Source organism: Tamandua tetradactyla, chromosome 11, assembly GCF_023851605.1.
Source record: "Tamandua tetradactyla isolate mTamTet1 chromosome 11, mTamTet1.pri, whole genome shotgun sequence".
NCBI classification, from domain to species: Eukaryota; Metazoa; Chordata; class Mammalia; order Pilosa; family Myrmecophagidae; genus Tamandua; species Tamandua tetradactyla.
The window spans coordinates 22,013,839-22,130,744 of record NC_135337.1 but is presented as its reverse complement, the minus strand read 5'-3'; the positions used below and the strand labels follow the sequence as shown (position 1 = coordinate 22,130,744).

Here is a 116,906-nt window from a genome sequence, read left to right as displayed (position 1 = left end):
CATTTATTGATCACCTCCTGCGTAGCAGTACAGGAGGGTCTGGCACTGCTTTCGGGAAAGGCGTGTATTTCTAGGATTTGCGTGTTCTTAGCGTTCACCCGACAAAACCATCACTGGCGCTTCCTGCGGACCGGAAGCAAAAAAAGAAAATGTCGCCGTCTAGACTCTTAATCATTGCTACCTAATGCAACGGAATTTAATGCCATCAGGGAAAATGGCGAAAGGGTAGGCACCAGGCGCCAGTGCATCCGAGAAGATCGCTGGGAGACGGTAGGGGTGGGCAGGAGAGGAGTCTCAACTTCCCAGCCAGCTCAGTCTGCAGGTCCAGCAGCTCAGGGTTTCTCCCTGAGCCCAGGGGGCGAAACTGGACCCTAGGTCAGCCACTCGGACCCCTTCGTAATTGCCTCCTCTTCCCGCCCCCCTCGCGCACGGCTCGCAACCGGCGCCCGCGGTCGGCTCCGCCCACTGCAGCGTGGGCCACGCCCCCGGCCCGCCGCGCGGTGTCCCCACTTTCCCGTCCCAGGGCTCGTTGCGCGGCCCGGGCCGGAAGTCGGCGAGTTCCCGGGTGTGTGTCTGTGGCTGTGTCTGTGAGCGGCTAGCGGCCCGGGACGAGCGCTGGCGAGTCCCGTCGGAGGCTTCATCACTGTCGCTGCCACCACCCTACGGAGCCATTTCTAGAGGGGAGCAGACCCGGCCCTTCGCCGGGCAGAGAAGATGTTGCCCCTGTCCATCAAGGACGATGAATACAAACCACCCAAGTTCAATCTGTTCGGCAAGATTTCGGGCTGGTTTAGGTGCGGGGTGCTGTTTGCGGGAAGGAGGTGTCCGACAGAGGGGGAGAAGGGCCGGACCTAAGGGTGGCCCGAGGTCCAGGGAGGGATGTCAGGGAGAACCCCCACCGCACCTCCGCCGTGAGGAGTGTGTGAATTGGGAGGGTCTCGAAAGCGGGACTCGGCTTCGGGCTTCTGGCACCCACGTGACTCTGCCGGCCCTTCCTCACCTTATGTCCTGCCTAGGTCTATCCTGTCGGACAAGACGTCCCGGAACCTGTTTTTCTTCCTGTGCCTGAATCTCTCTTTCGCTTTTGTGGAACTACTCTACGGCATCTGGAGCAACTGGTAATCAAAGGGGGAAATGGTTGGGGCGGAAGCAGGGGGTGGGGGAGACGGAGCACTGTTTGCAGTGCCACGTAGCTTTTCACCAGGAGGTGCGGATCTTACCTTTGCCACCACCTTTGCTGCTGAGTTGCTTTCTCATCACCGCACCAGTCTGTCAGGGCTACATCTCTTAAGATCGGGAACTCATCTCAGGCAGCGCCCCCGTTGTCAGACATGAGTAACAAACTCTTCCTCCTTGTAGCAGATGGGGAGAATGTGTCTCTACTCTCTTCTAAGCTTTGCCCACTTTCTTGGAATTGGGAAAAACCTGTTCCCTGCCTCGTTTCCTTATAAATTTGTGAGGGTGTGACACTGGATTTGACCCTTAAGATTCTAAGAGGGAATATCTGAGGTAGTCTACTTAGGTCTTGGAATGGGGAAGAGGATTATAAATGAGATATTTGAGGAAATTTGTGTGATTCTTTTATTTAATTTTAAAACAGTCCCATGATTTTGCTCTGGTCTATACTGCAGTGAAAAGTTCCGTATAGTTTTCTAGAAGTTTAAATCTCATGAGTTGTTGGTGTCATCTTTGGGTCTTTTTTTTTTTTTAATTGCTTTGGAAAGCAGTAAATCCATTATAACTATGAAAATGAAGTGCTATCATTCAGGTATTTGCTCTTGATAAATTTCAGGTCTTGTGAAGTTTTTCAGCTGACAATAAGATTATCACAGTCCTTTTAGGTATACTGTTTTGTCTTTAGATCGGATACTTATTTGAGAATTTGATGAAAACCATCCCACAAAATTTTACATAAAGTGTCAGGATATTTCTAGGTTCCTTGAAATAGATCCTGGACTCCCAATTAAGAACCCCTGCTGATTGTATTTTATTTTCTATTAATTTAATATACCTATTCTTTTAAGTTCCTTTGCAGAGGAAATTGCTGTCCTTGATCTTTATCTCTATTAAGATTGAACAATGGCATAAGTTAATATCACTGCTTCTGTAACTTAAATACTTTTATATGAAAAAGTGGACTTTTCAATCAACTACCAATTCAGTTTTATCAAACATCAGTAGTCAACAGATTATGAAGGTTACTGGTTAGTCACCTGTTGAGTATAAAAGACATGTTGAAATACAATAAAATCCTAATCTATATAATAACCATTTTGAATCATCTGGGAATCAGATGTATGTATCTGAAGGATGTGCTGCCATGGGTTGATTTTTTTAATCCTGTAATATTAATACTATTCCATGTATTGTACATGTTTAAAGCACTACCTGTAACTTATATTGTCTTTTATTTGAATAATCCTACTTTATTCTTGTTTATAAATTTATTTTCTTTTTCTTAAATTTTGCCATTATTTTGGTATGTATGCTGGCTGTATCATGACCATATTGGCATGTAATATATATTTTGCTACAGTTACTTTATATTTGCAAAACATTTTGTTGCATTACGGTCTTCCATTGCATAAATCACCATGTGAATGTCTTGTTCATATTTGAAGTGCCTAAACCATCTCCTTCATCGAAAATTATGTATTTGGTAATTCTTTTAATCTGTAGAGATCTAGTAAAGTAAATTCTAAAAGCATTGTTTTCTAAGCCGTTTGTCAAAATACAGCAGTACATAATGAAAACATCAGTGGTACGTGACTTGTTCTACTCTTAGGTAACTTGTTCTTCTGGCTTTATGTTCTATCTTCTTTTAGTTTATTCTCTTTCATTGTGTTGTTATATCTGCCAAGTTTGAAATCCAGGTCTAAACAATACATAGATCATTTAGCATGAATTTATCTTCTCATGGCCATGTATACTTACCTCCATATCCATAACCGCTTATTCCCCAAGATTAATTTTTATTAGTGGATATGGTATGTTTCCATTGATGCCGTGGCAGATTTAGAAATATGTTGGGCCTTTTCATAATATGGTTTGGTATCTCTTACTTAAACACAATTTTTAGTTCCCTTTATTGACTGTCCAGCAATTTCTTTTATATGTCTGGATTATCTGTTTCTGTAGGTTCAATTTTTTTAACTTTCTATTGTAACATATATGCACAACTCAAAACTTTTTAATTAAACCACTTTCGAAGTGTACCATTCAGTGGTATTAATTTTCTGAATAATTTTTCCAGATATTTTGCTGTCATCACCCGTTGCGCAAAACTGTTCATCACCACAAGCATAAATTCTGTACCCATTAAGCAATAATACCCCCTCCTTCTTATCTCCCATTCCCTGGCGACCTACTATCTGTCTCTATGAATTTGCTATTTCTAGGTATTTTTTTTTTTTTATTAATTAAAAAAAGAATTAACAAAACAATTAGAAATCATTCCAATCTACATGTACAATCAGTAATTCTTAATAACATCACATAGTTGCATATTCATCATTTCTTAGTACATTTGCATCGATTTAGAAAAAGAAATAAAAAGACAACAGAATAAGAATTAAAACAATAATAGAAAGAAAAAAAAACAAAAAAAACAAAAACAAAAAACCTATACCTCACATGCAGCTTCATTCAGTGTTTTAACATAATTGCATTACAATTGGGTAGTATTCTGCTGTCCATTTCTGAGTTTTTATATCCAGTCCCGTTGTACAGTCTGTATCCCTTCATCTCCAATTATCCCTTCTCTTTTTTTTTTTTTTTTAATTAACGGAAAAAAAGAAATTAACCCAACATTTAGAGATCATACCATTCTACACATGCAATCATTAATTCTTAACATCATCACATAGATGCATGATCATCATTTCTTAGTACATTTGCATTGGTTTAGAAGAACTAGCAACATAACCGAAAAAGATATAGAATGTTAATATAGGGAAAAAAATAAAAGTAATAATAGTAAAATCAAAACAAAACAAAACAAAACAAAACAAAAACCTATAGCTCAGATGCAGCTTCATTCAGTGTTTTAACATGATTACTTTACAATTAGGTATCATTGTGCTGTCCATTTTTGAGTTTTTGTATCTAGTCCTGTTGCACAGTCTGTATCCCTTCAGCTTCAATTACCCATTGTCTTACCCTGTTTCTAACTCCTGCTGAACTCTGTTACCAATGACATATTTCAAGTTTATTCTCGAATGTCCGTTCACATCAGTGGGACCATACAGTATTTGTCCTTTAGTTTTTGGCTGGATTCACTCAGCATAATATTCTCTAGGTCCATCCATGTTATTACATGGTTCATAAGTTTATCTTGTCTTAAAGCTGCATAATATTCCATCGTATGTATATACCACAGTTTGTTTAGCCACTCTTCTGTTGATGGAGATTTTGGCTGTTTCCATCTCTTTGCAATTGTAAATAATGCTGCTATAAACATTGGTGTGCAAATGTCCGTTTGTGTCTTTGCCCTTAAGTCCTTTGAGTAGATACCTAGCAATGGTATTGCTGGGTCGTATGGCAATTCCATATTCAGCTTTTTGAGGAACCGCCAAACTGCCTTCCACAGTGGTTGCACCCTTTGCATTCCCACCAACAGTGGATAAGTGTGCCTCTTTCTCCGCATCCTCTCCAGCACTTGTCATTTTCTGTTTTGTTGATAATGGCCATTCTGGTGGGTGTGAGATGATATCTCATTGTGGTTTTGATTTGCATTTCTCTAATGGCCAGGGACATTGAGCATCTCTTCATGTGCCTCTTGGCCATCCGTATTTCCTCTTCTGAGAGGTGTCTGTTCAAGTCTTTTTCCCATTTTGTAATTGGGTTGGCTGTCTTTTTGTTGTTGAGATGAACAATCTCTTTATAAATTCTGGATACTAGACCTTTATCTGATATATCATTTCCAAATATTGTCTCCCATTGTGAAGGCTGTCTTTCTACTTTCTTGATGAAGTTCTTTGATGCACAAAAGTGTTTAATTTTGAGGAGTTCCCATTTATTTATTTCCTTCTTCAGTGCTCTTGCTTTAGGTTTAAGGTCCATAAAACCGCCTCCAGTTGTAAGATCCATAAGATATCTCCCAACATTTTCCTCTAACTGTTTTATGGTCTTAGACCAAATGTTTAGATCTTTGATCCATTTTGAGTTAACTTTTGTATAGGGTGTGAGAGATGGGTCTTCTTTCATTCTTTTGCATATGGATATCCAGTTCTCTAGGCACCATTTATTGAAGAGACTGCTCTGTCCCAGGTGAGTTGGCTTGACTGCCTTATCAAAGATCAAATGTCCATAGATGAGAGGGTCTATATCTGAGCACTCTATTCGATTCCATTGGTCGATATAACTATCTTTATGCCAATACCATGCTGTTTTGACCACTGTGGCTTCATAATATGCCTTAAAGTCAGGCAGCGCGAGACCTCCCGCTTCGTTTTTTTTCCTCAAGATGTTTTTAGCAATTCGGGGCACCCTGCCCTTCCAGATAAATTTGCTTATTGGTTTTTCTATTTCTGAAAAATAAGTTGTTGGGATTTTGATTGGTATTGCATTGAATCTGTAAATCAATTTAGGTAGGATTGACATCTTAACTATATTTAGTCTTCCAATCCATGAACACGGTATGCCCTTCCATCTATTTAGGTCTTCTGTGATTTCTTTTAGCAGTTTTTTGTAGTTTTCTTTATATAGGTTTTTTGTCTCTTTAGTTAAATTTATTCCTAGGTATTTTATTCTTTTAGTTGCAATTGTAAATGGGATTCGTTTCTTGATTTCCCCCTCCGCTTGTTCATTACTAGTGTATAGAAATGCTACAGATTTTTGAATGTTGATCTTGTAACCTGCTACTTTGCTGTACTCATTTATTAGCTCTAGTAGTTTTGTTGTGGATTTTTCCGGGTTTTCGACGTATAGTATCATATCGTCTGCAAACAGTGATAGTTTTACTTCTTCCTTTCCAATTTTGATGCCTTGTATTTCTTTTTCTTGTCTAATTGCTCTGGCTAGAACCTCCAACACAATGTTGAATAATAGTGGTGATAGTGGACATCCTTGTCTTGTTCCTGATCTTAGGGGGAAAGTTTTCAATTTTTCCCCATTGAGGATGATATTAGCTGTGGGTTTTTCATATATTCCCTCTATCATTTTAAGGAAGTTCCCTTGTATTCCTATCTTTTGAAGTGTTTTCAACAGGAAAGGATGTTGAATCTTGTCGAATGCCTTCTCTGCATCAATTGAGATGATCATGTGATTTTTCTGCTTTGATTTGTTGATATGGTGTATTACATTAATTGATTTTCTTATGTTGAACCATCCTTGCATACCTGGGATGAATCCTACTTGGTCATGATGTATAATTCTTTTAATGTGTTGTTGGATACGATTTGCTAGAATTTTATTGAGGATTTTTGCATCTGTATTCATTAGAGAGATTGGTCTGTAGTTTTCTTTTTTTGTAATATCTTTGCCTGGTTTTGGTATGAGGGTGATGTTGGCTTCATAGAATGAATTAGGTAGTTTTCCCTCCGCTTCGATTTTTTTGAAGAGTTTGAAGAGAATTGGTACTAATTCTTTCTGGAACGTTTGGTAGAATTCACATGTGAAGCCATCTGGTCCTGGACTTTTCTTTTTAGGAAGCTTTTGAATGACTAATTCAATTTCTTTACTTGTGATTGGTTTGTTGAGGTCATCTATGTCTTCTTGAGTCAAAGTTGGTTGTTCATGTCTTTCCAGGAACCCGTCCATTTCCTCTAAATTGTTGTATTTATTAGCATAAAGTTGTTCATAGTATCCTGTTATTACCTCCTTTATTTCTGTGAGGTCAGTGGTTATGTCTCCTCTTCCATTTCTGATCTTATTTATTTGCATCCTCTCTCTTCTTCTTTTTGTCAATCTTGCTAAGGGCCCATCAATCTTATTGATTTTCTCATAGAACCAACTTCTGGCCTTATTGATTTTCTCTATTGTTTTCATGTTTTCAATTTCATTTATTTGTGCTCTAATCTTTGTTATTTCTTTCCTTTTGCTTGCTTTGGGGTTAGCTTGCTGTTCTTTCTCCAGTTCTTCCAAATGGATAGTTAATTCCTGAATTTTTGCCTTTTCTTCTTTTCTGATATAGGCATTTAGAGCAATAAATTTCCCTCTTAGCACTGCCTTTGCTGCGTCCCATAAGTTTTGATATGTTGTGTTTTCATTTTCATTCGCCTCGAGGTATTTGCTAATTTCTCTTGCAATTTCTTCTTTGACCCAGTCGTTGTTTAGGAGTGTGTTGTTGAGCCTCCACGTATTTGTGAATTTTCTGGCACTCTGCCTATTATTGATTTCCAACATCATTCCTTTATGGTCCGAGAAAGTGTTGTGTAAGATTTCAATCTTTTTAAATTTGTTAAGACTTGCTTTGTGACCCAGCATATGTTCTATCTTTGAGAATGATCCATGAGCACTTGAGAAAAAGGTGTATCCTGCTGTTGTGGGATGTAATGTCCTATAAATGTCTATTAAGTCTAGTTCATTTATAGTAATATTCAGATTCTCTATTTCTTTGTTGATCCTCTGTCTAGATGTTCTGTCCCTTGATGAGAGTGGTGAGTTGAAGTCTCCAACTATTATGGTATATGAGTCTATTTCCCTTTTCAGTGTTTGCAGTATATTCCTCACGTATTTTGGGGCATTCTGATTCGGTGCGTAAATATTTATGATTGTTATGTCTTCTTGTTTAATTGTTCCTTTTATTAGTATGTAGTGTCCTTCTTTGTCTCTTTTAACTGTTTTACATTTGAAGTCTAATTTGTTGGATATTAGTATAGCCACTCCTGCTCTTTTCTGGTTGTTATTTGCATGAAATATCTTTTCCCAACCTTTCACTTTCAACCTATGTTTATCTTTGGGTCTAAGATGTGTTTCCTGTAGACAGCATATAGAAGGATCCTGTTTTTTAATCCATTCTGCCAATCTATGTCTTTTGATTGGGGAATTCAGTCCATTGACATTTAGTGTTATTACTGTTTGGATAATATTTTCCTCTAACATTTTGCCTTTTGTATTATATATATCATATCTGATTTTCCTTCTTTCTACACTCTTTTCCATATCTCTCTCTTCTGTCTTTTTGTATCTGACTCTAGTGCTCCCTTTAGTATTTCTTGCAGAGCTGGTCTCTTGGTCACAAATTCTTTCAGTGACTTTTTGTCTGAGAATGTTTTAATTTCTCCCTCATTTTTGAAGGATAATTTTGCTGGATATAGGAGTCTTGGTTGGCAGTTTTTCTCTTTTAGTGTTTTAAATATATCATCCCACTGTCTTCTAGCTTCCATGGTTTCTGCTGAGAAATCTACACAAAGTCTTATTGGGTTTCCCTTGTATGTAATGGATTGTTTTTCTCTTGCTGCTTTCAAGATCTTCTCTTTCTCTTTGACCTCTGACATTCTAACTAGTAAGTGTCTTGGAGAACGCCTATTTGGGTCTAATCTCTCTGGGGTGCGCTGCACTTCTTGGATCTGTAATTTTAGGTCTTTCATAAGAGTTGGGAAATTTTCAGTGATAATTTCTTCCATTAGTTTTTCTCCTCCTTTTCCCTTCTCTTCTCCTTCTGGGACACCCACAACACGTATATTTGTGCGGTTCATATTGTCCTTGAGTTCCCTGATACCCTGTTCAAATTTTTCCATTCTTTTCCCTATAGTTTCTGTTTCTTTTTGGAATTCAGATGTTCCATCCTCCAAATCACTAATTCTATCTTCTGTCTCTTTAAATCTATCATTGTAGCTATCCATTATTTTTTCTATGTTTGCTACTTTATCCTTCACTTCCATAAGTTCTGCGATTTGTTTTTTCAGTTTTTCTATTTCTTCTTTATGTTCAGCCCATGTCCTCCCTCAATTTATCGATTTCATTTTTGAAGAGGTTTTCCATTTCTGTTCGTATATTCAGCATTAGTTGTCTCAGCTCTTGTGTCTCATTTGAGCTATTGGTTTGTTCCTTTGACTGAGCCATATTCTCAATCTTTTGAGCGTGGACAGTTATCTTCTGCTGCTGGCGTCTGGGCATTTATTCAGATTTCTCTTGGTGTTGGACCCAGCAAGGTTGTAATATTTTTCTGTGAAATCTCTGGGTTCTGTTTTTCTTATCCTGCCCAGTAGGTGGCGCTCGTGGCACACGTTTGTCTGCGGGTCCCACCAGTAAAAGGTGCTGTGGGACCTTAAACTTTGGAAAACTCTCGCCGTCCTGGGGGTTCGCTAGCCGAAGCGGCTTGAGCCGGCCCGGGGTCCGAACGCAGGGAGGGTGTCCGAACGCAGGGAGGGTTGCTGGTCGCCGCAGCCAGGGAAAGAGCCCGTCCGAATTTCCTAGTCGGCCCTGGGCAACAAGCGTGGCGGGAGGGCACCAGTGGCAGCGGCCCGCCCGAGAGAGTGCACGTTCCCCAGGAGTCACGGGGTCACCGTTCTCCGCGGCCTGGGGGTTTCCGATCCAATTCTCTCAGTTGGTCCGGGGGCTGCGCGTGGTGTGGGCGCCAGTCGCCTTGGTTTCAGGGGACCACCTCTCCAATTCTCCCAGCCGACCCGGGAAGGGGGAAGGGAGTAACTCCGGCCGCTTGCCACCCCGCCCGGTAAGGCCCGCGCGCCTCGGCAATCTCACCCGAGCTGCTTCTCTCAGCCAGCCAGCCGTTCCAGGATGGGGCACGCTGTCTTTTTTATCTCTGTTGTGGCTTTGGGCGCTTTCTGTATCGTTTCTACTCCCCTAGTAGGTGTCCTGGAGAAGAAACTAAGATCCGCGCGTCTTACTAAGCCGCCATCTTCCAGGAAGTCTATTTCTAGGTATTTTATATATGCAAGATTATATACTATTTGTCTTTTTGTGTCTTGCTTATTTCACTCAGCATAATGTCTTCAAGATTAATCCATGTTATAGCATTGTAACAAACCTTCATTCCTTTTTATGACTGAATAGTACTCTATTGTGTGTATGTGTTATATTTTGTTTTTCCATTTATCTGTTGATGGATCTTGGGTTACTTGTACCTGTTGACGACTCTGAATAATATTGCTGTGGACATTGGTGTGCATATTTGTTCTTTGGAATATATATGCTAAGAAGCGGGATTGCTAGGCCTTATGGTAATTCAATGTTTAGCTTTTTGAGGAATTGTCAAACTGATTTTCTACAATGGATTCCATTTTACAATGTTGTCAATAATGTATGAGAGTTCCCCTTTTTCTGCATACTTATCAACACTTGCTATTGTCTGCTTTTTTAATAGTAGCCATTCTAGTGGGTTTGAAGTGGTATCTCATTGTGGGTTTCATTTGCATTCCCCTGATGACCATTGATGTTGAGTATCTTTTCATGTGCATGTTGGCCATGTGTATATCTTTGGAAAAATGTCTTATTTGAATCTTTGCCCATTTTTCAGTTGGGCTATTTGTCTTTTTATTGTTGAGTTGTAGTAGTTCTTTACATGTTCTGGATAATAAATCCTTATCAGATATATGGTTAGCAATTGTTTTCTCTCATTTTGTAGGTTAATTTCCTTGATGTATGAAAATTTTTAATTTTGATGAAGTCCCACTTACCTGTTTTTTCTTTTTTTGCTTGTGCTTTTGGTGTCATATCTAAGAAACCATTACCAAATCAAAGGTTGTGAAGGTTTCCTCCCATGTTTTCTTCTAAAAGTTTTATAATTTTATGTCCTTTATCCATTTAGAGTTAGTTTTTTGTATGGTGTGAAGTACATATTAATGTACATGGCACCCATGTCAAAAATCAATTGGCTCTACAGAAAAAAAAAATCATTTGACTCTAGATATATGGGTTTATTTCTGAACTCTTGGTTCTTTTCCATTAATCTTATGCTAGTACCTCTGTTTTGATTACTGGCTCTATAGTAAGTTTCAAAATGAGAAGGTTGAGACCTCCAGCTTTGTTCTTCTTTTGCAATACTGGTTTGGTTATTGTGAGCCTGCTTAGTTTCCAGTATGAATACCACACAATGGGTTCAACTCAACAGCAGAAATTTATTGGTTCACAGTTTTGAGGTTAGGAGAAGTACAAAATTGAGGTGTCAGTAAGGTGATGCTTTCTCCTTGAAGACTGGCATTCTGGGACTGGCTCCCGACTATCCTCAGGTCCTTGGCTTTTGTGTCTTACAGCAATATACATGGCAAAGTCCTTTCCTGTTTCTTCCAGGCTCCATGGACTTACATCTTCTTTGCCTCCATGTGGCTTTCTTTTTATAAAGTCTCTAGTAATAGAATAAAGGCCTAGCCTCATTCATTTGGGCTACCCTTACCTAAAAATAACATTTTCAGAAGTTTCTCTTTACATTGGGTTTGCAATCACAGGACTGGATTAAGATTAAGTACATGTTTTGTTCTGGTGCACATAATTCAACCAGCCACTTCTTCCTTGCAATTCTATATGCATTTGAAGGTTGGCTTTTCTATCACTACAAAAAAGGCAGATGTGGAATATGAATAAGAAAATTGCATGTAATTTGTAGATTGCTCTTGGTAATACTGACATCTTAGCAATATTGTTTTCCTATCAATGAATTCAGGATGTCCTACCAGTTATTTAAGTCTTCTTTAATTTCTTTAAGCACTGTTTTATAGTTTTCACTATACAAGATCTTTACCTCCTTGGTTAAATTTATTCCTAGGTATTCTTTTAGATGCTTTTATGAATAAAATTGCTCTTTTTAAATTTCTACTTTTGGAATATTCTTTGCTGGTGTATAGAAACACTACTGTTTTTTGCATGTTAGTCTTGTAACCTACAACTTTGCTGAATTTGTTTATTAACTCTATTAGTTTTCTTGTGAATACTTTGGGATTTTCCACATTAAGGATCATGTCATCTATGAGTAGTTTTACTTCTTTCTTTGCAATTTGAATGCCTTTTATTTCTTTGTCTTGCCTAATTTCTCTGGCTAGAATTTCCAGTATAAGGTTGAATAGAAAAGGAGAAAGTGGGCATCCTTGTCTTGTTCCTGATCTTCAGGGGAAGCCTTTTGGCTTTTCACCATTGAGTATAATGGGTTTCCATATATGCCTTTCATCTTGTTGAAGAAGTTACCTTCTATTCCTATTTCTCTGAGTGTTTTCATCATGAAAGGTGCTGGATTTTATCAGATGCCTTCTCTGCATCAATTGAGATGATCATGTGATTTTTTTCTCCCTTTATTCTATTAAAGGTATATTTATACTGATTTTCTTATGTTGAATTACCTTGGCATTCCTGGGATAACTCCCACTTGGTCATGGCATATAATCTTTTTAATATACTGTTGCATTTTTTTTGACAGTATTTTGAGAAATTTTGCATTTGTACTTATAAAGGAAATTGGACTATAATTTTCTTTTTGCATATTTTCCATTTATTTAGTTATTGAGAAAGTAATCTTGATTAAATATTGAGTAAGAATGGAGTTTGTACCATCTAGGATTAAGTTTGTTTTCAAGTTACAGAAAATCCAAAAATAATGGTTACTTGAGAAAGATAAAACTTTATTTCTGAGATGGCTGTTAGAGTTCCATTCATCTCTGGTAGCAGAATGTCTGCACTGGAGAAAAAAAAGAAGCAAAGGTTTGCATAATGTCTTTTAACGTTGTCTGGATGCTAGCACACAACACTTTCACTTATATTTCAGAGGCTCAAAAGTGATCATATGGTTGTGCCTAGTTGGAAATGTGGTTGTTCCTAGTTGGAAATGTGGTCAATATTTCAGGCAATTGTCTTTTCAGGGTTCTTTAGGAAGTTAAGAAAAAGAGGGTGTATGTGAATTCCATGTTGATAGTGTAGACGCAGGGAGTGGAATTGGAGAGAGAGAGATAAGTTAGTCTAATGTCTTCAATAGATGGAAAACTGAGTCCCTGAGAGATTTTTATTACTGAATTAGCAGCAGAGCCTAGAGTACCTGTTTTTGTCTGTTTGTTTGTTTACTATAATACCATGTTTTTTTCTGCCTTAATATAGTTTTCTCTGTTTATTTTTATTCTGGTTTTTTTATGCTTATTATTCCAATGTCTGTTAAAAATTTTAGTTTCAATTATTATTATTTTTTTTACCAAAGCTAATAAAACTAATGTATTAATTAGTGCTCTCTAGAGAAACAGAATCAACAGGAAACACTCACAAATATAAAATTTATAAAAGTGTCTCCTGTGACTGTGGGAACGTAGAGTCCAAAATGTGGAGGGCAGGCTGTGAAGCTGATGATTCCAGTGGAGGGTCTGGGTGAACTCCACAGGAGAGGCTTGCCAGCTGAAGCAGGAACAGAGCCTGTCTCTTCTGAATCTTCCTTAAAATCCATCACTCATTGCAGAAGACACACCCCTTGACTGATTCCAAATGGAATCAACTGTGGATACAGCTGATGTGATGATGATTTAATTCTATGAAATATCCTCATTGCAACAGACAGGCCAGCACTTGCCCAACCACACAAACAGGTACCACCACTTGACCAAGTTGACAGGGGGTGGACTGTCATGGTCAGGTTCATGTGTCAACCTGAGTAATCTAATCACTGGAAGCCTTTTAAGGAGGATTCAGGAGAGACAGGCTCTTGTTCTTTCTTGTTGATTCTGTTTCTCTAGACAACCCTAACTAATACAACTTCATACCAGGAGAGGTTCTTAAGAAGCAGAATCTTAAAATGGATTTTTATGAATGGTTTTCTACTCTGACTGGACTCAAAGGCACTAAGGACTCTGATTCCTATAATCAAAATGACACTCCCAGTCCATGGGGTGAGTTGGCAAAAGAGATAGTCATGATATCACCATTCAGTTCTCCTGTTGCTTCGCTTGTATGAAGCCAGGCTCTGGGGAATAATGTTTTTGACACCTTTATGGAGTTTTGTGGAAATAAGAGGTTTAGAGGTGTTGGCTGTTGTTGTTAGATACACTGGATACATTAAGAAGTGAATAGAATGGGCTTAAGGCTTCAAACGAGAAGCTTAAACGCCATCTGACAGTTGTAGAAGTTTTTATGAGTATCCTGATGGAAAATCTTATTTCCTGTAATCGCAGACTTGAGATCTCTGAAAATCAGACTCAGAATCTTATTGTTAGAGTAGCAACTTGACAACATAAAATGAAATCTCATTGTTGCATGGTGTCTGCCGTTAAAGTGAGGGCATTGATTGGAAAGGAGTGGGGCCCTGAAAAATGGGATGGTGACATGGATTGATGCTGATGTTGGGGGTGAGGTTGAAACCCTAGGTCATGCTGAGTCTTCTCTCAATAACCCTGTAATAGTCTGCCCTGAGGACATAGCCACCTCACCTCCAGCCTGCCTTGAGGAGTTGGCCACCCAACCTACTCCTAAGGGATTAGCCCTAGAGTGATTAATCCTGTTTCACCAGATGAGAGTGCAAATGAATGCCCCGAAGTAGATGGCTTGGAAGATATTTGTAATTCTTTTCATGAACCACCCCCATCACCCCTCATTTCTTCCAGACCTATAACTAGACTAAAGTCCCTACAGGCCCCTAAAGGTGAGGTACAAAGTATCACACATGAAGGGGTATGTTATATTCCAAAAGAACTGTGTGAGTTTTCCAGTTTATATAGGTAGAAATTAGGGGAATATGTGTGGCAATGGATTTTAAGGGTGTGAGATAATGGTGGGAGGAATATAAGGCTGGATTAGGCTGAATTTATTGATATGGGCCCACTAAGCAGAGATTCTGCATTTAGTGTTATAGCTTGAGGGGTTAGAAAAGGTATTAACAGTTTGTTTGGATAGTTGGTTGAAACATGGATCAAAAGGTGGCCAACATTACCTGAGGCTGAAATGCCAGAACTGCTCTGGTATAATGTAGATGAGGGGATCCAGAGGTTAGAGAGATTGGAATGTTAGAGTGGATTTATCATGCAAAGCCTGCTCTTACACTGCAGAAATGTCTGGAGGATGCACCTTTTAACAGAATAGTGAGAGATAAATTTGTGAGACTAGCGCCATCATCCCTGAAGAGTTCTGTAGTTGTACTTCTCTGCAGTTCAGATATTACTGTAGGAACTGCTGTCACTGAGCTGGAATCCTTAAATGCAATGGGGATGACCAGATCCTGAGTTGGCAGAAGTCTGGTGGCAGCACTTAATCACCAAAGATAGGGTGGAAGTGGTTATTATAATAGACAGCAAACTCAAAGCAGGAGTCAGAATTATATGACTTGCAGAGATTTATGGCATTGGCTAGTAAATCATGGGGTACCTAGAAATAAAATAGAAGCACAGTCTACTTAATTCTTATTTAAGCTGTATAAACAAAAGAGATTCAGAGAGAGCCAGAGAAGAATGACACAGCCATGAGAAGCAGAGAGCCCACTAGCCAGCCACCTTTGGAGATCAAGAAGGAAACTGCCTCCTGGGGAGCTTCTCTATCAAGCTTCTCACAACTCCTCCAGATTTTTCCCCTTATCCATTTTAAAAAACTGTCCCATCATGTTTGGTATTTGCAAACTGCAGCAGCAGCACCCCAGTCCTGGTACCAAAATCTGGTGTAGTTTGCTAGCTGCCAGAATGCAATGTACCGGAGACAGAATGGCTTTTAGAAAGGAGAATTTAATAAGTTACTAGTTTACAGTTCTAAGGCTGAGAAAATGTCCCAATTAAAACAACTCTATAGAAATGTCCAATCTAAGACATCCAGGGAAAGATAACCTTGGTTCAAGAAGGCCGATGAAGTTCGGGGTTTCTCTCTCAAGTGGAAGGGCACATAGTGAACAGAGTCAGAGTTTCTCATCTGAAAAGGAACATGGTGAACATGGTCAGGGTTCCTCTCTCATCTGGAAGGTCACATGGTGAACACGGTGTCATCTGCTAGTTTCTTCTCCTGGCTTCCTGTTTCATGAAGCTCCGTGGGAGGCATTTTTCTTCTTCATCTCCAAATGTCGCTGGTTGATGGACTCTGCTTATTGTGGCTATGTCATTCTGCTGTGTCTCTCTGAATCTCTTTTTATTCTCCAAAATGTTTCTGCTTTTATACGACTCCAGAAACTTATCCCGACCCACCCAAATGGATAGAGACATGTCACCTAATCCAGTTTAACAACCACTCTTGATTAAATTACATCTCCAGGGAGATGATCTAATTACAGATTCAAACATACAATATTGAATAGGGATTATTCTGCCATTATGAAATGGGATTTTGATTAAAACATGGCTTTTCTAGGGTTCATATATCCTTTCAAACCAGCACAAACCATTTCCCCTTGGGATATAAAAGGGTAAATTTATATTAGCAAAGTAAATATTCATTCAAGAAAATGTTTTAGGCAATAGCAGACATTGATTTACTCTTACTTGTATAATATATGTCATAGTAGTTGTTTGTAAAGAAAATCCTCATTAAGGAAAATGTTTGCATTATCATATTTTTCTATCGAATTGAAACTTCTGTCTTGGCTGTCAACTTTTCCTTTCTCAAAAGGCAACATTACATACCAGTTTATGGTAATATCTTTTACTTTCTTCCAGTTTTATTTTCACCTTAAAAAATTAAGTGAAAGTTCCATTTTGCTGAGAAGTTTTTAAACTTAAGTGATTATAGTACTAGAATGTAGTGGAGTAATGTGTTATTTCATTTTAACTCTTACTAGTTTAACCTGCTTATAAATGGCAGATTGTTAAGGATTTTCTAATTCCACAATAATAAATTGATAGCTTTTCCTCCATTCCACCTCACAAAACCAACTGGCAAGAGGTTTGGGAATTATGCTGATCCCATATGTTTTTAAAAACTTTTTTATTATGTTTGCTTTTAAGCCTATATGAAAGTAGAGAGAATAGTCTACTGGATCTTATTTGCCCATCACCCAGCTTTAACATTTATCGAAACATGGTCTATTTTGTTTCATTTGTAATCCCTATTCCACTGTTGGATTGTTTTAAAATAGGTGCCACTTATACAATTTCTTCCATAAATATTTCAGCATGAATCCTTTTTTTAAAACATAATCCAATACCATTATCACATATAATAGCTAATAACTTATTAATAAAAGATATCCAGTTGGTAAGTGTTCAGGTTTCCTTCATTGTCTTATAAATTGTTTTTTACAGTTGGTTCTACAGATCAGAATCCAAACATGGTCCGTATATAGTGTTCACTTGATATTTTTTCTCAAGTTTCTGCTAGTCCATAGGTTTTCTTTCTTTTCACCTCCGATAGACTTTATATAAAATCCTCTGAAAAAGGTTTCTTTTGTCATATGTTGTTCTATTTACATTTATTAAATAGTGCTTCACTGTTCAAATTTCTCCCTTATATCCTATTTCCTTTTCTTTGTTCAAAAGTCTTTGGAAGCTAGTAACTTAAAAAAAATTTTAAATTTTAGAGAAACTGACACTTTAATGATGGGAGCCAAAATAAGTATACTTTTTTTAGCAACTGGTTTCTCATTATCATGATTTATTGAAGTTACATTTAATAGGTAAATCATATAACTTTAGATATTCTCTATACTACTTATATCTTATAAGGAAATGCATGCCATGTATTATTATAAAGATAATTCATAATCAGAAACATTTGCTACTACTGAAGATAAAAATAAAAGAGATTTACCTCATGATCACTATCTTTACATATGATAGGTGAGCAGAGAATTGGAAGTAAATGGTTCTTCACATGAGTTTATTGACAAAGTCTCAGCTAAGTAATTCTCAAAGCATCATATCAAGTTTAAGTGAAAAAGTCTTATATTGCAATGCTCTAAGAGTACCAAATGTTAGAGAATTTCCAAGATGACGGAGAAGGGCTCTCCAGAGCTTACTCTTCCAAAAGTGAACAACTGTCTGTACTGGGGCTTAAGATCCAGGGGAGCACTGTAATAGCATCTAGGGAAGAATGGAAGGAAGAGTCTCAGAAACTGCCATGAAGAACTGTGAATAGTTCCCTCTGCAGGGCTGTCAGTGAACATACCCCATTCTTGAGCTCTGGGCCACCTTGGCATTCTCTCCCTGGCTGACTGCTGTGAATGGAGAGACATGGAAGTTCACATCCCCAAGAACAGGGGGCACAGCCAAGCACTGATCTCAGCTTTTAATCGGGAAATTTGAATCACTAGGTCCTGGCTTTGAGCTTCTGTTTCAGCTCATCTCATATAGGGAAAGCAGCAACCCATTGTTTCAACCCTGGCCCCAAAAGGGGTAGAGATGTGAAGGTTTAAAGACACAGTGTCTCCTTAGGGTTGCAGGAAGCAGTTTGCTGAAGGATGCCATCTGTTGGGCAGGAAAGGAAAGCAGCTTTAGGGGGTTATCAGAAAGGCTTCTGGTGTCTTTCTTGACCCTTTGGGTTCTTTGGAGCTGGTCTACATCTTATTCATGGATCCCTGGCCCTGCTTTGACAGGTCCTCTCCAGGGTGACCCTTTTCCCAGAATTTGCCCATCAGGCAAAGACAGAGGCAACAAAAGGAATGTAAATAAAGCTATAGAGGCAAAATGAAAACAAACAGAACATACCAGGGTTCACAGAGAAAGAGAGGAAAGGAAAGTTTCTAGTGGTAGAAAAATTACACAAATTGTGCAGTCTTAAATTCTGTACTGTATATCTAGGACAAGAATTAGATGAAGAAGAGCTGTAAATATTGGATCAAACATAGCCAATTTTAATGGTCTATAATTTGAACCAAGTGTCAAAGAAGAGCCTTAATATAAAGTCAATCAACAATAAAAGCCGAAGCATGAGAGACAAACTGACCTTCAGAGTAAACTCATTAAGATAATCAGATGTGTATACTCAGCAAGAAATTACAAGCCATACTAAGAAATGGGAAGATGGGGCCCAGTCAAAGGAACAAATTAAAACTTAGAGGAGACACAGAATTTGAAACAGCTAATCAGCAATGTTCTGCCAAATCTCTTAAATGAATTAAAGGGGAATGAAGAAAAATATGGCTAAGGATATAAAGGATATTAAGAAAACACTGCATGAGCATAAAGAAAAATTTGGAAGTATAAGATGAAGCATAACAAATTATGGAAATGAAAGATGAGGTTAAAAATAATCTAGAGACATATCAGCATATTTGAGCAGGTGGAAGTAAGAATCAGCGAACTAGAAGAGACAGGACAATCGAAACAGAAAAAAGAATGGGGAAAATTAAGCAGGGTCTCAGGGATTCGAATGACAGCACTAAATGCACAAAAATAAGCATTGTGGGTATCCCAGAAGAGGAGAAGGGGAAAGGGGCAAAAAGAATATTTGAGAAAATAGGGGCTGAAAATTTCCAGACTTATGAAAGACATAAATACTCATGTCCAAGAAACTCAACATATTCTAAATAGAATAAATCCTAAGAGTCTTCACTGAGACACATATTAATCAAAATGTCAAATACAAAAAATAGAATCCTGAAAGTAGTACAAGAAAAATGAGTCATTACGTGTAAGTGAACTGCAGTAAAATTAAGTGCCAGTTTCTCAACAGAAACCATGCAGATAAGAAGGCAGTGTATGATATATTTAAGGTACTGAAAGAGAAAAAATGCCAGCCAAGTATTCTTTATCTGGTAAAACTGTTCTTCAAAAACGAGGGAGACTTTACAATATTCAAAAACAAACAGAAACTGAGTTCACCAACAAGAGACTTGCTCTACAAGAAATACTTAAGAGAGTTCTGCAGGCTGAAAGGAAAAAACAGGATAAAGACACTTGGAATAGATGGTAGAAATGAAGATTATCAGTTAAGGTAACTAAAAGGATAAAAAGAAATAAAAATAAGATATGACATATAAATACCAAATGATAAAATGGGTGAAGTAGGTACTGCCTTTAATTAGATTCCCCAGTCAAAAGACATAGAGTAGCAGAATGAATAAAAACGTATGACCCAACTGTATGTTGTTTACAAGAGACTAACCTTAGATCCAAAGACATGAATTGATTGATAGTAAAAAGTTGGCAAAAGGTATTATGTACAAATAGTAAACAAAAAAGAGCTGGGCTAGCTATACTAATATTTGATAAAGTAGAATTTAAGTGCAGAATTTTTTTAAGAGACAAGGACACTGTAAATAAAAAGGACAATCCACCAAGAAGAAATGATAATTATAAATATTTATGCACCTAATTATGGTGCCAAAAAATTCATGAGGAAAACACTGGTAAAACTGAAGGGAGAAATAGATGTCTCTACAATAATACTTGGAGACTTCAGTACACCCTCTCATCAATATGTAGAGCATCTAGACAGAGGATTAATAAGGAAACAGTATTTGAATAATTTGTTAAGTGAATGAGACCTAACAGATATATGTAGAACATTCTGTACCCCAGAACAGAGGGATATACAATCATCTTAAGTGTTTATGGATCATTCTTCAGTATAGACCACATGTTGGGTCACAAAACAAGTCTTGATAAATTTAGAAAGATGAAAAATTATACAAAGCACTTTCTCTGACCACAGTGGAATGAAGCTGGAAATCAGTAACAGGTGGAGAACTGGAAAATTCACAAATGCATACGGCTTAAGCAATCAGTAGGTCAAAGAAAAAATTACTAGAGAAATCAGTAAATTCCTTGAGATGAGTGAAAATTAGAATGTATCAGAACTGATGGGATTCAGCAAAGGCAGTGCTGAAATTGAAATTTATAGCCCTACATGCATATATTATAAAAGGAGAAGGAGCTAAAAATCAGAGTGCAAAATGTACACCTGGAAAAGCTGGAAAGAGAACAGCAAACTAATTCTTAAATGGCAGAAGGAAAGAAATTATAAAAATTATAGCAGGAATAAATGAAACCAAGAGCAATGAAAAACAATAGAATTGGCCTTGTCCCCTAAACCAGCATACATCAGTGCCCCACCCTGCTGATCCAAGCATCCAAACAGCCACATCGTCCCCACCACTGGGCACCCATGCATTTGGCACTGACTTCTTGACCCCAAAGGATCATCACACTGTTGTGCCCCACTCTGCATCCTGCATCCTCCTCCCCATCCATCCCACAAATGCAAAGCTTTAGACTATTGACAGAATTCAACTTCCAGAGCAAACCAATCAAGATATTTACATGACATGAAGACAATAGAAGACCACTAAGTATATTAAGATGTGGACAAATACAGCCTAGCCTAATTACCAAATTAAAACACCAGTAGAGACACAGACTTTGGAACAACTAATGAAAGATGTTCATGTAATTCTACTAAATAAAATAAATGGAGTGGCTAATGATGTAAAAGAAATCAAGAAGACACTAGAAGAGCATAAAGAGGAATTTACAAGAATAAATAGAAAAACAGCAGATATCACAGAGATTAAAGATGCTGTAAACCAAATAAAAATATATACTTGAGTCACACAACAGCAGATTTGAAGAGGCAGAAGAAAGAATAAATGAATTCGAGGAAAAAGACAACAGATTTTGAACACTCAAAACAGCAAATGGGAATAAAAGATGGAAAAATTTGAATTGAATCTCAGGGAAATGATGGACAAAATAAAGTACACAAATATAAGAATCACTGGTGGCCCAGGAGAAAAGAGTGAAGGGCTAGGGAGATTAGTTGAGAACATAATGGGGGGAAACGTCCCAACCCTTATAAGGACATAAATACTCAAATTAAAGAAGCTCAATGAACTCTAGATAAAATAAATCCAAATGTCCTTTCCCAAGACACATGCTAATCAATTTGTCAAATGTTGAAGAGACTCAGAAAGTCCTGAAAGTGGCAAGAGAAAAACAATCTACTACATGCAAGGGAAATCATGTAAGACTGAGTTCAGATTACTCAACTGGCACTATGGAGGTGAGAAAGCAGTGATATGATATATTGAAAATCCTGAAAGAGAAAGACTTCTACTCAAGAACTCTGTACCCAGCAAATTGTCCTTCAAAACTGAAGAAGAGATTAAAATTTTCACAGACAAACAAATCCTGAAAGAATTTATCAACAAGAGACCAGCCCTGCAAGAAATATGAAAGAGAGTTCTGCCAGTTGAAAAAAAAAAAGGAGAGGAAGGTCTGGAGGAGGGCACAGAATTGAAGAGTACCAGTAAGGGTAACTTAAAGAATAAAAAGAAAAATAGGAAAAATAATAAATAGATCTGACAAAATCCAAAGGATAAGATGATGGATTCAAGAAATGCCTTATAAGTAATAACTTTGAATGTTAACAGACTAAACTGACCAATTAAATTATACAGATTGGCAGAATTGATTGAGAAATAAGATCCAGCTATATGCTGTTTACAAGAGACTCATCTTAGAAGGGTACAAATAATAAAAGGATGGAAAAAGATATTCCACACCAGTTATGACAAAAAGAAAGCAAGAGTAGCTATACTAATATCAGACAAAATAGACTTTAAATGTAAAGACATCATAAGAGGTTAAAAAAAAAAAAAAGGACACTATATATTAATGAAAGGGAAAATTCACCAAGAAGAAATGACTTGTAAATGTTTATACTCCTAATCAAGGAGCTCCAAAGTACATGAGACAGACATTGGTAAACTGAATGGAGCAATAGATATTTCAGCAATAACAGCAGAAGACTTCAATACACCATTCTCCTCTATATATAGAACAACCAGACAGAAGATCAACAAGGAAATAAAGAAGTTAAACAACTTGATAAATGAATTAGACCTAACAGACACATATAGGTCATTATACCCCACAACACCAGGATATACATTCTTCTCTAGTGCTCATAGGACATTCTCCAGGATAGACCATATGCTGAGATATAAAACAGGTCTTTGTAAATGTAAAAACATTGAAAGTATTCAGAGCACTTTCTCTGATCACAACAGAATGAAGCTGAATATCAGTAACCAACAAAGAAAAGAACTTTCACATATTTGGAGATTAAATAACACACTCTTAAACAACCAGTGGGTTAAAGAAGAAATTGCTAGAGAAATCAGTAGCTATCTGGAGATGACTGAAATGAGAATGCAGCATATCAGAACTTATGGGATGCAGTAAAGGTTGTGCTGAGAGGGAAATTTATTGCCCTAAATGTTTATATTAAAAAACAGGACAGCAAAAATAGAGGACTTAACTGCTTAGCTGGAAGAACTTGAGAAAGAACAGCAAACTAACCCTAAAGCAATTAGAAAAAGAGAAATAACAAAGATTTAAGCAGAGTTAAATGAATAGGAAAAGAAAAGAACAATAGAAAGAGTCAATAAGACCAAAGTTTGGTTCTTTGAGAAAATCAGTAAAATCAATGGGCCACTAACAAGGCTGAGAAAGAAAAAGAGAGAGGATGCAAGTAAAGCAAAATCTACTAAATAAAATAAATGGTAGGTAGGTAGGTCTTGATTAGACCCTGATGAAATGAAAGAAATCATAAGACAATACTATGAACAACTATATACCAACAAACTAGACAACTTAGATGAAATGGACAAGTTCCTGGAAATGCACAAAAATACTACACTGACCCATGAAAAAATAGAAGATCTCAACAAATCAATCACAAATAAAGAGATTCAATCAGTCACCAAAAATCTTCTTACAAAGAAAAGCCCAGGGCCAGATGGCTTCACAGGGGAATTTTATCAAACATTCCAAAAAGAACTAACACAAATTTTACTCAAACTTTTCCAAAACATTGAAGAAAAAGGATAACTACCTAACTCATGAAGCTAATATTTTAATACTAAAACTGAGTAAAGATGCTATAAGAAAGGAAAACTATAGGCCAATCACTCTAATGAATAAGGGTGCAAAATTCTCAACAAATCAAATCCAACAACACATTAAATTATACACCGTGACCAAATGGGGTTTATGCCAAGAATGCAAGGATGGTTCAACATAAGAAAATCAATTATACACCATGACCAAGTGGGGTGTATACCAGGAACACAAGAATGGTTCAACACAAGAAAATCAATTAATGTAATACAGCACATCAACAAATCAAAAGGGAAAAATCACATCATCTTGATTGATGCATTGAAAAAGCATTTGACAAGATTCAACATCCTTTTCTGATAAAAAAACTTCAAAAGATAAGAATCAAAGGTAACTTTCTCAGTATGCCTTTATAAGGGCATATATGAAAAACCATAGCCAGAATCATACTCAATGGAGAGAGACTGAAAGCTTTCCCTCTAACATGGAGTATTAGACAGGGATGCCCTCTGTCTCCACTGTTATTTAACATTGTACTAGAAGTTCTAGCTAGAGCAATCAGGCAGGAAAAAGAAAAAAAAAAGCATAAAAATGATAGAATTAGCAAAACCAAATGTTGGTCTCGTGAAATCGATAAAATTGACAAACCAAGCTGGACTGACAAAAAAAGAGACGAAATGCAAATAAAATTTTTTAAAAATGAGAGGGGAGACATTACTGCTGAGTCCACAGAAATAAAAAGGGACACAAGAGGATACTATGAACAACTGTATGCCGAAATATTAGACAACTTTGATAAACTAAACAAATTCCTAGAAACACATGAACAGCATACACTAATTCTAGAAGAAATAGTAGATGTCAACAGAGCAGTGACAAATAAAAAGATTGAATCAGTCATAACGAACCTCTCAACAAAGAAGAACCCAGGACCAGATGGCTTCACATGTGAATTCTAGCAATCATTCCAAGAAAAGTTAATGCCAATCTTACTTAACCTCTTTCAAAAAATTGAAGAGGAGGGAACACTACCTAACTAATATCATGACCAGATAAAGATACTGCAAGAAAAGAAAATTGTAGACCAATTTCTCTAATGAATGCAGGTACAAAAATCCTCAACAACAGGCTTGCAAATTGAATCCATCTGTACATTAAAAGAGTTATGCACCATGATTAAGTGGGTTTTATCCCAGACATGCAAGCATGGTCAGCACAAAATCAATTAATATGATATACCACATTAACAGATCAAAGGGGAAAATCACATAGTCATCTTGATTGATATAGAAAAGGCACTTGACAAAACTTAGCATCCTTTCTTTTGTGTTGAATAATAGATACAGAAGGAAACTTCCTCAACATGATAAATGACATATATGAAAAACCCACAGCTAATATCATACTCATTGATAAAAGACTAGAAGCTTTCCCATTAAGATCAGGAATAAGACAAAGATGCCCACCGTTACCACTACTGGTAGACCTAGCAAGTACAATTAGTCAAGAAAAAGTAATAAAAGAAATCCAAATTGGAAAGAAAAAAATACAACTTTCACTCTTTGCAGGTGACATGATTTCTAAATAGCGATAGTCCTGAAATATCTTCAGCAGAGCTACTAAATCTAATAAAAAGTTCAGCAAAGTGGCAGGATATAAGATCAAAACACAAAAATTAGTAGTGTTTCTGTATCCTGGCATGAACAATCTCAGGAGGAAATCAAGAAAAAATGTAAAGGATTTATGTGCAGAAAACTATAAAACATTGCTAAAATAAATCAAAGAAGTCCTAAATAAACAGAAGGGCATTCTGTGTTCATGGACCTGTAGACTAAATATCATTTAAGATGTCAGTTTTACCCTAATGATGTACAAATTTTGCCCCAGAAAAGCCATGTTTTAATCCTGATTCGGTTTTGTGGAGACAACCATTTCTTTTAATCCTGATTCAGTACTCTAGGTTGGAAACTTTCTATTAGATTATCTCCATGGAGATGTGACACTCCCTATTGTGGGTGTGACCTATGATTAGAGGGAGATGTGACTCCATCCATTTCAGTTGGGTCTTGATTAGTTTACTGGAATCCTTTAAAAGAGGATACATTTTGGAGAAACCTGAGAAACAGGAGAAATGACAGAAGTCACAGACCCCGCAGAAACTTCACAGCATAGCTGACACTTGCAGACATGTGGGGAACAGAGTCACAGATGTTTAAAGATCCTTGGAGCCCAGCAGATGTTGCCATGAGATGTTAAGCAAGCCAGAACCTGGAGAGAGCCAAGAGAAGCCAAGAAATGAAAGCCAGCTCTGGAGAAGTAAAGTGAGGAACCTCTACAGGAACAGGCTGAAAGCAACGGAACCAAGGAGCAAGTGACCAGCAGATGCCAGCCATGTGACTACTCAGCACACGGAGGTGTTCTTGATCCATTGGGCTTTCCTGAGAGATGGTAACCTGTTGTTGGTGCCTTAGTATGCATGCTTTTTCTTACTTAGAACTGTAAACTTGTAACTTATTAAATTCCCCTTTTTAAAAGCCATTCCAGTTCTGGTATAGTGCATTCTGGCAGCTTGCAGACTAACACAGATTTAATGCAGTCTCAATCAGTATTCTAATAGCCTACTTTGCAGAGATGGAAAAAGCAAATTATCAGTTTTTTTTTCTTTGCATGGGCAGGCACTGGGAATCGAACCCGGGTGTCTGGCATGGCAGGTGAGAACTCTGCCACTGCGCCACCATTGCCCGCCCCAGTTATCAAACTTATACGGAAGGGTAAAGGGCCTTGAATAGACAAAAACATTTTGAAAAAGAAGAATGAAATTGGAGAACTCACATTCCTGATTTTAAAGTGGATTACAAAGCTAAATGTTCAAAACAGCAGGGTACTTGCATAAAGATAGATATATTGACCAGTGGAGTGTTCAGAAACAGATCCTCACCTCCGTGGCTAATTAATATTTGACATGGCTGCCAAGTCTACTCAACTGTAACAGAATAGTCTGTTCAATAAATGATGCTGGGAGAACTGGATACCCATATGCAAAAGAATGAAGGAAAACCCCTACCTTACACTATATAAAAATTAACTGAAGGGCGGCCACAGTGGCTCAGCAGGCAGAGTTCTCGCCTGCCATGCTGAAGAGCCAGGTTCGATTCCTGGTGCCTGCCCATGTTAAAAAAAAAACCTCAAAATGGATTAAAAACTTAAATATAAGAACCAGGACCATAAAACTTCTAGAAGAAAATGTAGGGAAATATCTTCAGGTTCTTGCAATAGACAGTGGTTTCTTAGACTTTATACCCAAATCACTAGCAATAAAAGAAAAAAATAGGTAGATGGGGCCTCCTCAAAATTATATACTTTTGTGCTTTAAATGATTTTGTCAAAAAGTGAAAATACAACCTTGGTCTTGAATAGGAATAAGTTTCCTGAATCTCCCCCAGTGGTAGCAGAACATTTGTTGTTATTGGTGCAAGTTTCTGCTCAAAAAGCTTTCCTGACCCTCCGTTAGTGGGTTTTAAAATTTTTGGTGGTTGTTCTAGTGTTTATAACAGATCTTTCACTTATCACTAATATTGTGACTTTGTGGCTGATGTGTGAACCTCACAATAGTACAGTTACATTTTCCTCCTTCCATTCTTGGTAATATTATTTTCGTTTGTTTTACTTTTATCTGTTATAAACCCCACAGCACATTGTTGCTATTTTTGCTTTATACCAAAAGTTAGTGAAGTTTTTCTATTAATAGCAGATGGTAAATATTTTAGGCTTTAAGTGCCATAAGATCTCCGTCACAATTGCACCCAACTGTTAGAGTATAAAGATAGCCATAGACGATATGTCAACAAATGAGCTTATCTATATTCTGATAAAATTTTATTTACAAAAACAGATGGTAGGCCTTATTTGGCCCAGGGACCATAGTTTGCTGACCTCTGCATTTAAGAGTTACCTACCTTCTTTTTTAATTGCGTTATTCAAATATAATTCACATACCATACAGTTCACCCATCTAAAGTGTACAATTCATTGGCCTTTAATGTATTCACAGAATTGTACAACCATCACAGCAATCATTTTAGAATGATTTATCATTAAAATCCATCATTTTAGAATAGTTGATCACCTCAAAAAGAAACCTTACACCTGTGCTCCTAACCTCTTAATTCCTCCATCCTTTGATCCACCTCAGTTCTAGATAGCACTAATTTACTGTCTGTCTCTATGGATTTGCCTGTTTTGGACATCTCATATAAATGGAATCAAGCATACAATATATGATCCTTTGTAACAGGTTTCCTTTGCTTAGTATAATGTTTCCAAGGTTCATCCATGTTGTTATCAGTATTTCATTTGTTTTTATTACTGAATAATACTCCAATAGTGTATGAGGGTTCAGGTTTCTATACATCCTTACCACTCAACTGTTATATAATAAGTGTTACCAGCACTTATTATCTGTTGCTTGGATTATAGCCATCCTAGTGTGAAGTGGTTCTCATTGTGGTTTAGATTTGTATTTCCCTGATGATTAATGATATCAAGCAGCTTTTCATATACTTATTAATGATTTGTATATCTTCTTTGGAGAATGGTCTATTCAAGTCCTATCCCACTTTTTAATTGGGTTATAAAAGTTCTTCATGTATTCTGGATTCAAGCCCATTGTCATATCTGACTGGCAAATATTTTCTCCCATTTTTGTGCATTATTGTTTTACTTTCTTCATAATGTCCTTTGAAACACAAGAGTTGTAATATTTTGATGATGTCCAGCTTATCTGTTTTTCACTTTTGTTGCTTATGCTTTTAGTGTCATATCTGAAACTATTGCCTACCTCAAAATTATGAATATTTACTCCTAGATATTCTTTTAAGGGTTTTATAATTTTAGCCCTTATATTTAGTTCTTTAGCCCATTTTCAGTTAATTTTTGTATACAACACAAGATAAGGGTTCAAAATCTTTTTTTGCATGTGGATGTCGAGTTGTCTCAACATCACTTGTTGAAAAGATTCCTTTCTCCCCACTGAGTTGTCTTGGAAACACTTTCAAAACTGAAGTGAGCACAATTGTGAGGGCTTATTTTTGGGTTCTTAATTCTGTTCCATTGATCTCTGTATTCATTCTTATGACGGTACCACACAGTTTTGATTTCTGTAGCTTTGTAATAAGTTTGAAATTGGAAAGTGTGAGTCTTCCAACTTTATTTCTTTTCCAAAATTGTCCATCAATTGTTGAGTGGCTAAACGAACTGGGGTGTATACATCTGATGGAATATTATGCAGCTGTAAGAAGGAATGAAGTCCTGATACATGCTACAATGTGGTTGAAACTTGAGGACAGTATATTGAGTGAAATAAGCTAGAAACAAAAGAACAAATACTGTATGGTCTCACTAGTATGACCTAGTTATAATGAGCAAACTCTGAGAGTTAAACTCGAGAGCATAGGTTATCAGAAGCTAGAAAGAGGGTAGAGATTGAGCAATTGATGCTTGTAGTACAAAATGTTTGGTAAGGTTGATTGTAAAGGTTTGGAAATATATAGCACAATACAATGTGATGGTAACACAGTGAGTAACAAAGTGTAAGTGTAGTTAAGTGTAAGTATAAGTAACAAAGCTGAGTGTGAGTATGGTTGAAAGCGGAAGGCTAGGGTTGCGGATGTCACCAGAAGGAGAGCTGAGAGGATAAAAACAGGGGCTATGTAACTTAGCAAAATCTAGAGTGGATGATGATGGTGGTTAATTTTATAAGTATAAGCAAGTTTTTACATGAACTGGAACAAAAGAAAAGAAAAGCAATGATTTTCAAAATATACTCCAACAAGCAGCTACAAAACAGATTCCATAGTTTGGTATGGGTTACCATTCTGTAGTTTTAGGTTTTTCCTTCTAGCTGCTCCAAAACACTAGAGGCTAAAAGAAATATCAATATAGTGATTCAGCAGTCATACGCATTTGTTAAACCCTGTCCTCTCTATTATAACTCCTCCTCCTCCTTTGAGCCCTCTCCCATTCTATAGAGCTCTTTTTGCTCTGCCCTTTCTCACTTTTTCATGTTGAAAGGGGTGTCAATAATATAGGATGGGGGATGGAATTAGTTGATATTCTTGGAGACCTGGCCTCTCTGGGTTTCAGGTCTTATCTAGAGTAGGATCCCTCTGGAAATATTGGGTTTCAGGAAAGTAAAACTAGTGCATGAAGCCTTTATAGAAGTGCTAGTGTTCTTTAAGTTATAGGCATGATGTTGATTGGATTTGTAAACTGTGGCAGTTAGCAATATCTGGCTGATACTTGCATAAGAGAAGCCTCCAGAATAGGTACTTGACTCTATTTGAACTCTCTTAGCCACTGATATTTTGTTTTGTTACATTTCTTTTCCCCCTTTTCCCCCTTTTGTTTTGGAAGGCATTATTGATCCCGTGGTGCCAGGGCCAGTCTCATCCTTGGGAGTCATGTCCTACGTAGGAAGTAGGGTGCTCTAGTTTGCTAGCTGCCGAAATGCAATGTACCAGAAACAGAATGGCTTTTAAAAAGGGGGATTTAATGAGCTGCCAGTCTACAGTTCTAAGGCTGAGAAAATGTCCCAATCAAACCAAGTCTATAGAAATGTCCAATCAACAGCATCCAGGGAAAGATACCTTGGTTCAAGAAGGCCAGTGAAGTTCAGGGTTTCTCTCTCAAGTGGAAGGGCACATGGCAAACACAGTCAGAGTTTCTCTCACATCTGGAAAGGCACGTGGTGAACACGGTCAGGGTTCCTCTCTCATCTAGAAGGGCACATGGTGAACACAGTGTCGTCTGCTAGCTTCTTCTCCTGGCTTCCTGTTCCATGAAGCACCTGGGAGGCATTTTCCTTCTTCATCTCCAAAGGTCACTGGCTGGTAGACTCTGCTTTTTGTGGCTACGTCATTCTGCTCTGCTCTCTTTGAATCTCTTTCTCCAAAATGTTTCCTCTTTTATAGGACACCAGAAACTTATCAAGACTCACCCAAATGGGTGGAGACATGTCGTCACCTATTCCAGCTTAACAACCACTCTTGATTGAGTTACATCTCCAGGGAGATGATCTAATTACAGATTCAAACATACGGTATTGAATAGGGATTATTCTGCCTTTACGAAATGGGATTTTGATTAAAACATGGCTTTTCTAGGGTCCATACATCCTTTCAAACCTGCACATTCCACCCTCTGGACCCTAAAAAAGACGTGTTTTCCCCATGTACAAGATACATTAATTTCATTACAATATCAGAAATCCTTAAACCATTTCAATAGCAATGCAAATGAAATACAAAGTTAGAAACAGTAAAACTCCTATCAAAGTTAGTTACAGGCATGGTCTATTCTAAGGCAAAATTCTTCTCTGGCTCTGGACCTTTGAAAACTCATAACAAGTTATTTGCTGCCAACATACAAAGGAGGAACAGTCATGGGATACATATACGCATTTCCATAGGGAGGAAGGAACACAGGGGTCACAGGACCCAAGCAGTTTCAAAAACCTGCAGGGCAAAGTCCATTAGATTTCAAAGTCTGAGGGTCATTCATCTTCAGGGCTACTGAAAGCATCAGCCCCACCCTTTCCAAGGGCCTACACAGAGGCCTACCTCTCTCTGAACACAACCTTGGGGAATACTGGGGAGACCGCATTTTTCTTAGCTCCACCCTCTCCAAGCATTGGGGCTGCACCCGGATTCTCTGCCATCTCAGGAGCACATGCTCAGTCCCTCCATGTGGTAGCAGCCAGGCTCTCCCCAAACCCCAAGGAATGTGCTTCACTCTCTCCAAGGCCTGAGGTGGCATGACTCTTCCACTGCAATGAGGTGAAAGGCCCACCCTATGCCTTTGGGGCAAACTCACCCTCTCCACAGGCTTGGGTGGGTCTGCTCTCCTGACCTAAGACTTCTTGACTTCAGACCTCAGCTTCCATGGTTTTACCTCTGAGGTTATTTATCTTCCAATGTGTCCCTTGTCTGTCCCTCTTAATCCTGACTGGCAGTGGTTCTCTTTATACAGATCCCGGAACACTCTCGTTGGCTTTCTAGGCAGTAACCTTGGATCATGCCCATCAGACATAAGGAGTTTCCACAGATCCTTCCTGGATGACTCCATGTCCAATCCTGGCTTTCTCAGAAATGGCTGATTGATTCCACATTTGGTTAAGTCCTCACACCGGGTACTATTTTTCTCTGTGGTCTCCGTTTCTGGAGGCCCAGGATTTTCCAGAACTTCAATTTCTGGTGTTTTTTTTTGTATCCAAGAGTTCAGTTCTCAGTTTATCTCTTTTCTGTCACATTTCACTATAGGCTGCAAGGAGAAACCAGGCTGTACTTTCCACATGTAATTTGAAGATTTCTTCTGCTAAATATCCAGGTTCATGGCTTTTAAGCTCTGCCTTCCAGCCAAAGCCACTAGTCAACTTTGCAAGATTATCTGCACTTTTAAAACAAGGCTCACTTTCCTTCCAGTCTGCAATAACACATACCTCATCTGTCTGAAGCCTGGTCAGAGGTATCTTTAGAGTCCACATTTTACCAACAGTCTCTTCAAAACATTCTAGGCCTTCTCTATCAAACTTCTCACAACTCCTCCAGATTCTTTCCCTTATCCATTCAAAAAGTGGTTCTACCATCTTGGTATTTGCAAACTGCAGCAGCACTCCACTCTCTGGTACCTCCTGAAAGTGGACAGCTGCAACCCCTTTCTGGGGTGTCCTTAAAGGACAGTGGTGAGGGGAAATCCTCCCAGTGGGCAGAACTTTGAGCAGTGCACCTGGTTGTTCATTTTGCTTGGAAGGAGAACTGGCCAGAGGTGCATTTGTATACTGACTCATGGACTGTTGCTAATGGTTTGGCTGGATGGTCAGGAACTTAGAAAGACCATAATTGGAAAATTGGTGACAAAGAGGTCTGGGGAAGAGGTATGTGGATAGACCTTTCTGAGTGGGCTAAAAACATGAAGATATTTGTGTCTCATGTGAATGCACACCAGCGGGTGACTTCAGCAGAGAAAGGTTTTAATAATCAAGTGGATAAGATGACCCATTCTGTGGATACCAGTCAGCCCCTTTCCCCAGCAACTCTTGTCATAGCCCAATGGGCTCATGAACAAAGTGGTCATCATGGTAGGGATGGAGGTTATGCATGGGCTCAGCAACATGGACTTCTACTCACCAAGGCTGACTTGGCTACAGCCATTGCTGAGTGCCCAATCTGCCAGCAGCAGAGACCCACACTCAGCCCCCAATATGGCAACATTCCCCAAGGTGACCAGCCAGCTACATGGTGGCAGATTGATTACATTGAACTATTCCCTTCATGGAAGGGGCAGCGATTTGTTCTAAGTGGAATAGACACATACTCTGGATATGAGTTTGGTTTCCCTGCATGCAGTGCTTCTGCCAAAACTACCATCTGTGGTCTTACAGAATGCCTTATCCATTGTCAAGGTATTCCACACAGCATTGCTTCTGACCAAGGAACACACTTCACAGAAAATGAAGTGTGGGAATGGGTACATGGTCAGGAATTCTCTGGTCTTACCATGTTCCCCATCATCCAGAAGCAGCTGGATTGATAAAATGGTAGTATGGCCTCTTGAAAACTCAATTACAGTGCCAATTAGGTGGCAATATCTTGAAGGGCTCGGGTAATGTTCTCCAGAAAGCTGTATATGCTCCAAATCAGTGTCCGCTGTATGGTGCTGTTTCTCCCATAGCCAGGATCCATGAGTCCAGGACCCAAGGGGTAGAAATGGGAGTGGTGTCGCTCACTATTACCCTTAATGATCCACTATGAAAATTTTTGCTTACTGTCCCTGCCACCCTGAGCTCTGCTGGTCTACAGGTTTTAGTTCCAAAAGGGAGAGTGCTTCCACCGGAAGAAACAACAATGATTCTATTGAACTGGAATCTGAGGCTGCCACCTGGTCACTTTGGGCTACTCATGCCCCTGGATCAACAAGCCAAGAAGGGGATTGCATCATTGTCTGGGGTGATTGACCCTGACTATCGGGGGAAACAGGACTGCAACTACACAATGGAGGTAAAGAAGAGTTTTCTTGGGATATAGGAGATACCCTATGGTGTCTTTTAGTACCACCATGCCCAGTGATTAAAATCAATGGAAAACTGCAACAACCCAATTCAGGCAGAACTACCAATGGCTTTGAAACTTCAGGAATGAAAGTTTGGGTCACCCCACCAGGCAAAGAACCACGGCCAGCTGAATTGCTTGCTGAGGGTAAAGGGAACATGGAATGGGTAGTAGAAGAAGGTAGTGATAAATATGAACTTCGACCACATGATCAGTTACAGAAACAAGGACTGTAATGCTGTTTTGTTCATGTTATGCTATTTCGGTTGTAAGATATCAAGTTTAAGAATGAATATTACCCAAGGATTTGCACCCTATTCTGGAGAGATTTCATGTGTTCCCAGTTATATGCAGGACAGTTGAGTATGGTTTAAGGTGATATGTATAGCTGCCAAGTTAACAAGGGGTGGACTGTCATGGTCAGGTTCATGTGTCAACTTGGCCAAATGGTACCTGTTTGTCTGGTTCAGCAAGTGCTGACATGTCTGTTGCAATGAGGACATTTCATAGAATTAAATCATGATCACGTCAACTGCATCCACAGCTGATTCCATTTGTAATCAGTCAAGGCATGTGTCTTCTGCAATGAGTGATGATGCTTAATCTAATCACTGGAAGCATTTCAAGGAGGATTCAGAAGAGACAGGCTCTCTTCCTGCTTCAGCCGGCGAGCCTCTCCTGTGGAGTTTGTCCAGACCTTCCATTGGAATTGTCAGCTTCACAGCCTGCCCTGTGGATTTTGGACTCTGCATTCCCACGGTTACATGAGACACCTTTATAAATTTTATATTTGCGAGTGTTTCCTGTTGATTCTGTTTCTCTAGAGCACCCTAACTAATACAAAGGGTAATGATTTTCCTTGCAGAGTAGGGCTTACAGAGAGTCCACATCTAACCAAGTAAAGAGATTTCCTGGAAGCAACTCTTAGGCATTCTTAGCTTCTCCACTACAGAAATGAGTTTTATAAGAGCAAGGCTCAGAATCAAGGCTTGGTCTATTTTCATGGGAGTCACTAATGTTTGAGATAGCACCAGGGGTTTCCAGAATGGGAAGGTTTAGTAGTTCCATGTTTTCACTCCAGTCCTTCAAGGGACTCAACCAGTACTTTTTAATTATCAGCCTACCATAATCTGGGATGTCTCCAGGTAATACATTAAACTGTATATGATTACAAGGCCTGGTTTCATTCCAGGCTTTATATGTGTGGGTTGTTTAAATGAGCTATCCAGACAGGTTAATTTAGATCGTGTGTTATTGAAAATTTAAGTTCTAGACACAATAAACCTCTCTGCCTTTGGTCTCAGACAGTATGTGAAGCACTATCATCTTTTGCCCTGTATTCTGATTTACCTTAGTACTTTAACTGTTACTAGGTAGCATGGCTGACTTTAAGAGCTGCAGAATTTCAGCTTTGAATCTTCAGTGTCACAACGGTACTCAAAGTTCCAGGGAAATACCAGTTTATTCACAAATAGCTCAGTGTCTCAGAATCTAGAAATGCACTTACAACTTCAGACTAAATGTGGCTGCTATAAAAGCTTACAATTTAGTCTCTAATTTTCTTATATGTGTTTTCTGAAACAGATTATAGCATATTTGTTCTTTTGTTTCTGGCTTATTTTTCATGATACATTGTCACCAAGGTTCATTCTGTTCATTGTGTTCCTCACGATGTCATTCCTTTTTGTAGCCACACAGTATTCCATCATGTAAGTGTATATTTATTTATTTATTTATTTATTTATTTATTTATTTATTTATTTATTTATATATTTCAGTTCGCCTTTCAGCTTCTCAGTCATTGTCCCCTTCAGTCTCCTCCATCCATTGGGCATTATGGATAATGTCCAAAATAAACAAACAGATATCTTACAGTGTCCTGACTTGGTTACACAGTTGGCAACACTCTCAATTTTAGACAATTTTCATTGGTTCCAAAGAAACAAAGAACCATAAGCACAGCCTCACCAAATATCAAATCAAAACCTCCCCTATTCTCTTGTCTCTCCCCACCCCCCAATTATTTACCCCTGGTATTGCTGTGGCACTGTTGCTGTTTTCTGTTAACTATAGGCCATAGCGTGGAATATTAGTTTTCCTTCATACCTCTCCATTTTGACTCTTTGCACAGTATTGCACCTTTGAAGGAATTCATGTGAGAAAATATTTATAATATTAAAGTTAATCAGTGAGATACATGGCACTATACATCCCCTTCCAATCATATTCACCTTCAATATGGCAGTGTTACTTATAATCCCACTAATTAGCTACCATCATGTCTATCTGTTCCCTTACATTTAAGTTCAACTTCATTGGGTAACCTTTTTCCTGTCTCTAGTTTTATGTGTACCTTATATTCTACAGTGTAAACCTTGGAGATTACCTTAACCAGAGCCAGAGCCATAATAATGAAAACATAGAGTATGTATGATTTGTTGTCTGACATACTTCAGTTAGCATTATGTCTTCAAGATTCATCCATGTTGTCACATGCTTCGGAACCTCATTTCTTCTTACTGCTGCATAATATTCCGTTGTATATATGTACCACATTTTGTTTATCCACTCCTCTGTTGATGGGCACTTAGATTGTTTCCATCTTTTGGCAAATGTGAATAGTGCCACTGTGAACATCAGTGTGCAATTGTCTGTTTGTATCACTGTGTTCAGCTTTTCTGGGTATATCGAATATTGGTACTGCTGGGTTGTAGAGCAACTTGATATTTAATTTTCTGAGCAGCCACCAAACTGTCTTCCTCAACAGCTGTACCATTATACATTACCACCAGCAATGAATAAGTGTTCCAATTTCTCCACATCCTCTCCAACATTTATAGTTTTCTGTTTGTTTAATAGCAGCTATTCTTATAAGTGTGAAGTGATATCTCATTGTAGTCTTGAGTTGCATTTCCCTTATAGCTAACGAAGATGAGCATCTCTTGTGCTTTTTAGCCATTTATGTTTACTCCTCTGAAAAATGTCTTTTCATATTCTTTGCTCATTTTATAATTGGGTTTTTTGGTTTTTTGTTGTTGAGTTGTTTAATTTCTTTATGGACACAGGATATCAAACCTTTATCTATGTGGTTTCCATATATTTTCTCCCAATGAGTTGGCTGCCTCTTCACTTTTTTGACAAAGTCCTTCAAGGCACAGAAGCTTTTTTGATTTTAAGGAATTCCCATTTATCAGTTTTTTCTTTTGTTGCTTGTGCTTTGGGTGTAAAGTTTAAGAAGCTACCTCCTAGTACTAGGTCTTGAAGATGTTTCTCTATATTTTCTTCTAGGAATTTTATGGTGCTGGCACTTACATTTAAATCTTTAATCATTTTGAATTAATTTTTGTATAGAGTGTAAGGTAGGGGCCCTCTTTTATTCTTTTGGCTATTAATACTCGTTCTTTCATGCCCATTTATTGAAAAGACTGTCATGTCACTGGATTTGGGACCCTAATCAAAGATCAACTGACCATAGATTTGGTGCTATCTCCATACTCTTGATTTGATTCCATTGGTCAATACTTCTGTCTTTGTGCCAGTACCATGATGTTTGGATCACTGTAGCTTTATAGTATGCTTTCAAGTCAGGAAGTATGTTGGAAGTTTTTAAATTACTAATTCAATCTCTTTTCTTGTGATAGATGTATTCAGATTATTATTTCTTTTTGAGTCAGTTTTGGTAGTTTGTGTGTTTCTAATAATTTAGTCATTTAATCTAAGTTGTCTATATAATTGCTTAGCTTACAGTTGTTAACAGTATTTCTGTATCATCCCTTTATTTCTGTAAAGGTAGTAGTAATATCCCTTTTTCATTCCTAATTTTAAATTTGAGACTTTTTTTCTTGGTCAGTCTAGGTAAAGATTGTCAATTTTGTTGATCTTTCCAAAGAACAGATTTTTGGATTTGTTGATTTTTTTTCTGATGATTTTCTGTTCTCAATCATGTTTTAACGGTGTTAAAAGTAAGAAACAATATCTTTTGAAATTATCCACATATTAATTATTTTAAGTACTCTTTATTTCTTAGTACAGCTCTAAGTTTCCATCTGGTATCATTCTTACTTAAAAGACTTCTAAATTAATTTATTTTAACTAATGTCTACTTGCAATGAATTCTTTCAGTGTTGGTTGTCTCAAAGTAGTCCTTATTTTGCTTTCATTTTTGAAAGATATTTTTGTTGGATGTAGAATTTTAGGTTGACTGCATATTTTCCTTACAGTACCTTAAACATGTGCATTGTATTCTGGTTTGAATAGTTTCTGATGAAAAATCTGTTGCCAGTCTTATCTTTATTTCTTTATATGCAGTTTTTCCTTTTTTTCTCACCATCTTCAAGGTTTTCTCTTTCTCTTTGGTATTCAGCAATTTGTGATATGTGTAAGGTTGTTTTCTCTCCTTGGGATTAATTAAGTTTCTTGGAACTGTGATTCATTAATTTTGGAAAATTCTCAAACATTTTCTCTTTAACTACTTTTTCTACCTCATTCTTCTCCACTTCTGAGATTCCAAGTACATGGGTTTTAGTCTGCTTGATGTCATCTGACAGATTTTGGATACTCTGTCCTTTTTTTTTTTTTTTTTTTTTTTTGTCTTTCTTCTTTGTTGTTAATTTTCTATTAAGTGGAAGGGAGCAGATTTCCTCAGGTAGCAAGTTTCTTGCTTTTCCATCAGGAATTGTAGATCTTTGTATCAGTGTGAGATCCTGGCCCCTAAGCTGTTTCAGTTCTGCTCCCATAGCAAATGGCTGTTTTTTTCTACCTCTCCCTTGGCGGCAGCTGACCTTTGCCAGTGAACAAGAGTGTTGGCAGATTATTCCTTACCCAACAGAATATAGCTTTTGCGTATACCCCTCTTTCAGCAGCATCTGAACTTTTTCTTGAGCTGTGAGTGGGAGGGTTTCTTTTTAGAAGTTAAAAAATTATGCTTAATATCTCTTTATATATCTTATTTTAATGTTTTTTTTTTTTTTTTTAGAAGAGAAGTTTCCAATAAGCAGAGGCTGAATCTTAAATTTTTAGAGAAGGATGCCTACTGTTGGGTTTGTATTTTAATATGCCATTGTGTTTGTTCTTTTCCAGCTTAGGCTTGATTTCCGACTCTTTTCACATGTTTTTTGATAGCACTGCCATTTTGGCTGGATTGGCAGCTTCTGTTATCTCAAAATGGAGAGATAATGATGCTTTCTCTTATGGGTAAGACTTTTAAAAACTTTTTATTGAGATATAAGATATACAGCAAATTATAGAAATCTTGATCTCAACGAATTTTCATAAATTTAACACACTTGTATAACTTGCACCCTTGAAGCCCCACCACCACCAGCACAATGCCTCCTAGTTCCTTCCCACTCACCTTCCCAAGGGTAACCACTTTTGTGAGTCCTTTCGAGTTCTGTCTGCATTTGAACATAATTGTAATCTATGGTGTGCACTTTTTTGGTTTCCCAAAAATTTTAGGTGAGACTGTTGTTATATGGGGGAATTTCTCATCTTTTAACATCATTTTGAGAGGAAGAAAAAGAAAAAAGTTTTAGTATGTGAAAATTTTCACATTTCTTTTTCTTCTTCTTTTCGTACTGTTTTGCTAAATTTGTACAATTAACCACATATTTGGGGGATGTTTTAATGCAGGGATTATATTGGATCATGTAGTCTCACTTCTGAGCTGAGTTTTCTTTTTACCATTTCCAGTGGGAGAAGAAATTGATTTTGTATTATTTGACTTAAGCTGCCTGAGTGGTTACTTTTATCAGCTCATAGAATATTTTTTTTCTTTATAATTATATTTGTGTGTAAGCAGAGCTCAGAACTAATATTCTCTTTCTCTCTCCTCCCATTCTTTCTTCCTCCTCTTCTCTTGCTTAATCATTTATTCTTTAATTTTCTCTTTTTCCCTCCCCTCTTTGTGAGTACTCTCTGCCATTTTCTCTCCTTTCTTCATCTTCTTTCTATTTTCTCTCGTTGTTCTCTTCCTCATACGATTCTCTTTCCTTCCTCCTCTGTTCTTTCTTTCCGGCTAGTTGAATCTGTGCTTATGATCTTTCTCTCTCCTTCTGCTCCCTTTCTCTCCTCCTCTTTCCCCTCTCTTCTTTTCCCTCTTTCTCTTCCTTTTCTCTCTCTGTCTCCCATTCCTCTCCCGCTCCACCGCACACACTTTTCTCTCTTATTTTTCCTTTTCCCTTGTTCTCTACATCTGCTGTTTACCAATGTATCTCCCAGGCTTTTCTCTGTGTCCTTCTCCGCTCTCTGAACCACTTCAGTTCTGTTTCTTTTTCCTCTTTCTTTCCCAGTCTCTCTTTCCTTCTCCTTCCATGAGTATTCCCTTTCCTATCTAGTGTGTTTTGTTTTCTTCCTTTCCTGTACACACCCTGCCGATTCTGTGCACTGTCTTGTGCCACTTGTTTTCTCCGTTACTCTTACTCCCTCACTGCCTGCTCTTTCTTTTCAGCTTTACTTTTGTTCTGCTAAAGATACATGCTCTCTTCAGATATTATTGAGGGCTCACTAGGAGTCAGATACTTTGATAGTTCTGATGATGAAAAGGTGAGTAAGATATAGCTCCTGCTTTGGAGGAACTTGTGGTCTGATGGGGAATCAGTTCTGTAAAAGCACTTTAATAACTATATTCTGTGACAAGTGCTAAGAGAGATATATGAAGTTCCATGGCAGGTTTAGTTGATTTTAATTATAACCAAATGGGATATGGTTATGTATAAAATTATAAAAAATGAGATATAATTATACCATTTTTATAATATAGAACAAGAGATTCTGCTTATCTATAAATCCAAACAGCTAATAAGCTCAGATAAGAATATTTTATACAGCACTGTATTGGTGACATTCAAATAATCTTGAATTGTTAATAATAAAAGATTTTTAAGTATATTTTTGAATCATTAGAAAAGATTATTTATAAAGGTATCTTTTTGTTTGTTGGAAAATTAGTATTCATATATGTTGTATGTCAGAAATCTAATGAGAATATCTTATTAAACAATCTTTCTGGATAAACAGTAGGCGACTTCAAAATTCTCCCTAGTTCCTTAATTCTTAGGATATATATTATTTCCCACTTAGAATACATTGTCACCTGCTACAAGGTGGCTTTTAGCAACCGTCGATATCATAGCAGGTTTTAATATTCAACTCTTGCTAGTTGGTATGAGAGTAATATTTCTGCTACAGTTTTGTTACTTATCCTGTCCTCTCCTTATACCAGCAACAGAGGGAATAGTAGGGGAAATCTGAGAGGCAGCAAAGACTTTTCAGTATTTCTTAATATAAAAATCAATTTTGTGTCTTGTTACACTCCCAATTTTGAAATAGCAAAGCCAACATGAAAGTAATATATATGTAATAGGTAGGCAGAGGCATACATATATGCTGGCATACTTGTATCTTATTTTGCTCTGGCTGAAAAATCCAAACACCAACCAACTTAATTAGACAGTACCGCTTACCACATACATGAATTACATGTTCCAGTTCTAAGACTCTTTCTGTTCATGTAAACATAATCATTTGTAAATGCAAGTATGTCTAGTTTCCTTTTAAACCTGTGACCAAGTTTAGCAAATATATTAAACATAATTAAATCACTTAAGTCCAACAGTTTATCAGATAATGTGGAGCACTTACTAAACTAGGTATTATGGACAGAAAGATGCCTGCAAGAAATCCTTTCCTTTGATCTTGAAATTTAGTAGAACTCAAGGGTGAAAGATTTTCAATCATGCATTAGTTATGGGACAAGAAGGGAGATTAAAAGAAAAGTTTTTCTATGTTTTAAACTCTAATCCTTCTAATTTTACTAGATAAATTCCCAAGCAGGCTTCTAATTATTTGAATTTAATAAACTTTTATCCAGAAAAAAAGAATGTATATGTTTTTACAAATAATATTTAAGTTATTTTCATGGTTAGAATGTAGAAGTATCCATTATTTCTGAATATAAATATATATATTTGCTATGTTGGAATATGCTTGAAAAGGCAAAGTCCAGCATAACTGGATAGTATGCATTTTAAAATTTGTTCTCTTTAAAAATATTTTCACAGTAAAGATTGTATTATCTAAAAGTTAACAGAGAACGCTAGAGAAAGTAGTATTTTTAATGCTCCTATTATATTGTTTAAGGACCAGAGTTATTACCAGCTATCAGCACCCTTTGAATAATGTTTGAATATATAAAAATGCAAAGTTAAAGTTGTTTTTAATGACTTTAGCTAAGCCAAATGTACTTTATAGAAAATAAAATCTTTCCCCAATGCTTCACACAGGTAGGAAGCAGAAAGCTTGAGAAGTCCATGGAGACAAAGACAGGTATTTTAAAAATAGCTTCTTTAGAATTATATGAAGCTAGAAATGATTTTAAAAATAGGTCATTAAAAAGTTTTTGCTACATTTATTAATCGTAGAAGAAAGAATGATAGAAATATAAATCTCATGTTGCCTCTGGGATAATTCAAGAACAATTTTATTTTCTTTCATATCAAAGCTTCACTTTCCAAAGATTTGAAAGCTGAAAGGTATACATCTGAAAGCATAAGGAGTTGTTAGAAAAGGAGGGATTAATAAGTTAAGAAAATTCCTTTTTCTAGCCCCTTTGTTTTACTTTTTATCCTTCAGTCCTTCCTTCTTTGCCCACTTGTCTGGCCCTGTTTTCCTTCTCCAGTTGCAACTTGAGATTTACATTTCTGTGACAGGTCTTTCTAAATTTATTTACTTCAAGGAGGTCTTTTGGTTGGCTTGTAGAAATTTATGTGCTTTATGGCATTCTACTGTTAACCATAATTCATAATAATTAAAAATCATTCTCATTTCTACAATATATGTAAAATGAAGTGTATTATACTATAAATACTGAAATTTCAGTGGCTGCTTATAACCATATAATATGGTTTAGAATTCCCGAACCTGTGTAAATTTATGGTTGATTTTTAAGAAATAACATAATAATTGAGTTGTTCACTTTGTTCCTTTTCAGGTATGTTAGAGCGGAAGTTCTGGCTGGCTTTGTTAATGGCCTATTTTTGATCTTCACTGCTTTTTTTATTTTCTCAGAAGGAGTTGAGGTATAGTAGATGATGATAAAGATAGTAAATTGCTTTTCTGTAATGAAAATATTTATTTATTGATATTTGTAATAGTGTTTTTTTCATTATCATTAAGTATCTAAATTTTTTAGGTATTTTGTAACCTTTTCCTTTATACACATGATTATCTTATCTAATCTAATAATAAATGGAAAAAAATTAAATAAATGTGAAGCTACTTGAAATTGAAAATAAGTAAATAAAAGTGCTTTACAAGCCATAAATATGATGTTGGCACTATGAAAAGTAATGGCACAATTTGGGTAGTGAGGTCATTTGGGCAGAGCTTTTAAAGAAAACAGAACCTGAGACTTTTGCTAAGGAATTTTAATATTTGGTAATTTTAAAAAGAGATTAAATAAATAAAAAGAAAATTTAAAGATTACTGAACTTAAAATGAAAGTACCATTTTAAGATATCAGAAAGGGATAGGTTTTGAACCTAATAATCATACTTCTAAATATTTATGTTTATCAAAAAATAACAGTTATTACCTTTTTTTGTAGTATATAACCACTGGATATGCAGTATATATATCCATATATATGTCCATAAACTGTTTGGGGAGATATTTTTGGAATTCTCTTAATTCTGAAAAATAACTAGAATTTAAAAAAAAATTTGTTGTTGCCAGTTGATAATCAGAAATTAAATCAATGCTATTTGTTTGTGTTATGGTTTCTAGAGAGCTCTAGCCCCTCCAGATGTACACCATGAGAGACTGTTACTTGTTTCAATTCTTGGATTTGTGGTAAACCTAATAGGAATATTTGTTTTCAAGCATGGAGGTCATGGACATTCTCATGGCTCTGGTATGATGATTAGACTCTTTGTTTCTTCATTTTCTACCGAATTTCTGCTATTATTATTCACTTTTGGAAATGATAATGTATTCTTGAGTCATCCTCCTCACTTCTCCATGCTCTTCCATCTCAGTCACTTCTTAGGACTACACATGTTATTGGTGGAGTGTGGATCCTTCCAGACCTCTGTAACTCATCTGTTCAGTATGATACCATTTATATAAAAAATCAAATATAAGAAAACCATAAAAAAAAAGTGTGTGTTAAAAAATTATAATAACTATAAAAAAAGTATGTATGTGTATGTATATAAAATTTACTTTCAATTTGTCTTTGAGATTCTTCCACTTGTTATATGTTGGTCTAACATGTTTTTTTATCTGCTACGTGAAATTACCATGTTTTATTTAGCCAGTCTTCTATAGATAGAGTTTCAGTTGTTCCAGTTTTTCACTAATCTACATAAAGCATATCCTTGTGAATACATGCAAGTGTTTTTTCCAGAGCTATGTTGTCCTGTACAATAGCTATTAGTCGTTAAATAGCCATTAGGCTATTTAAATTAAATTTTATTTAATTAAAATTGAAAATTCAGTTCCCAGGTTGTACCAGCGATATTTCAAGTGCTCAGTAACCATGTGGGACTACTATATTGGATAGCGCAGTTATAGAACATTTCCATAGTTACAGAAAGTTCTTTGGATTGCAGTATGTTAGAGTGTAAGGAGAATTGCTAGAACATAGGGTGTATAAAATTTTAGTTTCAAAAGACACTTTCAAATTGCCTTGTCATTCACATTTACCCTCAGCAAAAATAAACGCAGGTACTACTAATGTCCTCCCATCCACATTGTTACCTTAATATTATAAATTTAAAACAGTTTTGCTAATATTTTTATTGTAAAAGTCTCCTTTTATCTTGTAATTCTTTCGTTAGTATTGTTGTTGAACATTGAGGTTGAACATTTTTCTGTAAGTGTTTAGACCATTCAGATTTTTATTCTTCTTTGAATTACCTATTTATATTTTTTGTCTGCCTTTTACTGTCTAATTTTAACCCATTCATAATAGTTCTCTCTGCATTTTGTACATTAATGCTTTGTTGTATGCTTTTTATTGTCTTATTTTAATCTATTCATAATAGTTTTCTCTATATTTTGTATATTAATACTTTGTCTTATACTTTGCATAAAGCAAAGTCTGTGGCCTGTCTTTTTAATGTTTATTTTAATATTTTTTAGAATTTTGGTTTGGTGGGTTTTTTCCCCTTCCATTTTGGTCTTTCATCTATGTAGAATTTATTTTTGCAGTGGAATGAGAGAGGACTTAAAATTTCTTTTCCTCAGTATAAATAAGCAATTTTCTGTGCACCATTGAATAATTTGTCCTTTACCCCGCTGAACTAAAATGCCATTTTTGCCATGTATTAAATTGCTTTGTATATTGGGTATTGGGTCTGTTTATCTATGACTATTCCATTATCACACTGGAATGATGTTATTTGGTTTATATTTTAATGTTTGGTATGGTAGTCCTATCTATTTTTATTTTCAAAGTTGTCTGGGTCCAGATTGCTTTGTTTTTTGTTGTTTGTTAGTTTGTTTCTATGCTGTATAGTGGGGTCACATTTCATTCTTTTTCCATGTTAATGTCTTCATATTGCAGCACCATTTTGTTTAATTTTTTGTTTTGTTTTTGTTCGTTTGTTTGTTTGGGAGGTCATGGGCTGGAAATTGAACCTGGGTCTCCTGCATGGCAGGCAAGAACTCTAACTGAACTACCCTTGCATCCCCGGCTTGCTTTGTGTCTTTAAAAAAAAAATATATATATATATATATCAGCTTGTCGAGTTTAAGGAAAAATCTTTTTGGATTTTGATTGGGTGTGTATATATATGTATATGTTTTTTGTTGTTTTTTTTTTTTAGCATGGGCAGACAAACCAGGAATCGAACCTGGGTCTCCAGCATGGCAGGCAAGAACTCTGCCTGCTGAGCCATTGTGGTCCACCCTGTGTTTATATTTAATTACTGGAGAATTTGCCTCTTATTCAGATTACATTTTCTGATTTATGCTTTATTTCTTTATATCCTTTGTTAAGTTGTCAATTTTTTTTCATTTTTAATTTTGAAATATATTCAGACTTATAGGACAATTAAAAAATAATACAGGCGGGCCGCGGTGGCTCAGCGGGCAAAGTGCTTGCCTGCTATGCCGGAGGACCTCGGTTCGGTTCCCGGCCCCAGCCCATGTAAGAAACAAACAAACAAACAAAATACAATAAAACAAGAGAATGTTTAAAGATGTTTCCCTTTCTTCCTCCCTTCCTTCCTTCCTTCTCTCTGTCTTTCCTTCCCTTCCTCCCTCTTTAAAAAAAAAAAAAAAAAAAAAAAAAATAATACAAAACCAACACAGAAGTCCAAACTTACCCTTACTCCCCCAGATACCCAGATTTACCAGTTTTAATGTTTTACCAAATTTACTGTATTATTCTGTCTTGTATTCCAGTTTTTTTTTTTAAATGTCTCAATAATGTCCCTTTGAGCCTTTTCTATTCCTCTGCTAGGTCCCATCAGATCTTGTATTGCATTTAATGGTCATTGTTTAGTTAGTCTTTGTTTTTCTCTCTCTCTTTTTTTAATTGTGGGGTACAACCCAAACTTTCCTATCTTAGTCACTCCCAAGCATACCATTCAATGGGATTAATCACATTTATGGTATCGCAGTACCCTCAACACCTCCAGCGCTAAAACTTTCCCATCTCCCTAAACATCCATTATGCAGTGGGTGCATAAACCAATTTTCATTTGCTTTATTTTTAGGCAGTTGACAGTTCCTATTTTTTCATTTAGTTTATTTTTAGGTAATTGACAATTTCTATTTCTATTACAAATAGTAATAGAAATAGTTTGCTAGTATTGCATTGGAATGCAATGTACCAGAAACAGAATGACTTTTAAAAAGGGGAATTTAATAAGTTGCTAGTTTACAGTTTTAAATCCAAGAAAATGTCCCAATTAAAGCAAGTCTGTAGAAATGTCCAATCTAAGGCATACAGGGAAAGATACCTTGGTTCAAGAAGGCCGATGATGTCCAGGGTTTCTCTCAAATGGAAGGGCACATGGTACACATAGAGCTTCTCTCTCATCTGGAAAGGCACATGGTAAACACAGTCCGGGCTCCTCTCTCATCTGGAAGGGCACGTGGCAAACACGGTATCATCTACTAGCTTCTCTCTCCTGGATTCCTGTTTCATGAAGCTCCCCTGGAGGCATTTTCCTTCTTCATTTCCAAGGGTTGCTGGCTGATGGACCCTCTGCTTCTCATGACTATGTCATTCTGCTCTCTCCAAATCTGAATTGCTCTCATTCTCCAAAATGTTTCCTCTTATATAGGACTTCAGAAACTAATCAAGACCCACCCAAATGGATGGAGACACGTCTCTACCTAATCCAGTTTAACAACCACTCTTGATTAAATCACATCTCTGAGGAGATGATCTAATTACAGTTTCAAACATACACTACTGAATAGGCATTAGAAGAAGCGGCTGCCTTTACCAAATGGGATTAGGATTAAAACATGGCTTATCTAGGGTACATACATCATTTCAAACCAGCACACTAATTAAAAGTTAGAACTATTCTTTATTTCTTATCGCATACCTAGTCCTTCAGTAAGGTATTATTTAGAAATATTGGTAGTTTGTATCCTTGTCACAAATACATTAAAATCATTTGGAGTTACTTCAGCATCCTGATGTTGCTGTGGTGTGTTACCTGTGTGGTCCTGTTGCCAAGATGCCCGAAGAGACCCAGACCAAAGACCAGCCCATGGAGGAAGAGGATTTGGAGACATTCACCTTCCAGGTGGAGATCACCCAGCTGATGTCCTTGATCATCAACACTTTCTATTCTAACAAGAGATCTTTCAAAGGGAGCTTATTTCAAACTCGTTGGATGCTCTGGGCAAAATCTGACATGAGAGCTTGACCGACCCCAGCAAGCAAGACCGGATGCTCACCATCGTGGACACCGGCATCAGGATGACTAAGGCTGACCTGATCAATAACCTGGGCACCTTTGCCAAGTTGGGCACCAAGGCATTCATGGAGGCACTGCAGGTGGGTGCCAACATCTCCATGATTGGCCAGTTTGACATGGTTTCTATTCTGCCTACCTGGTGGCAGAGAAGGTGACGGTTATCACAAGCACAACGATGAGCAGTATGCCTGGGAGTCCATCAGTGGGAGGCTCCTTCATGGTTAGGACCAATGCAGATGAACCCATGGGTCATGGAACAAAGGTTATTCTTCATCCGACAGAAGACCAAACTGAGTACTTGGAGAAAAGAAGAATAAAGGAGATTGTGAAGAAACATTTTCAGTTTACTGGCTATCCAATTACTTTTTTTGTGGAGAAAGAACGTGGTAAAGAAATAAGTGATAATGAGGCCGAAGAAGAGGAAGAAAAAGAACAAAAGGAGTCTGAAGACAAGCCAGAATAGAGGATGTTGGTTCTGATGAAGAAGAAAAAGAAAAAGATGGTGACAAAAAAAAGAAAAACAAGATCAAGGAAAAATATATTGATCAAGAAGAACTTAGCCAAAACCAAACCCATCTGACCAGAAATCCTGATGGTATTACTAATGAAGAATATGGAAAATTCTATAAGAGCTTGACCAACAACTGGGAAGACCAGTTGGCAGTGAAGTATTTTCAGTTGAAGGACAGTTGGAATACAGAGCCCTTCTCTTTGTCCCTAGACAGGCTCCTTTTGACCTGTTTGAAAACAGAAAGAAAAAGGACATTAAGTTGTAGGTACACAGGGTTTTCATTATGGATAACTGTGAGACACTGATCCCTGAATAGATATTTCATTAGAAGAGTGGTGGACTCCAAGGATCTTCCTCTAAATGATCTTCCTCTAAATATTTCATGGTAATGTTGCAACAGAGTAAAATTTTGAAAGTTATCAGAAAGAATTTGGTCAAAAGTGCTTAAGCTCTTCACTGAACTGGCAGAATATAAAGAGAATTGCAAGAAGTTTTATGAGTAATTCTCTAAAAATATTAAGCTTGAAATACTTGAAGACTCAAAATCTGAAGAAGCCTTCCAAGCTGTTAAGATACTACACATCTGCTTCTGGTGACAAGATGATTTCTCTCAAGAACTACTGCACCAGAAGGAAGGAAAACCAAAAACATACCTATACATCACTGGTGAAGCAAGGACCAGGTTGCCAGCTCTGTTTTTGTGGAACGACTCCAGAAGCATGGCCTAGAAGTTTATGGTTGAGCCTATTGATGAGTACTGTGTCCAACAGCTGAAGGAATTTGAGGGGAAGACTTTAGTGTCTGTCACCAAAGAAGGTTTGAAACTCCCAGAAGATGAAGAAGAGAAAAAGAAACAGGAAGAAAAAAAAACAAGGTTTGAAAACCTCTGCAAAATCATGAAAGACATCTTGGAGAAAAAAAGTAAAAAAAGTGGTAGTGTCAAACCAATTAGTCACATCCCCATGCTGCATTGTTACAACCACATACAGCTGGATAGTAAATACAGAAAGAATCATGAAGGCTCAAGCCCTAAGGGACAACTCAACAATAGGTTACATGTTAGCAAAGAAACACCTGGTGATCAACCCTGACCATTCCATTATCGAAGCCTTAAAGCAGAAAGCAGAGGCTAGTAAGAATAAGTCTGAAGGATTTGGTCATCTTACTTTATGAAACTACACTCCTGTCTTCATCAGTCTGGAAGACACCCAAACACATGCCAACAGGATCTACAGGATGATCAAACTTAGCCTGGGTATTGTTGAAGACGACACTACTGCTGCTGATGGCAGTACTGTCAAAGTGTGATGCTGTGATACTTTAGGCACTAAAGTTCTTTTCTTGTTTCATGTTGACTTTAACTGATTGAGGTCAGCATTTGTTGTAAGATGTATGTAACCTAATGTTAGCTTTGTGGTCTCAAGTGTTTAGCTAGCAAGCAGATTCCTTAGTATACCAAATCTGTCACTGAAGTATGTGTTCTGAGGCATATACCTTGATGTTTAAAATAAGTTTTGAATTATTTGTTTCATCTTTGAGGATCTACTTTTTAAACCTTCCATCTTTTATAATTAACAACTCTGCATGTACTAAGCCTCTAGAAATTAGTATGTTAAAACAACTCAATGGGAGCAAATATCCATAGGGCTTGTTTTCCAAAGAAAAGTGTTGTTTGGAGTAGAACAATTCCAGGACTGCCTGTGCTGTTGCAAAGCAAGGGAAACACTCAGCCAGGTCTTCTGAGTGGAAATGTAGTGCCCAAATCCTGTTCTGCTTAAAATGATGGAAATACATACTGGCGAATAAAAAGAAAAGTTGTAAAAAAAAAAAAAAAAATCAATTGGTTAGCTTTTTTAAAAATGCCAATACCCATGCTTTATCTCAGAATATTTATATCAGAATCTCTGTGGAGAAGACCTAAGCTGTAGCATATTTTAAAGCTCTCGGGTTATTTTAATGTGCAGTCAAGGATGGGGAACCATTGCTTTAATGGGAAATGCTTCTAATGTTTGGTAAAACTGATATTTAATCTATTTCTGGTAAAAATTTTATCAAGGTGATTTTCCTTTTTATCCCTGCATCTATTGAAGTAATCATGGTTTTTCCTTCATAAATGTACTTAATTTAAAATTAATTGTATCATTAGACTTTCTAATGGAGAGCCATCCTTAAATATTAGGGCTTAAAACGTATTATTAATTTTTTAAAGCTTTATTAAGATACAGTTTACATCCCATAAAATTCACCTATTTTAAGTATACAGTGGTGGTTTTTAGTATATTCACCAAACTGTGTAATCATCATGACAGTCTAATTTTTTTTAACATTTTCAACACCTCAAAAAAGAACCCTAGACACATTAGCAGTCATTCCCCATTCCCCCTACCCCCACCCCAGTCCCAGGCAACCACTAATCTACTTTCTGTTTCTGTGGATTTGTGTCTTCTGATAGTTCACCATAAATAGCATCATACAATATATACACCGTTGTGACTGGCTTCTTTCGCTTAGCAAATGCTATCAGGGTTCATCCATGTTGTAGCGTGAATTGAAATTCATTCATTTTTAAAGGCTGAATAATATCAGTTTTTAATTATCCATTCATGAATTGATGGGCATTTGGGTTGTTTCTACATTCTGGCTGTTATAAGTAATGCTGGGAGCAGCATTTGTGAACGACGTTCTATGTGGACATACATTTTCAGTTCTTTTGGGAGTATACCTAGTAGTGTAATTGTAAGATCATGTGATAACTCTGAGCTTAACTATTTGAGGAATTGCCAGACAGTTTTCAAAAGCGGCTGCACTATTTTACATTCCCAGCAGCAGTGTATGATGTTTCCAATTTCTCCACATTCTTGCCACATTTGTTATTTTCTGTTTTTCTTTTTATTGTAGTTATCCCATTCGATGTAAAATGATTTCTCATTATGGTTTTGATTTGAATTTACTTGATGACTATTGACATTGAGAATCTTTTTCACATGCTTAGTCATCATTTGTCTATCTTCTTTTGGAGAAATTTCTTTTCAGATCTTTCACTCATTTTTTAATTGGGTTGTTTGCCTTCTTGTTTGTTGAATTGGAAGATTTCCAAATATATTCTGCGTGTAAGTCCCTTTTCAGATATATGACCACAAATCTTTTCTCCCATTCTGGAGGTTGTCTTTTCATTTTATTGATGGCGTTCTTTGACATACAAAATTTTAAATTTTGATGAAATCCAGTTTATCTAGCTTTTCTTTTGCTGCTTGTCCTTTGTTGTTATGTATAAAAAATCATTGCCAAATCCAAAGTCATGAATGCTTACACCTAGATTTTCTCCTAAGAGTTTTAGTATTTGCTTCTACGTTTAGATCTGTGATCCATTTTGAATTCATTTTTGTGTATGGTGTAAGGTAGGGGTCCAAATCATTCTCTTACATATAAATATCTACTTGGACCAGAAATGTTTTATGAAAAGATTATTTTTTTTCCCATTGAATTGTCTTGGCACAACTGTCAAATCGTATTGACCATAACCATGAGGGCTTTTTTTCTGGACCCTTAATTCTATTTCTTTGATCTAATGTCTGTACTTTTGTCAGTACCGCACAGTTTTACTTAACGTAGCTTTATAGTAAGTGAAAGTGTGAGTCCTCCAACAATCTTTTTCAAGATTGTTTTGACTATTCTGGGTTCCTTGCATTTTCATAGGAACTTTAGGAATGGCTTGGAATTTCTCCAAACAAGTCAGCTGGGATTTTGATAGGAATTGCATTGCATCTGAAGATCAGTTTGGGAGGTATTGCCATCTTGACAATGTTAAGTCTTCTTAATCATTAACTGCATTAATTTAGTTCTGTAATTTATTTCAACAATATTTTATAGTTTTCAGAATATTTAAATTTATTAATTTAATATTCTGTTTTTATTCTCTTTAATAAATAGAATTCATTTCTTAAATTTATTCTTAGATGTTTTATTCTTTTTGCTGTTGTTATAAGTGGGGTTGTTTTCTTAATTTCATTTTTGGATTGTTCATTGTTAGTGTATGGAAATGCAGCTTATTTTAAAATTATTCTAACGTCTTGCTGCATTTCTCCATTAAGTGTGATTTGAGCTGTGAGTTTTCATAATTGCCCTTTATTGGGTTGAGGAAGTTCCCTTCTATTCCTAAGGCTGGGTGTTTTTATTGTGAAGGCATATTAGATTTTTTCAAAGGTTTTGTTCTGTGTCTATTTGATATGATCACGTGGTTTTTATCCTTTATTCTATTAAATTATGTATTTCATTATTTTAGGGTGTTAAACAACCATGCATTTTTTTTTCCTTAGTTAGCTTGTCCATAAGCATGTTTAAACGAAGTACCCAAATAATCATTGTAAAGCCTGCATTTGCTTGTACAACAAGTTTCATAAACCAATTTAAAGTTAAGGCAAACAGAAAATCTGCAGATACAAATATCAGAGTTTCTTGAATTCTGAATGTTAAATGCTAATTTAACTACCGTTTGATTAGCTATCAAACTTGTGTACATTCTCAAAATATCAAGTAGAAAGTTATTAGAAATGTCAACTTTGCTATAGTAATGGTCTATGTTGCTAAACATTTTCAAGTTTTTGATTTCAAGAAAATATAAAGGTATAAATGTTTTTACAATTAACATGAAAATCTTATCTCTTATGATATAACATTTAAAATCTATTATATCTAATATTTGTGCTTTCTTTTGCTTTGAACAAAAGAAATGCAATAGCTTGGCATTGAGCATCCATTTGCATCCTTTCACTTTCTGTCTGTTGGTGTGCTTGGATCTAAGATAAGTCTCTCGTGAGCAGCATATAGATAGATCATATTATTTAATCCATTTTGTCAATTTGTGTCTTTTAATTACTGAGTTTAGTCCATTAACATTCAAAATTATTACTGTAAAAGCAGTTCTTGGGTCTAGCATCTTATCCTATGGTTTTTGTCGGATCTACATATTCTTTTCTATCTTTCACTTTTTACCCTTTAAGTTACCCTTGCTAATATTCTTCAGTTCTGTGCCCTCCTCCAGACCTTCCTCTCTAGTCTTTTTTCAGTTGACAGAGCTCCCTTTGATATTTCTTGTAGGACATGTCTCTTGTTGGCAAATTCTCACAGCCATTGTTTATCTGTGAAGATTTTAGTCTCTCCCTTAGTTGTGTAGGATAAAGAATTTGGCTGAAAGTCTTCTCGTTCAGAATCTTAAATATATGACGCACTGCCTTTTCACCTCTATGGTGCCTATATAAAACTGAGCTCAGTTTTATATAGTTTCCCTTGTATGTAATAAATCTCTTTTCTCTTGCTGCTTTCATCACTTTTTGCTTCTCTTTAAGATTTGACATTCTGATAAGTATATGTCTTGAGTGAGTCTATTTGGATTTGTTCTATTTGGATTCATGGGCTTGTTTGGTTTGGATTTTTATGTCTTTTATAAGGATTGGCAAGTTTTCCCCCATTAAATCTTCTACTAGCCTTCCTATCCCTTTACTCTTCTCTACTCCCTAAGAGATACCAATAATTCTTATATTTGTACGCTTCATGTTGTTTCTCATTTCCCTGAGATGAAAAAGTTGCTTTTTTTCCATCTTCCTTGCCTTTGTTCTTTTGAGCATTCAAGTTCATTTGTCGTGTCTTCTGATTTGGTTATTCTTTCTTCTGTCTCTTGAAATCCACTGAGTCTCTAATATGTTTTTAATTTGGTCTACAGTATCTATCATCTCTGTGATGTCTGATATTTTTCTATTTATTCTTTTAAATTCTTCTTTGTGGTCCTCTAGTGTCCTCTTGATATCCTTTGTATCATTATGAACAGCCTAAAATAGTTGTTCCAAATTCTGAGTCCTCTTGGATGATTTAATCTGGTCATTTGGTGGAGCCATATCTGCCTCTTCTTTATGCTCCCCCAATGTCTTCTTGATGTCTTTTACCTCATTCTGAATAAGCTTAGTCAGCCACTCCAAATTCTGTGTCCCCTTGGGTGATTTAATTTGGTCATTTGGCTGAGCCATACCTATCTGTTCCTTCATGTGCTTTATGATCTTTGTACATAGGGCATTTTAATGTCTTAATAAAGTTATTTGCAGATTTGTTTCCTTCCCTCATCTAAGGTTTTGTGTCAACTTGTATTAGCTTTGAAGGTCCCCTTTTGGATTTGGTTTGTCAGTCTTTCCACGTGAGACCAAGTCCCTCATCCCAGGAGGAAGTGGAATTCTGCTTAGGGCTATGTCTGAGAGATAGGCAGATAGATAATTTATCAGATTGGCGTTTCCTCTTCTCCCCAGCAGATGGTGCTCTTGAGCCCTCTCATCCCCTTAGGCCCACCTAACCCTGCCTGCAGGTGCTGGCTGAATCAAGTGAAAACCCAATGGGACTCCAGCCAGCTGACCTTGGCAGGCACCAAAATCCACCAATCCTGGGGTTGGGGGACAAGTGGAAGGCACTGCAGTGGAGTCTTCTCCTGTGTGACCAATGAATCTAGTGGCCTCTAGACTACCCAACAGGGTAATGCCAGATGCAGGACTGAATATTTCAGCTCTACCCACCCACAGCCAGTTTGGAGGTGTGTGGAGGCCTGTCATGGCACTGAGCTCAGTCAGCTTCCTCGGCCTCACCTCATGTCCACACACACCTGTGGTCTTCAGGTCTCCTTTGGGGGAGTGGAGCAGCACCAGGGCCTGAACATCTCTTTTTTGCTGTTAGGATGTCGGACTGGCATACTCCACATCTCCCCCTCCTCCCCGGGGAAGGGCCTCCCCAGTCCTTGCCAAAAAAACACAGCAGGGGCCCACAGCAGTGTATCACAGGGTGGGGAGTAGACACTTTACCTTGACTAAGTGGAGTCTGTGCACAGAAAAAGCCCATTTGTTATTTTCCAGGTTCACCATGGGCATTCCCAGCTGTGAAGCCAAAGAGAAAATTTTCCCAAGTCAGCTGCAGGCATAGATGGAGTGTTAACTGAGCACATTCACCTCTTGCTTTCTGTCCCAATTTCTCCAGTTTTTTGTCCAGGGCCTCTCTGTGCAGGGTAGAAGACCCTCCATGATCACTCACGTGCTGGAACCACAATTCTGGTCATTTTTCTAATTCTTCCATCATTGTTGCACAGAACTGATGCAAACGCAGCCTCTCTACTCTTCCATCTTGCAGGAAGTCCCCCCAACCATGCATTTTGAGATAAATCCCACTTAATCATGATGTAAAATCCTTTTTATATATAGCTAGATTTGACTTGCTAGTATCTTGTTGACGTATTTGTATCTATATACTTATGGGATATTGGTCTGTAATTTTCTTTTCTTTTGATATTATGTCTAGTTTTGGCCTTATGCAATGAGTTGGTCATTGTTCCTACCTCTTCTCTCCCTGTTTCTCTCTCTCTTTTTTTTTTTGAAAGAATTTCTGAAGTACTGATATTAATTTTTCTTTGTATGTCTCGTAGGATTTACTAGGGAAGCTGTGTAGGCCTGGGCTTTACTTTGTTGAAAGTTTTAATGTTACTGATTCCATCTCTTAGCTTGTTATAGGTATATTTGGATTTTCTGTTTCTTCTGAAGACAGTTTTTGTAGTTTGTGTGTGTCTAGGAATTTGTCCATTTCATCTAAATATCTAATTTGTCAGCATACAGTTGTTCATGAAATTTCCTTGTACTCTTTTTATTTCTTTTAAGTTCCATAGTGATGTCTCCTGTTTTATTTCTTATTTTATTTGTTTGGGCCCAAACTGAGTTCATGCAAAGCATGGGCCAGAGCTACTGTGAAACTGTAAAACACACCAGGCAGAGAAGTAAACACAGATATATAAGGATTTACAAACAGGAGAAAGTCTCTGGTGGCGGTGATCTGGAGAGAGAGTACCCTACAAAGGGTTGAACTACAAGGGGTAATATGTATATGATTTTAGAACAAAGACTTTCCATATAGTATGAGGACATTGGACCTCTAGTATGATCATTATAGGGCCTTAAGACTTGATGTCTTACTAAGATTAATGTTTCAGACTAAGATAGAGTCAGTGTCATTTTACATCCATGATTACATTCTTTTCCCTTTTGGAAGGTTGGTTACTTTCTTGACCCTTGTCTTTGTTAAGCAGGCTGCTTGCTATGTGCCTGGGGTTTCATTCCAGTTTAGGAGGAGACCCAGGCCCTGGGACGCCACATTAGTATTTTTTTGTCTTCTCAACTCTTTTGTTCAGTCTTGGTAAAGGTTTGTCAATTTCCTTAATCTTATCAGAAAACAAACTTTTGGTTTCATTGTTTTTTTTTTTTCCTACATTTTTCTATTCTCTATTTCATTTTTAAATTCTGATCTAATATTTATCATTTTCTTCCTTCTGCTTGTTCCATGTTTAATTTGCTCTTTTTTTTCTAATTTATTAAATTGGCATGTTAGATTTATTCATGAGATCTTTCTTTTTAATGTAGGCATAGATAGCCATAAATATCTCTGTAAGTGTCACTGTAACTATGACCCCCAAATTTTGTTATATTGTACTTTTGTTTTCATCCATCTCATAGTATTTTCTGATTTCCCTTATAGTTTCCTCCTAGAGTTGTTGGTTCTTTAAGACCGTGCTATTTAATTTCTACTTATTTGTGAATTTCCACAGTTTTCTTTTGTTGATTTCTAGTTTAATTCCATTGTAGTGAGAAGACATAGTCTATGATTTCAACATTTTTTTTCAACTTATTTAGGTTTGCTTTATGGCCTGCCATTTGGTCTATCCTGGAGAATGTTTCATGTGCACTTGATAAGAATATGTATTCAATTTTTAGATGAAGTGTTCTATAGATGACTGTCACTTCTAATTGATTTATAGTGTTGTGCAAGTCTTCTCTTTTTTGTTGATATTCTGCTTAGTTTTATCCATTATTGAAGGTGGGTTATTAAAGTCTCCAGCTATCATGGTTGAACTGTTTATTTTTTCCATTCAATTCTGTCAGAATTTGGTTCATGTATATTGACACTTAATTGTTAAGTGTATATATTTTTATAATTGTTGTATCTTCCTTGACCTAGTTATCATTATAAAATATTTTCTGTCTCTCAAAATAATTTTCATCTAAAATCTGTTTTGTCTGATATTGTTATGGCCACTTTAGATTTTTTTTTTTTTTTACTAGTTTGATATTTTTTTTTCCTTCCTTTCACTTTCAGTCTGTTTGAGTCTTTGACTCTAAACTATGGCTCTTATAAACAGAATATAGTTTGATAATTTTTTTATGCATTCTGACAATCTTTGCTTTTTAATTGAGGTGTTTAAACCTTGCATTTAAAGTAATAACAGATAGGACTTATGTGTGCAATTTTAATATGTTTTAAAAATATTTTATGACAGTTTTGTTCCTCTATTTATAGATTTATTTTAAATAATAGATATTTTCTAGGGTTCATTTTTAATTCTCTTATTGTGTCTTTTCCTATATATATTTTTAGTTATTTTCTTAGTGGTTGCCCCGAGGATTTCAAGTAGCATCTTAACTTAAAGCAAATTTGTTCACATTAATAGGAACTTAAATTCAATAGTATATAAAAATTTTGCTCTATTATACCTCTGTTTCTTCCCTACTCCTTTTGATATTATTGTCTAGCCAGTTACATCTTTATACATTAGAAGTCCATCAACACAGTTTCATAATTATTTCTTAATGCAATTTGTATTTTAGAACAGAACAGTTATAAATGAAAATATGTTTATATCTCATTCATAATACCTATGTAATTACCTTTACCAATACTCTAATACTCTATTTTTTTTAATGGATTTGAGCTGTCTAGTGTACTTTCTTTTCAACCTAAAGGAATTCTTTTTAATACTTCTTTCAGGGAATGGTTTATCTGAAAATTTCTCATTTTCCCTTGGTGTTTAAAGATGAACTTAGTTGGATATAGAATTATTGGTTAACAATATTTTTCTTTCAACACTTTGAAGATGCTGTCCTACTGTCTTTTGGCCTCTGTGGTTTCTGTTGAGAAGCTGGCTGTTCATCTTCTTAAGCTTGTATTGTATATAAGTTGTTTTTTTCTTGCTGCTTTCAAGATTTTCTCTTTGTGTTTGTCTTTCATCAGTTTGACTTTGATGTGTAATAGATAGCTCTGTTTGAGTTTATTCTACTTGGGGTTCATTGAGCTTCTTGAAAATGTTGATTATTATTTTTCATCAAATTTGAGAAGTTTTCTGAAGTTATTTCTTCAAAAATTTTCCTTCTTTTTCTTTCTCTTCTCCTTTGGGACTCTTGTTCTGCTTATGTTGTTTTGCTTCATATTTTTACAGGTGTCTGAGATTCTGATCATTCATTTTCATTTTCTTTTTTTTTTCCTGCTCTCCAGTCTAGTTAATACCTATTGACCCATCTTCAAGTTTGCTGCTGTTATTGCAACTTAAAAACTGTTGTTGCACCCCTCTACTAAATTTTTCTTTAGTTATTATACTTTTCAACTCCAGAATTTCTGTTTGTTTCATTTTTAAAAAATAATTTCTGTTACCTTATTGATGACTCATTATTGTCATAATTTCTGTTCATTCTGTCAATATGGTTTCCTTTAGTTCTTTGAATATTTATAATAGCTTATTTGAAGTCTTTGTCTACTAAGTCCCAAGTCTGGGCCCTCTGAGGGACATTTTCTGTTGGTTTCTTTTTTTTTTTGCCTTTTTATGTGGCTTACTTTGCTACTTTTTTACAAGTTTTGTTGCAAAAAACACTTTAGAAAATATTTTGTAACAACTGTGATATCAAATTATTCCCACTACCCACCTCCGTTCCCAAGATTTGTTGTTGCTGATGCTTTTGTTTATTTCTATTGTTGTTTTACATGTGTTGTATTGTAACTTTGCTAGATAAATCACCAGACTTTGTATTCCCTGCAGTGTGTGGCCACTGAGTTCTCTGCTTGTGTTTTTTTTTTTAAGTTATTTTTGTTTTTAAACTGGCCTCCTTGGGTCAATATAGTAGTGGTCAGCCAGTGATTAGTCAGAAGATTTCCTTAAATGCCTTGTCTGTGTGTCTTCTTCCCTTTTCCAAGGATATCTGTGTGAGAAAACAGACAGTTTATAAGACTGCTTTGCTCTCGCTTCTTGCTTGTGCAGAGCCTCAAGGTCAGGAAGAAATGAGTGCTTGGTGATTTCTCTTTATCCACATCTTCTCCTGTGAGCATACAGTTCTTTAGATGCCTCACAATATGTTGAAGGTGTTTAGAGTTTTCTATGATTGGTTTCAAGGATTTCCTTTTAAATTCCTGGCTAGGCTCTTATTTGCTCAAACTGAAACACAGCTTCAATCAGCTAAGATATTCTAGGAATTTGCTAATATTTCGGTAATGCCCCTCTCCCCAGCCCCCAAAATTGTGCTGAGCTCTGAGTCTAATCACCATCACACTTTGAGAATAGAGATTTTTTAATCTGTAAGGATTGAACTGTAAGTTTGGGCAAAATATTGACTGCACTATGAAGGTGGTACTTTTAGTGGGTCTCCAAGGATCAGATTTCTTTGTCGACTGCAATACTGTTGGCTTTTGGCAACCTTCTCTCTGACCTAGAGAAGGAGTGGAAATGGGGATAGCCCCGTGTTAAAATATTAAAGAGCCCTGTTGTCTTACTGAGGTTCCGTAGTTTCTCTTGCATAGGTGATTTTCAGTTTGTTCTGTGGCTTTGAGTAGTTACCAGAGTTCTGAAATAGATAGTTTTTAGTTTTTTAGGGGTAAAACTTATTTACCAGAGTCCTCTACCATTCTTGTAATTGATCTCCCCACATTCATGATTTATTATTCCTATAATACATAGAAATTACTGATACTTGGAATTTTTGTGAAGTGTTTATAAGTGATTATTTTGAATTGGGTAATAGTCAATCTTTCTCTGTGCTTTGGAATGACTTAAATAAGAGGGCCTCATTTGTTTCTTGATGGCTTAGTGGTTTTTAGTTCTGCTATAGAGAGAGGATTTTGCATTATTTTGTTCTTGGCTTTTACTTAGGTTTCCACCTGCTTTAATGTAATTTTATTGATCCTTGCCTTTACCAAATGTAGCAGCTTCTCTGTCTCTGTCTCAATGAGACTATATACATACATCTTGTTAGTGTGTGTAATAGTACTTTGCAGTTTTTGCCAAGATTTTTGTCTGTGTTATTAACTGCTTTCTCCCCAATGCCTAGAACATTGAATGAATGAATAACATTATCTAAGGACATCAATATTTCTCTGTTCTTTTTTTTTATTTTCATCTCCATTAGATCCATCACTTCCCTCAATCATTTCCTTACTGTACTCTATGGTAGGAACTCTCTATTATTTAAATAGTATTATTTAATGAGTGAATAACACTTAATACAAGTAAATGTTTATTGAATCGAATCTGGTGTTAGAGCTGATTCTTTTTAGCTCTACCTGCATTATTGTAACCATTTATATAATGTATGTTTATATTCCTGCTGTTCTGATACTCTTTGTTTTCTAGGTCATGGGCACAGTCATTTCCTCTTTAACGGTACTGTGGATCAGGCACATAGCCACGTCGATCATTGCCACAGTCACGAATTGAAACATGGCCCTGCGCACAGCCATGATCATGCTCATGGTCATGGGCACTTTTATGCTCATGGTGAGTATTGCTGGCTCAAGACTTTCAAAGTGTATGGGCTTCAAACCAGAAATTGTATAGATTACTTTTCCTAGTTGAAATGACCTTTAAAAGGATATTACAATCAACTACCTTTCTAATGAATCAATCTGAAAGTTTCCCAGGGCCAAGTCATTCTTGGTATATCATGGAATTAACTCTGTATAAGGCAGTGAATGTAGATTTTTTTCCAGTGAGCATATCTTAGTAAAATGCCACTATTTTAAATGGGTATCAGTGAATGAGGAATAATTGAATTTCAGCAAATGAAAATCATGATTTTTTTAGTATAACTAGGCCTTTTGTGCTATATAAGCTTATGATAATACAATAGGGGTTTTAATTTTCACAATTTTATTGTAAATTTTGATGATTTTTGCCTGATATTTCCCTCCATGTTCCCTTAGAAGCCTTTATATGCGAACTTGTATAGCATTTGGGTGCTAAATTATCAGGTATTTATCAATTTAAATAATATTTTATTTTAAAATTATATTAAAAGAATCTGTGCAGTCTTTTTGATACCCCTTTCCAATATGAAAATTAGAATGGGCATAGCCCAAATACCCCTAAAGATTGGGAGAAGGATCAAAGGAGGAGGAGTTATAGCAGAGAAGATAGGATTTAAAAAATTTAACTCATTTGTTAAATCACTATAACTCCTGAATCATTATATTGATATTTCTTTCAGTCTCCAGTGTCTTGGAGCAGCTAGAAGAAAAATCTAAAAACCTTGGTATGGGAATTGTAACCCATACTCAACTCTGAAATCTGTTCTGTAACTACTTGTTATGATGTACTTTGAAATTTATTGCTTTTTTGAATATATGTTATATTTCACAATAAAACATGTTTTAAAAAAAGTCTGTGCAGGTAATTTCAGAGCATAGATTACTAGCAGAAAGCTGCTTAGGTGACAGAATTCTGTTAATCTTTTTATGTATTATATGCTTAATTTTTATCTGTACTTATCTATCATAGACAGAATCCTAAAACTTTAGATTTGGAAATATGAAAGGAGCCCTGGAAACTGAATACTCTAGCCCCCTAGTTTTTTTTGCCTCTGAAATTTGCTATATTTTTGTAACTGTTACTCTGGTATGCTTTAAAGCCTTGTTTTTCCAAGACTTGTTTGTGCATATGTATCTCAAAATAATTTTGAAAAGCTGTGTATTCTCTCATACATTTTAGGATGATTTATAAAAATTTTTTACTATTCATTTAAATAGTTGCAAAGAGTATAATTTCTGATGCATTTGTAGATAGCGAAATTTTAGAATTAAACTTTTCCGTTATTCTACTGAATGTATTCAGTGGATTACAAATACCATAGTGATTTGATACCCACTCTCACCCATTTTAAAAACATATAGACAACTATAAATTTTTCATTACCCTGTTCCTCCCATTCCACTTCCTTTCCAGAATTTTATAATATTGGGTATTTTTTTTTTTGAGTCTTTAAATGATGACATATTATACTCCTGACAATAAAATATATATTAAAATTTTTATTTCTTGTAACTGTAAGACTAAGCACTTAGACATTTTTCTTCTCAATAGAGTTGTTGTAGTTATTACTAGTTGAGCTAATCAATGTAATTCTATTTCAAATTTTGATATATAATGTTAATCATAAAAAAGTAAAATTTTATTTGAAATAGATATGTTAATGAGATGCTTAGAGCTTTTTTGGTTTTTCTCAATTAGTTTATGGATAAAAGTACTTATGGCATGAAACAAATTTGAGAATCATTTCTATTCCTATTTTCCATCCTTATAATGTGAGTAGTAAGAAAGCTCAAGTAGAAGGAATTATTTTATAGTAGTTTCAGTTCATTCTTTGAACACCTTCAGAATTTTATTCTAAGAATTATATAGTAACCTGTCATCAAAAATTATTTTAATAATAGTCCCATTAGCAAATTCCTACATTTTATTAAAAGCAAAGACTTGGAAACCATTTGGCTTACAAAAGGATTTGCTAACCAGCCATAAGAGTAAGAAATTACTTTCTTAATATTGCCACCAATATTTTCAGTTGACTCCCTTTTTGTTGCTCCAGAATTTTTTTACACCCTGGCCAATGCACTTTAATGAAATTCTAGAGAGGTGAAAGATAGTCCTTTTTTGGCTAAGGGAGAGAAGGGTGAGTGGAGAAGAAGGTATAACATGACATCAGGGCATTCTCAAGCAGATTAGTTTTAGAAAAGCTTCTTTTGAATTTTGAGAATCTAGAAACTGAATCCCTTACCTATATTACTTCTTATTGATTAACTTAATTGAGATACTTGTCCTAACATAAAACTCTGAATAAATTTTTTACTTAATGGAGACAGTGATTGGGTTGCAAAATGTTTAATTTGGCAAAATCGTGGGATTCTAGAATTAACTAAGAGAGATTTTCAAATAATTGTTTATGGTATTCCACATAGTTAAAATTGAAATTCAAACATGAAAGAATCCATGCATTAATATAATTACTTTTTATGGTCTTTCTCCTTCACTGGCCTAAATTCCTTGAGCTCAAGGACCTTGTCTTACTGACCTTTTTATTGACAGATTCTTTCACAGTGCCTGACACACAGAAGCAACTCATTAAATATTTATTGGGTTCCTAAATTTATAAATGCTATTTGCATTTGTTTTATAAATCTTAAAATGCTGAATAAATTTTCTCCAGCCCTCCCTTTAGTCATCCCCCACACCTCTGAAATAAGTAATACTAAAAACCAGAATTTAGATCTTACTTTTTTTTATGACTGCATGAGGGTAGCATAGAAAAATAATTTTTTAAAATTTGTTAGGAAAGAAAAGGTATATTTTGAATTTAGGTTTTAATAAAACACTTTACATTTCTATTTGGGTAGACTGGGAACAAATGTTTAAAAAAAATTGTCAGGTTTATTTTTAGAGAATTCAACAGTTATTTATGGTAGCCTAATATTGTATTCCAACAATGATAGTAATAATAATAGTACTAATGCTTGCTTGTAGTTTTGAATGTTCATCATATGCCAGGCATATGCTAAATGCTTTATATGTATTAGCTTTTAAAAATCAACCGTCTAAATAAGAAAAATAATTTTTTTTAATTAAAAAAATAGACTTAAAAAATCAACTGTCTAAAGAGGTAGGAACTGTTAACTGTCCCTTTTGCAGATGAGGAACTGAGGTACAATAAGATCATAATGGCTGGTTTTCAGACACAGGGAATCTGATTCCAAAACCTGTGCTCTTAAATGCCATTCTGCCTTTGATGTCGCATAAGCCTATTCAAAAGTAATAGGGCCATGTTTCCATTTTGCCCAGAAGAGATATGATAGTCTTACTGGGAAATACTGCAAACTTCATATTTATCAGAATGCTGCAATGTGTATAAAGCTAGGTGTATTAAAGAAAAAATTACCCTGCTCAAATCTCAGTGACTTAAGCAGTAAAGGTTTATTTCTGGGTCTTGGTTCGACAGGTACAAGGTAGGGCTCTGTTTAAGAATCCCAGATCCTGGCCCTTGCCGTCTAGGAAACCAGTCACTCTTAAACCCTTGGAACCTTTCACTGGTTTCTCTGCATCACACTGGGAGAGAGAATGCATAGAAGATTATGTGGGAGATTCTTATGAGCCTGCAAGTGGTTACTTTGCTTATTTCTTTGTCCACAACCCAGTCACAAAGCACCTCTCTCAAGGGAGCCTGGGGACTATAGTTTATTTGCATACTCAAGAGGAAGAAGAAATTGTAAGCAACTAGCCATTCTCTGCCACAGTTGCCAAATTATATATCTAACTATACATATTTGAGTTATATTTTCTTATATAACTTTTATAATAGTATAGCAGAATATACTTTTCAAAATAATTATGCCAAAAATGACTGACTATCTCGACCTACTGCTGATAGACAGAAATCTGTTTTGGAGACTGCCTCCAAATCCAAGAGCTGCATTTTTACCAATTATACTTTTAGCTTTCAGCAGAATTTTCAGGATAACTTCTTCCTCCTCACATAGTAGTGCCATATCCAGACAGTCTTATATTTTTATATGTCTTCTGACATTGTTGCAGTGCCCTATCAAAATGCTAGTGGTAAGGTTAAGTCAAAATTCAAGCGTAAGTTTATGTCGGCCCTTTGGTGCCAGATGTAGAACTGTCCGTCAGTCACGCCGGCTGTCTGTCATGATCATGGAGCTTGTCGGTCTTCCTAATGGTCTGTTTCAACAACTATTGATGATCTTTTATCTAGTGTTCCTATATTTTCTGTTTCATTATTAAAACTGATTCAGCAGTCTTTAAAGCATCTAAGCATAGAAATTACAATATTTTGTTCACCTTTTCATTATAAAGGCAAAATTTAAAAAAAAATGATCTCTTCTGTGTGAAAAGCTTGACACATTCATTTAGAATCTATTGGAAAGCTGCTTACTGTTTGCCAGTCAAGGTATCCTGGATTCTGTCCTAGCAGAGGATTTGGTTTTCTCTGAATTTTCCAGTTGTAAAATTAGCATAGTAAAGTTATTATAAGCTGTTTTATGAATATGAATGCTTTTGATTTACTATGCTTTTTACCAGATTGCTTAATATAAGTAATTTCCTAATTACTCTGTATCCTTGATATATTTTGAAATTCCCCATGTTTATCTCCATTAAATTAGTATATTAAAATTAAAAAATAATTTTGTAGGTCTAATGTGGCTATTTAGTCATGCGTCCTTCATGATACATTTGAATGAAAGTAGTCTGAATTGCAAAAAATCTGAATCAGGAATTGAAGACATGTTTTAAAATAATTTAACTTAACTCTCTACAGATGGTCCCTCCTTAAAAGAAACGACAGGACCCAGCAGACAAATTTTACAAGGTATGAGAATAAATCTATGTTTTATTCAGCTTTATGAAACTGACTTGTAGTTCTGAGTTGTCTGAAGTTTTCCTTTAAGAAAAATACGTATCATACTATTTGTGTTTAAAATGTAAACCTTTCTAGAGATTGTTATGTATAGTGTTGGATGTATCAGCAGACATCTTTTTGATTGTCCTTTGACTATTTTCTTAGATTTAATAAGAACAAATATTCAGAAACTATCTGAGTATATGTAAATAATACTCATGCCTATGACTATCATTAACACTATAGTAATATGGTTGCTTGAGTAGGATTGTTAAATGGTCGTCTTTCCAAGAATAATAATTTATGTTGTGGAAGAATTTAGAGCTAAAGATACAACACAAAGTGAGACCTCAGTCGTAATTGTAGTCATTAACTGATGATACCTAAACATACATGTCATGATAAATGATATATTGCAAAGTTGTATATGCCAGAGAAAGTCAATCTTGTCTCTGAACTATGGTAGTTTTTCTTTTGGTATGTCAACCTATCTTTGGCTCTGAGTTTCCATTTAGACCTTATTATCAAAGTTTCCTAATTCCCAGTTCCCCATTTTCTGTATTAACTTCTGACTTCAATCTGACTTTCTTAGTAGCTGAATTCGTCTCCATTATTTCCTGATGTAACTCTGGCTTTTGATTTTTTCCCTATGAACTCATCCATACTGAGGAGTTTCTTTTCAGGAGACTTAAATGTGTATTCCAGTTATCAGTTTCCATTGGCAGTATAAATGCAATTGTTTTAGGACAGTAGCTCCTGAAATAACTTATGGTCATGCATATTTGATGCATTTATATCCAGTGCTACAAATTAGCTTTGATAATAAAATGTATTCATAATTTTGGAAATCCTCACAAGTTAAATAACTTCTTAATGATCTTTTATCCAAGCTATTTGGAATATTAGATTGTATTTTCTGAGTATGTATCAGTTTATGGTGGTCGAAGCAGCCCGGTAGCTAGCTAGCTGAAGGACAGAGATAACTGCCTATTATTAAAACTTTTCCTGCAAAACAACCAGGCCAATAATTTACACATTATCGTAAATTATGCCCCAAAACAACAAGTTTAAACTGAACTTTTCAATTATTAGTTGCATCTAGGTTTTTGGGCAGTTAGAATATCAGTAATGTTATCAAATCTTTTGAAGCTTTCAGCTTTTATTTAAATTAAACATGCTAGTTTATATTTCTTTCTTAAGTGTTACTTCTTAAAGATTTACTAGAAAATAAGAAGAACTTAGATAGTTAATGATGCTAATAAAACCAGTTTGCAGGTTAGTAAATAAGGTGTAATGAGGGACTTTCCAATCTCAGGAAAATCAAGAACAAATGATTATTTTCTTTTTCCTTTCAGTGTGTAGAACTATTTTCATTTCTGATTCTACCAAAACACTAATTAAAGAATATGGAAGTTTAAAAACATTTATTTCTTTAGAATTTGTAGCTTAAACTTTGATGTGTTTTTTTCATATTGTTTTTAAATTTTAAATGCCCCCCCCACTTACTATCAATTTAACTCTTTGCTGTTTAAATTATTCACCCTAGAGAAACAGAATATTTTTCTATAAATAAGTTTCTGAATATTTTTCTTATAGAAAACTTTTTCTTGAGTGCCATTAGTTTTTTGAGGAATTATTAAAATGAACAAACTCTGTACAAATGAAAAAATTATATCTAGGTACTGGAGGATGAATATTTGTATAAGTGACATAAAATTCTATTGTAGGAGATGAAATGTATTTTCCTAGAGCGCATTGATTCAGTTGAACTTGTTAATAGGTTTTTAATTATTACAAAGAGTTTATGTATTTAAGTAAATCTTTATTTCTATACCTGAAATAATTAATGATTTACCATAAAATAAGATGATTTTATTAAGTGCAATGCATAATAAAATATTTCTGAAGTAGATATACATGCTTTTTTACACTCTAGCTATTTCTTTTTAGATATGATAGTTGATGCTATTGAACAGTTTTCTATTTTTAGCAAAGTATAGTTGAAGTCTGTTTGAAACAGTGGTTTGCTATACAGTAACTTTTACCTATTGATCTAAATGGGGTGCATGGGTGGTTCAGTGATACAATGCTTGCTTTCCGTGCAGGAGGAGACCCGGGTTCAATTCCCAGACTATATAGCAAAAAAAAAAAAAGGTCTAAATGCTGAATAATTGAAACTATCCTTCTCTAGTTTTTTTAAAGAAAGAATTACAGTGTGGGCCACGGTGGCTCAGCAGGCAGAGTTCTCTCCTGCCATGCCCGAGATGTGGGTTCGATTCCCGGGTGCCTGCCCATGCAAAAGAAAAACAAAAACAAACAAACAAGAAAGAATTGCATATCCTTGATATTTTTAATGGGTTTTCCAGACGAGTGTCATTTATTAAATGTTAATAGCAGAACTAGGTTCTTGGGCAGTTAGATTTTCAGTTTAATATTCTACCAAATTAATATTTAATTAAATACTTACAGTTCAAAATGTGTTTTGTGTCCATTTTTAAATATTCCATTCCCTGCTTTCGTTCACTTTGAGTGTGAGCTTAGTGTGTAACTTTAAGTAACAAAATCTTTAGGCTATTTAATAAATTTAGTAGAATTGGTAGTTAGGATCCATAGGAAATTCTAGTCTCAATTAGTAATTATTTTAATCACCAGCAGAGGGCTCTGTGTGTATATATATTTGTATCAATCAGTAATTATTTTAATCACCAGTAGAGGGCTCTGTGCGTACATATATTTGTAGTTATAAGTTTAATGTTTCCTTGGCCAATTCTTTTAGCCTAATGCAGTTCTTACCTAATAAATTAACTTTTGAACTTCTTTAAGTAGAGATGAATATGCACAATCTTTAAAATCAAATTCATCTCTGTACTTCATTTGGTATATACCAAAATATTAAGTCTCATTAAGAGCAAATATAATTTACAAGTCAGAGATCTTAACCCTGCTGATTTGACAAAAGGACTATTACAATTCAAAACGGTACAGCTACATATGAACTACAGTGAATCCATATTCTTTCTGATTTTTAAAATTGGTATTTAGTTTTCTAGATACAAAATTATGAATATAGTTTTCATATTTGTGTCAAAATTGTTCATGATATATTATTTTGATTTTAATTATGCTTTATTCCTAGGTGTATTTTTACACATTCTAGCAGATACACTCGGAAGTATCGGTGTAATTGCATCTGCAATAATGATGCAAAATTTTGGTCTAATGATAGCAGATCCTATCTGTTCAATCCTTATAGCCATGCTTATAGTTGTAAGGTAAGTGTTAGTGTGTTATCATCAGGTATTAAAGAGAGAGATAGGTGATAAATATGCTTCTTAAATGATATACCTAACACACAAATTAAGTTGGTTTCCTTTTGATCTTTAGCAAATTTCTACATGCATTATTTCTTTTTTTCATCATCCTTTTTTTTTTTCTGTGATTACCATTTATTTCTTGCCTAGAGTTTGTTATTCCTTTTTGGTATGTAGCAATTAAGCTTTTAGGCCCATAATTCAAATCGATAGTACTTTTCTTGAATTCAATGCTTTATGACTAGAGTAGAACATTGGAAGCATAGAATGTATTAATTATAGTTAGAATCTTATTCTTTTGGCCTTGTGTCTTATACTATCATATGCAAAAGAATTTTCAAAATACTCCTGCTAGAGCTATTTTTAATATATAAAATCAAATTATCATTTTAGAAGTTTGTAAAAATGCTTACTGAGGTCTATTTATTTCTGTCTCACCATCAAGATTATAAAATTCCTGAGGAAGGATCTGTCTCTTAGTCTTTACTTCTCTATTGCCTATCGTAGTATCCTAAAGGTGTGTGTGTTTGTGGTTTCTGAATAAATATTTGCTGAATTAGATTGTATAGTTATTTTCTCTCAAGTTTGTCTTACCCTGAGATACTTTTTATTATTGGTTTAACTATTACAATAAAAGATAATATAGGTTTTTATTTCACATTCTTCAGTTATTTAAAAGTATACATATATATTTTTTGGTTGGTCTGCTTTTTCTTATCCATATGATTTTACTGTCAGTAAAAATGTTTTTGTAATGATATCAAAGACCTACTAGAGGACAGACCGTGATGATTTTTATAATCCGTAATTAAATAGTATAGATTGTAATCTGTTAAAATCAGCCATAAATGCAAATTTTTAAGTTTTTGCTTAAAAATAGGCTATACTTTTTAAACATGTTGATAATTCCTTTTAATTCCTTTATATTATTTATATTATAAAGCATCTTTCCTATGTAAAAGTCTTTCATAAAGCTTGGGAAGCCTTTTCTTCATCTTTGGAAATCTAACTATTCTTCCTAAAAAAAAAATTCAGTTTACATTTCATGTTTTCTGTGAAAACTGAAAATAGAGTTAGTAACTCTTACATATGCTTTCAGTATTCATTGTATTCAGTTTTGTAGTATAATTCTTAGTTGCTTCTAAAACTTCCTAAAGTAGGAACTTTTTTTTATCTTCAACGATGGAAATTTATTAGTTTACAGTTTTGAGGCTCTGAAAATGTCCAAATCAAGGGATCGTTAGAGCAATGCTTTCTTCCCAAAGACTGACTATTGGCAAGCCTTCGCTCCTCTGTCGTACGGCAGACACATTGTGGCATCTGCTAGTCTTGTCCAGGGTTCGTTGATTTCAGCTTCTTGTTTCCTTGGCTATCTCTCTGAATTAAATTCTCTTAGAAAGGACTGCAGTAAGAGGATTAGGACACATCTTGAATGAGGTGGGTCACACCTTCACTGAAGTAGCCTCATCAAGAGGTCCTACTTACAGTGGGTCCACACCCACAGGAATGGATTACATTTAAGGACATGTTTTTCTGGATACAATAGTTTCAAACCACCACACGTGGATGACTTCATTTGATATTAAAACAAATCTTTAAAGTAGGTGCTTTTATTTCACACATATTTTACAAATGAGGGAAGTAAGGCCTGGTAAGGTCACATAGCTAGCTTAACAAGGGTCAGTGTGGGCATCCGGTCCCAAAGCCTAATGTCAAAGCCCATGCTGTTTACAGAGCTCTTGACTACTAACCAATCCATTAATATGTCCTATCAGTTCAACTTCAAAACATACCTCTCACAATCATCTACTTCTAATTTCCTTCACAGCTGCCACCCCGGCCCAGTCACCATGATTATTAGTCTGAACTATATCAGATGTCTCATAACTGGTTCCTCACTGCCAACTCTTGTTTCTGTACAATTCATTCTCACACAATAGCCTGAGTGATCTTTTAAGCCTTAAACATGTTAATATCCTGCTTATCTCCCAAAAAGACTTCCTATCACAGGGCCCTAAGTGTGCTGACCCTTCCCTACCTCTGCAACCTTGTCTTTTCCCACCTCTCCCATCTCACGAAGTTCCAGTCATATGGGCTTCGTTCTGAAGTGGGAACAAGACAAGCTCATGTTCTATCCTAGAGCTGTTTTTTCTCCATGGCTATTTTCTCTATTTCAGACATGTTCTTTTTTATTTTCCAGTGATTGTCTCCTTCTCATCCTTCAGCTCTCTGCTCAATTAACAACACCCCCCGCCTTGACTAACTTTGAACTGACTCTGAGAGGGGTGAGGATATATGTTCATATGTGAATATGAGGAGGAGGCAACTTGCTTTTCTATCTCCTCAGCCATGTATTTATGTATTTTATTCCTTAGGGCTGGTCATTTCTAATTTCATCTGTTGTATTTGAATTTTTCATAATATCAATCTCTCAAGATAGCTTTTCTCCAAACACTGTTATCTCACCGTACTCCCCATCATTATTCCTCTTCTTAGACAATGAAGCTGAAATTAAAAGAAATAAATTGTCCCAAGTCATTAAGTGGCAAGGCTGAAACTTACAATTCTGAGTTCCATTCAGTGTTTTTTTTTAGTGAAAAACAAAAAACAGCATTCACAGTTGTTTGTAAGCAGTTCAGTGAGGGCCAAGTTATATATCAACTTCAAGCTCAAATGTACTGATTTTTATATTTATAGGGCACTATTCAAAAGAAACTTTTAAAAGCAATTTTATATCTATTTTCTTATTTTTTTCATAAAAATATCCAGGTGGGTAACAGGTCAAATTACTTTCATCTTATAAATGAAAGGGGCACAAAGATAGTAAGGGACTGACTGAAAACATAAGTCTTGAGTTCCAGTTGTAATATTTTTCCATTAAACCATTCTGCCTAGTTAACCAAATAACAATATTCAAATAAACTGTCAATATACAGAACACCTAGGATGAATTAGAACAGTTAAGAAAAGTGTAATTACATTACACTTAGGGTTTATTTGCTTAAGGGGCTGTCATAAGGAGACAACATATATGTTAGGATGCCCTTGTCTGAAAAGGGTAAGGTCAAAAAGGAACATACCAGAATCACACAACTTTAAAAATCATAGGTAAAGGAAAGCCTGAATCAAGGAAGCACTCTCTAAAAAGAAACAAACATTTCCATTAACAAAATTGGAATATATCTAATCTTTAAAATGAATGCTAAGGAGGCTGACATGACATTCCACAATGATGGAATCTTTGAATAGATGGGCTACAGGCATGAGCATCAATGCCATATTCCTAAGATTGAGGCAAAAGATTTAGACATTTATCCAATAATTTAGTGTAAATTAATTCCCATTCTTTTTATATTCTGAAAGCAGGATTCTTTAACATATTAAATGACTATACACAGGAATCTACACCTGGCTTAAGAGTCTGCAACATTTAGTTTACTAGGGGTTGATTTGTCTTTCAGAGAATAGCCATTAAAATTTCTCTTCTCTCTCACAAGATTTAAAAATAATCAAGCATTATGTAGAAATACAGAAAGTCTTATATCAAGTAATACATGAAAAATAGGAGTCAAAATGATATATGTACATTGACAGCAAGTACACTGCTATACTCTGTACCAAATGACACTACCGAGTATCTACTACAAACTCAGTAGTAGTAGTTTCCAAGGAATATACTTAATCAGACCCTCAGATACTCTAGAAACCGGTATTTTAAACAAAGGCCCCAATGATACTAGGTTTGATTAAAACTATGGTTTAAGAAAGGCAATTCTAACCTTACCATGTGTCAGATTAAATAAATGATAAAAGTAAATTATAAATCATGTAATTGAACAACACCGCCAAAAATTCAATTTCTCTCTACAAAGCATTAACAGATATCTAAATACAATATGGTTTAAAAAATAAGAGAAATGAAATTGTGTATACTGTAGTTGTATTCATAAAGTATGCTAAGCAAAAACTATACAACAATGTGAAACATTAATGGCAAATCCAACTATAAAAGAAGATGTTACTCTGAATTCGTTTCATTGAGTGTCAAAAACCACCAATCTTTTAGTCCTTTTCTTATACATTATTCTGCATCCACATTCTCTGCATCTGATTGGATCACTGGATTTTATTTCATTTTCTATGTAACAGTCTCCACAGATACAGATGATTGGCTGCTGCTTTGGGGGTTGCACGTCCTTGTGGGTGTCCATTGTTAGTCCCCCGAAGACAGCCTTCTCATTCCCTACTCACGTAGCATGGAGAAATCCTAAAGCAGGATTTTAATATTTTCTGTTCTCTATCTCCACTGTTACTGCTTTATTCTGGCCACTGTTATTTCTTGCTTGGAAGACTATAATAACCTCCAAGTTAGCCTCTCTGTCTCTCTAAACGCTTCTCTACACTGTAGCCAAAATGATTTTTATTTTTATTTTGTATTATTCCTATTTTCTTTAATGAGAATATATTATATTATATATAAAATTTATCTTGCTTTAAATCCTTCAGTGGCTCTTTGTCACCCTCAGAATAAACTATGAACTCCTTTCTGGGACTTTATGATACTACGCATTTATCTCTTCCTTCTCTCCTTGCCATTTCTCAATTTATGTTGAGAAATATCTGTCTCTGACTGTAGTAAATTAGTCTGTTTCCTGAACATGTTTGAGCTTTCTGGATTCTGGATTTTGCTCATAGATCCTCTGTCTAAAATACTCTTAAACTTCCTGTCCTTATCTCTCTTTTATTTCATGTTTCTATTCCTCCCCACATATACACACACATACACACATATATGCACATAATGTGCCCTTCAAATCAGATTTCAGTTTAAATGGTACTTCCTTCAGGAAGCATTTCCTGAATCTCTATCTCCCGGGCTTAAGTAGACCTGTAGCACCTTCTACTGCTCATTTCATGTGTTTACTTACTATGTTAAAGTAGCCTATTTCATTGTTCTCCCATTTCATGAGGGCAGACTATAAGGTCAGCACCTAACTCTGCTTGGCATAATGTTGATACATAGCACATGTTTGAATCAAAATTAAATTCATATTTTTTCAGTCTCTGTGACTTTTACTCTTTTTTTACTGTTGCTTTTTCTATATCCAAACAAGAAATTCTTATTTAGTTCTGTTGCCATTCAGTTATTCCTAAAAATATGAATGAGTACATAGATAGACAGAGAAAAAAAGAAAAAACTTTTTACTGAAATATAACATCTCAAAATGGCACTTAATCATATTCAATAAATATTTATTAAATAAGGTGATGAAATATTTATCTGGCTAGAGAGCGGTAAAAAAGAGAAGATCCCTGCTGTTTTGATCTTACATTATAGTAGGGGAGAGAGACAACAGACAAATTAATGAGTAGACACTCAGATACCAAGTAGTTATTTGTGCTGGGTAGAGAGTTAAGATAGGGCAATGAGATAGTGACTGAGTCGCCACTTTAGACTGTGCGATAAGGGAAGACTTCAGAAGAGGGAGCGTTAGGCAGATATTTGAATGGTCACAAAAGAGCCTGTCACAGGAAGAACTTTCTAATTTAGGAAACAGGTAATATAAAAGCTCTATAATGAAAACAAAAGCCCTATAGTGAAAACTGTCCACTGAAGGGAGGCTGGTATGACTGAAGGCACAGGAAGAAAGGAGAGAGTGTGGTAAGATAAAGTTGGAGAGATAGACTGGGGAAAATAAGCCAGAGTTAAGAGTTTGTATTTTATTCCAAGCTGCAATGGGAAGCCCTAGGGGAGTGAGATTATTTGATTTATATTGTTAAAAATCATTTTGGCTATTGTATGGATAATGGATTATGAGGGGACAAGAATACAAACAGGCAGACCAGCTAGAAAGCTACTATAATGGACCAAGTGAGAAATGATAGTGACTTGGCCTAAGATGCTAATCTCAAACATGGTTTCAGGGCGGGTAGAGCAAATGAACTTTGCTCATGAATATGAACCTATGGGCGAAGTGTGAGCAAAAAGAGAATTGAACATAACTCTTAGAATTTTTACCTGAGCAGTTGAGTGAATGAAGGTTTCATTTCTGAAAGAGGGTCTATTGGGGGAGAGTAATGGTTTTTTTATTTGGTTTTGAAGGGGATTGCAAATCAGTTCTGTTTTGGTTGTTACTAAGTTTGAGATCTTCTGTTAGACATTTATACAGAGATTTCAAGTAGACTATGGGTGTACAAACATGTACAAATATAGAATTTGCGGGATATTCTGCTGAATATGTAGATTTGGGGATAGTCCACATATAGATTTTAAGCCATGGAGTAGCATTTATTTGGTATAAATGCCTTTCCATTCTCCTAGAAGATATTCCTTATTGTGGTATTCTTTCCCGTGAACCCTATTTAGCATCATGGTCTCCTTCAATACGGTGCTTCAAGAAGCCACAACCAATCAATCACAGTTGACTTTCACGATGAAACCTATTTGTCATATTTGCCTAGGTCCTACTGACTTATTTATAAAACTTCTGTTCAATGGTTTATATTTCAGTTTCATATAATTTGATTTCTTGTCATTATGTGTTAAGTTCTGATATTTTTATTTGTCTTTTTTTCTGATAAAGTAATACATCCTGATTATAAAGAATTCAAACAGGCGGGCCACAGTGGCTCAGCAGGCAGAGTTCTCACCTGCTATGCCAGAGACACCGGTTCAATTCCCAATGCCTGCCCATGTAAAAAAAAAAAAAAATCAAACATTACTGAAAATTCAAGCATAACTTAATCTGTTGAAATGTTCTCCTAATCCTGCCCCTTGGAGATAACCATAAAACTTTAACGTATCTTAAAATCATTCAATAATTGTTTGGGTGCCTACTTTAACCCATGCAATAAACAACATAATCAAATAGCCTACCCTTATGGAGCATGCATTCTAATAGGGGAGATAATTAATAAAGCAAATGAACATATAAAGAGATAATATAATGTCAGGTGCTATAAATCTGGGTAAGTGGGTGCTATTTTAGAAGGACTTGGAAACATCTCTAGATGAGATAACACTTGAGGGGAGCCCTAAATGGTGAAGGAATGGGCTGAGAGACTATTCAGAAGAAAAAGCATTTCTGATAGAGGGATCTTTAAGTGTAAGCACAGAGGTAGGAACATGCCTGAAATGTTTGATGAACTGCAAGAAGGGCAGTGTAGCTGGGATGCAAGGAGCAGAGCAGAGAATGATAGATACATGTATCTAGAGTTCAGAATAGAGTTTGGGGTTTGTATAGTATTTGTTTAGTATATAAAGCCATGAGATTGAATGAGTTCACTCAGAGAATGAACACATATAGGAAAAAAAGTCTGAGGACTGAGTCCTGGTGAAGGCAAAGAACAGATGGCAGCTCTGATAACAGGGGAAAGTGAAATGGCCAATGAGGTGGACGGAAAGATGCGAACACATGTTGTCTTAGAAGCCATATAAGGAAAATGGCTCAAAAAAGAGCCAACGCTGGTAAATGCTGCTGAGATGATTAATTGATAACTTAGACATGAGTCGTTGATTCAGAACAGTGTTGAGAATGAAAGCCTGACTGATGTAGCTTCAAGAGAGTGGGAGGGGAGGAAATGGGGAAAGTAAGTTTAGTCAACTCTTTGAAGGCTTTCTGCTCCAAATGGGGAAAGGAATAATACTTAAAGGGAGATGTCTGGTCAAGAAAGGTTTTTTTTTTTTTTAAGAAGATAGGAGCTGTAAAAAAAAAAAAAAGATGTATGAGAGAGGGAATATAATTACAGTAGCCTGATTAGAGTAGCTTTAAGAGAATGAGAGGGAGGAAATAGAGATAGCAAGTTATCAACTCTTTCAAGATCTTTAAAGCAGGCTGTCATTGCCTGGCAGCACTGAGGTCCCACTTTGAGGTTTGTGGTCATGAATATAAAGTGAAAATAACCAACACAGTTGATGTTTTTCTCCAGTCTTATTTAGCTGGTTGGTAAAAAGGTATGGAATAGATAGAGAGTTAGATTTAACAGGTTAGGATTTTGTCAGGTGAGTACTGACAGAGGGAGAAAGGTACAAAGTAGGAATTATAGTGGTGGGAAATAAAGATTTCATGGTAATGAAAGGTGCTATGAAAAAAATGATAGAGCCAGTGGTTTGGAGTTTCTGTTTAGGGAGAAGTGTTAAAAGTCAAAGTGTATAGGGGGTTATCTAGAAGCAGAAAGAGTTGTTCAGATTATGAGATGCTTTAAATTGAGATCTTGTTTTTTTTACAATTTTATTGAGATACATTCACGTATGATATAATCATCCAAAGTGTACAATCAGTGGTTCATAGTGTCATCATACAGTTGTGAATTCATCACCACAATCAATTTTCAAACATTTTCATTACTCCAAAAAAATAAATAAATAAGAATAAAAATAAAAATAAAAAACAATACCCATATTTTTACTCATCTGTCCATACCCTGTATAAAAGGAACATCAGACACAAGGTTTTCACAGTCACAGTTACACTGTAAATGTTATATCTTTATACAATCATCTTCAAGAATTGGAACACAGCTCAATAGTTTCAGGTACTTCTTCCCACCCACTCCAATATACTATAAACTAAAAAGGGATTTCTATATAATTCATAAGCAAAACCTCCGGAATGATCTCTTGACTCTATTTGAGATCTTTCAGTCACTGAAATGTTATTTTGTTTCATATCTCTTCCCTCTTTTGGTCAAGAAGTCTTTCTTGTTCACACAATGCCAGGGCCAGGCTCATCCCCCAGAGTTATGTCCCGCGTTACCAGGGAGATTTACACCCCAGGAAATCATGTCCAACATAGAGAGAAGGGCAGTTTTCCTGCAAAGTTGGCTTAGAGAGAGAGGGCTTGTCTGAGAAACAAGAGAGGTTCTCTGGGGGTAACTCTAAGGCATAATTATAAGTAGGCTTAGTTTTTCCTTTGCAGGAATAAGTTTCATAACAGCAAGCCCCAAGATTGAGGGCTTGGCCTATTAAATTGGTAGTCCCCAAAGTTTGTGAGAATATCAGGAATTCCCCAAGTGGAGAAGTTTAGTATTTCTGCTTTCTTCCCCAGTCCCTCAAGGGGACTTTGCAAATACCTGTTTATTTCTGCCCAGATTACTCTGGGATATATTGGGGCATCACACTAACCTGTACGAACCAACAAGATCTCACTCCCTGTTCAAGGTTCCATGTAATTATGGTGTTCAAGTAAACTGATCAGACAAGTTAAATTATGTCATGTGCTACAGAAAATATACATTTTGTACCAAATAAATATCTCTTTCTTTGGTCTCATATAGAAGTTGAAGTTTTAAAATATAGGAAGTATCATATTTTACCCTTTAGTCTGATTTACCTTAGTCCTGATTAGATCAGCTTCAGTCATATCTCTAGTTGAATCATGATCTCTTTTTCAGCTTTCTACACAGTTGCTGTATGGGGTAATGCTGACTTTCATAGCTGCAGAATTCTTGCTCTGAGTCTCAGGTATCACACAGATAGCTGAAGTTCCAGGGAAAGAGCAGGTTATACACAAGGAGGTAAACATCTCAGAATGTAGAAATAATCGTTACAACTCAGAAGTATAGATCTGACTGCTGGAAGAGCTTATAATCCAGAAACCTTTATAGTGAGCCTTCCTATGGAAACCTATGCTCTGGAATTAAATTCGGGTTTGCATATTATAGTTAACAAGTGAGGCATTATAATATTTGTCGTTTTGTTTCTGACTTATTTCACTCAGCATACTGTCTTCAAGGTTTATTCACATAGTTGCATGCCTCACCAACTTCATTCCTTCTTGCAGTCCTCAGTATTCCATTCTATGCATACATCACAGTGGATGTACCCTTAGGCCAACTCCATCCATTGCAAATTGTGAATATTGCTGCCATAAACACCAGTGTGCAAATGTCATTTGTATCCCTGCTTTCAGTTCTTCCAAGTATGTACCTAAAACAGGGTTGCAGGACCATATGACAACCCTCTACTTAGCTTCCTGTGGAACTACCACACTGCCTTCCAGGGGGACTACATTCTGCTGTCCTACTAACAGTGAATAGGTGCATCTCTCTGTCCACGTTTTCTCCAACACTTGTATTTTTTCTGTTTATTTTTTAAACAGTTTTATTCACACACTGTAGAATCCATCTTTAGTAAACAATCAATAGCTCATGGTATAATCACATAGTTATGCATTCACCACAACAGTCTATATGAGGACATTTCTATTTCTTCTGCAAAGAAAGAAATGAAGAGGAAAAAAATGAAGAGTAAGAAATAAAATAAAGAGAAAAAACAGCACTACCACCAAGAATCCCGTATATCCCTCTCTTATTGACTTTTAGCTTTGGTATATTGCCTTTGTTACATTTAATAGCAACATATTACAAGTTTTACTGTTAACTGTAGATCCTAGTTTGCATTGTTTGTATTTTTTCCATATACTATCCCATTTTCAACACCTTGCAGTGTTGACATTCATTTGTTCTCCCACATGTAAAAACGTTCTTATATTTGTACTTTAATCATCATTGTCCACTGTAGTTTTTGCTGAGTTACACAGTCTCAGTCTTTATCTTCTGTCTGTCTTTTTGTTGCCATACGTGCCCTTAGCCTTCTTTCAATCATACTCACACTCAACTTGTTCAGTGTACTTACAGTATTGTTCTATACATTTCTCTTTACAATCAGTCTTGTTGAACATTTTGAATTCCTTCAGCCTCATGCCTAGTCTCTACCCTCTTTCTTTCTCCTGATAATTCAACTTTAACTCTCAAAGTTCTCTCATCAATGTTAGTTCATATTAGTGAAACCATACAATATTTCTCCTTTCGTTTCTGGCTTTTTTAGCTCAACATAATGCCCTCAAGGTTCATCCACATTTTTGCATGCGTCATGACTTTATTCTGGACCCTTACTGATGGTCTTCATTTCTATACTCTTTTTTAAACCTCTCTCTCCTGTCTTATCCTATCTGCCTATAGTGTTTCCTTTAGTATTTCTTGTAGAGCTGGTCTTTTGTTCACAAACTTCGCAGTGTCTGTCTGAAAATATTTTAAACTTTCCCTCATTTTTTGAAGGACAGTTTTGTGTTAGATATAGAATTCTTGGCTGGCAGTTTTTCTCTTTCAGTTTCTTGCATATGTACTACTACTGCCTTCTTGCCTCCATGGTTTCTACTGAGAAATCCACACATAGTTTTATCTAGCTTCCATTGTATGTGATGGATTGCTTTTCTCTTGCTGCTTCCAGAATTCTCTTTGTCTTTGACGTTTGACAATCTGATTAGTAAATGACTTGGAGTTGGTCTATTCAAATCTATTCTCTTCGGGGTATGCTGCACTTCTTGGACCTGTAATTTTGTCTTTCTTAAGAGTTGAGATATTTTGGTGATTATTTCCTTCATTATTCTTTCTGCCCCTTCTCCCTTTTCTTCTCTTTTTGGGACACCGATAACATGTATAATCATGTACTTCATGTTATCATTCAGTTCCCCGAAACCCTGCTTATGTTTTTCCATTCTTTTCTCTATCTGTTCCTTGGTGTGTAGGACTTAAGATGTCCTGTCCTCTTGTTCACTAAGTCTTTCTTCTGGTTTTTCAAATCTGCTGTTGTAAGTCTCCGTTGTGTTTTTCATCTTTTGTGCCTTTCATTCTCCTAAGTTCTGCCATTTGTTTTTTCAAGCTTTTGAGTTTTTCTTTGTAGTCACCCAATGTCTTCTTTCTGTCCTTCATCTCTTTTACCATCTCTTCCCTTGTATTAGTTTGTTAAGCTGTCAGAATGCAATATACCAGAAATGGAATGGCTTTTAAAAGGGGCATTTAATAAGTTACAAGTTTACAGTTCAAAGGCTGTGAAAATGTCCAAATTAAGACACCGACAAGAGGTTACCTTCACTCAAGAAAGGCTGATGCTATCCAGAACATCTGTCAGCTGGGAAGGCACATGGCTGCTAGTCCTTATTCCCAATTCTTTTGCTCCCAGCTTCTGATGCCAGTGGGTCCTTCTCTAAGCATGTATGAGCATTCACTTATCTGCTCTGGGACAAAACTTCATCTCAGTGTAGTATCTGCTGTGGCCAGAGATTTCTTCTCTTCAGGTTCTGGTTATTTCCTTGAGTCCTTGCTTAGCACCTGAGCTATTTCTGTCTGGATCTCCAAACATCTGCATCAACTATGAAGCAGCTGTTTTCCAGGTGTCTCTGTCTGCTCCACTCTGTCATTTCTGAGGTTTCTCCAAAATGCTTCCTCTTTTAAAGACACTAGTAAACTAATCAAGACTTACCTTGAATGGGAAAAGTCACATCTCCATCTAATCAAAAGGTCATACCCACATTTGGGTGCATCACATCTCTTGTGGAGATAATCGAATCAGAGGTTTCCAGCCTACTATGTTGAATCAGAATTAAAAGAAACAGCTGCCCCATTCTGATTCACAATATTGAATCAGGATTAAAACTTGGCTTTTCTGGGGTATCTAATACTTTCAAACCTGCACATCCCTCAATTTCATTTGATTTTTTATTTGACTTAGCATATTTTTTGAGCATCTTTAATTAGTTGTTTCAGCTCCTGTATCTTGTTTGAAGTGTTAGTTTGTTCCTTTGACTAGGCCTACCATCTTTGTTTTTCTTAGTATAACTTTTAATTTTTGCTGATGTTTAGGTATCTGGTTTCCTTGATTAGTTTATTCTGGATGTCATTTTTGCCCTTTACTTAAAGTTTTCTTATTGATTGGCTTTGTTTCCTATCTGTGCTTTGGCATTCAATTCAACTTATTTTAGACTTCTAGCATAGCCTCTGTTTAACTAACTGATTAGAATTCTTCAGCTTGTGTTTTTCTGGTTCTTTGCCTGCCTATATGGAACCTTTTTTTTTTTTTGAGGAGGGTCTTTCCAGATATGATTGACCCCAATCAGAGTTTCCCAAGCCAGACAGCCCCAGGTCTCAGGAGGAGGATGTAATCAGTATCAAATTTCCCTGAGAATGAGACCTTGGTTGTTGACTTCCCAGTGCAGCCTCTAGACTGTGCTTTTCCTATCTTGCCCAGCAAGTTGTGCTTGTCAGTCCAAAGCTCCCCACTGGCATAAAGTGGGCTGTGCCTTTAATTCTCAGGAAACCTTGTCTCTGCCAGGGCATGATTTGACAGAAGCTGAGGTAGAAGGCAAGGTTAAGCTGTTTTCTGTTTTCTGGCCCTTGGGGTCTGAATTCTCTGAATGAGGGCTACTACCTGAGCTGGGCCTGCCCACCCTTTTCATGGGGAAGCTATGCCCTTCAGGGAATTATCTCCTTCACTTGGTTAGTTACTTTGTCTCTCAGAACTAACTTAACTCTTGCATGGTTCAGTGCTGACAATGTAAAATAACCTGAGGCTTTCTCTAATGAACCACTTAGAATAGTTAAAAAAATAAAATAAAATAAGAAATCTCTTTTCAGAGCCAGTCCCAAACCCCAAGTTTCTGCAGTCAAGAGCTGGAGTTGGTACCTAGTTCTGTGTGCCCCTATTGGTGGCAGTGGGTACAGCCCTTGTCTAGTATTCTGAGCTTGGCCAACTCTAAAAGCCTCCTTTTTTGTCCCCATCCCCTATCAGCCCTACCTCCTTTCTTCTGGGATAGCCCTCAGGATTCCTTTCTGCTTGCTCTGGGTTTATCTGTGCTTGGAGCTTATATCTAGCAGTCCAGAATTGTTCATTAAAACCATAGTTGGAGCTTGGTTGAACTATCTTCCCTTGCTTTAGAAGAGACTATTTTTCTCCATGAGTTGGTGTTTCCAGTGCAGGCTGCTATGCCAGTTGGGTAGGGGCACCAGCATCCACAGTTTGGGGGCTTTACTTACAGTTCTGTGCTGTGATCTTGACCTTTCCGGACTGGTGTACGATCTTTGTATGGTCGCAGATATCCCCCAAACCTAAATTGAAATCTTAAGATCCAAGGGTAGGTATCTGAGGTTGGATAAAGAATAAAATCATAGCTCATCCACATGGATATTTTTGTAAGAGTAATGGAGGGTGTAGTTGGAAAAATAAGTTTATTGCTTAACTCTTTAATTACTGAAGGGGAACTATCAAGAGTTGTAACAGTGGCATCAGGGATGGGTAGAATTTGATGGCATGGGCCCTAAAGAAGCTTTTTTGGGGGGAAAGGTAGGAGAGCAGGAATATGGAATTAGTAGTGATAAGCAAGGAGGACATTTATGTCACCTCAAGCCGTAGTTGTTCTCAGAGGATATAGGAAAGAAAATACCACCACTTGACAGTGCTGTAGGGAAAACGGTGTCCTAAGATGATAGCCAGATTTCAAGTAGCACAAGAAAGTGCTATGACTTCTCAGAGAAGAGGCTGAGGATTTAATGAAAATTGCATATTTTAGAGTAATTTTTTAAATTATGGAAATAATTATGTTGACAAATAAACTTGATAAAATAGAGAAAGGGTAAGGGAAAAAAATCACCCTTAGTTCTACCAACCAAGAGAACCAAGCTTTTGTGGGTTTTCTTAAGGCTTTTTCCCTTTATTTGGAACTGTTTGCTTATTAATTTTTTTTATTATGTAGATAAAATTATATTCTGAGTTAACTTTTGTTTTTTACTTTTGTGATTATAAAAGTAGTATGTAGTCATTATAGAAAATCTGGAGAATGCTGAAAAGCATTCAGAAGTGAAGAAAAATCAGTCAGGACTACAACACCTAGAGGTTACATTACCCCTTTTAACAGTATTTCTTTACAGTAATTTTTTCTTTTTAAACAGTATTTGATTTCTGATTTATGTACTGATTGTTAAGCTTGGTCAACATCAGCTCATTAGCACAGGTTCTAGATGGAAGATAATGTATTTATTATTTTAAATCATCAGAGTTTTGGAATGCTTTATGAAGGAGCAGATATTTAATTCCATGACAATAAATGACAAGGTATAGAGCAACACACAAGAATGAGTCATTCTTATAAAAAAAATATACCTAAAGTGTATATTTCTCTTTACATGTATGAGGGGGAAATATATATTATATTGTGTGTTTGTGTATAAATTTTTATCCCTAAATGTTAATTGGTTCTCTCTGGGTTGTTTAATTAAATTTCTCTAAACTGAAGCAACATTTTTGGCTCATATCTTACAAAAGCAGACAGTTTTTTAAATGGAGGACAGTAAAAAAAAAGTAGCCCCAAAATACAAAATAAAAAATCCCAGTTCAATCTATTTTTCTGTTAAGAAAACAAACATTATTTACTTAGATGTCCATATTTGATAATGAAATATTTACAAAGAGATCTGTGAGCTGTTTTCAGATTGGTTAAGAGTTTGCCTGAGTAGCCAAGGCTGGTTTCAGGAAATGATGTAAAATCTTAAGGACTCAACAAAATAGAATATAAAGAAGTAATTTTCCTTACCTTTAATTCATGTAGATATCTTTTTAATTCATGAAGAGTGAGAAAACTAATGACACTCTTTATATATTCTCCAAGGCTAATGTTGCTCAATTGAGAATGTACCACAGAAATATACATTTATTTCTTCTAAGCTACCCAGTGTTCCATTTTCACTTTCAGGGTAAAGGTAATTTCTTAGGAAAAAACTGTTTTTCTGTCTGTGATATCTAACACAGGCAGAGGGTGATAAAATTTTCTTAGTAAAACTGTGTTGCACTATGATAAATTTTGTTCCCTAATGAAAAACAGGAGAGTGACTGTAATAGTGAAAGTGTAACTTTTTATTTTTCAAAAAATATGCATTCTCTAAGAGATTTCAGAGTGGTTAATCAGTTTTCTACACTTCACCAGATACTTTCCCATAATCATTTGTAAATACAAATTAAAGGTTTTGTAATGAAAACAAAATATTTGCTTATTTGCAAAGTTTTTAAATAGTACATCTATTTCTCACCATAGTGAAGGAAAAAATATCTCATCTTTAGAGGCAAAAGTTACACTTTAGAAATGATAGGTGATTTCCATAGGTATACTAAGTAGAAAAAATGCACTAATGAAAATTATTACCTTGAAATTCTGAATCACAGTTGATCATTATTGTTCATAAGTACAGGATTTGGAGCAGATGCTGATTTTGATAAAACTTGTTGATTCTGTGGTTGAACAGATTATTTTTATGGCCTATATTAAGTATAATGTAAGTGTTTTTTTGGCCATGTAGGAAGCTACCGTATTTTCAAATAGTCATATATATGAGAAATTATACAGTTTTTTTTTTTTTTTAGAAATGGTTTTGGGTGTTGCCTAAGAATTTCCTTTGTGGTTTACTTTTCAAGAGAAGTTATGATTTATGAGCTATACTTTTGGGGACTAACATATAGGTAAACAATTTGCCAAGACTTTAATTTGCTGCTTATATATGTATCCATATTGTAAAATAAAACAAATGAGAACATTATTTCTAAGTAACTGTATTTCTTAATCATTTGTAAAACAAAAAGTCATAGTGAGAACATTTGTAAATATTGATTAATTTGACACCTTTTCTCAGCAGACATTCTGGGAGAGAATTCAGCCCTAATACCCTAAAGCATCCACTGTATATAATTATTAACTTCTCACCTACGCAGATATAAAGGTACCTTATGTAAGGGGAATTGAGAGATGGTTGTTCAAATCATTTTCAATGTTCTGTGGTTTAGATTAGGAACCCTAGTTAAGAGAAGCTAGCAGAAGGTCTTAGCAGTGTTGGAAAAAATGCAGTAAGTGTGGTAATGCTGAAAAGAATTTCAGTATTCTTGCTAAATCAGATATTCTTACAAAATTGAGAACATAATTATGTGTTATATCATTTAATAAACATTCAGTAGTTTTTATTGAACCACCTGCTTTGTACCCAACACTTTCTTAGATTCTGAGGATAGTTACCAAGTGCTAATTCAGCTCTCACAATTACCAGTAAACCACCCATAAATATGCTTTAAGTTCCTGACTTGAGAAAAATCTCCACTTACTCTCTTCTTCCCCACCATCATTTTACACACACAAAAACATACACATGCATGCACAGAATTTATAAATAATTTTTTTTTATATAATATAAAAATTGCCAACATCTCTAAGGGGTTATAATTGCTATTTTCATGAGTTAGCTGATCACTTGGATTGTAGTACTAGAGGGAGTTGTGTTTTCCATGTTCTTTTTTTGAAACTCACTGTATTTTTCCTTTGAAAAACTATGCTAGTTCATTTACCATAGTTTAGTACTATGATTAAAATGTCCAGTGTTGAACTTAACCACTTTCACACTTTTTTCTATGGGAAAATTTTGGTTTTCAAATAGTCATCTTAAAAATATCTTAAACCAAAACCAGTTTGTACATTAGGAACCTCCATTTTACTTTAATAACTTATATTAGCTCTCAGTACTTTTCTTGCTGATCTTGGTAGCTCAGCTTACTTATTTAAGCATTCCAGAACTTCCTATTGTGCAGCAATAGAGGTGGCCTTTATTACATTCCTCAACTTCCAAAAGATATTCAGATTTTTATGAGTCATTGAAATTCTAAGAAATTAGTTAAGACTTTTAAACACTTTATCTCCAAGCAGAAAGTATGTTAGGTACATTATAAAGCTTTTGCTTCTTTTCTCTAATCATATTTTAACTAGTAATTATAGATGCTCTCTTTAGGAAATGACTTACACAAAATATTTTTAAAACTTTTGTGTTAATTGTGCAGTATAAAAAACTGAAAAGCACAAGAAGCAAAGAACACAAAAGTCATCCAGAATCACAAGCAATTTACAGTTTGACAAAACCTTCTAGGTCCTTAAATAAATACACACAGCTGAGCATACATTTTCATGTAGTTGAGATCACACAGAAAGTATATTTTTGTCTTTATTGTGACCCAAACAGCTTGTTGTTGGCATATTTAAACTGTAACTCTCCAAGGAAATTTTATCATTGATTTTGTTGAAGTATAAAAGCTAAATTGAAGAAAGAATTCAAAATTACTATATTATTCCTTTATTCCACAAATTTTAGAACTGTTGATTCCAATAAGGAACTGTTTAATTAGGTTGTTTAGTGATTTGCTATTTATATTTCCATTACAAAGGAAAAAAACTAAGAAATAAAATAATGCTGTAATGTAACTTAAATTTGTTAGTGGTAATTTCAAATTGAATGATTCTTTTTTATTTATTTATTTTTTAATTTACTTTTTTAGTTTTTGCTATGGGCAGGCTCTGGGTATTGAACCTGGCTCTCTGGCATGGCAGGCAAGAATTATACCCCCCCAAAGTCTAATGATTTTATAATGTACAGTTCTTGGATTAAAATTAAAAATTTTTCTTCTCTCTTTTATTTATGCCTTATCACCTTGTAGTATGGACTTACTTAGACTTCTATAGGTTCATTCTGAATTAAGAAAACTTCCTGGGAGTGTGGCACAGTGTGTCATAGAAGTAGCATACAAAGCTTGGTATAACTTACCAAGTAGTTTGGAAGATAGACATGTGCAAACAAAAAAAATTACAAAGCTATACTAGAAAAAAAACAAGGCATGCGTATAAACTGTAATTTGATCAAGACCCTTAAAGTATACCTGTTGATGATTTTTCGCTACTTACAAAATGAATCTCCTATGATCGTAGCATTCCAGGCCCTTTATTATCTGACCCCTACCTATCTTTCAAGCCATAATCATTTTTCATTAACCCCTTATTATAGCTCTGTTAAAAAAAGTCCTCGACTTTTGTTCTTTCTTGTTTTTTAATATAGCCATTTAGGGCATTAAATTTATCTCTCAGAACAGCCTTTGCCATATCCCACAAGTTCTGATATATTGTGTTCTCATTCTCATTAGTCTCCATATAGCTACTCATTTCTCTAGCAATTGTTTCTTTGAACCACTGGTTAAGAGTGTGTTATTTAATCACCATATATTTGCCAAAGTTCTCGTTCTTTGGTAGTTATTGATTTACAGTTTCATTCCATTGTGATCAGAGAAAGTCCTTTGAATTATTTCAGTGTTTTTAAATTAATAAAGATCTGTTTTGTGCCCCAGCATATGATCTATCCTGGAGAATGTTCCATGAGCACTAGAGAGGATTGTGTTTGGTGTTTGAGGGTGTAATGACCTATATATGTCTGTTAGGTAATTCATTTATAAAGTTGTTTAACTTCTCTGTCTCCTTGCTGATCCTCTCTTTGGTTGTTCTATCTATAGAGAATGGTGTATTGAAGTCTCCTACTATTATTGTTGAAACATCTGTCACTCCCTTCAGTTTTGCCACTGTCTGTCCCATGTACTTGGAGCTCCTTGATTGGGAGCAGAAACATTTATGACTGTTATTTCTTCTTAGTGGATTGTCCCTTTTATTAATATATAATGTCCTTCTTTGTTTCTTATGATATCTTTAAATTTAAAGTCTGTTTTGTCCAATATCAGTATAGCTACTCCTGCTTTCTTTTGGTTATAATTTTCTTGGAACATCATTTCCATCCTTCCACTTTCAATCAATTTGTATCCTTGTGTCTAAGATGAGTCTCTTGTAAGCAGCATATGGCTGGATTATACTTCTTAATCCATTCTGCCAATCTGTATCTTTTAATTGATAAGTTTAGTCCTTTAACATTCAAAGTTATTACTGAAAAGGCATTTCATGAATCCACCATCTTATCTTTTGTATTTTATTTGCCAGATCTATATATTCTTTTCCCTCTTTCTCTTTTTATCCTCTAAGTTACCCTTACTGGTACTCTTTAATTCTGTCCCCTCCTCCAGTCGTCCCTCTCCTTTTTTTTTTTCTTGTAGAACCAGTCTCTTGTTGACAAATACTTTCAGGATTATCTGTTTGTGAAAATTTTAATCTCTCCCTCAGTTTTGAAGGACAGTTTGTCTGGGTACAGAATTCTTGGCTGAAAATCTTTCTCTTTCAGGGTCTTAAATATATCATACCATTGCCTACTTGTTTCCATAGTTCCAGATGAGTAGTCTGAACTCAGTCTTACGTGGTTTCCCTTGTATTTAGTTGTGCTGATTTGAATATGTGATGGACCCCAGAAAAGCCATGCCCTTTAATCTTCATTCAGTATTGCTGGCTGGGAGCTTTTTGATTATTCCCATGGAGATATGACCCACCCATTTGTGGGTGGTAACTTTTGATTAGAGACTTCCATGGAGTTGTGACTTCACCCATTACAGGTGGATCTTGATTAGTTTACTGGGATCCTTTAAAAAAGGAAGCATTTTGGAGAAAGCTTCAGATGAGAGCCATAAGCAGAGCCACAAGAACCATGAGAGCCCATGCAGCCAGAGACCTTTGGAGATGAAGAAAGAAAGCGTCCCCAGGGGAGCTTCATGAAACAAGAAGCCTGGAGAGAAAGCTAGCAGATGCTGCCATGTTTGCCATGTGCCTTTCTAATTGAGAGAAAAACCCTGAACATCATCAGCCTTCTTGGACCAAGTTTTCTTTGCCTGGATACCTTAGATTGGACATTTCTATGTCCTTGCTTTTAATTGGGACATTTTCATGGCCTTAGAACTGTAAACTAGCAACTTACTAAATTCCCCTTTTTAAAATCCATTCTATTTCTGGTATGTCGCATTCCAGCAGCTAGCAAAGTAGAACAGGAGTAGATTGTTTTTCTCTTGCTGCTTTCAGGATTTTTTGCTTCTCTTCAACATTTGAAAGAATGATTAGTATGTGTCTTGAGGAAGGCCTGTTTGGATTTATTCTATTTGGAGTTCGTTGGCTTCTTTGATTTGCATATTTATGTCTTTTATAAAGGTTGGGTAGTTTTCCCCCATTATATCCTCTACTAATCTTCCTAGCCCTTTACTCTTCTCTCTCCTTCGAAAAGCAATGATTCATATATTTGATTTCCTTAATTAGCTAGAGGAACTAGAGGACTGGATATCTGAAATCTGACACACAAAAGAAAGTATAGGGAGAAGAATGGAAAAATATGAGCAGGGTCTCAGGGAATTGAATGACAACAATATACCTTTTGTGGGTGTTCCCTAGAAGGAGAAGATAATCACTGAAAATTCCCTACCTCTTATGAAAGACATAGAGGAGTGCAGCACACCCCAAACAGAATAGATCCTAAATAGACATGCTCCAAGGCACATTCTAATCAGGTTGTCAGATGTCCAAGATAAAGAGAGAATTTTGAAAGCAGCAAGGGAAAAACAATCCATCACATACAAGAGAAACTCAGTAAGGCTATGTGTGGATTTCTCAGAAGAAACCATGGAGGTGAGAAGGCAGTGGTATGATATATTTAAAATTCTGAAAGAGAAAAACTGCCACCTAAGAATTCTATACCAAGCAAAACTGTCCTTCAAAAATGAGGGGGGACAACCAGGACATTCCTGCCAATCCTAAGGAACACCTAGCGCAATATACAAGATTCCACAAGGGTTCCATGACTAGAGTGACTTTCCAGAAACTTATAACCAGGTGGGTCCCTATTCCAGATAAGTCCTGAAACCTAGCCCAACCTCTCCAGAACATCAGCTAGTTCCATCTCCCTACCCCATATTAGTGACAGACCCTTCCAGTATGAGAAATTTAGAATTGTCATAGCCCAAAATACCCCTAAAGAGGGGGATGGAAAGATCATAGGTGATGTTGGAGTAATACAGAGAACATTGGATTTAACAAATGAACATGAATGCTGAATCATTAAATTGATATCTCTTTTAGTATCCAGTATTTTAGAGCAGCTAGAAGTAAAAACCTAAAATTGGGGAATTGTAACCCATGTCAGACTCTGAAATATGTTCTACAAGTAATTGTGGTGCCGTGCTTTGAAATTTATAACTTTTTTGTATATATGTTATTTTTCACCAAAAAAAAAATAGGAAAAAAAAATCTATTGTGATGATAAAAAAATATTTAAGCCCCTTAGCCTCCTATATTCTGAAGCAGCTAGAAGGAAAAATATGAGAGGATCATATGGTAGCCCATGACAAACTTTGGCATCTGTCCTGTAATTACTTGTTGAAGAGTGCTTTGAAAACTCTTGCTTTTTTATTTCTTTGCTTTGAAGATATGTTATACTATATAATTAAAAAAAAAGGAAAGGTTAAGGGGTATGGGATGTATGGGTTTTTTTTTTTTCTTTGTATTTCTTTTTCTGGAGTAATGCAAATGTTTGAAAAATATCATGGTGATAAATAAGCAACTATGTGATATTGTGAAAAAAATGAGAGGGAGATTAAAATATTTTCAGACAACAGTCACTGAGAGAATTTGTGACTAAGAGACTGGCTCTATAAGATATACTAAAGAGACCATTATAGACAGATAGGAAAAGACAGAAGAGAAAGGTCTGGAGAAGATATAGAAATGAAGACTATCAGTAAAGGTAAAAAGAGAAAAAGAAGTAGATATGACATATAAAATCCAAAAGACAAAATAGTAGAAGAAAGTACTCCCTTTACAGTAATAATATTAAATGTTAATGATTAAACTCCCCAATCAAAAGACATAGACTGGCAGGATGGATTTTGAAAAAGGACCCATCTATATGCTCTCTACAGGAGACTCACTTTAGACCCAAGAACAAAAATAGGTTGAAAGTGTTAGGTTGGGAAAAGATATTTCATGTTTAGAACAACCAGAAAAGAGCAAGGGTTGCTATACTAATATCCAACAAATTAGATTTCAAATGTAAAAGAATTAAGAGAGACAAAGAAGGACATTATATATTAATAAAAGGAACAACTCAACAAGAAGACATGGCAATCATAAATATTTATGCACTGAGCCAGAGTGCTCCAAAATGCATGAGGCAGACTCTGACAACACTGAAGGAAGAAGCAGACATCTCTACCCCAATAGTTAGAGACTTGGATAGAACATCTAAACAGATGATCAATAAGAAAACAGAGATTTTGAAGTATATGATAAATGAACTAGACCTAACAGATGTTTACAGAGCATTACATACCAATAAAGGATACGCATTTTTCTCAAGTGCTCGTGAATCATTTTCAAGGATAGACCAAATGCTGGGTCACAAAGCAAGTCTCAATAAATTTAAAAAGATTGAAATCATACAGAGCACTTTCTTGGATCATAATGGAATGAAGTTGAAAATTAGTAATAGGCACAGGGCCAGAAAATTCAGAAATATGTGGCGACTCAACAACACACTCTTAAAACAACCAGTGAGTAAAGGATGAAATTACAAGAGAAATCAGTAAATATCTTCTTGAGGCAAATCAAAATGAAAACACATTGTATCAATTTATGAGATGCAGCAAAGGCAGTGCTGAGAGGGAAATTTATTGCTTTAAATGCCTATATTAAAAAAGAAAAAAGAGCGAAAATCAAGGAATTAACTGTTCACTAGGAAAAGCTAGAGAAAGAACAGTAAACTAACCCCAAAGCAAACAAAAGGAAGGAAATAATGAAGATTAGAACAGAAATAAATGAAATTGAGAATATGAAAGCAATCAAGAAAATTAACAAGACCAGAAGTTGGTTCAAAAAACATCACAGGGATATGGAACACACAGTGCACATATTGAGTAGGAGCTAGAAGGGGGCCTGTGTGGGGGTGCTGTGGGAGCTTAGAAGAGGAATAAGGGCTAAAAATCCATTCCCCTCTTCCAGGGAGCAGGGGCGAGGGCAGGGCAAGCCCAATAAACACATTTGGTCCATAGATTGAGAAGGAGAGGGAGGCTGGGCAGAAGCGGAAAGTCAGGCCTGCTGTCTGCCAGCAGCAGGAGGACTTAACGTGTATGTGTGCGTGGGTCAGGCAAGGACACAGCTAGTATTATATGCTGCAGTTCTTGGCCCCCCAGCTGGTGTCTCTCGGTTGCACTGCTCCCTCTGAAGAGCAGACAGGAATTGTAGAAGGGTGAAACTAGGACAGCAGCAGGCTAATACATCGAGGGGAAAATGATCTGAAAAAAAAAAAAAACCAGCCTCACGGGACAGACTGCCTGGAAAAAAAGGAAGCCAGGAGAACCAGACCTGACAGCAGACAGCATATACCATCTAGCCTGGCAGTATGGCAGAATGGGAGGAGAATGTGATCTGTTTTGTTTTTTTTTTTTAATTTGAGTTATTTTATGGAAAACTTTTTTTTTTAATATCGTGACAGAGACAAGTATGTATTTACCAAAACAGTTTGCTTTTCTTTTGGGGCACACAGCTAGACTAAATTTTCCAAGCTTCCTTAGCAATTGGTTATGACGATGTAACTGAATTCTAGCCAGTGGAAAGTGAGTTCAAGTGAGTGTCCCTTTCAGACCTGGCCCAGAAAATTCTCCTATAGGTAATTCTCCCTTCTCTTTCCCCATGCACTGACTAGATGTGAAGGCATCAACACCCTAGGAGATGGAAGATGAAAGATGGAGGTAGTCTGGTTCTTGAAATACTCCCAAGGAAAACTGCCCGTGAATCACCCACATTGCAGTCTTATGTGGACAAGAAATAAATTAAATCCTGTTAAGTCACCAAAAAGAAGGGTTTGGTAAATACCTAGAGAGCTTAAATTCAGAATATTTGAAATGCAAATCATTTGTCTTTCAGGTTACAAGTGTCATATATAATCTGATAATATTTGAAGAGGAAAATTATACCACTTAAAAAAATATTTGGGGAATAATATATCATGTCCAATTGGGGTTCATTCCAGGAATGCAAAGATGATTCATTATTACGAAGTCCAATAATGTTATTCAGCATATTAAACACTCTGGGGAGGAAACCATGTGATCATTATGATAGATACCAAAAAGGCATTTGAAAGAATGTCAATACCCATTTCTGATTTTTTTTAAAGTAATAAAATAGGAAATTTAATGGATACTTCCTTAACCTGATATACGTATCAGAGCCTGAAAGGTTGTTAATGGAGTAATTCCCACCAAAAATATGATCAAGATGAAGTTTATGCCCATTGCCCCTACTGTTTTACATAATATTATTAATGATTATTAGCCAATAACATTGGACCAAAAAAAGTTTTTGAGGCTTAAGAATTGGAAGGAAGAAAAAAATTTTCTTTTTTTGCAAAGTATATGACTATGACTGTAAAACCAATGAGAACCATGGAAAAACTATATAAAAGATATAATTTAGTAAAGTTCCCTAAATATGTTCCAGATATAAAATTGACATAAAAAAATCAATACCCTTTATATAGAAGTAAAATCTAGTTGAATGATATAATGAAGAGGAAGACACCTTTTCACTAGCAATAACAAAGATGATCTGGAGATGAAATATGTAAAACCTGAGTGAGGAAAAATTTAAAACCCCTTTGAAAAGCACCAAAGCACACCTAAGCAGAGCCTTGTTTTTGTCGACTTTGGTGTTTGAAGAATCAGCATCATAAATATGTCAACTCTTTTTATTTATAAAGTTAAAATGATCCTAATAAAAACACCAATAGGTTTTGTGTTTTTTTGTTTGTTTGTTTTTTGTTTTGTTTTTTTGCAGGGGGTGGTGGGGGTAGTAAAAACTGATTTTAAAGTTTATAATGAAAAAAAAAGCAGAAATAGCCAAGAAAACCCTGGGGAAAAAAAGATGTATAAAGCTTTGATAATTAAAATAGCTAGATACCTGTAAAAGGAAACAAGACTGATGGAACAGATTAGTAAGTACAGAAATAGATATATACACCTATAGAAATTTAGTGGTTACAGTAATAAGAGCATCATCTCAAATCTGTGGAACAGAAGGGGCTTTCTAATAATTGGATAGCTATTTGGAGGAAGTAAATTTGGATCTGTACCTCTCACTGTATATCTGGATAAAGTCCAAATAGATAGAGCTCTTAAAGTAAAACATGAAACCATGCTAGCACTGGAAGAAAACATGGCTAATGAGTTTATAGCATTAGAATATTAGGGCAATAACTATGACCCAAATTCTGGAATCAGCAAGAGAAAAGATTGATGAATAAACTGCATAGAAAAAGAACAACTTTGGCATAGAAAAAAAAAAACATGATCATCAAAAGGTATAATAAACTGGGATAAAATATTTGCTATTTAGAGCATGAGCAAATTAACATAGAGAAAGCCCCTAAAAATAAAAATTAAACTAAATTGAAAGACCAACAGCCTGATAGAAAAATGGGGAAATACATGTTTATTTAGTTCACAGGAAAAGAAATACAATTGATTTAAACGTGAAAGTTGTTCACCCTCACTTATAAAAAAGAAATGCAAATTGAAGCTTCATTGAGATACTGCTTCTCACCTATCAGGTGGATAGATATTAATTAGTTTGCATAAACTTTTGGCAGGTCTATGGATAAAATAGGCAGTCTCATACTTTGCTGGTAGGATTGAGAATGGTACTTGCTATCTCTGTAGAGGGGAAATATGGCGATGTCTAGCAAAATTACATTTACCTTTGAGTCAGCAGTCTCACTTCTAGGAATGTATCCCAGAGATAAATTGACAAAAGTATAAAAGGACATATTTATAAAGTCATTCTTTATGGCTTTATTTATAATAGCCAAAGATTTGAAGGAATTCCATCAGTATAGGACTCCTGTGAGTCCTAAAAAAAGAATGAGGGAGCTCTCTTTGGTTGTATGTCATGATCTTCAAAATATATTGTTAAGAAAACAAAATAGCACATGATTTATGGGTAGCACTGATACCTTTATATAAGAAGGAGAAGGGATACAAATATAATCTACATTTTGTCTTAGAATTTAAAAAAGGAACAGTGGTAGAATAAAACAAAAACTAATATAATAAATATAGTTCTTTCTAGATAAGAGAAGTGATTAGAAGGGAAGCTTTGAATATATATATATTTTTATATAGTTTTGATGTTGGAATCATCTATGTGTTTTATCTCTTCAAAAAATTTAATTTAAAAAAAGGTGCAAGGCGATGTGACGGTGGTTCAGTGGCAGAATTCTCCTGCTATGCTGGAGACCCAGGTTCGATTCTCAATGCCTGCCCATGCAAAAAAAATGTTAATTTTTTTTTTTTTTTTTTTTGCATGGGCAGGCACCAGAATTGTTAGATTTTTCAACTCTTAATTTACTTACTGCAGAAAGAAAAACAAATCAGCCCCTTTTGGTTTTCAGTTATAATGTTCATTGTTAACTGATATGTAATGACTTTTAAACTTTCCACCACCAGTATAGCCTGCACGTAAATTACTCTGTTCTTTTGTTTAATCCTCTGGAGACATGATTTCTACTCCTACCTCAGCAACTAAATAGTTTAATGTAGTGAACATCCAATATAGTATAGTAACTAGAAACTTATGCTGATATATTAAATAAAAATATATATTTACACAATGTTTTTTTCACATTTATTTTTAAAAGTTTAATTTTAGTAAACAATTAAGGATTCTTTTTCCTTTCCTTTTTATTTCATATGTTTGGTTTACTTCTCACATATATGACTTTTTGGAAATCAGGATTGAATATAGGCCCAGATGGAAATTAGGTGTCAGTGATTTGTTTCTGGTCATGTTTACTAAGCCAGTCAGCTCTCCATGGTGGAAAACTTTCACATTGTTAGCTGTCACTATCTCTTGCCAAGGTCCTCTTGGGTCGTTTTTTCCTGTTGATTTGTTTCTGAGCTGTTTCATCTCTTTCTGTGGTCTTTTAAGATCAGCTTCTGAAGTCAGGAGTCTCTGGTAGGTATAGGTTCTTTGGGAGAGCCAGCAAAACCACTTTATTGGAGGCAATAAAGTAAAGCAATTAAGAGCATTCACTATGCAGCCATGGTGCCTGGGTGCAAATGAATTGAGCCTGCCACGTAGGAAGCATGAGTGTTTGCCTGCCTGCCCATTTGCCTTCCCCCCCAAAGGAATGCTATTGGGAAGAGACACAGTCCACTTAAAGGTAATCTCCTCTTGCTACTGTGACATGATCTTTTTTCATGTTAACTGACCATCATTCACTCTTTACCCAGTGAGGGAAAAAAAAAGAGATGAAGGGAAGTGTAGGAAAAGAAAGGAGGGAGGAAGAGAGGAGGAATATAGTTAATTGTATTTCAGACCTAATTACTTTGTTTTCATGTTGCTCATGGCTTATTCTTGCCAATTGAAAAGGTTCATATCATCACTGCCACTATGATGGGCTAGCACCAAAACCAAACCCTAAATAGGTTTTTACCATCGCCATTTATCCCTTTTCTATTTCTTTCCAGCACCTGTCACCCATCTGAATGGCTCCAGATCAATATGCTCAGCCATCTAGAGTCAAAGCTCTTTTGCTATATTCTGAGGAAATGATGCAGTTTGAACACCAACACAGTACAGATTGGATCAGTAAAAATGTCATTTTTTAACTTAAACTAGAAGAATACAGTTTAGCTCAGATTCCTAATAGCCTTATAGATCCCAGAGATTAATCAGTGCTTTGGTCCCATTTCTCTTGGATTTTTCTTGCTGACTTTTTTGCTGACTCCTAGAGCTTCTGTTTTGGGCTAAAGCTTGTGATCTCTGAGGTTAACTGAATGTTAATTCATTTGATTTTGACAGTCTTAATAAGTAGTTCTTGTCTTCTTATCTAGTTTTTGTAATTGAGGTCTTGTTTCTTCACTTCTATACTTTTTTAAAATACAGATTTTCCTAAAGAGTCATTATTCTGCCTTTGTCATCCTAGCTTAGTCACTGCCTTCAGTTGGTTCAGAGGTAGTAAAGAGGTTCCTCCAGTTTTCAGTGTCTTTTTAATAAAAATATTACTACTTTTAATTATATTGAATTTATTCTTGCCTATTTACTTTCAAAGCCATATATAATGTATAGAGTTTTTCACCCTTTTACTTCATTGATTCTATCAGCCCTTCCCATTTTCCTACTCCATTAACTGAAGGATATTAATTTGGATTCCTGTTCATTTTTCTTCTTTACCTCTACGTTTGCTCCATGTGATGATAAATAGTGGATTATTTTAAGATTTTTTTTTACTTATATTGTTGGTATGAGTTTAGTTTCTTACTCATGAGAATAAAAACAAGAGCTTTTACTAATATAATAAATTGCACATTAAGAATTGGGAATGCTGATTGTTCCTGCTTAGGTGTAATTCTTTCTCTTCTCTGCTGGGATATCTTTGAAACAAAGGACAAACTTCTCTGAATCTCTTTCCTCATCTGCAAAATGAGAGAATTGCCTACCGATGACATTCTATAATTGTAAGGTTTTCTTAAAGTTACTTAAGATTGTGATGATTCTTTGAGAGAGCCAGCAAACCATTTTATTGGAGGCAGTAAAGCAGAGAGCAATTAAGAGCATTCATTATGCAGCCAGACTGCCTGGGTTCAAATTAATTGTGGCTGCCACAATTCATCAAATTAGAAACATTTTTCCAAGGCACTTTAACAACTATTAAATGCTACATAAACAAAGATGTTACTAATTATTAACTAATTTGACATTATTTACTGATTTTATTTTGGTCCAAAGGCCTGAAGCATTAGGTGTTATAACTAAGTTCCAGAAGTTTAAGAAAAAGAACCTTTTTCAAATTTTTGCTCCAAGAACTAGGGGTACCTTGTTGTCCCCATAATTGAGGTAACTAAGGGCAATTTATTATCCCCCTTACTGAGTAAGTAGGGGCAACATATTATCTCCATTATTTAGTAAAGTAGGTACTCTGTAAATATATACCATAGGTTTCTGGAACTTGGCATAATTATGAAGTAAGCTACAATCTCCAGTGGTATGATTCTGGGTTATCTATTCTATACTAGGTTTGTGAAAGTCTGAATTAATAGGTAATTGTCCATCATTATGGAATAACTATTTATGCATATGTACTGTATTTATAGCTTGCCACATATCGTTGGTATGAGTTTAGTTTCTTACTCATGAGAATAAAGACACATGGCCACTATGTCTAAATGTAAAATACTTTACAGTTGTTGGTCAATTTTCTTTTTTTTTTCTTTTTTGCATCTAAACATTTTCTGGTATATGTCATATGCCAGACCTTCCAATGTATGAGTTGTCTTAAAAAGTGCGGTTATCTTTTTCTGTTTATGGATTATAAGAAACTCTAATAATCTGCAGGAGGACTTAACCCATAAACTAATTCACAAAGATAAATCAGTAGTCTTGTTTTAATTATTATTATTAGATGTTTATTCTCTTGGTCTAAGCATCAGTTTCAGTTCTCTGAAATTTTTCATTGTTAAGTATTATGATTGTGACTTGTCTAACTATTCTTCAGAAGTTTTTATAATGCATACCTTTAATTTTCTTTCATTTGGTTTGTCTATAATTGCTGTTGGATTATTTTATTTATTGATGAAATGGTGAGACTCTTTCATTAAAAACTGCTTCTGAAGCAAGATTTGAATGTATTTCTGTTTGTGAAGTTACTAGCAGTAAATAGTAATTACTAACTGTTGCTCATTTAATCTGTTAGCATTTAAGATTAAAGCTTTCAAATTAATTTTATGTCCTTGTTTGTATAGTTATAAATTTGATTTACTTTCTAGCTTTTGAAGAATAAAATTATTATGCTCTTTTTCTGGTAAACTCATATACCTAATGACTCATCCCTTTTTTTTATATATGCTAGGAAAATGGTGTATCATTGTTAAACCTAGAATTGGGTTAGTCAACCAGAAGTGAACCTCTAATTGTTTCCAAATGCTTACTTAGCTCAGTCCATCAGGAATTTGCTAAGCTTGTCTTTTTTCTACATATCCTTTCATTATGGCTAGATAGATCCATGCTAAAGTCTGTTTTATGATTCCCCATTATGATAGTTAATCAGAAAAATATGACCACAAGCTCCTAAGTTAAACGCAATTTTAAAAGGCAAAAACTAGAGATTTTACATGTTTCCTTTACATTTTTACAACCTTTGAAATTAATATGGACATTGACCTTCATTCTGAATTACATGTCATCGTATGATTTGGCAAGTACCCTTTTTCCCCTACCAGTTCCATGGCTTATGTATAGTCCCTAAAATTGAAATTCTTTCATATTGGAGAAAATTAAGAGTGATGCACTGATATGATTTGGTGAAATGCTAGTTATTACTGTTGAATGTAAACATTTTATTAAAATTCTACCTATGCAGGCAGCCACTCCAAATTTTGTAGTACAGCAAAATCAGTAAAAACTGCAATTAATCTGCACTTTAAAATGCACTCTCTACATTTTATGTTCTTATAAAAATGTGATCTGTAAATTCCTTTTTAATTCTAATAGTGTATTATCTGTAATCATGGAACTTGCTTACTAGTTCTAGAATCTTGAAACTAAGGACCTCATGTGATCGAGCATTTTAGGAGAAAAAGGGAAGTACTGGATTATTTTTTACAAAGTAGTGGCAAGGAGTAGCAGACTTTGGGAGGCGACATACTTTGAATGCACCCAAAGATTTGAACAAAGATTTGGATGAGATTGTACATGATTATTCTGGGTGACTTATTAAGAGACTCTAGGACTGTTTAAGGCAATAGCTTGATGTTTCAAGCTCGTCTCTTCAAAGATTTTTATAGATTGGATTCAACATCTCTTAGTGTGTTTTAGCTCAGGGTCCTAAGGGGGAAAATTAGGCTAAACCTAAGTATTCTTAAATAATAACTTTTTAAAGTTTATTACAAAAAGACGTTTCACACATATCACTGAATAGACCACAGTAATTTCATTGTGTATACTCTATGCCTTCTGGTGCAGTTGATTCCATGTCCTCTTCTATTCTCTCCTTTTCTTTCTTTCCTTTTTTTTTTTTTTCATGTGGGAAGGCACGGGAATCGAACCCGGGTCGCCAGCATGGCAGGCGAGAACTCTGCCATTCTTTCTGTATTTTTAAAGGTATATTTAAAAGTAAGTTATCAACAAACCAAAAAGGAAGAAAAGTTATAAATTCCTTGAAGCAAAATACTGTGTATTATTTATCTTTATTGCCAATACCTAGCATTTGCTTTGTACATGGTTGGCATATAATAAATTTTTGCTGAATTGAATTTTACAAAATTGAGTCAGAAGACCTAGTCTGTTGTTATAGGTTTCCTGCTCACAGTGTCCTTGGGCAAGGTACTTTGGTGCTTTAGGCCATTATTTCCACAATTAAACAGTAAAGTTCTATCTGTTCTAGGAAATCTGATGCCAAGAATATAATAGGTGGGGCGGGCCGCGGTGGCTCAGCGGGCAAAGTGCTTGCCTGCCATGCCGGAGGACCTCGGTTCGATTCCCGGCCCCAGCCCATGTAAAAAACAAACAAACAAACAAAATACAATAAAACAAGAAAATGTTTAAAGATGTTTCCCTTTCTTCCTTCCTTCCATCCTTCCTTCCTTCTCTCTGTCTTTCCTTCCCTTCCTCCCTCTCTCTTTAAAAAAAAAAAAGAATATAATAGGTGCTTAATAATTACTTAGTTTATATTCATTTCTTAATAAAATTCATTTGGAAGATTACTTAATTAATGGTGGAGTAAATTGGTTTGCTAAGCATATCTTATGCTTCATATGGTTACACTACTTTTTTAATACATAAAATAATATACTTCCTTTTGTTTCTGAACCTATTCTGTCTCTATTATTCCTTATAGTTTGACCACTTTTTCTTATTGAATGAAAAAAATATATATTAAAGATAGAAATTTCCCAGATATTTAATCCACTTCCTCAGTTTATCGATGAGAAAACTGATGCTCTGGAAGGTTATTTGGTTTGTATAAAGCTGTTTAATGGCTGACTGAATTAGAACTTGAATCATGATTTCAATTTAAGTGTCTTTTCCACCTCAGATATCTCCAGGCATTATTAGAGTTCTTTGGAATAAAGATTGGAGAAGAAATTATCAAAATTGCTAAATTTGAGAGGCACATATTTAGGGAAAAAAATATGTTTGTTCCTATTCTCAACAGTTGGAGGAAAACTTTTGTGCCTCATGTTCTGGATGTACAGTACAGAAAGTAAGAAGACATAAAAATTATAAGTTAGGTATATAAAATCATTCTATAATTGATCCTGTTTTTTTCCTGAGAAATGGAAATGGAGAGGGGAAAGAAAAATATCATGATAGTTGTAATTTATTTTTGTAATGGCTGATGATTGAATTGTATCTTGGTGGTCTGCCATCATCATGTTTTTCTTTCTTTTTCTGTAAATCCAGAAGTCTTTACGTATTTGATGACAGCTCAACTCAGATGAACCAGTATTCTTTCATTGTCAGAAGTAACTCCATTTCCAGTTGCTTCCCACCCATTTATTACTCTTTAACCTTCTGCAACCTGGGTTTTGCTCCTAAAATTTTACAAATGATATTTTTATTGCTTAATCTAGTGACCTTTTTCAGTTTGGATTTTTCTTCCTTCATTTAGCATTTACTACTGCTGGAAGTACTTTTTCTTTTTTTCTTCTGATAGTTTAACTATAGTATCTTTATTGTCTTCACTAGTTCTTTTTCCTAACTGCTAACTCTAGACACTGCAAAATTTAGTCATTGATCACCAGACTTAGATATATATATTTTAATTTCATAAATTAATTGTTACACAGATTGTTTTCATTCTGTTCCATAAACATTTATTTGTCAAACACTGTCTATGATACTAAGGACAGAAACATAAATAAGGCACAATCTCTACCTTAAAGTAGCTTTCAGTTTTGAGGGAGAAAGAAAACACAAGCTGATAATTATCATGCAAATGGTAGTAATACCATTGGTATCAGAGATTTTTTTATAGTAGCACAAAGGATATTTCATACAGTTTAGAGGGTGGTTTGTATTAGGAAAAATATCATAAAAGAAGTAAAACTTGAGAACTTAAAAAAAAATAGAAGCCAGACTACAGGGGAATTTGGGGACATTCTAGACAGAGGTTACATGAACCAAACCATGGAAATTAAAAACAACAAAAGGTAAAGTATAAGTATTTTTGCGTTTGGAGATCATAAAATGTGAAGGAAGCTGTACTAGGAGGTGATGCCAGAGGGGTCATATCAAAGGATTGTATATTCCATGTTAAGGAGCTTACACTTTATGCCCTAGCTAGTGAGAAGTGTTTGAGAAATTTTATAATGGGGAAAGGATATAGTCAGATACTTATTTTAGATACATTAATCTCATAGCTCAATAAAAGATAGTTGTAGTAGTTATTGATGGTTGTCTGTTTTAGTTTCCTGTCTGCTCAAGCAAATGCCATGCACTGGGTTAGTTTAAACAAGAAGAGTTTATTAGCTCATGGTTTTGAGGCTAAGAAAGTCCATATCAAGGTGATGATTTTTTCCCAAAGATTGGCATTATGGGGCTGGCGCCAGTGATCCTTGGTCTTTAGCTCCTTTGTCACATGGCAGTGCACATGGCAGCCTCTCCTGGCCTCTCAGTCTCTTCCAGGTTCTGGTGATTTTCAGCTTCTTGCTTCCCCTGGCTCTCTCTTTCTGTTTGAAATTCATTCTGCTTATATAGAACTTCAGTAATAGGAATAAGACCCATCTGATTGAGGCAGGCCACACCTTCGTTGAAATAACCTCAACAAAACATCCTACTTACAGTGAGCTTACAGGAATGGATTAAGTTTAAGAACATGTTTTTCTGTGGTACATACAGCTTCAAACCACCACGCTATGTAACAAATTACACTGAAACCTAATGGATAAAACTTCTATTTATTATTATAAGTTTCTGTGGTTCGGGAACCTAGGCATGGCTAACTCAGCTCTCTGAATCAGGCTTGCTCACAAGGTAGCAATCCAGGTGTCAGCCAGAGCAGCAGTCATTCAAGCCTATTTAATCTACTTCCAAGCTCACTCAAGTGGTTGTTGACAGTATTTAGTTCCTCTTGAGCTGCTGGATCCAGGGTTTCAATTCCTCTCCAGAGAATCCCTTGGTTCCTTGCCTTGTGGGCCTCTCCATAAGGCAGCTCATGTTGTGGCATCTATGAGCAAGTGAGAGAGCAAGAGAAGCAGGTGAACAGGAGGGAAGTCAGAGTCTTTTTTTTAAACTTGATCTTGGAAGTGACATCACTTTTGCCATACTCTGTTCATTAGCAGCAAGACATTAGGTCCAGCCCACATTCAAGGGGAGGAATTTATACAAGGCATAAAAACCAGAAGGGCAGTAATCATTGGGAACCATCTTTACAGCTGCCTTTTGCAGCAAGCTTGAGGAAAGAAGATAAGAGGCAAAGATGGCACTTAAAAGATTATTATAATCAAGTAAAAGATATGGAGATTAATGTAAACATGTGTAGCAGAATGGAGAGTATGAGATGGAGTCAAGATGTTAAATCATGAGATGTTAAATCCCGAGAACTTGGTGATCCTAGAGTATGAGGGTTATAAGAAAGAAGAAAGAATTAAGATGACATCTAATTATTCTGGCTGTTAAATCACCATCTAAGCAAAGAATATTTTCACTTGCATATGACTGAAACTCTTGTCTGTATTGAGCTTTTCCTCTTCATTAACTGTCACCCACTGCTTACTTTTAATCATCTAGGCTTGTCCTTGACATTGCTTTAGCTGTTACTTCTACTCTGTCTAATTAAATGCTAGTAATTTCTCTCAATGCCAGTTTAATTTGGCTGTTTGTCTTTATTCCTATTGTTATTTTCCTTATCCAAGTGCTAGTCACTGTACACTTAAGGATGAGAACAGTCTTCTAATTTCTTCCTGTGGCTTTTCCCTTTTTCTAATCCAGATTCAAAAACATCTAGTATCTATATATTTACCATTTAGTTGACCAGCAAGTATTTATTGAGGGGCCACTTGGTGACAATCACTTTAAGCCTTGGGAATATAATAATGAACAAGACAAGCATTGTCTTCAATAGTATCTTCTTTTCTTTCCAACTGTCAGAAATATCACTAATCCTTTAAGGTACTCTTTCAACTTCTACTCTTCCCATGAGACTTGCCATGAAAGGTACGCTTTCCTTTTATCTCCATCTCCTATAGCTATAATCAGGAGAGATTTTTATTTTGGAAATTTTGATATTCTGCAAGTTTAAAGTGAGACCACTGGCTTAAGCTACTAAGCATAATGAAGTTTTCTGACTACCCCTTTTACTGTACCTCAAATGATTGAGCAGTGACTCAGCACCTTCATTCACTAGAACCACCTGGAGAGCTTCTTTTTAAAAAATAGATGCCTGAATCCTCCCTAAAAGATTCTGATTGAATGTCAAAAAAGAAAACAAAAAATTATACTATTAATTGTTTTTGTACGTTTAACCCTCCAAATAGCCTAAAGTAGTAGTTTGCAAATACTAGTCAAGGACCAGCTAAAAACACGGACTTTTGGATCATCCCTAGAGATGCTGATTCACTAGATCTGTGGTTTATCCACCCTTCCATTTGTTTTAAATAATAAGACAGATGTATAACCAAGTTTGAAAAATACTGGATGAATGTACCAAATTAATTTTGTGTATCTTCCTTAAGTTAGTATTCAGATAAATATATGTAAATATTTGGTAAATATTAAGGGCCAGTTTCAACCATGACAGGCTCTATAGATTATGTTGGAAGGTTCTGGCCATTTGAAGTCATATTGTAAATACAGTTGAGCAACTGCTGTTGTAGATTTTTTAGGTGGCCCAATATTATACATTATTATATGTTTAGTCTTTCATACATTGACATATGGTTTTTCTAGTTCTTTTACTTTTACTTTAGATAATGACTTACTGGTCATGTGAAAAATTTAGAATGATGATCATATCCTTTTTCTTATTATTCTAATAAATCTAATATTCTGCTCTAGGGAGTTATATTATTACTTTCTTATGGGATGGGATTGTTGGAATGTGGTTTTAATGAATTTTTCTCGTCCTTTTCTTCAGTGTTATTCCTCTTTTAAGAGAGTCTGTTGGAATACTGATGCAGAGAACTCCTCCCCTGTTGGAAAATACTCTGCCACAGTGCTATCAGAGGGTAAGTTTCAGAGCTTCCAAACCATTGGCTTTTGTGTTGTTTCCAAACTGTTAGGGTTTTAAATTTTTATAAACATGGGTAGCATGTGTGTATAATTTCATACTTTTTCCAAAACTGAATGCTGACCATGAGTGCCATTTACAAAACAGAATAATTTTACTGAAAAAAATGTGGTAGCAATTGTCCTCATCTCAGAATTGAACAGCTCTTTTAATATATAGTATCTGAATAAGAGATGATATAAGGGTTTATTCTACATAGGTATTTTGGCTCCTGCTCTGTGCCAGGCAGTCTTTAAGGTACTGGGGATGTAATGGTAAACAAGACAGTGTCTCTGTTTTCAGGGAGCCATTAATGGGGAAGTAGGCATTAAACAATAAATAGATAAGTAAGAAAATATCACTGATATTTACCATAATAGTAATAAAACAGGATGATGTGATAGATATGAATGGCTACATTAGATTTACTGAGGAAGACATTAAGTTGAAACCTTGAAGACAAGAGTGCACCAGCCACATGAAAATCCTGGAGAAGAGTATTCCAGGCAAAGGGAAAAGCTAATACAAACGTTCTGTGACTGGAACTAAATTACTGTGTTTGAGGAATAAAAAAGCCATTGTAACTGGAGCATAATGAATAAAGGGAAGGTGGCTTATAAGTTTGAGAGAATGGCAGTAGCCAGATCATATAGGGATTTTGATCATACTAAGAGGTTTATATTTAACTCTAATGCATTGGGAACATTAGCTTTTAGACAAAGGAGTGACATAAATCTAAGTTACGTTTTAAAAAGATTATTCTGCCTGCTATGTAGAGAATGAATTCTGGGGAGAATGAAAGCAAAGAAAACCAATTATGAGGCTCTCATCTAGAAGGAAAAAAAGTGATGCTATTGTTGTAGCAGTGAAGGTGGAGACAAACATTTGGGATATATTTTGTAGGTAGATTGTATTAGCAGAAGAGGAAAAAAAACTGGCTAGCAAATTAGGTCAATGTTAATGCTATTTGTTGAGATTGAGGCTGGGTTGGTACAGGTTTGAGCATAAAAATCTACCCAAATCAAGAGCTGATGAGAAGCAGATGAGAAAACCAATAGAGGTGGTCAGTAAGGAAGCAGGAAAGCAGGAGAGTGTAGCGTCCCAGACCTGAGGAAGAAGGAGATTATCAACTGTGCAGAATATTTCTGTGGAATCAAGTAGGATAAGAACACAGAAATAATCATTGATTACCATTGTGAACATCATTAATGATCTTGACAAAAGTATTTTTAGTGGGGTTTTGGGAAAAAGAGCCTGATTTGAAGGAAAAACAGTGAATTGAGGAAGAAAAAATTGGTAATATTGGATTGAAGTGGGTTACTAAAGGAATGAAGTTCTCGAGGAAGTGAGAAGGAATAGTACCCAAAACATGATGGGGGAATTAATGGTAGATAGGAGCAGGCATACTATATCCAAAAAGACATGAGGGAAGGTAGAAAGTACTGACATAGATGAGGGTTAGACTGATGGATTTGGTGGTACAGCATAGAGGATTATTTTACCATGCGCTTTTGTTTTCTCTGTGAGATCTTTCTCAAGATTGTATCTTGAGATACAATCTGTTGAGGGATTAGAAGGCCAGAGGGAGGAGAAGGTGTAGTCTTTTTTGACATAGTGAAAGTAAAGTGTTGCTCATTTGAGATCTGTGATCATGATTTTCAGATAGGACCCATCAGCATAATTGTGAAAGGGAGAGTGGCCATTTATTGAATGCCTACTATAAGCTAGTCCCTAAACTAAGTGTTTCACATGTATTATTTCTGTTCTTCACAGTAAACTTAACAAAGTAAGTATTGATTTTCTTTCCTCAGATAAAATTCAGATTCAGAGAATTTAAATAACTCATTGAAGGACATACATGCTGTTGTCTGAATTAGGATTCTAATCACATTACTCTGACTCTAAATCTAAAGCTTGGCAATTTCTACATCATACTGCCAGAGTAGGAATAATAGCACAGATTTTCAAATTGGGTAGAAGGAAATACCAGTGGTCAGTGAGAGGGAGGGGTAGGGGGTTGGTATGTATGAGTTTTTTCTTTTTTCTTTTGATTTCTTTTTCTGGAGTGATGTAAATGTTCTGAGAAATGATCATAGTGATGAATATACAACTATGTGATGATATTGTGAGCCACTGATTATACACCAGGTATGGAACGTTCATACGTTAGAATGTTCATGTTGTATGTTGATTGGTTTTATGAATAAAAATTTTTTAAAAATAGCACAGATTTTCATCTTTAACTACTACTTTCCCATAATTTTAAATTTGAGAAGTGTCAAAGCCTGTTTCCATAGAAATCATTCCTTATAGTCCATGCTTTAGGATACCTACTAGTGTATACTTGTAGTGCTATTTCTGTGGAGGTAGAGGAAATCTATTCATGTGGTGGTTGTTTCTCTAACATGAGGATTTCCTTTAGAAAAATGTGCAAGGATATCAGGTTCAAACTACTTACATCTTTTAGAGTCCTAAAAGTGAATTTTATAAGAGAAAGTCCACCTTGATCTCTTTCCCCAATAAAAGCTGTTTTTAGAGAGGGCACAGTGGGTATTGTCTCACATTTTTCCCCTATAAAACTATCTTTTAATTTATAGAAAACAATTTCTACAGTAATCAAATTCTGATGAAAACAAGTATTTTTTGGAAGACATAAGGCCAATCTTTTCTTAGTTAATTCCCAGTTAGATTACTTAAAATCAGAAATCTCAGAGTTGAAGAGAATTTTATTTTCACTTGGTCCAGACTTCTATTGTTGCTGTATAGTTTTGGTAGAAAACATTTATTACATTAAAGAAGTGTCTTTCTAGTCGTTTTTTTTTTCTAAGTATGTATGGATCTGAACTTCATTAAACAGTTGTAACACTTTTATTCAAATGACTGTGTAGGTTTTATTCCCCTTTATTTAGTTAATTGAAGAATAACTAATAGATTTTGTAATGTTAAAGTACTCTTTTCCTCTAAAGATAAAAACAGCTTCGACAGCTACCAGGTCAAAGCTGTTTTTATATAATCATAATATAGATATATATTTTTTAATACATTGTTGGATTTAGTGCATTTACTTCATAAGAAAAATTAGCTTATAGTTTACTGTCTTTATTTGGTTTGGGGTCAAGATTATCTCTTACTAATATAAGGTAGCATTTCTTCTATTTTCTAGAAAAATGGTCTAAGACAAAAGTTATTTGTTTCATGAATTTTGGTAGTTTCATGAATTTTTGTCCCCAATAAAACTCTCTGGGTCTGGAGTTTTTTTTTTTAAAAAAAGAAAGAGCTTTCATTACCATTTCAGTTTACTTAAAAGTTGATATGTATTTTCTACATATTTTTTTTTGTATTATGGCATTTCTTATATTTCTAGAAATTTATCCATTTTTTTCTAGGTTTTCAAACTTGTGTTTTATTTTTTTGATGTATATACTATTTATTGAGACCATACTTGAGCCAGGCAGTGTTTTTGGTGCTGAGGATAAAAAGCATAAAGGGAATAAGCATTTGAAAAAATATAAACAAATATATAAATAAATTGATTTTTATGTAACTGTAAGTACAAAAAATAAAGGAGGGAAATGTAAAAATGCAAAAATTATCATTTTAGATATAGGGCTGTCAGAGAAGATGATTATTTGAGTAAAGACCCAAAAAAGTGAAACATGCAGAAATCTGGGAAGAAAAACATTCCAGACAAAGGGAATAGCAGGTGTCCTCAGGCTGGAGTGTGGCTGCCTGTTCAGGAATGGTGAGGAAGCTGGTGTAGCTGATGAAGAGGCGGCAAGGGGAGGAGTGAGGGCCGAGGTAAATACAGAACCGCATGCTATGGATCCACGTGTGTCACAGTAGAAACTCTGGGTCCTACTTCGTGTGAAACAGGAAACCATTGGAGAATTTTGAACAGAGGAGTGGCAGCATCTGACCTGATGTAAAATGATCTCACTCTGGTTACTCTTTTGGGAAGATATGGGAGGGGTACAAGGCTAGAAAATTGACTAGGTAAGAAGCTATTATAATAATCCACACCAGAGATAATGCTGGCTTGGACTAGGCTGATTGATTGCTGTAGAGGTGTTGAGAAGTGTTTGGATTCTACTTAGCTGTAATATTTTTTATATTCATATATTGATACATTTATATAGTATTCATAGTACTTTTATTGTTTTTAAAATCTGTTGTATTAATTATTCTCCTTTTTCATTTTCTATTTTGTTTAATTGCCTCTTTTTTTCATTCATGCATTTCACCATCAATCAGAGGTTTGTTTTGACAGTGTTTTCTAACCTAAGGCTGCTGAAACCCACCCAGTCAGCTCCCTTATTTGGGTGTCACATGATTAGGGAAGGGAGTATATACTGCATTTAGTTCTCCTGGGACATTCATACATAGTGAAGAATTTTTTTGTCCAGAACATTCCCTCATTAAGAAACACTGATTCCTCTAACTCTTTAATATTTATGAAGAGCTAGTTTTATGCTATTGTGAATTCTTTCATTTTCTGAATCTCTGTATCATTGGTTACTGTACTGTCATAGTACCTTGCACATATGGAGTACTCAATATATATTTGTTAAGTCAAACATACATACCTCACCCCCTTTTAAACTAGAGCATAGAATTCATATTTACTGATATGTTGCACATTGATTCAAGTGGGAAGGGCACTTATATTTGATTATGATGTTAATATCTACATATTTTAGGTGCAGCATTTGCAAGGAGTTTACAATTTACAAGAACAGCACTTCTGGACTTTATGTTCTGACGTTTATGTTGGGACCTTGAAGTTAGTAGTAGCACCTGATGCTGATTCAAGGTGGATTTTAAGCCAAACACATAATATTTTTACTCAGGTAAGATCATTTTACCAACTTCCTATAACGACCTTAAAATCTATCGTATCTACTAGTTTAAAATATATTTACTATTAACATAACAATATGTTGCTACTATATAATGAAGTAGGCATAAACCTAATTTTTCAGTCACAGAGCCGAATTTAGGAGATCCTTATCTTACTTAATATTCTTAAGAAAATTCCTACTTTCTCATAGTTGTACCAATTTGAGTTCTTTCAAGAAAATGGTAGACTTTTCTTTGCCCGTACATTCCTTTCGAAGACTTATTAGATACTCTTTGAAGCCAAGAATTCTAAAACAGCTGACATGGAATAAAAAAAAAAAAATGCCTTGTCATTGGCTTTACCTAAAAGCAAACTTTGTTAGTTTTTCATAGTTTCCTTTTGTGTGATTTGATAGCTTAATATGCTATTGGGTTTTTCTTAATATTGTATTTGGAATCATGAATTAATCTGTTCCTACCTGCAACCAAATTATTTTCAGTTAATGCATATGCAACATGAGTTAACATAGATGTGTGAGTGGTAATCAAGCAACGGGTTATTATTGTCTTATGTATAAATTGAGAGAATAGGACCATGTCGGTAATATCTAAGATGAGAAAGAAGAACACAAATTCTTTTTTGTTCTAGTTTGCTAGAAACATTTGGTCAAAAATCTAGACATCTACACTACCATTAAAGTTATCTAATACTTAGATGTAGTGAGGAAACTGGTTTTGTGCCTTAAAAATCTATGCAGCACTCTTGCCAAAAATGTTTAACTTGAACAAATCCAGCTGCAGGATGTTCTACAAGATTATTAGCCTGAATTCTCAAAGAGTCATTGAAGTAAAAGGGAAAAAAAAAAACATAGTGGGATTATTCTGTACTAAAGGATACTTCACAGTTAGATGTCATGTATGATCCTTGATTGGATCTTGGATTGGTGAAAAATAGCTACAAAGGATATTATTGGGTAAGCAAGGAAATTTGAATATGGACTGTTTAATAATTCATATAATTGTGTGGCAAGATGTTAAATTTCTTGGGAATGAAATGGTATTGTGGTTATAAGAGGATGTTCTTATTCTTAAGAGATGCATACTGAAGAATTTGGTAAAGTATCAGAATGTCTATTTTCAAATGTTTCAGCAAAAGTAAAAAGACTATAAATAAATATATAAGTAGAGACAGAAAACAAATGTGGCAAAATGTTAACAATTGGTCAATCTAGTGATGGCTGTAAGTATTCATTGTTCCACTCTTTGACTTTAAAATTTTTCAGAATAAAAAGTTGGCAAAAACTGTTGCGGCTCCTCATGGCCACCAGGATAAAGCTCAAATTTTCTAGCATGGCCAGTTAGCTTTTCAAGCCTTTTTCTTGTGTATTGTCATGTAGTCCATAAATTTTTTGCATAGGACAAAAATTCTACTCTAAAATAAAGGTCCAATTTAGTTGTTACTTTCTCTGCTTACAGAGAAATGGGAGGCCTTACAGACCTCTCCAAGCAGAATTACTTTATCCTGCGCCATATTTATCACATTGTACATATTTGTCTGCATGTTCCTACAAAATGTCATGATTTTGTATTCCCGATGTTTAGAAGAGTATATATGTGTGTAATAAATTCACTGACTAGACAGATTCTTAAAACTGCATTTGACCCAAAATTATCTTTACATATGCTGACAATAGAAAAATACTGTTGGATTCCCATTGCTCTTTTTAACTTATAGGCACAAAGATCTTAATGATATGTGTGTGTGTGTGTACATCTTCAGACATAGTCAACATAATCTAGTATGCAGCTGAGTTAAATTCAAGACCTTAGCATAAATTAAGCACTCTCTTTTCTCTAATAAAGCATAATGTTAGAGACGTTCCTTTGGGAATAAATGGATTAATTTTATGTATAATTAGGAGACAGCACAACTTACTCTATTAGAGAGTAATGTCATGCTTGTTTAATCGAGAATTTAACAACTAAGCCTCTTTCTTAGTAGACTTTAAAATTAGGCTGTATGAGAAGCATGCTAGACCGTCAAAGTATGTCTGAATCCTTCTCACACCTCCTCTGTATTTCAGGGGCCAAAGGGGAGTAAGACCAGCAGTAACCTTGCTTTTCACAGAATTTTCCAGGCCATTATTCTCCCCTTTATCTTCTATTTTCTCCTGGTTATACCATGTCCTCCCATTCTCTTACTGAGAGTTTCTTTCAGCCTCTAGGATACCCAGTACTTTCCTAACAAGTTGGCACTTAGTCACAGTTTTTTCTCCAAGAAGGAAATTTCTGGGTTTAGAAATATGCAAGTAGCTGTGTGTCTACTTAAAAAATGCTGAAGTTGTAAGTGAAGTAAGTGGAGGGAGGTTTTTCTGATAGCCTTAGAAAGTCTAGGCTTTTAAAATGGGCTGAATTTAAAAGTTTATTCAGCTGCTTCTTTGGTTTTGGAAGCTGTATTTGTGCTTGAAAACTTTAAGCTCTGAATAACATTTTAAGCCTTTTTGTCAGCTGAAGTCAAGCCAACTTTATTTCATTCCTTACAGAGACCCTGAGGCTTTCAGTGAATATGGTTCAACTCTTTTTTCCAAGGATGAGGGAGGAGTCACCCTACTAATGTCTTCCATTATATACATTTAATGATTTCGAAGTTGTTTGATGATCATTGTTTAAGAGTTCTGATAGGCAACTTTGAAATTTTTTATTAATTTGTTTTCCTTTTCCACTTATGCCCTAGTGATGCGTATCTCATTGTTCCAACCCAACACTTGGGGGCTTGGGCCAGGGCAGCTTGAAGACCAAAGGACATGTCTGGCATGAAGTTAGACGTGAATTTTAATTAGGACTTACTAACAGGGGAGGATTCTTCCCTATGGAAGCCTGTTGGGAAATGCAAGTTAATGTTCTCCAGAGGGGTCAGGAGGGTGCAGGGGCTTCTAAGGGTTCAGGACAATAGTGTGTGAACACAGTTGCAGCAGGTCTGGTGACACAGGGGTTTGTTATCAACAGTGATCAAGGGAGGGGTGTTTATGATACCTTGTTTAAGATGCCATTTGTCCATTCTTTCCCCTGAAGAGGTTTGATGACCTTTAATGACTGTCCCAGACACGTAAGGCAGCTAGCTATGCGAAATAATCTGCCTCAATATGGAGGGGAATCCAGAACCTGGATCCCCACAATTCACCCCCTCATTTATAGGACTTTTTACACAGGAACAGCCCTGTGTCCCTTTACCCCATACTCCCAGTAATTGGGAAATGGTTTAATTTTCTTTCTTGGCCAAAGCAGGCATCTCTTTGTGGGGAACTCCTGGTATTCTCTTGTCTCTTATACTTTTATGTGAAATATGGATGCAATGTCTGTCCTTAGTCAATGGAGTCTGCTGCGTGGGGGTGGAGCTGGAGCACAGTGAACAACAGGAGAGGAATAAGAGATGAGGTCAGAGATATAATCAAGGGCCACATCCAATGGGGGCTTCATAGACCTTTGTTAAGGACTCTGGATTTGTAAGGATTAAGAAGATAAGCTTTTTTTTTAGGCGGGGGTGGGGGTTAAGTGAGAACATGATTTCATTTCAGTTGCTGTACTGGGGATAGAACAAAGAAGGGCAAACAGAAACAGGAAGACCAGATAAGACGCCATTGCAAAATGTGGGCAAGAAACAGGGTGGTAGCAATGGAGATTGATATAAAGTGGTCAGATTCTAGGTATGCATATTTTGAAAGTAAGGTCAAAGGATTTGCTTATGGATTAGATGCTGAGTGTGAGAGAAAATGTCTTTAAGTTGAGCAACATTGTGGGTGGAATTGAGTTGTCAAAGACCATACGATCAACAGATTTGAGAGGAGGAAATCATTCAACGTAGCTATTTTGTAATGCTGGTCAGTCATCCAAGTAGAACTGTCAAGTAGATGTCTAGTTTATAAGACATGAGTTCAGGAAATATGTTCCAGCCTAGAAATATAAATTTGGAAAGTGTGAGCATATACATGTACTTGAAGTCTAGACACTAGATGAGATCATCTAGGGAACAAGTATAGGACTTGTTCTATACTTGAGGACTGGACCTTTGGTTACTTCAGTATTCAGTATTCAAAGACAAGAGAAAGAACCAGCAGATGAATTTAAGAAAGAGAGGCTAGTAAAGTAAAAGGACAACATGTTAGTATTTTCTGGAAGCTAAGAGGAGAAAAAGTGTTTCAATAGGAGGGGGTGATCATCTAGGTGATTACTGATAGATTTATTAGTAAAATGAGGAGTGAGGATTGAGCACTGGTGTAGGTAAAAGGTAACATGGAGGTGATCATGACAGACAGTTTTGGGAGGCAAAGGCTGGTTGAAATGGGTTCAAGAGAGAAAAGTAAAAAGGAATTGGAGACATAAATACAGCTTTTCTAAGGTGTTTTACCATAAAGAAGAACAGAGATTAGAACTACAACCAGAAAGTGATGTGGGATTAAGTGAAGTTTTTTGTTTGTTTTCAAAGATGGGAGAAATTTCGGTAAGTTTGTAGAATAATAGGAACGATCGAGTAGGGGAAAAATTGACAGTCACAGAGAGATAGGGGACAATTTCCAGAGTGGTGTCCCTGAGTAGTTAGATCATATCAGAAATTGCAGAGAGGAGTTGGAGTGTAAAATAATTAAATAACCAATAGATGGTTACACTTATTAAAGTGTTTACCAATAATTTATAATGGCAGGATTTAGACTGGGTTAATTTTTTGATTTTAATTAACAGCTAACCAGCAAGGCACTGGTATCCTCTAGCAATGTAGTGGTAGCTGGGTAATCCCATTTTTCTAAACATCACTTAGATAGGGCATGTGACTAGCAGCATGGTTTTCTTTTCTATGATAAATGGAGAATCTTTTTTGCAACTCACAAATATATTTGTTTCTAGAATAATTTTCTGGTGCTTTATAATGGAAAACAAAAATTATTTTCCAAAAGCAGAATAGAAAAATAATTCGTTCCTTATTTAAAAAATAAATAATGTGGGAGACCTGGGTTCTATTCCCGGACCATGCACCAAAGAAAAAAAAGAGACTCTACAACTACTTTTCTGAAATGCTGAAATATATAGTCTGATATTGACTTGGTTGATTTTCTAATTTTTTTTTTTTTTTTTTTTTTTAGGCTGGAGTGAGACAGCTTTATGTACAGATTGACTTTGCAGCCATGTAGGCAGTGAAAACAAATTATGTTTTTTTTGGACCAAATTTTTCTGGTACTGTACAGTCTAAAACATTGTACCCAGCTTTTTAAAATAGAGAAATCAATCATCACTACAACTCCTCAGCACCAAGTAGACCAGGTAGAGTCAGCCGTCTGTACCCTGCCAGGAGTTCACAGCTAAGGGATCACAATTAAAAGGATATCTCTTGGACTTTTGGTCTTGTCTTTTGTGTTCTTCCCTTCAAAACATTTTGATTTCTGCAGTTTCTGGTTTTGTTCCAAGGTGTGGGTTTTATTTCTGTTTTTCATCCTGTACCTCATCCCCTACCCCTTGTCCCCAGCCGGTAGGAGATTCATTCAGATTGTGGGCCTCCAATCTTCTGTAATGTCTTCACTAAAGCTGCTGGAAACCACTGTTTGCATTCCCACAAAACCAGTGTTATTAAAAAAAAAAGAAAAAAATGGAAATCTGCTTTATATGTAATGTCACAATTGTAGACGTTCTTCAGTATAATCATATGTTTGTAAAACTGTTTGTACTTTGCAAACTTATGAACCAAACCATATTGGGTTTTCAAAGTGCCTTTGTATCATAAAATGTATTTGCCAGCATAGAAATGTACCATCAAAGGTCATGTGTATGTCTTTTTTTAAATGAGTATTCTATTAGCTGTACAAAATAAGACTCTTGCTAGTAATGTATACAGATTTTCTTTTTGTATAATTACAGCATAGATTTAGATATATAAAAAATTTCCATGTATTGTTTTATCTCATAAAATAAAAGGTGTTATTTTACATTTAAAACAAATTCATTTATTACATTAAATTACTTCAAAGACTGTGTTTTCAAAACATTGCATATGCATCTGTTATACAGGTTGTTTTGACTTAAATATCCACTAAATTCCAAATTTCTATAAAAGCTACAATATCTATGATAAAACTTTCCCATGCTTATCTTTGTCATTTTTATGAATTTTATTAATGAAAGGAATAGGCAATGCACACTGAAGGCAAAAATGGTTGTGAGAATGTTGTTTTGCTTTTTCATTCTTCAAATGCCAAGTCATATCATTTTGTTTCCCTGTGCAAGCTT

The 116,906-nt window shown here is 35.6% G+C and overlaps 1 protein-coding gene and 2 pseudogenes across 2 annotated transcripts; 2 read left to right on the top strand and 1 right to left on the bottom strand.

Moving 5' to 3' along the window:
- The first annotated feature begins 522 nt into the window (after positions 1-522).
- Positions 523-116,018, top strand: SLC30A7 (solute carrier family 30 member 7). 2 transcript variants are annotated; one of them, XM_077120096.1, is made up of 11 exons: positions 523-794; positions 1,017-1,118; positions 38,798-38,911; positions 42,708-42,795; positions 43,502-43,628; positions 60,636-60,779; positions 65,602-65,652; positions 68,819-68,954; positions 105,666-105,756; positions 110,495-110,644; positions 115,769-116,018. In XM_077120096.1, the coding sequence occupies exons 1-11, from the start codon at positions 715-717 to the stop codon at positions 115,814-115,816; spliced, it is 1,131 nt and encodes a 376-aa protein (XP_076976211.1). In that variant the 5' UTR covers positions 523-714; the 3' UTR covers positions 115,817-116,018. The 2 variants fall into 2 exon arrangements, with proteins under 2 accessions (XP_076976211.1, XP_076976210.1); XM_077120095.1 differs by lacking the exon at positions 115,769-116,018 and having other exon boundaries at positions 110,495-114,174.
- LOC143649956 (heat shock protein HSP 90-alpha pseudogene) lies at positions 46,015-57,267 on the top strand (annotated as a pseudogene).
- Positions 72,789-73,211, bottom strand: LOC143649958 (DNA-directed RNA polymerases I, II, and III subunit RPABC4 pseudogene; annotated as a pseudogene).
- Positions 116,019-116,906: the final 888 nt, after the last annotated feature.

Excerpts from the sequence above, each read along its gene's own strand:
- SLC30A7 (XM_077120095.1), top strand. The coding sequence starts at position 715 with ATGTTGCCCCTGTCCATCAAGGACGATGAATACAAACCACCCAAGTTC. Across the intron at positions 42,796-43,501 it reads TTTTCTCAGAAGGAGTTGAG|AGAGCTCTAGCCCCTCCAGA; the intron begins GTATAGTAGATG and ends TATGGTTTCTAG. Across the intron at positions 105,757-110,494 it reads TGCCACAGTGCTATCAGAGG|GTGCAGCATTTGCAAGGAGT; the intron begins GTAAGTTTCAGA and ends TACATATTTTAG.